Consider the following 101,234-nt stretch of genomic DNA (forward strand, 5'->3'; position numbering starts at 1 on the left):
CTGTGCACTGTAGCACCTTGTACCTCAGCCATCCACTCCACAGCACATTGAAGAGGGTCGGAACAGCCCCTGGCTGGCAGGCTGACCCCTGGGGCCCCCTGCCAGCTGAGCCTGTGCTGCCCCGGCATAGGCGAGGGAAGACTGGGGCTAATGGGGCTCAACACCCCCAAACGCAGGGCAGCAGGTAGGGCTGCAAGGCAGCTTGGCCCTGGGCTCCAGGCAGCTGCAGCAGGGGTGAGGAGGGGCACGCACGCAGCCAGGATCGCAACCCAGTGTGTGGATCACTGGCTGCCCAGCACAGCGGGCAAGTACCAGTCGATTCTATGAAGGGGAAGGGGCTGGGGGTGGGCAGCTTGAGGCCCCTGCGGTGAGGGAACGGGGCTGAGGTGAATGGGGCCCTGGCCAGGCTGGGTGGTAGAACAATTAGAGCACGGGCTGCTCGTCCAGGGGTGCAGGGAGGCTCCCGCCGCTGTGCACACCTGGGCAGAAGCCTGGGGGGCACGTGCCCCCCAACCTGTGCATGGGATGGAGGTGGCTGCCGCTGTGGGCTGGGCTCTGCACAATACTGCAGCTGCCCTGGGAGTGGCACGATGCCACTTGCCTGCTGCTGCTGGGCGGAGCCGTGCCCCCTGCCCGCCCAGCAGCAGGACACATGGGGCGTCGCGCAGCTCTCAAGGGAGCAGCGAGCAGAGCCCAAGTGGCAGCAGCAGCAGTCTCTGTCCCATGCACAGATCAGGAGGGCACGTGCCCTCTGGACCTCCACCAGGGTGCGCACAGTGGTGGGACCCCCGCTGCATCCCTGGATGGGGCCTCCTCCACCCCTGCTGAGCAAGGGACTGCTTCTGCCCAGCAAACAGTTAAGAGGTGCCTGTGGACCAGCAGCGGCCACCCTTTTTTGGTCGGGCACCAGTTACGCCCTGCCCTTCCCAAAGCGCTGCTCTGATCCCCACCCTCCAGAAGGGCACCCCATACAGACTCTGCACCTTGAGATTTGAATGGAGGGCGGCTTGAGGCCCCATTGCCAAGAGCCACATTAACCCTTCCCTGGCCCTGTGGTGAGCAAAGATCCAGAGCCCTGAATTCAGCGGCAGCTGTAGAGCCAGGGAACAGCTTAACCTCATTTTTGGTGGCAACACCTGACATCTCCTTTCCCAACATCAGCATCCTGCTCCTGGCCAGCCTAAATGTATTGCATGGTTCACCCCTTCTTTGTGCAACAGCTACTTAGCAGTAGCACATGACCTGTCTCAATTTATTGGATACCCCAGTAAATCGTGTGATATAGGTAACTTCTACACGCCCACCACCCCCAGCTGGAAGCCCAAGGCGGTGCAACCACAATCACACCCCCTTCAATGGTTCAGCCCACTGGCCCTTTTCTCCCAATGGTTCCGTCCCCAATTACCTTGCCTTCCTCCCCCCTACTAGCAACGAATGGTGCAGCCCAAATCCTGGCGCTCCTCCCCCTCCCCCCCGCATTCCTAGAGTGAATGGTTCCTGCCCGGCCCTCACGGCCCGTCCCGCGCTGGGTGGGGAAAGAACCACGTGACCCAGAAGTGCTGCGCGTTCACTTCCGGGTGGGGATCCCAGTGGTGTCCGGTTACCCCCGGCGGTGTCCCGGCCTAGGCCCTGCCTCCCCTCCACTCCTCACGGCTCCGCGGCATGTGAGCAGCGGCGGCCGGGCCTGTCTCCCACTGAGGTGAGTCACCGGTGTTCTTTGTTACTCCGAGACTTTGCGGGGGGGTCGCCCCCCCCGCGGGGCCCGGCTGCCGCCGCCGGCCTTGCTGACGTCACTCGCCGGGGGGGGGGCGCATTCGGAGCGACCCCGGCTCCTCCCGCCCGCCCCAGTGCTCGGGCCGCGTCTGTTGACATGGCAACCAGCCGCCTATTATGGGCTAGCGAAGCGCCTGGCGCGGGGGCCTGCGGGACCAGGGGGCTCCGCTCGCCCTAGCTCCGAGTCACGTCCGGGGTGTCTTTTTTCATTTTTATTATTATTTTAATGTTTTTATTTGATTTTTATCTCATTTTTTATTTGATTTTTGGTTTTTTTGAACTTTTTACTTTTTCTCTCTTGGATACTAGTTTTCTGCCTTCCCTTCATGTGTACTCTATGCCTCCTGCGTAGAGGGGGAGAAGCAGCCCTAGGACAGCTGTCTTTCCCTCTTGTAGCCGGCCGCCCCCCCCCTTCCGTTTTTTAAGCCCCAGGTGGACAAAGCCCAGTTTTGCCAAGTTTTCGATATGAAATAATTGTATTGGGAGCTGAAAACTATTGTGTTTTCTGAAAAACTCTCCAACAGCGGGGAAAAAAAAGTATGCAAATAAGTTGCTTCCATTTTAAGTAACTCCTCAACTTCTGGGAAAGGGGCCGTGGTGACTGGGGACAGAGAAAGAAGGGGTTGGGCCCAGATGCGATGGATCCCTGGTGGGTTTTCAAGGGGGGTAACAAAGATCTAGTAGATCTAACAGGGAACCTGGCAAGGACTAGACCCTGTGCGCAGGACAGGCAGTGGGAGACAGTCCACCAGCATGCTGTTTCCCCTGCTCCTTTGGGAGAATACGTAGACACACATGTACATATATATACACACACGTGCACATTTATATTCTCATAACAAGCCTGGCGCACACCCACACCGCCTGGCATCTCCAAGGTGGGCTGAAGCACAAAGCTGCGAAGGCTCAGCATAACCTTCACAGAAAAGCAGAAGGGGTCAAAGGAGCCTAGCACATTTTTCTGAAATATAATGACACAAAAAAAATCATACATTTTGAACACTTTTAGCATTATCTATTGTTCGTCGTACAAGAGTTGAAATGATCGTACAAATACGATTATCGTGCACCTGGCAACACTGACAAAGCCTTGACAGATGATGTAGTTGGGGACGGTCCTGCTCTGGACAGGGGGCTGGGCTTGGTGCCCTGAGGTCCTCTCATTGTCTGCAATTACCTGTCCAGCCCAGACAAGTTGACAGGGGCCCAAGGGAAAAATCACCAAGCAGCCAGCTTAAAAGAAACCAAGCAAGTTCCTTCTTTTTTTGTTTTTAAGGTGAGGTGTAAAGGACGCTGCCATGCAGAAGCCAGCAATATCACCCAGAGCAAAGATTTAGTTCCCTGACTAGGGGCCAGGCATTTGGAGGTTGGGTCTGTGGTGGGGTTATGGAACTTCACAGCCAAGGTCATGGCCTCAGGCTCCAGGCATCTTCAGGCTTGCAACAGGCGTGATGATGATAGGGCATGGGCTGCTTCCACCTGTGCTTTGTTCCTGATGTGCTTCCTCTGAAACAGCTGCTGTTTTCTGCTGTTAGAGATGGACCTGTTTCTTGTGCAAGTGGGGGACGCTGGGCCAAAGCCAACTAACAAAACTATAGAATCATAGAAAACTAGGGTTGATAGGGACCTCAGGAGGTCATCTTTTCCAACCACCTGCTCCGAGCAGGACCATTCCCAATGAGACCATGCTAGCCAAGGTTTTGTCTACCTGGGTCTTAAGAACCTCCAAGGATGTAGAGTGTACAAGCTCTCTGGGTATCCTGTTCCAGTGCTTTACTGTCCTCCTCCTGAGAGAGTTTTTCCTTATATCTGATGTAAGCCTCTCTTGCTACAACTTGAGACCATTGCTTCTTGTTCTGTCATCTGCCACCACTGAGAACAGTTTAGCTCCATCCTCTTTGGAACCACTCTTCAGGTAGTTGGAGTCTGCTATTAAATCCCCCCTCAGTCTTCCCTTCTGTAGATTAAATAAACCCAGTTCCCTCAGCTGCTCCTCAGCAGTTATGTGCCCCACTCCCTTAACCATTTTTGTTGCCCTCTGCTGGACTCTGTCCAATCTGTGCCCATCCTTTCTGTAGCTGGGGGAGCAGAAGGGGAAAATAAACCTCTGCACCTTCCTTAGGGGGGCAAGTGAATGCATAATAACTGAGTACTGGGGATGGCTAATGAGAAAACAGGGATGGGAGTTGACTTCATAGGTTCATAACAAGTGGTCTGAAGTGGGGGTCTTGCAGCAAAGCACACAGGGCAGGCCTGTTTGTTTTGCAGTGAAGTAACAGTGGCCACACACTCACTAAAATAGCTATGAGCTTCCCTTACTTAGGGAGGCAACTGATGCATAACAATTGATTCCTTGGAATGAAACAAGTGGGGAAAGAATTGTGGGGGAGGGGGTCAGAGATTCATAACTAGTGCTCTAAGAGGGGGACACTGATCAGAGTACACCAGCCATTGTTGGACATGGGCTACAGGGCTAGATGGACACTTGGGTGGCCCAGTATCGCTTTCAGTATTTTATTTTAATGTGGCATGGCTAAATGCCAAAGGGAAAGTATTGATGTCCTAGTGACTTAAGATGATACATTTAAAACTTAAGTTGCTAAATATTATCCATGGACTCTTGTGTGAAGTGTGGGAGATATGTTTATTATATGTATCTTCATCTATTGACTATTTTGAAATCTGCTACACTGGTGCTAAGGGCTAACCTAGGTTTCATCTACTCTGCAGAGTTTTTCAAGCATAGGTATGTCCCTAGAGGTGTGAAAAGACTGCACTGCCTAGCTGATACAGCAGTGCTGGCAAAACTTTTGGTATGGATACAGTTATGCTGGCAAAAGAGGCATTTGCTGGTTTAGCATCTATTGTTCTCGAAGGTAGTGTAGCTGTGCAGGAAGAATAACTCTTTTGGCCAAGGTACACCTACATTTATTTGTCTCTGCTGCTAGAACTTCTAACAGCAGGGAGCAGTCACTGTTGCTATGCTGCCAGAGTCTGCTCACACCCATGTGCTGTTGATAACTCGGCACCTCTTCCCCTCTGCAGCTGTGCTGGCGAAGCATGAAATTCTCTGGGGAGGCTCCAGCTGGCTGCCACTGTCTGTTCAGCAGCAGTGTGTGTAAGGATGTCTATGTACACCTGTTGGCTGCGGGATGGAGCAGCAGCCTTGCTCCATTTGGCAGAGATAGTGTAACTCGCCTGGCATACAGACGGGTTCTGCTCCCACAGGAGCTATCGTTGTGGTTGTGTTCTAAGCTGTACTGGAAAAACTTCATTGGGTAAGACAAGTCTCTGCTTAGGTGGGGGGCTTTGCTGGCAGCACTGTAGTGTAGGGACTCTGATGCAGAAAAATGATTAGTTTTGCATGATTTTACATATTTGCAGGCAGTAGTCAGCCTAACACTGACACTTGACAGGTCTTGATGTCAAAATTGTTTAGCTGTTGTATACATGTGTGTGTGTGTTCTTTCTTTGTGTTTGTCCAGTGGTCGGCACAACTGACTCATTGTTTCTTGTCCCTGTGTATAGAGTAATGGGAAAGATGGGAAGCATGCAGATGTGAAAAAACCTGCTCTTAAAAAGAGAATATTTGTAGCAAATGGAGATTGGAAGTAAAAAAGAAGGCTAAGCAGGAAGAGGAGGGGTGCTGGAAGGATCCTGGACTCTTCAGAGGCCCCAAAAGACTCTGAGGACGGTGAGGAAGAGTCTTGTGCACTGCTGTTTGTTTTTCCATAGAGCTGTATATCTCTTGCGCCTTCTCCCTGAGGAAGGCATGCAGGATTTAAAAGTACCTTTGTGAATTCTCTGTTCAATCCTCTGTGGCCTTTCTGACAGTTAAACAAAAAGCTCAAGTAGCTACAAAGGTGGAATGCTGGTGTGCATGTGTAAGCTACGGGGAGTCTGTGGGGATGAGCACTGCTTTTCAGGACTAGGGCATTTGGACTGTACGATCCAGCATTCTGGAAAAGGTGACAGACTTGGAATCTTCACTCTGAGAGTGTGTCTATCTGGCAAGGTTACCATATTTCCAGGTCCCAAAAAGCAGACGCCTGTCTGGGGAATGGAGTGGTAGGGGGATATGATGGGGGGCAGCAGTGATATGCCGGTGCCCTGCCCCTGCCTATCCTGTTGCCCCTCATTGACAAACCACATGCCCCAAGCACTGCCAGTACCTCTCACTTCCAAACAGCAGTAACCTGTCCCCCACCCCTTGCTGGTGCCCCTCACTCCCTACCCACAGTCCCCTGGTGCTGCCAGTGCCCTGCATACCTACCCCACAGTCACCTGTCCCATCCCCCATGCCCCTCACTCCTGATCCGCATCACCAGCTGCCCCCCCCTCCCCTCCCCCCAGCCCTGGCGGTGCCCCTCACTCCTGACCCACAGACCCCTGCCCCCTAGCCTTGCTGCCCAAGCAGCTCCCACATTTTGCTCTTGTTCTCTCCTCGCTATCTTGCCAGAGCCTGTGCAGGGAGCACATGACCACCAACAGTCAATCCCCAAGCAGCCTGCCCGGGAGAGCAGAGGAGCAGCAAAAAATCCAGACATTTGGCTCTTACTTTAAAAACCTGCTTGGACACAGCACCGGAGGGGGTTGCGAAAAAAGAAGACATGTCTGGGGAAAACCTGGGCATATGCTACCCCTGCTGTCTGGGCTAGTGTCTGGACACTGGTTGGATCATGTAGGCATGAAAGAAGAATCCTAGTATTGGTTCCAGTATACTAACTTGCTCATGCTCCACAACAGGGAGCTCTGGATTTTAATGCTTTTTTTTTTTTTGCTCTTTCACAGAACAGTCAGTGGGTTGCTTGTGAAAGGTACTTTAGGTCAGAAACTCTCACCCAATTAGGAAACTACATATCTCCACTTTGCCACATTCTGACCCCGTGCGAGTTAAAGCCTTCTTTGCAGCTTTCTGATTTTCTTTAGCTTTCTTTAGTAATTTGATATCCCTTTGAGCTTTGAGTGTTTGGTTGATTCAGCCAGTTTATTAGAGCATCTAATATGTGGTAGAATAATGGGAGTTACTGGGCTGTATTAACAGAAATATCATTTGCAGGTTGAGGGCAGTGATTCTTCCATTCTGTTCAGCACTGGTGAAACTCCTTTTGAAAGGCTGTGCTCAAAACCAGATGCAGTACTCCAGGGAAGATGTGGACAAATTGGAAAGAGTCCAACAGAAATTATTAAAGGTCTGGAAAGGTTAGAAGAGCTGGGATTATTTAGTCTGGAGAAGAAAAGACTGAGGGGGGAATTGGTAAATTTCAAATACTGGAAGGGTTGTTGGAAAGAGGATGGTGGTGGACTGTTCTCTTAGGGGTTTTTGCTACTTAGATTATTTTCATAGATTCATAGCCATTAGGGACTGGAAGAGATCTCACAAGATCGAGTCCAGCCCCCCCATAGGCAGGAAGTCTGCTGGGGTCAAAGGACCCCTGCAAGATAGGCATCCAAAGGCCATTTGAATGAGTAGGTGCTTGCACCACCTCTGGGGGTAGTCTGGTCCAGACCCTGGACACTCGGAGCGTAAAGAAGTTTTTCCTTATGTCCAGTCTAAATTGGCCTTGCAAAAGTTAGTAGCCGTTAGACCTGGTTATTCCTTGGGGAGCCCTGGTGAACAACTGTTCTGCAGTTGGAGAACAACTGTATTTTAATACTCTTTTGGCTTTTATAAGTTGTGTTGATCTGGCTTTGTGCTCTTGCTCATTTGTTTTGTAAGCTATTTTGTACTGAGCCTTTGCTGGGAAGGGTAGCATATATATATATTCTATCTATCTATCTAATGAATAAATTGTAGCAAAGGAGACTTAATTGGATATTAGTGCTGGCTGTCAGGATAATAGAAAAGCTGGTTGGGAATGACTGTCAGATTGGGTGTGGTTAATTGTTGGAACAGATTACTTAGAGAGATTGTGGAATCTCTTTCCTCGGACATATTTAAAATGCAGGCCAGGAAAAACACTCATCTAAGACAGAATCATCCTTATCTGAACTGCCTTTAGCAGGGTGTTGGCTAGGTTCATGTTTCTCAACCTTTTTTGTACCAGGACCCATTTGTAAACCTTGATGGCCAGTCCCTACCCAGTAAATAGTTTAAGTAGAAAACAGCCCCCGGGCCTTGTCAGTGCCCCTCACTCCCCACCCACAGCCTCCCATACCCCTATCCCTGCTGGTACCCCTCAGTCCCAACCTGGGAACTGTGGGTGGAGGACAGCAGCTCTACCCTGCCACCATGGCCCAGCTGCCACCACTCCCCTCAGGCTGCCTGTGCTGCCTATTATTCTACCTCCCTTCTGAGGTAGAGCCGCAGCTTGAAGGGGGTGGGGGGATGCTGCCTCCAGGCCATGGCATAGGGTAGAGCTGTATGTAGCCTGGTGCACAAGTGGGTGGTGGTGGGAAGATGTGAGGGCAGAGTGAGCTGCCTGCCTACAAATTTTCTTTGTATTGGTACCAATCTGCCATTGGACCAATGTATCGGTGCACCTCTAACTAAAATAGTTTAAAACGTCATCAGTTTTAACATTATTGTAAAAAAAAAAAAAAAATTGATTAAAGACTTGGGGCTGTTTATTTTACAGTAGAGCCTGTGCTTTGTTGTACGTATCTCACACCTTTAAAAAACAGGTCCTGCCCTGAGGAATCCGCAGGTTTATAGAGGTCAAAACAAGGGTTATATAAAGGTATTGATGTATGAGCAGATTGAGTGCAGGCCAACTGTCACATCACTTTTGAAGGCATTTGTTTGTTTTTATTGTGACCTGTTAGTTCTGCTCTGTTAAAAACTCAAAAATGGTTTTGCTTCAGCTCATCTTGTTCTGTTTCTAAATACCAGATACCCCCAAATTTCTCATGGATCAAAACTCTATACGGAGTTACCTTTGTAGTCTTGGCAGCTTGATTTTTGTATTTCTTATGAACTCAAACTAATCTTTAACTTAACTGAGAGTTCTGACTATCCTATGCATGCAGGATTTGCTCTTGGTTGTGATCATGTCATCAGTTATATTGGCTTGGACTTTGGAGTAGCTGTTGCAAGTTTGTGCTTTTTTATGCTTTATATATGCTTTTCACAGGATCACCAAATAAAAATATTATGAGGAGTAGGCATTACTGTTGCTCATTTTGTTCTAGATGAGGAAAATGAATAAATATTTCTACAACTGGAATCATAAAGATTACTGTTTGACTGCCTCTGATAAAATTAATCAGCTAATATTTGGTTCTTATTCCAATTTGCTCCTTTTCTGATTATTACTAATAATCTTCATTTGTTAGCTTCTCCCTCCTCTGTTCTTCCTCTGTCATGTTGTAAGGGAGGTGAGGAAAAAAGAAGGTGAAATTAATCTTGTGATTAAAACTTCATTTTAACCATCATTTATTTTCTTTAATCTCTGTGACCATCTAGGAGTTATGTAAAAGAGAGTGTGGATGGTAGCTCTCTGCACACAAAGTATGTTAATGTAGTATTAAGACAAGGTATTCAAATAGATTAAAAAGTACAAACATTGAGGTTCAGACAACGTTCTGCACTTGGCCACATTGCTCACCTTGCCATCTTGTGGTTTGTGTAAATGGCAATACTTTAAACATGAAGTGGTACTATAAATATTTGAGGAGGATTTATTGGAAATTTAACCTTTGCCAACATAGCCTAACTAACGTTGTTGCGGGACTCTTAGCCCTGACATTTCCTGACTTGCTTTACAACTGTAAAGTTGTGCTAATATAAAATTTGTGTAGTATTTAATTTATATTTCATGTATCTGTGTCTCATTTGGAATTATTCATTTGTATGTACTGCTGAAGCTTTGCAAAAAATAATAATGGAAACCATATAAAAATAAGGGCTGCTTACAGACATTAAAAAAAAAAAAAAGCCTAACACTTTACTTTAAACTTGGTGTTCCCACACCAAGCCCCCCACATGCCCAGAAGAGGTAGATCTTAATTGGACCTGGCTTGCTCAACATCTGTATAGGTCAGGTGATTTAGCGGGGCGTTTTTGGCGCTTTTATCTACTAGCTGGTTGAATAAACTAGCTAAAAGTGCCAGAAAGCCCCACTGAAGCTCCCAATCTATAAAGATGTTGCAGAGATGGGTCAAAGCAATGCACTGCTTTTTCTTGTAAAGCACAGTTGTTTTTCAGTGTCCTTTAAACACTCCTGTCAACAGATACAAATCAACTAAATGCTTAATCCTGTATTCAGGCAAGATTCCCACTGAAGTCAGTGAAGAACTTGACTATCAACCAGGCTCACAGTTAAGGTTTTTTGGCTTTTTTCATTTAACATTAATGTTGTCTGTATTCTGGTCCCTTATGGTTTAGTGAAACGTACATTTTTCAGGCCCTTAACTGCAGAGTTAGAATATACAGTTCTAAAAGGAAGCCATTAAGTGAAGATACTTAATCTGGGACCCATTGAAAGCACCTGAATAACTGAACAGTGTTGTGAGGTTCCTAAGGTTGTTTAATATCTGTCGGACACTGTGTGGAGATGATGCAGGTGACCAATCAAAATCCATATTATTGCACTGACAGAATAATTCTGGGAACCCTTTTCTGAAGATAATCTATAGGATTTGTGATACAAAAGGAACATCCTTTTGTACATGTAGGCTTCTGTAAGGAAGGTAGGGTAAACATACTTCATTGATGGGTCTCCTTGTTTTTAATTGTTTGGCTTGTATAGTAGCATACGGAGTAAAAGCAGTGGCTTGATTGTCATTAGTTATAAATTTGTATCATGGAGCATTGTCAATGTTCGTCAAGTCACTAGAAGCCTATCATAACCCCCAATTAATTTAGTTATGTCGATGTGCAGTATACCATTGTTCCTTTTTCTTCTTTCTTTTTAAGACATCATGAGATTTGAGATTGTCATCCTTGATTAGAGCTTTGTAAGGAAGAGATATTTTAAAAACCATTTTAAACACAGCATCCTTCTACCAGTTTCTTCTTCACTGAGCAAGATACAGAGATTGTTTCAATATTGAAACTATTCCTTGCATGGAGCTCAGCTTCAGAATTGGAATTTCCATACCAATATACCAGGATTGGGCTCTTTTTCAAGGATATATAGTAAGATGTAGAGTCTGTATGTAATCTCTATACACAGTGCTTTTGGCAGTAAGAATTTTTTTTCTATTTTGAATTTGCTTTTTAGAGCCAAGGGAACAAGTCGCCCTCTGGGTCTTGATACAGTCAAAGACACCTACTTTCTTCCTTCCACTTTCTCTTTCTCTCTTCACTTATCAGTCCAAACAATCTAAGTTCATCAGAAGTGCAGTCCAAGCTTCAGAAAAAACTGTATCCCTTTAACTTAACACATCTAGAATTTCATTTGACAGAAGATGTTTCTTTGTGGGTCATCTATACAGTGAATTGAAAACAGAGTTTTTCATATTTTTGACTCTTCCTCATATTTGCCACTTTTTCACAAAATGCAGCTAAAGACAGTGGGCATTCTAAGATCTGTTTCCATCTTGCAGTAGTAGTAAGTAAAGGGGGAAAGTAGTCTTCAAGCATAAGTCGTGAAGTGAGGTGGGCTATTAAATAATTTAAGGACTTGTGCTAGTATCCAGTACTGCTCTCTCATGCTGCTGTTCAGCAAGAAGACTTCAGCCTGTGGTGGTGTCAGGGCTGAGAGTGACAACTAAATGTTTGCAAATAAATATTATCTTCTTCTGTATAATGTGTCTCAAAACTGAAATGCCTTATGCTTTTTGAGAAACTTGTATTTTATCCTCTGAACATAAAGTGTGATATGCTGTGTTCCTAACATCCTTTGGTAATGTATATGCCATACCAGATTCTTTTTTTCTTCATTGTGGGATAAGCAAAATGTTGTGCTTGTTTGAGCTATCAAACTCCTTAGTGCTTATGTTACAACTAGAATTCTGTTTCTTGCAGGGAGTTAATTCCCAATGTCCTGCAATGGATGATGACAGTCAGGATGAACTGATAAACAAGAATGCTTCGCTAGCCAAAGGCAAAAGGCCAAATCTGGTGCTCCTTAGTGAAGCAGGTAAATGAAACCTCTGTCTGCTTGCATTTTTATTAGCTAAAGAGTTGTTCTGTGGAAGGAAGCCTAGCATCTGTCCCATCTCCTAGGTTCTGCATCTTCTGTTTTTGGTTTTATTGTCACTGCTAGTCAATTAAACTGTGAGCAGCACAAGGTTGACAGCTTGATACCAAATGGTAATACAAATGCTGTGAAAAACCCAGCGTTCCTTAACAGGAATTCTGACATCTGCTCGACTGTTCTGCATGCTTTTTCTGTGTAGTATATGCCTATTTTGTGATTGTGTACAATTAAGGTGTGTTTTCTTTTCTCTCATTTTAAAAGAAAGCAATGATAGCAATAGTGGAGACTCAGAAGAAGACACAGGAAGTGAGGAAGATGCCACTGATGAAGATGGAGGTGAGGAGGATGAGGAAGAAGGTGAAGATGAAGATTTAGAAGGTAAGTACTATAAATGCTTACCTCGTGTTGGCTTCAGATGTTTCTGATGGCTGGAAGAGGAAAATTGAAACTGCTTTTCTTGTGAAAGAAGCAGTGAGGTATATTTTAAGTATTTACAGCACTTATAACTGTTTCTGGTGGAGGAGTACAAAAAATATATAGCTGCTCTTGTGCCTGGTTGATACCATATTTTCTTGCATATAGCACACCCCCTTATATAATATGCACCTTGTTTTTGAAAGGCAGCATGAAGGAAAGCATCTTTTAGTAACTGAGCAGTAGCAGTAGCTAGGGAGCTGAGCCTATTCCCAAGCCTGCTGCCAGCTTTGTGTTCTGGATGAGGCCTGGGGACTGATACTATTCACAGGGGCCGGGCTCTCTGAGCCATGGCAGTTAATGCTGCCTCTGTTCCCCAACACCAAATTTCCAGGTCTGGGGTTAGCCCCACAGGACAGATCTGGCCAGTGGGCCCTCTGAGCACTACTGGCAGAGCCTGCTGTTACCACACTTCCTTGCATATAACACACAGTCCAATTTTTACCCATTGGTTTGGGGGGTGGTATAGGTCGTATGTGAGAAAGTATGGTATATTGAGAAAATAAGTTGAATTTGAAGACAACAGTTGGCATATAAGAAACATTTTGATGAGAAATATATTTGAGATGATTACATAAACAGATGGGCTGCTTTTTATTTTTTTTTTAATTTTTTTTTTTTATCATAACATCTTGTATTTTTGTTCCTGCTGTATTCAGATATTTTGTGATGCTTGTCTGTTTTCCTCCTTTAGTTTTTAATTTCTTACCTGACATTTAGGAAGATACAATTCTCTATAAGAATATTTTCTTTTTTCCTCCTTCTCCCTGCCCTGAGTTTGGGTGCATGTATACATGCATCCAAAATTTGAGATAGCTGATGTTGCAGAAGAGTGCCTGGCATTGTAATTCACAAGGAGAAACTATTGGGAAACTTGAATTATTCTTGCAGGCAATGGTAAAATAAGATCAGCAGATGTTGGTATCACATGCATTAGTGAAGTAACTCAACCAACTGATCATATTTTTATCATTTTGGCAATAATAGTGAAATAAACAGCTGAAGCAAATCCAGCTGATGCCCTGAAAATGCCAAGTCCGAAGTACTGGAATATTGGTTTTGCTTTTTAGGAAAATTGGTTCATTTAATATAATTTTTTGTTTTAAGTATATTTTTGTGGTAACAACTCATGTGCCACTACTTTTAGCATCATTCTCTTTTCTTGTATGTTTGATTCTTTTCTCACCCCTTTATGTCTGTCTCCTTAGAGACTCCTGCCTTTCAAGATGTGCACTGACTTCCTTGTGTATAGGAATTGTATAGCATATTTTAAACAGATACAATTACAAATCAAAGAAATAGTGTCATGTGATAGAGTAACAGAGCTGGCAGCTGTTTTTGGAACATGGACCTGCTGTGAACAGTTGTCTGCTGCTGTTGTGCCCAACCGATACATCAAAATAAACAAGGACGGGGTTTTCACCTTGCCTTGGAGAATTGGAATCTAGTATGCTTCAACAAAATCTACTAGCTAAATTGGTACAATAACATACATGAAAAGAGTGGTACCTGTGCCCACGGTTCCATGGAAGACTATCATAAGGTCAACTTTTGATTTTACCAAGCTAAAATTACAAGCAGGAACCTTACAATACATTACAGTAACTTTCCTTCAAGTCTTTCTAGGGTTTTTTTTGTTTTGTTTGTTTGTTTGGTTTTCTTTTTACACCTTAATATTGCTTGAGGAGAAGGGGGAAAGAGTAGATGTTAATTGAATTGAGAGAGACAGATTTTTGTAATTATGACAGAAGTATATATAGTCTGGTCATGGTGATTAGTGTGGTTCTGAAACTGCAGGGTTCATTTGGCATTTGGGTAGATTCAGATAGAATTTATGTATACAGCACATCTTGAACTTCTTTGTAAAGTGAGTAGTGTTTTCTAAATCAATCTAAAGATGTTTATTTGTGCTCAAATTAGAACATTACAACTGCGTGCCCAAAATGTTATTAATTGTCCTTTTAAAATACTCACCCCTGATGGTGAAAAATACCATACAAAAACATGATAGCCCTGTTTCATTTCCTGGAAAGCCAAATATTTTTGAGAGTGCTGGCGAAGTAGCCAGGAACAATATCTTAAAAAAGCATTGAGAACTTTTTATAAGACTGACTTTACTTTATGCTTTGTCTTTCCCTTCTGAATAAAGAAATGTCTGCCTTTGTTTTTCCATCATTGAAAATATATATGCTGCTTGTCTGGTGACTGTCTTTTTAACTTGCTGTGATACTAGTCACAACTCTAGTTTCCAAGAGAGATCAATAGCATCCTTTTCCTCTGAGGACTCTAACACTTCTTTAAAGTAGAGGGGCATTAAAAATTAGGAAGAAAAAATCACTAGGTTGTGGCATTCAGAGTGTGTGTGGTGTCTCCATCTGTCCATCTTCCTGTCCTTCACTCCCTAGTTCTCCCCCTTCTTAAAAAATCCAGCTACAGTCAGACTCCTTTCAGGGCTTGTATTTTTCCCTCTCTTAAAAACCCTGCTATGTACTTAACATTTTTTTTTCTCTCCCTTGGTTTTCAAGATGATGAGGATGATGAAGAGGAGGATGACTATGCTGAGGAAGAAGAACTGGAAACTGCTGTTGGTGAAACCACAGGTGCTTTGAAAGCAATACCACAGACAAATGGAGAGAGTGTTTCCTCTGATGAAGATGGTGAAAACTGTCCAATCTGCCTTAATACCTTTAGGGGTCAGGCAGTTGGAACTCCAGAGAGCTGTGCCCATTACTTCTGCTTAGACTGTATAGTGGAGTGGTCTAAAGTAAGTCCTTTTTCATATGGAAAACAAATGTGAAACAGCTCAACTCTTTCTCTTCTGGACATTGTTGCTTTATCTTGATATACAGCTATGGAATTATGATAAAGAGGTCAGCTTGTAGGTAGAATATTCAAACCTGATTTCTCCCGTGACATGTTTCAAAAAGTTTTCTACTTTATTTGTCAGGGATTATATTTTGCAGAGGGTTGTTCTTTTCCCCTTCCCACCCATCCCATTTTGTTCTTTTTTTCAGCAAAGGCCAAAAAGAATACCATTCCCAAGCAGTCATTATTACAACATGACAGAGTACTTCTCCCTAGGCAGCTAAGCTGAGACTTTTGATCCTAAGTCTCTTATGCAGGTTGCTGCTTGGTGAGCAGATGATTCCTTACACATTTTGAGTCTTTCATTCAAAATAAGGACCTAATCTTATTGCAGCTCTGTAGAGAAGTCTTATTTCAATGGAATTTCTGTGGGATAAGGCCCTACATGCTGGTGCCTTGAGTAATACAGATATTTGAACAAGGGAAATTCCAGAAGAATACTGACTAGCCCATCCGTTTACCCAAAGCTGCTAGCATAAGCTGCTTGATAACTGATAGCAAAACTAACTGGATTCAGGTTGCTGTAATCCAGAATGTTTAAAAAATATATACTTGGTAACATTTTAAACATTTCAGATCATTGATTGATTGTTTAAGTAGTTTTCATCTTTTCAGCATATCTTAAATACGCATGCAGACTTTAAAGAAAATATTTGGCAGAAGGATCATACTACTTCGACAATTATATATGGGTATGCATTTAAAATGATGAATAAATAACTTGGTCCTTTAGTACATTCTTGTGTAAAACTCCTTACTTCTATCTGGCAGCTCTTGATGCAACTTGTAATAGCTAAGAGAGAGATCCAGGAAACTGGATTTAAAAAAAATGTAAATGTTGAGACTTCTGGCTATTGTGGCAGGTACCATGTTGATCACATGGCAGGGAAGAGGAGACAGTTTTTTTTTTTCAATTTAGTTGAGGACTGTGCTCTATAACCCAGATAGAAAAACAACATTTTGTTTCTTTCAGAATGCCAACTCCTGTCCAGTGGATCGAATCCTGTTCAAATACATTAATATTCGGGCACAGCTGGGTGGTAAAATCCTAAAAAAGGTAGGCTTTTATTGGCTTGATGTCAGTAGATGTTCCTTATCTAGCTGTATCCTCATCTAGTTGTAATGCTAAGACCATATTTCCTGTTGAGCAGCTTAATGGTTATTTGTATGGTTCCTAAGGGCATATTGTCATGACCCACCAATGTCAAGGAAGTCAGAAACATCTAAACTTAAGTTTTCTTATCCATTTGTTTCTTTTGTGTCTGCTCTCATTCTCACTTAGAATGTTGGCCTCACTGAGTTAATTGGCTGTTCTCTATTGCTGCTGATTTCCACACAAAAGAAAGTAGATAGAAGTTGCATTGTTTACCCCATACATTGATAATCTTGAATCAGTGCATGAATTAAATTGCAGTGCTGATATGGCAGAATGGGCAGTCACTACAGTGGTCCACTATCAGGTTTTACTGCTGCTATTGCTAGTGAAATGGTAGATTGAGAGAAAAAAAAGCTTCTACTTCACATGGAAAATCATCTTTGGTTTAGATTCCTGTGGAGACTACAAAAGTTCAGGATGATGATGGTGATGAAGATGATCCAACCTTTTGTGAGGTGTGTGGTAGAAGTGACAGAGAAGACCGGCTGCTGCTGTGTGACGGCTGTGATGCAGGGTAAGAAAAGTGGAAGGCTGACTTTGACACTTTAGGTGTCTATACATGTGCTTTGAGGTGGGGTGGAGGGGGTTGCGTTTTAATTAGAGCATCTCCCAGACAGCCACTCTAATTAAAATGCTGCAGTGTCATGTATATTAATCACCCCATGTTTCAAAATGGCCAAGGGGCACTTTAACTAAAGCTGTTTCAATCAGTTTTAATTAAAGCACCCACCTGGCCATTTTGAAATGCAGGACACTTAACACATGTGATGGTGAGGCACGCTGTTCTAATTAGAACACTCCAGCAGACTCGACTAATTGAGTCTGCTCCAATGCATTCTAATTAGAATGTGTTGGGCCATGTTTATAGGCACTCTTCAGTCTCAAAGGAGAGCTCAACATAAGGAACTGAAGAAATTAGGAGTCACAGCTGGTTTTTTTAGTTTACTGGAGCCTTGTAGGCTCATTCATGTCTATAACTATTAAAATGGCTCTTGTATCAAGGGAGGAAAAGAGATGTGATTACTTCTCTCTTTCCCCCTTTGTTTTTGTAATTGAGAACAAGGAATATATTTTAAGTAATGCAACTTAATTTTTTGCATATTTCAATTAAAAAATACTTAAATATGTCTGAGACTAAGATTGTCCATGATGATTTAAAGCTGAAGTGGCATTTATCATTTTTGCAAAACTGCCCATGAATATTGCTTATCTCAGGCACAAAATCACCTTTCCATCAAGCCCAATAAAAAAAAAAAAATACTTGCTTGAGGTGAGTCGGGGACTAGAATTTTTTTAAGGCTGACTTGCAACAAATTGAATGAATGTCAGTAAATATAGCTTTGTCCCTCTGTGCCTTCATGGTCTGGAGCCCTCAGCTGCTTTCATGGTTTGGGGGAGAAGCAGAAACAGCAAGACCTAAATACTCAGACATGTCATAAAAACACCAGATAAATACAATCTAAAGTACTTGTAACCAAAAAAATGGTTTGATAAGAAAAATTCTTCTCTGCATTCAAGTTCTTCTGTAAGTTATCTTCCTCAGCCTCTGTTTCATTTTCTTCTTTGGATTTAGCCAAATCTAAGCTAGTTTTGTTTTTCCTCAAAATAAATCTCATAAAATTCTGACCTTTCCAGGTCACTGACTTTTTTTTCCCTTTGAAGTGCTTTCCATTTATTTAGACTTTGTCCTACCTACAGAGTCTGATAGGACAATACTACAAAAATACAAAATCATTCCCTTCAAATCTTACAGTTTTCCCCACTAGCTTCTAAGATTTCATCTGGCTTACGAAACTGGAACAGTATGTTTCTCATTTTTGTTTCATTGTAGTTTGAAAAAAGTAAGATAGCCAGTCTTTACAGTACCAATAATAGGCATGTACTCTTTCAGTTTCAACCCTTTAATGTGAGAGTGAAAAACCTAAGCTGTTAAGTTATGGACTCTTATTAAAGAAGCACAAGATGATCATTTTTTGTGTGTACAAGGTGGCTGAACTTATTAAATGTCATAACAGATATTAACTGCTCTGATGGTGCAGTCATGATGTTAATTTCTCTCAAGATTCACAAGTTTTGCACTGTCTTAATAGTTCTACTGTACAGTTTCATCATTTGTCACTGGTACCATTCAGAACCTTGTACAGAGAAAGAACTGATGAGAATCAAGTCGGTTCTGCTCTGTTGCTGTTAGACAGCTCTGAGAGGGGCAGTTTCTCAAGCTGTTTTTCTGTAAGAGGACCCCAGAAGGTTTGAAGAGAGAGAGCAGCAGAAATGGCATCACCTTTTGCAGGAGCCAGGATGCTTTGCAGGGAGATGAGAACAGAGATTTCTCAGTACTCAGTGTAGGGGACTTTTGATTCGGCAGTCAAAGGCTTTGAAAGATACCACTTCAGAGCAAAGCTGGAAAAGGCTAGAATAGCAAAGATCCCACCCCCTTTGCAACTTCTAAAGAACTGAGAGGGTAGTATCACAGATGCATTCTTTTCCTCTACTTGCCCTTCTCTTCCCTCCAACTCCATGGCAAGTATCCAGGAGTTGCAGAGTGATGATATACCCAGTCTATCCTGACAGCAGACAGTGGGCTCTTGGTTAGGAAGGGGGAACAGAGCTCTGCTGTTCTCACTTTACTTTATTCCAAAACTGTGTATTGTACTGTATCTTGAACAGTAGATCACACGAGGGGTTTCTGTTCTAGCAGAGGGCATCATTCATAGAAACACTGCTAATTTGAAAGTTTATGTTGGCTGAAATCCATGCTTGACAGCTACTAATTCAGTATGTAACCTCAGGCAGAAAGCTTCATCCAAGCACGTTGCTTTTATGTTGAGTAATTCATTTACCAGGGAAATCCTTTAAAAAATGGATTAACTCTAACTCTTGTAGCCATGTAGTATGAGAAGAGCCATCTTTGATAAACGGAATATACAACTGAATCTCACAGCATGAACCCTGCCTGTACAGACTGCTGAAACTGGAGTTGAATTAATGAAAGAGGTTTAACAGTTTAGTTTCTTTTGACTGCTGCTGGTCAGATGATTTAATATAGCAATTTGAGTCATTTGGCAGATCACATTTTTAAGATAAAAATATCAGTAATACTCCTTCAGCAATAACCCTTTTTAAACTTCTGCTTGTATAGAAGTACCTCTCCCTAGCAGCAAACTTAGGTCAGACTCCTGGTCCAGTTTATATGAATGAACCCTTGTGCCTTGTGTATGAAGCAATGAATCGTACTTGATACCATTATACAAGATTCCTTTTCTGTGAAAAGCCTCCATTAGCTATTCTTCTTCTTTAATACCTATCTTATGGGGTGTGAGGCTTGTATATCAAAATTACAATGCACTCCTTAATTTGCCTCTGACTGTAAAGGTTCCATTAGTTCTGATTTTCTTAATCATTGGAATCGGCATTGTTTCAAGTTAGTTTCTATACCACCTTCAATTTCTCTGGGATGCTTTGAATTCTTAGTGTGTGTGTAGATGAAACAGGGGTCCTAAATTGAAGCAGTGGGTTTTTAAAAACACCGCTTCAATTTTTAGGGCCCTTTAAACCCTTGTGTTGTGGACACACCCAAACTTACCTGCCTTTCTGGTGGCGGGGAGGGGAGGGCGAGGTGCTGGCAGTTGGAGTGGTCCCTGGGCTGCAGGGGAGCTGGTGCTTCCCTCTACAGCAGCGGCGGGCCCCCCCACCCCCTGGCGGCACCTGCCTGCAGGCACCCAGCTCGGGCAATCCTGGGGGTCACCACAGCCGTGTGGGGAAGCACTGGACCCCTGCAAAGCTCAGGCAGACTCCAGGGGGGGAAAAAAGATCAGGCTCACTGCTTTTCATTTTTTTGGGTGGAACCTGCCTTTCTAAGCTGCTGCTGAGCTTGTTGCACAGGCTTCCTGCACAGCCTCTGAGCTTCACGGAGCCTGGTGCTTCACTCCACGGCTGTAGGGCAGCAACTCCTAGGAGGAGTTTTAGTTTGCTGCACCCCAAGTCATTTAAGGTGCATTATGCTGCCGAATTTGCTACAGCGGCTGGAATTACTGCGCAATATACCGCTGACGCATGCAAACACCAACGCCATTAAAGCAGTGGAAAAGCATTTAACCCGCTTTAAAGTGTCATGTACATATGCCCCTCATTTCTTCTACACATGGCCCAAATCTCCTGTATTTTTGCTACTTTCATTTTGGCACTGTCTTGCTGCAGCTGGGTTTAGATGCCCCCCTCCTCGGCTCATGGCCCCAACCCTCAAATATGAAGTAGGCATGCGAAATAGACTTTAGGTGTGTCTTTTTAGGTGCTCCGGGATGGAGGGGAGGGGTGGGGCGCTTTAATTAGAATGGCTTCAAGAGCTGCTCTAATCCAAGTGTGTGCAGCATCATGTGTTCAGTGTCCTGCACTTCAAAATGGTGGTGGGGACACTTCAACTCAAGCTTGTTTGACAAGCTTGAGTTAAAGTGCTCCCACCATCATTTTGAAGCACAAGGATGCTAAATTCACGTGCCATGGAAACTACTGGAGTGTGCTAATTAGCATGGTCCGGCAGACTCAATTCATCAAGTCTGTTCCCACCCATACTAATTAGCACAGGTAGGAGCAGACATCCAGCATGTGCATAGGTGCCCTACTTGATTTTGAAGCTTTAAGTGGTCAAAAGAACTTCTGGAAAACCTACTGGCATCCAGGTTTCTAGTACAATTACTGTGAAGCAGTGCTGCTTTGGAAACTGATCAATGTAGGTCCACAAACAGCAGTTTAGAGCTGTCGTTCTTAGAGAATTACTAAACATGTCTGCATAGGGGATAACAGCCTTAAGTTTTCCTTGGGTGGAATAAAATATGGAGGTCTTTTCTTTTAGTGCTGATATGAAGTGCATTGTCCGTTGCTATTTTAGATATCATATGGAATGCCTTAATCCACCTCTCGGTGCGGTCCCTGTGGATGAGTGGTTCTGTCCAGCCTGTGCACCAGCTGATGGGGACTCGGCTGGTGCTGGTAAGTAGTTTAATAAAGATGGATTTTTGGCCTGACCCAGATCACCCAATACTGCTCTTCTACATAAAGATGATGCGCAATCTCTGAGTTTGACTCTTCTTCAGATTCATTGGGGTGGGCATCCTCTTTTGGACTCCATGTCTAGTAAAGGAATGCTATCAGGCTTTTAATCAGGGATTACAAATCGCAGAAATCCTTTGTTAAGAAAGCTTATCATCAGTTTGGGCCTGGCACAACAGCCTAATCAAAACAGCTTTGTGTTGCATTGCTAGCGATCCAATACCAGATTGGAAGCAGCTCTTCCTGCTGCCCAGCAAATCCACATTATTTCTTTAGCTGTCTGAAGCAAAACTGTCTGGTCCTCCCTGTGTGGCCCTCCCTGCCTAAGGTTTTATTTGCTGTGGTGTGAGGATCTATACATGTTTGAAGTGCAGAAACCAGAATGATTATCTTAATTTTCAGATTCTACAGCATAGCTTTCAGCTGTTGAATAAATCCATGCTGACACATGACCTAGAGGCTCTTTTTTTTTTTTTAAGATACAGATCATGTGAGTGAAGAAGAGGTGGCGGCCCTTGTGGCAGATGTCATCCCTACCACCAGTAGGCTACGTCCTCATGTCCGCACTCGAGCAATAGCCAGGACTCGGCAGAGTGAACGTGTTAGGGCAACAGTGAACAGAAATCGGATAACAACTGCACAGCAAATTCAGGTACTGGAAAACATCCCCTTTAGCCTAGTAATACAACCTATGTTTTTTAAAAGAAAATTTCTGGAAAAATCTCATGAAGTTAAAACAAACCTTGTAGTTATAAGATATGTTGACTTGCTAGTGGCTAAATTCTGATTGCCCAAGGTTAAATGGTTGAGGGTCTTGTAAGTTGAGGAAAAAACACAGATTGTTCTGCAGTATGTGACTGAGTCATTAAGATACAAAGCTGATGTGAAAAATGCAGTAATGTGCACACTGGAGATCAGCATTTTAAAACTGAATTAAGTTGAATTCATCACTCTGAACTCCAGAAGATTCTGGTCCATGGTGCAAAACTTCCACAAGGTAATAGTAGCTTTTCCTTTAGAAGACTACTATGGAACAATTATGCTCCTTCATGTAAGAATACAAATGCCCTGAAAACTGATGAAGCTTTTGTATAGTCTGTGGTCTGGTTTTAACCAGTGGGTTTTGTCCTTCATTGCATAAATGTTAAAAATCTTGATTCATGCTCCAGCGTGTTATGTTTTGGAGCAGGGGTGCTTAAACTCTGGCCTGTGCAGCACCCCCTGGGCCCGAAAATTTGGTGATAGGAGTGCAGGGCCAGGCAGGGATGGCTCCAGGGTGGGGGACTAGGAGGGGATAGTGCCAGATCCCAGCACCCCATCCTGGTGTGCTAGGGTGGGAGGGGGTGGTACAAGGCCCCTGGGACCCAGTCCTTGTGGGATGAGACAGCACTAGGCCCATGGAAACCAACCCCAGCCAGAGGGGGAATGATGCCAGGCCCCAGACCCAGCTCTAGGCACTTGGGTCAGGGAGTGCCGGGCCTCAGGGTTCGATTCTGGCACACGGAGCTCGATTGTGCCTGTGCATCTGCAGGGCCAAAAAGCTGAGCCACCCCTGTCTTCAAGTATTTATTAATTATGTTTATACCCCAATTGGTAGTTAGAAGTCAGAGAGTTTTTATCAGTGGTTGCAGACATAATTTAACAAGAGCCAGATATACTTCCTTTGTATTTGCCAGAGGTGCAGGGAAAATTGCAAGTTAGAAAACGAGTTTTGTTTCAATAGATAAAAATATCAGTGATGTTGTTTCAAGGAACTGACTTTGTTCCAGCATAGAGCAGGGGAAAGAAAGAGGAAAAGGAATAAGTGTTTCTTTTCATGGTCCATGGATGTCTGCTTAGGGCTGGTATCATGGCTCTTCCCTGGGGGAGTGCCAGTGTCTGGTCAGTCTGAGGTCAGGTTGAGGAAAAAGCTGAATCAGAGTTTAGCACAGTCGCTGTTGGATGGAGCTTTCATTTTTCACCTTGGAGTAATAGCATCAGATCAGTGTTGGAAAGCAAAATCCAGATAAGACCTGAAAAGCATCAGTTTTGATACCTATAACTTGGAGAGGAAGAAAAAGGAAAAACAAAGTAAAGACTAGACACAAGAAAACAAAGAGGGTGAGGGACACAAAAGAATAAACGAAGACTAAGACTTTCTCTTAACTTCTCATGAACTGAAAAATATTTCAGACCATTAATTACAGTCCTTTTGGAATTTTTCAGTTGTACTTCAACTTAAACAATCTGACTTTACAAAAAATAAAGGAACCTTGATTTTCAATTCCAAAGGAACCTTTTAGCAAAGTTAAACCTATCTGAAATATAACAGCAAGCCTAATTGGTTTTTTTTAATTAAGTTCAAACTTCCAGCTTTTGTGAGGTGTTTACCCTGACTTAGGCTGAATGACTTAGCACTTCTATTAAAAAAAAACCCAACAACAAAAAGAAAAAAAACCAAACACCCCACTAATTCTGTTGCAACCTCTTCCAGAGGTTGGTCATGTGTTTTAATGCCAGCTCTCCGCTTCTGTATATTCAATCCCCGTGCTCCAATTTAAAAAGGATGAACAAACTAGAAATAATTCCCACTAACCATTGGATGCATTTGTGAGATATATAGGGTGAAAGCATTTGGTAAATGTAGTCCCCTCTCTCTCTTCAGGTGCTGATTGCTTAATAAAATCTTAATAGAAAAGGGTGGTTTGAGACTGAAGGTTTCTCAGAGCTGTCTCCCTGCAGAGGAGAGAGGTGGTGCACGGGGTCTTAGCTGTTTCATAGTAATACAAGACTTGGTGCCAAGTACTTCCCATTCCAGAAGCCATCCCAAGCACCACTTCTCAGTCTACAGAGATGGTTACAAACTCTCCTTAGGAAGGTACTCAATTTTTTTTCTTAAAGAAAAACATATCTCTTACTATAACCCCTTTAATTTGATCAGAGTATGTGAGTTTAAATCTAATAGCTAAGAGAAGCACTCATTGAGTGCCTCTCAGCAAATAGAGAAAGGTGCCAATTCCAGATTCTCACAAGATGCTAGTATTTGAAGAAAGAGCCTTTTTGTAATTCATGCCTTATTTGAGATGCACCTAAATTGCTGTATAGTTAAATATTACAGCGTTCAGATCTCCCTGTGTCCCCCACCTCCTCTACCCCACTTTCTCTTTAAAAAAAAAAAAAAAAAAAAGTTTTTTGTTCTAAAAAATGCCTTTATGAAAACTGTGTGGATTTTGCCATTTTAAGTAGCTTTGTTATGCTTTAGTATTGACCCCACGCTAAGATGAATTGGAGCATGTCATACTTGCTGGTTATGGTTTACATCATTCACATTTGGAAGCTCACTTTATATTGGCAAAACCAATTTAAAATATTTTTTTGGTTAAGTATGTGCTGTTTATACGAGACTTACAAAATCTGTTTTTTAATATATACATTAACCCATATTATAAATAATTAAGTGGTAAATTATAAGATGTGAGTTGTCATCAGTTATTCTAAATAAGCTCTGATGACAGCCTTTTATGCCATGTTTATACTTGCTTGAATGCTGGAGTTGCAAGGGACAGGGAGATTCACTAGCTGGTATTGCCAAGCAGTCACAGCACTTAGCCCTGCTGGTTACAGTGTGTTGTGTTTACCCCTTTGCAAAAAGAAAACAAGACAGTTGTGCTATTTCTGGACAATCAGAAGACCTCTCAGGCAATTTCTCTACTTGGCAATTCAAACTTTGGACATTTAGGAACTGTATGTTTCAGTCCACGCCTCTCTCTGTGGAAAGGAGGAGAGATTTGAACCATTCCTACTTATTGTAATTGACACACTAAAAACGAGGCTTACTCACATCCTTACTCTGAGCTCCAGAATGCTGGTGTTAAAATGCCTCTGCTGGAGGTAAAGTAATATATCCTTTTCGGCACATTTGTGAGGGAAAAGCAGTTTGAAAAATGAGGAAGCTAAGATGTTGGATCACTCTGCTGCCAGGCTTCACTTTCATTTTGGTCGGTCAAGTCAGGCTTTGGAAGCCAAAGGGTAGTTGTGAGGTTTGGGGAGATACCATGGTGAAAGTGGATGAGAGATTCTCACATCAATATAATTAAAGTAGGATCATCCCTGGTTGGTTATACTGATGTGGAGATTTAAAAAAGCAAAAAAAAGCAACTTCTGTTGAGTTACTATGTTTCCTGGTGACACGATACTGGTGATACTGGTTAACTGCTTGTTGAAAGCCCAGCTTATCGTGGTGGGAGGGAAAAGGGAGTTTTGGTTCCAAATTCTGAATCTCATCTTAAATAAATACAGAGTCACTTTCTTGAGCACTTGTTGCTGATTTAAAGTGCGTGTAATGCATAATTTCTTTTGTCCATACAGCATGTGCCAAGGTACTTCATGTCTTCTCTCCTTGATGAAACGATCGATGCAGTTGTAGCTGGGTTAAACACAGCGGTATACCAGCGACCTCTGACACCACGGGGCCCAACCAAACAGAAAAGGAAGACAGGTAAGAAGATTGGAACTTAACTAGGATTCCCAGCCTGCATAAATTTAAAGGCTTGAGCTAACCAAGCAGGAGATGGACTAATTACTGTAGGGCAAAGACATCTGAGCACCCACATGGTGCTACATGCATAAGTCACTCTCCAGTTATTAAAGAGAATTTCTGTTAGAACAGAAATGAATGACACTTGAAACTGAACTCTTTTGACTTTTCGCCCTCTGCTACTTCATTTAATTCTAGTTGGCATCCATTGCAGCACATGGCAGTTTTTTTTTCTTTTCTGAACACATTTGTGTTTCTGCGAAATGATGGGAAGTAGGTGGAAAGATTCATTGCTAATACTGTATCAAATGCTTGGTTGTGCTTGACTCCTCAGGTAGAAGGAAGAAAGTAGGCGGCAAGAAAAGAACACAGACAAAATCTTCTGGTGGAAAAAAGAGTTCAGGAACACGTGTCAAAAGACGCAAGCATCGAATGAAGAGGAGAAAGGGGAGGAAGATAAGAGTAAGACCACACATTAGTTTCTCCCGGTCTAAAAATGTCTTACCATTTAAAGCGCCGTGTTTAAAGTGATATAATTCTGCAAGAGGGGCATAAACTGATCCACATTCTAAAGAAAAATAAGGGGCTAAAATGACAGGAAACAATTGAGTGGAAGCTTGTGTAGCATGCATAGTGTAGTCCATAAGAGTGTCTCTGGTCTTTCTGAAGTCTGACCTCTAAACGGATGTGCTCGGCCTGCTGACAAACCCTGCGAACCAAACTGCATGGTTTATGCCATAAGCTGAACTCTTTATTGGCAAGAGTGCAGTGTGAAATCTGAACTATAGTTTTTAGTGACCCTGTGTTCACTTAGCTGTCACCCTAACTTTCTGGGTAAGCAATAATTTGTTGTTTGTGGATGCAAGATAAGTTGACTGATCAGCATTTCATGTTCTCAAAATGACTCTTCAGATATGGTTCAGCTATGGACAGGGTTCTGACATGGACTCTACCACGTTGCACACGCTGCAGCACAGCTGTTGCCAGCTGCTGTGACAATTACTCCCTGTAGCCACAACTCTCCTTTGACAGTCTTAAGCATGGCTCATGAAGGGGTTAATAGTATCCCTTTTGAATGAAAGAACCTTGCGTTGTTTCTAAAATACTGTAACGAAACTAATTTGTCATTTGAATGAAATGTGCAATATCAGCCAATGAAAGTTCATATACTAGAACGGAGTGTTCAAACTCCTGTCCACAGGCCAGATCTGGCCCATGGTACCATGTGATGTGCCCATGGGGCTCTCCACAAGTCTGGAAATTTGGTGGCAGGGGAGCAGTACCACTGTTCCCTTGTTGCCAAATCTCCAGACTCACAGGGAGCCCTGGCCCTGTGTGCTAGATGGGGCGCCTGATCCCAGCAAGCAGGGAATGGAGGGGGCTGTGGGTGGGTCCCTGGGGCCCAATCCTGGGGTGGGAGTGGGCTGCACTGGGCTCCGGGCAGGGAGGAGTTGGTGCTGGGCCCCCAGGCCCAATACGGCCCACAAATGGTCCCTGTGCCACTCATGCCAAAAGGGCTGAAAAGTTGAGTACCACTGTACTAGAAGCATGAATTGCATGTTCAGTTAAATGTATTGGAACAGAAATGTAAAATGAGCACATGCTATTTCAAATACGGAGTTCTGTACAAGAAATAAATGGTGAATACTGCAGTTCTTATTAGAGTTAATTAATGAGAGAAATGAGGTCTAGTAATGCAGCCAGCACACATGCAAATGAGGGCCTTGAGTCTCTTGCTTTCTTGGCTAGGTCATTCTGCAGAATAAACTAAAAATAAAGGAAAATAATTTTTTCTAAATATCCACAGCCTGTTAGCGCAGGATATTGTATCTCTTCCCTTCTTTTCCGTGTTTACATGCAAAGAGCTCTTGTGTATGGCACATGCAGCCAATTCTGATGTTGCTAAAAGCTTGTCTTCCAGTGCACTGTTGCCAGCACCTTGTGATCTTTATTCATCCAGGTGAAAAATGAAGTTACTGCTCGATCCCGAATTGCAAGAGCTCTTGGTCTTGGTAAACCTGTGCGTGGAGCTTCAATCCCCTCTGTGTACAAACCTACAGAACCTTCACTTGGCTTTATGAGAGCAGATATTGGCGCAGCTTCTCTGTCTGTGTTTGGAGATCCTTATGAACTGGATTCATATGACAGGTTAGATCTATGGTTTTGGACCCAGGACTGACTAACTTCCAGTATTATTTTATACTGTTGCAATACTGTAATGTGAAATATCTGGGTGTCTTGAAAATTAAATATTCCAGAAAGGTAGATGTTTGGAGACAGGATCATATTTTTTACAAGCACTTCTGGTTCACTTATTTGATGGATCAATCCCTGATACCACCTTTTAAATTTTAATTTTAAATTGAAAAGGCATATTTAAGCACTGCCTGTTAAATGCATGTTCTCTGTTTGAAATCTTAATACGCTTTGAACAAGATTTTTAAAACTACTTTCATATAGTTCTATCCTTAAATTCACCTGTTTGCTTCTGTAGCGTTGTCATATTTACCTACATTTTAACATGTAAGTCTTTCTTGTTATGGTCTGAAAGGCCCATGCTAACAAAGGAAATAGACTTCACCTAAGGTTTTGTTATGTAAAAAGTTAGCCAAGAAAGGAGAAAAGTGTTTCTTTTCCTCCTCTGCCTTGCCCAGTCTTCCAGTTCTAGTAATCTTTGCTATTTTATCAGCAGTGGATAAGTGTTACTTCTGTTTGCTTCTTTAGTAATGAAGAGATTCCAGCAAACCCAGTTTCACCTGTGAGCGCCAAAAGGAGAGTTCTTTCTCAGTCGGCATTAAGGTCTCATCGGCCAGTTGCTAGACCCATTTCTGTAGGACTTTCCAGGTAAAACCTACCAAATGACTTTATTTTCTTTTTAATGTTTAGATACAGCCTTGAAGATAAAAGAAGTTGTTGTTAAATAATTGGAGTGTATTTTATCCTTTGTTCACTATAGTGAAGTTGAGATACGTGCACTTTAAGTCACTTCACGTAATTAACTTTGTGCTTTGAACCTTTTATTCTTGTGGCTGCCTTTATTTTAATAAGTATCCCATTTTTTTGCATCATAAAGCTTGTTCTTCATCTAGTGATCCTGCAGTTCCAAGTCTGGGAGTCATCCATCCCTTCCCATCCTGACGTGAGCATTTATACAAAGTTTCATAGTTGGTAGGATCAGAAGGGACCTAAGTAGATCATCTGGTCTGACCCCCTGCCATGGGCAGGAAAATGCTGGGGTCAAATGACCCCGGCTAGGTGTCTATCTAGCCTCCTTTTGAAGACCTCCAGGGTAGGAGTGAGCACCACTGCCCTTGGAAGTTGGTTCCAGATCCTAGCCACCCTAACTGTGAAGTAGTGCTTCCTGATATCTACCCTGAATCTACTCTCAGTCAACTTACGGCTGTTATTCCTTGTTACTCCCGGTAGTGCTTGGGGGAACAGGGACTCTCCCATAGCCTGCTGGTCCTCCTTGGCCAGTTTATAGACGGCCACCAGATCTCCCCCCCTGCTTTCTCTTGTGGAGGCTGAAGTTCAAATTATAATTTAAATAATTGAGAGCAGTGAACAAACTTTAGTCTAATTTAGGTAAAATGTGAGTCTGAAGTGGTTTACTGTCTAAAAAAAAAAAAGACTAGCTAGTTATTCCTCATTATTGCACTGTAGGAATGTGTGCGCCCAGAATTGGCTTTGCATAATAGGTCACAACTAATTGTATATGGCTATGCAAGAAAACTGACAGTAGTTTCCTTGCATATCTTCTTTAAGGAAGAATTTCTTTACTGTCCAAGCCCCCAAGGTCTGGAACAGCCTGCCACCAGAGGTGGTTCAAGCACCTACATTGAACACCTTCAGGAGCAAACTGGATGCTTATCTTGCTGGGATCCTATGACCCCAGCTGACTTCCTGCCCTTTGGGCAGGGGGCTGGACTCGATGATCTTCTGAGGTCCCTTCCAGCCCTAATGTCTATGAAATCTATGAATATCCTTCTTTCCTTTCCAGTAGTAAATCAGTTGAGTATAAATTACCTTGTTTTTATTTCTCCTGCTGTTTCGAACAGTTTAAAGGGAAACTAATGGAAGAGTGGTTACTGCAACCTCTAGCTAGAAGTACTGGTCAATCTGTTGAATAAATATTACTCCACATGAGCCACTCTTCTTCCTTTGCAGGCAAGCAGTGGGCTAGTGCAGGTGAGGCCCCCGGCCCAGGTTAAGCAGGGGAAGAATGTTGGAACTGGGAGATTCTGTTGCAGTTGAGAGCGGAGCTGGCTGCCAAGGGAGCAGCAAGAGCAGGGGGTCCCCCGTCTCGTGGGGGCAGAGTTAAAGCAGAAGAAATGGGTAGGGGTCAGGGAAAAGGTGCTGGAATGTGAGCAAAGAGGAAAAGGGGAGAAACAAACAGAACTGCTTAGAGAGAGGAGAAAGTAAGAGCTGAGTATGTTGCAAAAGCTGGATGCATTTAAAAAAACGGGCCATTTCCAACACTGCATTGTGGGGTGCTGCAGCAACAAGGGACGACCCATACAGATGTGAGGTGGGACAAAACAATACAAATTAGGATCTGCTTCCTGCAGATAAGTTTTTGTCATGTTTGGGAGTATTTTACGCCAGGGGTACATCTGTATGGTAGAAGCATTTGGAAGCTGATTGAAACTTTGTGTCTGTCCTCACCCTTGCTGACTGAGGGAGTAGGAAAGGTTTCAGTGGATGTGTTGTTTAATTTATTTAGTTTGCAGTGCAAGCCTTGCACCTAAGGAATAATGTGGTCATACTACTTGGCAGTCAGTCTATTTTTTTTCTTTACCTTCAACCTCTAGTTTGAAGGAAGAGGTTTAGGATATCCACCTGATGTAGTGTAATATCTTTGGGTAGCTTCTTGTTCAGCAGGTAATATTACTTAGGTTTAATACAACTGCTCTGACAGTGTCTTTTGATTAGACTAGTTCTGGCTGGAAATGGGAAGCAAACTCTTTTATGCTGTCTAAAATGTTTCAAAAGTCAGTGTGCTTTTGCTCGTGTGCCAATCAGCAACTGAAATGTGGCACCCCAAAAGGCACTGAGGTGTACTGGTGTTTTATTCAGACAGCTGTACTGGTCCCTCAGAGGGCCAAAAAAGAATAGCTTTAAAAGTTATAGAAAGTCTAGAAATTAAGCCCTGAGAGTAGAAATCCAGTAAAATCATGTCTTCATATCAGCCAAATTACAGGTGAGTAGTTTCCCTTATGATTAGGTAGTACAAAGAGGGGGTTGTTTTGGGCTATTTCATGTTGTAGCCATTAATATGACTTGGGTTTAATGTCTTATTTATCACAGGCTTAAATGCCATAACAGTAGGTGCTTATAAATCATGATATTACATTGGGAGAATTCATTGAGTTCGTTTGTCTGCTAAGGAGTAAACTGGCAAGGCTGCTGGAATAGGCTTAGAATGAACTCCTGAAGGATGTCACACCTTTTTTTTAAAAAAGTCTTAATTTGTATAATTTGGTAATTAAAAATATTGCTCTCAAGTAGTATTTTTGTTTCCCAGTGTGGTAGCTGAAGCTATTTGGCTTCAGCTTCTGATCTTGTGCTCAAGGGCATTCCCAAAACACATAGGTAACTGATATTATCGTTTGCTTTGCTATCCTTGGGTAATGGTTTCATAGACATTAGGGCAGGAAGGGACCTCGGAAGATCATCAAGTCCAGCCCTCTGCCCCAGAGGCAGGAAGTCAGCAGGGGTCATAGGATCCCAGCAAGATAAACATCCAAATGTCTCTTGAAGGTGTTCGAAGTAGATGCTTGAACCACGTCCAGCGGCAATCTATTCTAAACCTTGGGGGCTCGGACAGTAAAGAAGTTCTTCCTTATGTCTAGCCTGAAACGGTTGTGGAGGAGTTTGTGACGGTTTGATCTTGTCATCCCTTGGGGTGCTCTGGTGAACAGACGTTCCCCCAGATCCTTATGAGCACCCCTGATAAACTTACAGGTGGCCACCAGATCACCCCTAAGCCTGTGCACTTTTCCAGGCTGAAGAGTCCCATGGCTCTCAGACTCTCATCATAAGGTCTGTTTTCCTGACCTCTGGTCATGCTCATGGCTCTCCTCTGGACTCGCTCAAGCTTCTTCACATCCTTTTTGAATTGTGGAGCCCAAAACTGAATGCAGTGCTCCAGGTGTGGCCTCACCAAGGCTGAGTACAGCAGGAGAATGACATCCTGGGATTTGCTTGAGAAGCATCTATGGATGCAAGCCAGTATTTTGCTTGCTTTACTAGCTGCAGCATCACATTGAAGGCTCATGTTCATCTTGTGGTCAGTCATGACCCCCCAAGTCCCTTTCATCCGTAGTGCTAGCTAGTGTAGCACTGCCGAGCCTATAAGGATGCTGTGGGTTTTTCCTCCCAACGTGGAGGACCTTGCATTTTTCGGTGTTAAAAGCCATCAGGTTCTCATCCACCTGTTTTATGAGCCTGTCAGTATCTGCCTGGATCACCCTCCTGCCCTCAGGTATGGATGCTTTACCCCAGAGTTTGGCATCTTCGGTGAACTTGGCCAGCCCGCTTCTGACACCAATGTCTACATCATTGATGAAGATGATCTGCCTGCAAAACTGGCTGGCCACCTCCTTGAGTTGAGTAGACCCAGTGATAGAGAAATAATAGTCTGTTTCATTTAAGCAAAACTACCACTTAAGCTAGACACAGGACACCTAGCTCAAATGTAGCTTTACCCCAATATCACCCTGGGATAACGTCCTGGAATTTGCTTGAGAAGCATCTCAAGCTGGCATCAAGCCAGTGTTTTGCTCACTTTACTAGCTGCAGCATCACATTGAGGGCTCGTGTTCATCTTGTGGACAGTCATGACCCACAAGTCCCTTTCATCCGTAGTGCTGGCCAGCGTAGCGCTGCCGAGCTTATAAGCATGCTGCGGTTCAGGGAGTAGGAACTTTGACCAACTCTCAGCCAATGCAGGCAGAGATGAATGACTTTTTGAGATGAGGCCAGTAAGCAAACTTACATCATTTTTCATCATATCCCTGATAGTTGCTTTCATTTCAATGTAATTTGTTTGACTAGCTCAAGCTCACTGCGAAAGTAAAGAAAATATTGCCTTTCTTAAACATGCAGGAGCAGCGTTCCTGCCTTGGGCCCTGATCCAGAAGCCGAAGCAGAAGCAGCCCCTGTCCCTGACCTGTTAGGAAGTATATTGTCTGGCCAGAGCCTCCTCATGATGAGTAGTTCTGATGTGGTCATCAACAGAGATGGCTCACTAACAGCAAAGAAGGCAGGTGAGTATCCTGCTTAGTATTTGCATAATGGTTTGCAGAGTTAGGGCACAGTAAGCATGACCTCGAGTCAGATATTAAGCTTTTGACACACTTCCTGAATGAGCGTTTTTTGCCTCTCTTAATTGCACAGTCTCAAGGGGAGTGAAGGGGTTGGTTTAACAGGAGACAGTTTTGATCTTCTCTTTTTTTTGCAATCTTTATGAGTGCAGCACCATTGCATTTTTTTCCGTTTCTGCCAGGCATGGTGAATTGGATAAAGCTATTCATCTTCATAACAGTAGTTTTCTTTGCTCATCATATTGTTTGTTTTACACACTTTGAACTAACAGCTGAGACTGCAGCAATGAGGAGCTTAGCAAGAGGCTTCATTTACAAGAAATATTTATTTGACTAAGTATTAAGTTGGTACATTCGGCTGTACTGTTGTGACTGAATTGGTCTGAGTTTTGGAAAATTAGCTGTTCAAATTGAAATCTTAGATGCAATTCTCATAGCCAATTACCTTTTAATTCACCAAGTATTGTTGATCACATGCACAATCTATGACCAAAGGATAATGAATCCTTATGTTATGTGGTTGATGGGCTGTGTATGGCCCCTCTGTGGACCTGGATCTGAGAAAATATTGAAAAATTAATTTTTCTCTTATTTCTCAGCTCCACCATTACAGGGAAACTCAGTGAGTGACTCAAGAGTGGAAACTGAATCAGGGGAAAATCTCCAACCAAGTATGTTGCACTCAGGGACCACAGCAAGCAGCTCCAGTGCAGAATCTTCAATTCCATTGGAGCTTAATCCTCACACCAGACCCACTTCATTCAGTTTATTTTCATCCTCCTCTTCAAGCAGATTTGAGCCAGCAGCAAACCCTGTGCAGACTGCATCACAAAGGGCAGCTGTTAGATTAGGCTTTCCAATGACCCCCCGGTCAGTTCAGACTCACAACATGGCAAAATTGAACAGATACGGTTCAAAAACAGATGGCATGTCTAGACTTAATGGGGACTCAAAACGTTTGGTGCCCTGTTGCTCCTCCATATCTTCTAAGCCCTTTAGCGGTAACTCTAATTTGGGTTCCAAGAATGTAGTTGCAAGGCAACTGTTAAAACCACCTTCCAAGAGAATTGATATCTCTGAGCTTCCCAGGATACCAAAGATTAAAAAGGAAGCTAGCAGTGGACATTTGGAACCAGAACCTACAGCAAACCCAAACTGTGACATCCCTAACTCCTGTATAACCCAGTTGACTGGCAAAGGGAGCACTAATCAGCCAGGAAGAGGTAACAAGGTAGAAAGCCACAAGTCAAATGTCAAGGAATCTCAACAGACATATACAGGGGGAAGCTCTTTTTCCACAAGTAGAGGTGTCTATAGTAGCTCAGCACTGTCTGGGACATCAAGGGGGAAAAGCGCAAGCTCTTCTTTTGAGAGCTTCAAGATTAATATCCCTGGAAACGCAGGGCATCCTGGCAGGCTGTCCAGTCCTGGATTTTGTAACACTTTCCGCCCTGTCGATGACAAAGTGCAGCAGAAAGAGAACCCATCACCTCTCTTTTCAATTAAAAAAACAAAGCAGATCAAAAGTGAAATATATGATCCCTTTGATCCAACAGGCTCAGATTCAAGCTCAGCTAACAGCAGTCCTGAACGTCTTAGCCCAGGGATGCCACTAACTAACATCACCAGGACCATTTCAGTAGAATGTCCTGAAGTTCAGACATTTCAAACTGTGCGTCGTTTTACCCCTTACACCATGGAAAATATATTTGGGTCTGGTACTGAGTCTGATGTACTGTCAAGTAACGCAGAGTCACATGATGATATGACAGTAGAGGGCAGGATTGTGGAACAGATCTCTGATGCTGAAGAACAAGAGAAAATGGATGAGGAGGATTCTCTAAGCAGCCCCTGTACTTCATCAGCACTCAAGCAAACTTCTAACTTGGGGCATTTAAAAGAAGAGAGTAGAGAAGGTCCAAGTGTGTTCTTTGATGCAGAAGACCTAGTTAGACCTACTGTAAAGCTGGAGCCAGGCAGCCCCTTGTGTAATGAAGGGCAGCAAAAAATCAGTAGAAGAGAACAAGTGGAGAGAGTGTCACATTCTCGATCTCGCTCCCGGTCCAACTCTAGCTCTCGAAGCCGGAAGAAATTGAAAAAAAAGAAGGCACTGCTCAAAGAACACAAGAAATCCCGGTCACGGTCCCGATCGAGAACACACTCCAGGGAAAGAAGCTCCAGGTCTGCGTCCTGGTCTGCTGAGGAGGACTGCAGCAAAATGCATAAGTTAAAATCCAAGAGCAAGAGATCATCTAGTGACCGTTCCAGCAGCCGTGAGCGGTTGAAAAAGAAGAAGGCAAAAGATAAAACAAAAGACAAAAAAGCAAAAGCATCCTGGTCCAAGGACAGAAAGAAATCCAGGTCACAATCGAGGAGTCCTGGCAGTTCTTCTGAGATTTATGAGAGCAGGAAGAAGAAAAGGCGCTCTGGCTCTCGATCAAGAGAAAGAAAACGTTCCCGATCCAATAGCATTGAGAGGACAAAGAGACGGAAACACAGGCGAGACAAAAGCTACGAGAGATATGATAAAAGAGATGGCACCTCAAGGTCAAGAGAAAGGAAAAGATCAAGGTCCCGGTCCCGGGAGAGGAGGAAATGGAGGTCTAGATCACGGTCTGCATCACGGTCCAGGGAGCACAAAAGCACCAAATCTAAGGAAAGACTACCACGGTCTAGATCACGTTCCAAGGAAAGAAAGCACAGGCCAAAAGAAATGTCGCCACTTTCACCTCCAGAGAAGGATCACAGGTCTTCAGATGAAAATGTAGTACGGTGTGTGGAATATTCTCATTCCTTGAAGCAAGAGCCAAAAGAGCCTGTAGTAGAAGAGCCCTCCTTAAATATCCCACCAGACTGCAAACCCAAGGAGGAGATTCCTGCTGAGCCTGCAGTTCAACAGAGAGATTTCCAAGAAAAAGTGGAAATGGACCCGGTCCATAAGGAATTTGAAAATGAAGTTGCACTCCCTCCGCTGCAGAACACAAGCTCTGGTGTTGCTCTTGATAATGTGGATTCTTCTGTCAAGACAGAGATTGTGGATAGTAATGATTCAGCTGTGGTTAGTAGCCACAACAGTGTAAACCTGGAGGAGATTATAGCTAAAATAGAAGAAACCATGGAGTGTCCAGTTCTAATGGAACCTCCTCTAGAGAAGGAGATGGTCGGACAGGATGAAACTGCAGCACCAGCCCAAAGCTTATCTGAAAACAAAATTGTAGTGTGCGTGGAAGAGGTGAAAGATGAGTGTCCTGTGTTGGATGAAAAAGCTAGTGAGGTAAATAAGCCTGAGCTGGAACCTGTTCCCCAGGGAACTGTGTTGAAATCTAAAGCACCAGTGAAACGGGTCACATGGAATTTACAACAGGAAGAAAGTGATGTGTTGGCTGCAGAGAAAACACCACGTAAGGTTTTTGATGTCTTTATGTGTTGGGGATGGAGGGGGGATTTTTTTTTGTTTTGTTTTGGTTTTTTTTGAGAGAACAGTATGTGGTGTGTACTACCTAAGGGACCATGTCAAGGAAATAAAAAGCCTCATCACACACTGTTGCAGTCAAGTCCTTAAGATTTTCAAAAATGACCAGCAATACACACTGTTGATCCTACAGTCTAAGTGGGGTTTAACTGAATTTTATTCCTTGCGCATCAACAGAATTGTCTGGCAGCTTCCAGTTCTCACGGAGAGGAATTATGATGGGAAGAATCAACAAGGCTCTTGAGCCAAGCTGAGTTTGCAAGGCTAGGGGAAAAAGTCTTTTTTTTTTTTTTTTTTTTTTTTTTCTTAGCACCTTTGACGTAGAAATTGATTAAGACCATATAAACATTGGCGATAGCACTGTTGGGTTTTTCAGAGTAGAACCACATCAGAAATAACATCTTAAGTCTTCTGAGAGAGTGCTGAGTAGTTAAAAATTTAGACCCTTCTGTTGTGGTTCAGATTACTCGCCCATCATCAATACTTGCTTCTGAAAAAAAGGGCTAGTCTGCTTAGTCAGGTTTTTTTGCTTGTAAATGATTTTGAATCTGTGACCTCATGGGTTTATTACCATTCTTAAAAGCCTTTTTTTCTCCCTTCCCTTCCTCCCCCACTTGCTTCTCTTGGGAAACTCTAGGGGTGCCGTTTTACAAACTACAGAGAGCAAAAGAAGGGGCCTGGAAAGCAGAGGACTTGAACCAAACATTAAATCAGGTGCAGTTAAATGAGCCTCCTCCAACCAATTATATGATTCCTGTGCCTATGTTTCCTGACCTAGATTCCTCTCAGGTTGGTTCCCACTCCCAAAGCAAAGTGTCGTGGAAGGCCATCCCACCTCATGCGTGACCTCATTGTGCCTCACCCCCTTCCATTGCAGAATTCTCCTCTTCCCGCGTGCAGTACATTTCATACAGCCCATGCACTTCCGCAGAATCCACTAATTGTTTATTCCTTCAAGCAGTCCTCGCTTGCAGTTGGATGAAAACAAAAAGCACAGCCCTTCATATTGCAGTATACTTCAGCTTCCATTTGAGTAGCATTGATTTGCCAAAATATCTTGCTTTTTTTTCTTTTGGCGAAGCTGGAAGCTAATAAATTATTGGGCTGGCCTTTTTATTTTTATTTATATATTTATTTTAAGAAAAAGCTCCCTATCCCTGTCCTTCTGTACTGCCTACTAGTGAAGAGTAGGAGTCACACTGGCTGCTGGAACACAGAAATGTAGCTAGGGGATGGACCCTTAGCCTTTTTGACTTAAACATCTGCTTAGCAGCTATCGCTTCCTTGTTTCAGTGGATAAAAGCTGCTGTTAGAAATCCCTGAACTTTGGATCTGAAGCCTAAGTTCCAAGTGTTTCCTAAAAGATTTTTCTGTTTCACAGGTGTACAGTCAAAACATACCTTTAACTCCACCTCTGCCTTCAAGTCTTCCACCCTACGCACCCGTCAGTCAGCCCACGGTTCAGTTTATAATGCAAGGCAGTCTTCCTCTTCTTGGATCTGTGGCAGGACAGAATTTGACTCCAGAGCCAGGCAGCCTAGTGACTGCTTCCGAGCCAGGAATTCAAGCCGCCTCGGTTGGAAATGCAGAAGAGAAAATTAAAGCACTTAAGCCTCCGGTGGAGAAAACAAAAAATGAAGAAGTGAGTGATTGCTCTTACATAAACAAGCAGATACCTAGGATAATGTCCCTAGGCTGTGCTAATCTAATTGGGATGTCATCATAATTTATGAGCAGCAATTCGGTCATTTGTCTGTATCACCCAAAACGAGAGAGATGAGTGAGTTGTCCTGTTTTGAACTCTCTTGTTAGGTAGCAGCTGTTATTTCATGGTGTGTGACTTCACTTCTCTGGCCCCTGTTGCTGTGGTGGCCAGCTTTGATCATTGGTGCTGTCACGGGGCACTGGACCAATGTTCCTGTAACTTATGCGTCTTGCTCTGTGACACAACTGTTGAGTAGTTATCTGGTCCCCTCCTAGAACCCTGCCGTATTTACTTATGCTCCCAAGTTCCTGTTTGGGCATTATGAGTAGTTGTGTTGCTGTTTGGCTCCTGTTCTTCAGAGGTGGAGACCTGTGTCTTCACAGCCTTCTGTTCCTGGGTTGTCTAATGAAACTAAGGCTAAGGACAATCTTGGGGATACATTGTTTTGAAATCACCCAAATGCCTCCCTGCAGAGAGACTTTGAAGTGTTTCAGAGTGTAACGAGGCTTGAAACATTTTTTAAAAAAATGATGCATTTCAACTGCAGACACATATACAGCCCCCTGCTGTGCCTCTGCCTGCTGCCAAAGTACTCCAGAATCACTATACCAGCATGCAGTGGCAGTGCTTCCCAGCTAGGGTGTGCAGTAGAGGGTTGCTGTCTTCTTCAGCTCTGCTCTCCCCCCTTCCTCCAACAAGGCCATGAATGCAGTGAACAGTCAGTAAGTTGTCTCTGTACCCTGGTTGCTAATGCTACCCCACAGGCTCCTGGCTCTTGGGGTACCCACAGTGCTCAGCATGCCAGGAATAGATGGGGGGGGGAGTGCACTGCATTGTGGGATGCCTGGAGGACCAATCTGCCATATACACATAAGGTAAAACATTAGAAAATGAAGTGGTACAAAATAGTACCTGCTCCTTCCAGGTACAGTGTTTATCAAGCATTGGAGCATTTCATTGGGCATGCCTGTGTGCTCATCTTTTGAAAACATTTTAAAGCAGTTTGAAATGTTTCAGATATGTCTGTCCACAGCCTCATGAAACCTGTGTAATTTAAAACCAATAAGACTGTTTTGCCCATTGTCCACACACAAAGATTGTATCAGTCATGTTTTTTACCTTAAACCAAAGCAAACTTGAAATGTTCTTGCCAGAGAGTTTTCAGAAGGCAGTTTTTAAAATGTGGTATGTTTTACATGTGGAAAAGTATTTGTGGAAGCCAGAAAGTTAAACTTGTATAAATGCCCAATTTAATTCCCTTCCATTTGGAAATGGACATAATTTCCTACAGTGAGAATATTGTCTGTACAGGATAGAGCTATGTAATAATGTTGCCTATTCACACCTTTAAAATTTTGGTACAGAAAAGTTTGAAATACTTAGTCAATTTGTCAGGTGCCGAGCAAGTGCCTTGTTGCTGAATTTTTGAGTTTCAGAGTGAATCCAGCCATCTAAGCTCAGGGTTGAGGTAATTCACACAACTCCTAAAAGCTTTTCATTCAAATTTGTTGCTATCTACTGTGCAGAAACAAGCTTCTCAGTACAGCACATACAGTTTTGAGCAGTAGAGGTATTTTATGCAGTGTGAAATGAACATGTTGCAAAAGAGTTTTATATGGTGCTTTGCAGTGATCTGTAATGCTTTATTTTGGAGATCCCTTCCTAGTAATAATCTTCTTGATGTAATAACACTATTTTCAGTGTTGTCTTCCCAGTGGTGATTTGCCTTTTAGGTACCTTTTTGGTACTCCTTCAGTGCTTACTTCAAGTTGGAGGCTGGTGCATGGTAGGGGTGGTGACTTCAAAAACTGGAAGAACTATTATCAAATGCAGTGGCACCTTCATAAAATAAGTTTTTCCTGATGTAGGGTTTTGTAGAATGGGAGTTGCTGTTGTGATCTTTTGAAACAATGTGTGCCTTTCTTTCGCAGTACTGATTAGTCTCATTTGAAGCCCCAAAGTCCTAGAATACATTATCTTCGTTTTAATTGTCCACTCATTTCTGACATGGAAAGTTTCTTACAGAGAATCTTGAGTAACTTGTTCTTCTTGCTTTGCAGTATATGAAGAAATTACATATGCAGGAGAGGGCTGTGGAAGAAGTGAAACTTGCCATTAAGCCCTTTTACCAGAAGAGGGAGATTACCAAGGAGGAGTACAAGGATATTCTCCGAAAAGCAGTCCAGAAGGTAAAAAGATGGAGAAGCTGTTTTAAAACAGGAAAGATGGGCTGCACTGGAAAGAAGGGATTTGGTTCTACTCAGAACTGTCATAGTTATGTGCTGTAAATATGGCAGATTCTTGGAGCCAAAAGGGATCTTGCAGGGTTTTGTGTACAAGAACTAGGTGTTCAAGGCTGGACTGGTAGTGTCACCAGTTAAGGTTTTTAACATTTCCTACTGTAAACCTCTATTTTTAGTTGCTTGAAACTGGCAAACATCTACTGTCTGGACTGAAATTGTACATGCTAAGTGTCTGATTTTTTTTTGGGGGGGGGGGGAATCTCTCCTGGAGAATTTCAGCCAAAGCAGGTTCAGCTGTTTGAGAGCAGGGTTAGAGAGAAATGTTTTGCATATGTTAGATTCTGGTGACCATTTCTTTGAATATCTCTTGTGCCTTTATGGTTTGGAACAAGGACTTGAAATTTGGCTGGCCATGGCCTTTGCTGGCCATGTGAAAATCCACCCAACTGAGCCAAGGGACAAGCCTTGGAAAATTGTAGTCCATATGCAGAGTAGAAAAATACTGATTTCAGCAGGAATCCTACATCTCTGTATTTCCATTGACAAACCCTTTTTCCCCTCCCACCTCTCCAAACCTTCCTGCCACTTCTATATAATGGAGGAAGACTCTGCCTGATTTGAATGCAGATAGTTAAAAACAAAGGAGGCTGGGAGCAACTACTTTGTCAAGCAGACTGTCATTGGGATGGAGATTGGAATATGGTGTGGGGGTTGAATGACTGGGATGCTTTTACCTGGAAAAGAAGGAGCATGATGATGGACAAGAAGATTAGGTGTCTCCTGGGAGAGGGAGGCCATGACTGGCTGCATAAGAAGATTCGACTAAGATCCAGTGTGGTAAACTGAAGAGAACAGTTTTGCTATATCAGTTCTTGCAAGTGGGAGAAATGGAACTGGATGGGGATGGAGGAAGGCTGGGCCTCAGACCCTGAATTTGTGTGGGGAGCCTGGTTGGTTAAGGAGATTGGGACTAAGACAAAGAGCTCTAAAGAGTTAATATTCTTATTATGTGGATTAGATTTGTAGAGGGGGAGAGATGGGCTGGAACAGGCAAAGGAGATCAAATTTTGGGGAGCATGGTTAGAAGTCTGCTTATTAGAGCATACTCTACTTTTGAGATGAGAATGGATGCCACAGTTCCAGGTTCTTGATGTTCTTGTAGGCAAATCACTGCGACTTTTTATGAAATGTCCCATACTCTTCCAATTCTGGCTTCTACTAATTGTTGGGGTAGCCCAGTAAAGGAGATCGATATCCATTAGACTGCAGCTTCCTTTGGTGCAGAGGAGGGAAGGAATATAAAGAGTGAGGGAGAGGATAGCAAGGGAAAGAGTAGCCTCATGGATAGGCAGGTGATTGGCATGGCAGAGGATTGGAGCCTGTCTCTGCCTGTGCAGCAGTTTTCAGGTGTGATTATAGTTTCATAGTGCTTAGAGTCAGAAGGGACCTAAACAGATCATCAGGTCCAACCCCCTGCCCTGGGCAGGCATGAGTGCAGGGTAACACCACAGCCAAATATCTGTCCAGCCTTCTCTTGAAGACCCCCAAGGTAGGAGAGAGCATCACCTCCCTTGGTGTCCATTCAAGAGCCTGGCAGCCCTAACTGTAAAGTAATTTCTGATGTCCAGCCTGAACCTTCCCTCTAACAATCTGTGGCCGTTATTCCTAGTAACCCCCGGTGGTGCCTGGGGGAACAGAGCCTCCCCCAGTTCCTGCTGGTCCCCCCGGTGAGTTTGTAGATGGCCACCAGATCCCCTCTCAGCCTTCTCTTGTGGAGGCTGAATAGATTCAGACCCTTCAGTCTCCCTTTGTAGGGCCTGACCTGCTGCCCCTTGACCATGCGAGTGGCCCTCCTCTGGACCCTCTCAATGCTAGCCACATCCCTCTTGAAGTGCGACGCCCAGAACTGGACGCAGTACTCCAACTTCGGCCTGGCCAGCGCTGCATAAAGGGGAAGGATCGCCTCCCTGGACCTGCTTGTGATGCATCTGTATATACACTACAAGGTGCGGTTAGCCTTACTGACCGCTTCCTCGTATTGGCGGCTCATGTTCATCCTGGAGTCAACAGTGACTCCAAGATCCCTTTCTGCCACTGTGTTGTTGAGAAGGGTATTCCCCAGCCTACAGGTGTGTTGCTGGTTCCTTCTCCTTAGATGCAGCACCTTGCACTTGTCTGTGTTGAATACCATCCTATTCTCATCCGTCCACCTCTGTAACCTGTCTAGATCTAGCTGGATTCTGTCCCTCCCCCTCAGCATGCCCACCTCGCCCTGCATCTTGGTGTCGTCAGCGAATTTGGACAGTGTACTTTCCACACCCAGATCCAGATCGCTGATAAAGATGTTGAACAGTACAGACCCCAAGACCGAGCCCTGGGGGACTCCACTGCCCACATCCCTCCAGGTCGAAAATGACCCATCCACCACCACTCTCTGGGCGCAACCATCTAGCCAATTTGCCACCCATCTGACTGTGGTAGGCATCAATGCAGCAGTCACCTAGTTTTTTTGAGAGAATGTGGTGGGAAAGTGTGAGGCACCTTCTTAAAGTCCAGGAAGATGACATCCACCTCGACACCCTCGTCCAGGGACTTTGTGACCTGATCATAAAAGGAAACCAGGTTAGTCAGGCAGGATCTGCCCTCAGTGAACCCATGTTGGTTGCCCCTGAGCATTACCTCCCTTGCTGGGCCCTTGCAGATGTGTTCCCTGATAATTTTCTCAAAGATCTTCCCAAGGACTGAGGTGAGACTAACTGGCTTATAATTGCCAGTGTCCTCCCTTCTCCCTTTCTTGTAAATGGGGACCATGTTGGTCCTTTTCCAATCCTCTGGTACCTGGCCAGAGCCCCAAGAGCACTCATAAAGCCATGCCAGGGGCCCCGCTATGACCCCTGCCAATTTCCTCAGCACCCTCGGGTGAAGAGGATCTAGACCTACTGATTTAAACGCTTCCAGCTCCTCCAACAATTCCCTAACTAGATCATCCCTGACTCTAGACGTGGTGGTGCCTCCCCTGGGTCTGTCCGTAATCCTAGTGGGGTAAATGTCCTGGTCCCTGTTCAGGAATATGGAAGCAAAGAATTTGTTAAAGAGGTCAGCTTTTTCATTAGCCGCAATCACTAGATTGCCAAGCCTGTTCTGTAGGGGCCCCACATTCCCCGGTGCCTTATTCTTACTCCTCGTTACTTGATTAGACTCAACACAAATGAAACCTTTTCCATTCATGTGTCACTAATTGTCTTCCTTGTTTTCTTCACCAGCCTGAAGGGTCTGGATTCTGATTAGCAGAGGTGCTGAGCTTATATAGTAGCAGTTGCTGTGAATTGTGCTCCGAACATGTGAAGTGTTACATTATCCTAAATAATCTAGGGATTTTAAAACAAGCCCTTAATTTGTCAGGTTGGTTACCCAAAGTGGATATATACTGTTGACCTTCTTGCTTTGCCTAAAATTCCATATCTGTAAAATGGGTCTGGTATCACACATTCAGCTCTGTGATGCAAAGGTAGATTGCTTCAAAAATGTGAATCAAATAGTGTGAGTGAGTGCTATAAAGAAAGTTTGTGAGGAAATGAATATTGTCTTCAAAGCAGGTTTTGAATAGCTTGTAGGAAAGAAGGCATGGGGGCCATAGCTGTAATTCTGTAGAGAGAATTTTGGACTTTGGCTAAGTTAGTATGGGACTAGGCCAGGTGTATCTAGCAAGGTTTGTTCTAGTAGTAGACGAGGGGTTGATGTCTCCTAGACAAGGATAGCTAGGGTGTAGTAATAGATGTCCTGTCAAGAAAAGCTCAGCAGCTTTGTTTGGGTAGCAAGCTTGAGCTAGGTCTGCGTACTGTTCATAGCATCATAGTGCTTAGGGTCAGAAGGGACCTAAACAGATAATTGGGTCTGACCTCCTGTCCCAGTCAAGAACGGGTGCCAGGGTCATATCACCCCAGCCAAATATCTGTCCAGCCTTGTGTTTTGTTTGTTACTAGTGAATTTGAATAGAGGGTCAACTTGGAGCACCGCAGTGCTGTACACTGGCCAGAGCAGCATAAGATCTGCCAGCCTTACACATCTGTTTTGCTTTTGATCAGCACACCCTGGCAGGGAGTCAGACTTGACGATCTGCTCAGGTCCCTTCCAACCCTACCAGCTATGAAACTATTACAGTATCTGATACACTCTTGGGGGAAGTACTTTAGGTAGATTCGAAGTGCAAATATTTTGACCATTTATTTTTGTTGCTGACCTGAAATGACTGACCTACTGTGTTTACACTTACAGATTTGTCATAGCAAAAGTGGAGAAATCAATCCCATGAAAGTGGCCAATCTGGTAAAGGCATATGTTGAGAAATATAAACATATGAGGAAACACAAAAAGACTGACATTGAAGAGACGCGTGAAATGGAGAAATGAAAAAAAAGCAAGACCCAGCCTGAAGGAAGGTGGGATTATTTTGGCCATGGACATTAATTATTCCAGGGAAAATAGGTCTGCAGTTGCATCTCATTGAAAACAAAGTGCAAAGGAGCAGCATGTCATTGGACTTATCTGCTGAATCATCATTGTTTCCATGTGGGAATAGAACTTTGTCTTGGATTAATAACAGGTGCAGAGCTCAGTGACAGTCTTCAGAAGCCCCCCGACCAGCAGAATAGTTCCAGTGGAAACTCAGAAGATGTTGTTAAACTTTGGGGGGGGGGGTTGTTGATATTCTAGAGCTTTCAGGGTTATTTTGATCACATTTTTGGTCTGCGCACCTGTCTTGCTAACAGTTTGAAACTGGACGCCATTTTTTATATGCAGTATATAGAGAGAGATATACTGTTTCCATTGCATTTATTTCTCAAACTATGGATTGTCTTTAGCAATTTCTCAGATTGATTTAATACTTGAAACGTGGTATTTTTAGCCTGCTCGATGGCGAGTGAAAGTTTGACTCACTCTGTCGTACAGGAGTTGCAAAAGTGAGCTAACCTTTATACCTTGACTTTAGAAAACACTGCTCAAGATGTGGCGTTTTATTTACATTTTGTTGAAGTATCTTGTTAATGAGGAGTTTAATTTGGGGGGCTGGGAGATTATGTTGCACTTCTGTAAATAATGAGCTGATAGTTGGGTTTTTTTGTGTTCAACTAAGCTGCCTTTCAAAGAAAACAGAGCAAAGATTGCAACTTTTCAGTAACCAGCTTGAGGAATGAGACAGAACGCTGTACAAAGCAGAAATGCGACAGAATTTATAAAGTTATTTTGAATGGTTTTAGTCCTGCAGGAAGTGTCTTTTATTTTGTCCCGTGCTTGCATCTCATTCTTTTAGCAGTTATTCTGCATACATCTCCACTTGTAGGACTTAAATTAAAATGGTGTATGTGTTCAGAAGAGGGTTCTGGAGTTTAGAGGAAAGAATTTTTTCCCCCTGACCAGTGCGTTGGCTATCATTATGTAGGCTTTTATTTTAGAGAGACCAGTCCGCATCTCAGCTGAAGTAAAACTGGAGCACGTGGGTAATAAATACCTTACATCTTGGTTTTCTTTGTAGTGGTGCTGATTCCTTACAGATATTTCTGAATGAGATGCACTTATTTTTTTCCAGATCAGATTGTCAAAATTCATGCCTGACATGTGCAGCAGTCTGGATAGTCTTCGTTGGGTTTGGTGTTGCTGAATTCACCACCAACCTTGTCATTATATTTGTGGGTGAGAAGGCCTTGTGTATGGCAGCTGAGGAGGAAAGGATTAGTTTAGAGAGTAGGACAGGATGTTTTCTCCAACAAGAATTAGAATCTAGTATGAAGATGAATGCCTACCTCGCCTCTTGCATTGTATCTGGGTGTGCTGTGCCTGTTGATAGTCGATTCATTTGCACATCTGTTGAGAACAAGGACTTTGTATTCTATGAATTAACCTCATTTTTAGTAAAGAAAGAAAAACCTGCTTGAACGCTATTTGTGCTGAGCAGTTTAACTAAAGTTCCACAAGTGATGTGACTTAAAACCCCTCTACATGTGCAGGTAAAAGTATGATTGTGGGATTCTGCATTAGATCCAATTGCCCATTATTGCTGGTATAGGGGGAGCCCCACCCTTCTATACATGCAAATTAAAGTTCGATAGCAACCATCTATCTATAAAGTTAGTACACATTTTTGAGATCTAACACTTATAGCTGTTTAGAGGTTTTTATTGTGTCATAGCAACTTTGCATGTGTAACTGGTCTTAAGGTAATTGTGCAGTTAACCAGTTAATTGTATGATACACGTACTGTGTAGAGGGGACCTTGGTTTCTCTGTTGAAACACTTGGAAGATGGGAGACAACCAACTCTTTCCAACACTTACTTGGGCTTTCTTTCAATACACTGTAGCTTGGACTGTGTTTCTAAGTTGCTATTACTGTGCATATTTAAATGTTTGAGCCACTCTCAAGTCTTTGTTCAAGTGTCAACAATGTGTGTGGGTAATTGCTGGGCATATACTGTACTCACCAGTGTTAATGAGGAATCAAAAGGAACGGGTGTGCATATTCACTGGAAGCCAATTTTGGCTGGCTCGCTTCAGTAGTGGACAAATAATATTTTTTTTCTTCAAATGCAGCTGAAGAATCTTGCCACACAACTTATGTTAGTTTTAATAAAAGCTCTGTGGCCAGACTTTCCACCCATGACTTTCAAGTCCCTAGGCATGGCTGGAAGTGTCAGGGACAAGAAAGTGAGGGCTGTGTTCTTCTTTCTTCCTTTCACCTAGGTGAAAATCCCATCAGTAGAACTGTAGGCTTCATGTTCCCAGCTCTTGTCTTCCTTGATTTTGTTTTATCTCTATGTGCAAAAAACCCAAGGCACATGGAGTAGTGGGCATTTTAGTTAGATAAGACAGACATGCACAAGAGATTGTTGGACACATTATTTCCTTTACCAAACCAAATACAGGCTTCAAAGCCTTTATTTGGTTCAGTAGTTAAAAGCCATATAAAATAAAAATATGCACCGGATGTCTGAGTGATATCTTCTGAACTCAAGCTTGTAAATTCAGTCTCCAAGTTGTGCTGGTATAAACTTTACATATCTACTTTTGGCACTTTGACCATTAAAGCATTTTTACTAGTTTTGATTGTGGGATGAAGTGTAACTAGCACTGTGTCAGATTTTTTTTTTTAAATATAGAGACCATTAAGACTATATGAGAGGTGGTTAAAGCTGTGCTAGTCTCGAGTCAGAAGTCAGCATAGATAGGCACCTTATAGACTAAGTCTTATATATATGAGCTCAGGCTTTCGTGAATTTGTTCATTTCATCAGATGCATTAAGACAATGTCCCCTCAAGAGCAAATGGGTATAAACTGGACATACAAATTCAGGCTGGAAATTAGAAATACCCTCCTTAACCATCAGGAGGGTAGATAGGCCAGAGCAGAGCACTCGCAGCATGGCCACGTCAGATTCCAATTAATTTGTGAATTCTACTAAATACCCTGCCACACGGACACGAAGGAAGGAAGGGGAGTAGATCTCTGAAACGGCCTTCCTATGGGAGTAGTGGGCCAAAATACCTAACTGGTTCTATGAGGGAGCTTGACCAGTACGTGAAAAGCATTATAGAATATTATTACCCAGGAAATCTTTTCAGTCTCATATTCCTTCAACCAATGTTTTCTCACTGAAATTTACTTTTGGCATCAAGGTCTTGAACGTGTTAGGATTTGTTCAGAGTAAATATAGGGCTACTTATTTAAGAAAGTGCATTGCAAAATGTATTAAAATCACAAATATGACGATGATTGTTAGGTTTCAAATTCACCACCCCTGCATGGAATAAATACTAACATGGTAGAGATATTGGGTAGTTGGTATAAGTGGAAGAGTGTGCATTTGCTCTGCATTCAGTCAGAAGATCAAGAAAACACAAACAGAAGGCAGAGCAGGTATCTTAGAGACTAACTGGTTTGGGGGGCATGAATTGACTATGTCAAGATGTTAATGATATCAGATGCTAATGTCAGGTGCTAACATCTCCTAAAGTGGCACCCTGCCTTGCTTCCAGCCTTGCTTCAGACTGACATGGCTAACTCCCTGTCTCCACCCATGAAGACAACCCAGAATGGCAGTCTACCTCTTGATCCACAGGACTTGTGTGTTGTTGAACTATATTTGTGTTTGTTCTTTTTCAGATACTTTGAATCCAGATGAAATGTGTCCCTTTATTTAACTGAATAGTTTGCAAGTTGAGTAATTTGGCTAAATACAAATGACCAATCTGGTCATGTGGTTCAGAATTGCATTTTTCAGCTCATTACTTCCTCTGCAAAAACTATTAATTTAAAACATTGTCTAAAAATATCCCCCACTTTCTGAATGAGGTATGAGATGATGCTCTAGGAGGCTGACACTCTAGCAGCAAAGGGCTACAACCATCCTTTCCTTCAGATGGAACCTAATGACCTTCTTTTAACATCCATCAAATGTATGGAGGAAATGGCTTTCTGGAGAGAAGGAATTTTAGAAACCAGATGCCAAGCTGTTACTTTTGGGGTGCAGTTCTCCAGCTGTCATCACTTCAGAGCTGGGTGGTTAATGGTGCTCTATGTTCCTTTTTGTTGCATTTTATGAAAGGCCATCCCACATGGACACCAAATGGCTTCTTAATAGTCCTTTCTCAAGTGCTTGCAACAGTGATATGAAGTGTCCATTGCAAATGGGAGGGCCTGGAACTTTCACTAACATGAGGACATGCATCTTTTGAGAGATGCCAACATACTCTGTTCTGTAGGTTGCTTTTAATATAAAATAGGGTCATGGCTGGCTACTGGCTGGGCTAGACTTGGGGCGGATCCAGGGGGCGCTGCACTGGTGCTCTTGGGATAGGCGGATTAATGCATGGACCAGCTGGGCACAAGTCCAGGGGCCCCTACCAATTTGGGGCCCCAGGATCCTCATCAGCAGGGAAGTGAAAGTGGGGTTTTAAACTGGGTGCATTTGCACCAACAGGGAGTGCTGCGCAGCGCCATGCCTCTGCAGGCAGGTGGCATCACTGGGGGGCTATAGCCCCACAAAATTAACCTTAGCCACCCCTCCCAGTGCTGCCATCTGCCTGCAGAGGTGTGGCACAGCACTCCTGGCCTGAGTCAGCCTGGCCCCATGCATGCGCGTGGCTGCACAGACACAGCCGGACAGCAGCTCCCTGTCAGTGCAATGGGGCTGGCGGGAAGCAAGACAGCCATGGGTAGCTTGTTGAGTGGGGAGGGAGCTGCCTCGGAATGATTGAGCTTGGGGGGGAGGGGGGCGGTATGGAGCTGGGGGGGTATGTGGTGGGGTGGGGGGGTGTGCATGCATCTCTATGTGCACGCACGTCGGTGTGCATCTGCATCTGTATGCATCTGTTTCTGTGTATGTGTGTGCATGTGTATCTGTTTACTGCAAGGAGAGTGTGTTTGTCTCTTTCCATATGCAGAGAGTGAGTGAGAGTAGAGTGTGTGCCCATCTGTGTTCATGCCTGTGTGCATGTATATGTTTGGCCATAGCAGGGGAGGAGGGGTGAGGAGCAGGGAGAAGAGGGGGGCATGTGCCCCCTCCATCCCCAGCCCAGCAGGGTCTACCGCCCCTCCCCTACCAGGACCAAAAGACAGGGATCCAGGAACACACCAGTGTCTACAGATGTGTTAATCACCTTGAGATAAAGTCCAGAGTAGATGAGCCAAGTTTTTCAAGTATAAACTAGTGAGCATGCAAGCGACAAATCCAATTCTATGCAGACTGCCAGCACCAGGAGAGGAAGGTGCCCCTCCCCCACCTGCAGTCCAGCTCCTATGAAGGTAGGGGGGCCTCCAATTTTGTTTGTCCAGGGCCCCAGTACACCTTAATCCACCTCTGTCTCTTCCACCTCACTTTCATTCCAGCTCCACCCAAAGTATAGAACCAACTGCCTAGCAGTGGCAGCAGCATTTCTGTTCAGGCAGGAGTGAGAGTCAATTGAATTCTCATGGCTTTTAATAAAAGCTACCCAGTTCCTTCTGAAGTCTTCATTTCACAATTGTTAGTGAACCCCCTCTTCTTTTTTAATGGTCTTGATGTTCCACTAATCAAGTTAGCCTTTTTCTGCTATTCTGCTGTCTGTTGGCTGCTCCTGGTAATGTAGCTCCTATGTCACAACTGTTTTTTTAACTCATTCCAATATTATATTGGTTTTTGCTTCAATTTTAAACTGAATAATATAGCCCTAGCATGCTAGCGTATGATATTAGTAAAGCTTCTTTCTACTTGGAGAAAAATGTTTGTTGCTGTATGGGATGATGCACCACACCATCTGCTCCCCCTTTTCAAAATCCTAGATCTGCCCCTGGCTAGATTAGTGTTTGGAGCTCCCTGGATTCAGTTTCCTAAATTGTGAGTTTGTTGGGTAGGAATGCGTTGAGGAACTTCCAGAATCAAATTAACCAAGTAAACTTATGCCAGGAATTTTTTTCCAAGAGAAAATGGACTAGCTTTAATATGCAACAGACCTTTTTAAAGAGCAGTAAAACACGTAGGCATAGTTATGAAATATTACTATGTAGAAGCTGGATTTCTAAGAACACTTTTTAAGTATATTGGCAGTACTAATTTGTAGAGGATAACTGAATGATTTGGTTGATGTACAAAAAAGCTGCAGACAAAAGTAGGGAGCATAACAGACTTGATGAGCAAGCTATTGAACTGGATTTTGGGTGCAGTTTTCAAAAGTGCTTGCGTCCTGTTGGCCTGAGCTCCCATTTGTCTGGCACTTTTGAAAGCAGGAAATGGATTCCCAAGTGATTTCCGCAATGTTTATTTGAACAATTGAACAGTCATTCATTATAATAGCTATCCATCATATATTAACCCTTGGCAACAAGTGTATATGCACACTGTTTAGGTTAAACGTAGTCCGTATTTAGAAAAGCACCTTCAGTTGGCAAGTGCTTTACTAAGTGATGGGCTGTGAAAAGTACCAATCAAACATCCAGTAGAGCTAGTAGGTCTCTCGTTCCTGTGTTTCTGTCCCTGCTTATGAAGTGACTGCTGACCAGCGGGCACTCCTGAATGTGTTACAGGAATGTGCTGCAATAAGTAGATGGCCCCACTGCTTTAAAAGGCCATCTCTTGATTTGAGGGAAAGGGGCTTCCTTTAAGAAAACCTTGATTGTATACTAACAATCACTGAATTTGAGTATAACTCTGGCCTAGACATGTTTAACTGGTACCTATATGTACTGAGCATTTGTCTTACACTGAGTAGGACAGAGAAAGCATCTCTGACCTGGAAGCAGCAGCACAGTCTTAGGCCTGACAACCTTTCAGTAACAGCAGGCTAAATTAACACAGCTCCATGGACAGCCAGTAGATGGTGGATTCTTGCACAAACGTGCTTACTAGGCAAGATAACATCTCTGCGGGCTGGGCTATAGGTTGCCAATGCTTTCAGCAGGCTTTGCTACAAATTGGCCCCATACCCTCCCTAAGTGCCATTCTGATCCACTTCCCCTGCCTGATCTGCTGCTCTGCTTTCTGCTTCCTGTTTTATCTGCCACTGGGCCGCCTGGCCCTCCCCAGTCTGCCATGTGCTATACACAGAGGTTGCCAGTGCCACTTGTTGCAGGTTGGCCCTGCAAGCCAGATGAGTGGTATAGAGCTGGTCTGCAAGCTGGATTGGACACTGGGCCCAGTGTTGCCTCTTCCTGCCCCAACACTGGGATTGGCCCCTGGAGCCCAGCGCCACCATCACTTGGTCCAGTGCACTGGACTTGGGTGCCTGATCCAGTGTGCAGGGCCCAGGGCTCCCCGTGGGTCTGGAAATCTGGCAGCAGGGCAGCCGTGCCATCCATATTGAGGTAAACATGGCACGCAATAATTGTGGTGTGTTTAGGCTTGGCAGAACTCTCTTTTTGTTGTTTTAATAATTTAGATGGCTAAAATCAATGTTTATGTTTAAGCCTTTGTTTTGATTTTTATTGATTTAAATGTTCAGGATTGGGCAGAATTAGGGGTGTGGGTGGGGCAGACAGTTTGGTAATGACAGTAAGCTGTTAAACACTTTATAAAAAACGCATGTCAAAATATAAAAAGTAAATATCCATAAATCAATACATCACACTTACTTTAAATCATTCTCTTCGTTCAGCAGGAAAGAGCCTGGTGGGCAGAGACCAGAAGAGGGCAGCAGCAATCCCAGAGCTCTGGGAACATGGGGAGAGGCTGTGGCTGCCCTCAACCTCCATCGCTTAGCCCGCCCTGTCTGGGCAGGGCCTGGCTGGCACTGGCCTGGAGCCTCAAATACCCCCTGCTCCTTCCCCTCTTCACCACCTTTGGGTAGGGGTTTAAGTAGCTTGTTATCTCCCTCCAGCCTGCTTCCCCCCACCTGTGAAAAGCAGCTAATTGCTTAATTTATGAGTCATTAGGCTGGGAATGAGTAGCTAACTGCCTTACTGACCAGTCATTAAGCCACCCATTGTTTTCCTCTTTAGTTCCTCCATCTCTCTTCTCCAGTGTCCAGTAACAGTCCCCTTTCTATAAATGTAGTTTATTTGTGGTGGAAATATTTTTCAGTTGTGTGTGTGTGTGGTGAAATCAATGTTTATCAGTTTTTTTTTTTTTTAAATTGAATCCTGCCAGGCCTAGGTATGTTCCAGCCATCAACATGCATCACATTGTCTACAGCCCCAGAGGATGGGATAGGGGACGAGCAAAGCCATTCCTTGGTCGTCTAGCACACTGCTTTTCTAGTATACAGGCACCCTCTGTGCAGCCGTCCTTCAGGAAAGGTTGTGAGAAGTAGATCTCGAAACAGCTTTAGCAGCGGCACCAACTAATCGGAGGTTGCTGGAAGCAAGTAGCTGCAGTCCCAAGAGAATCTCTTCTCCCAGGAACCATGTACGGTAACAAATGCCCAGCTCCTCCATTGCGTTGTGCAAGGCTGATGCAGGTTTTGAAATCGGATGGAAGGAAGGGGAGGGTTGAAGGAGCTGCTCAGAAAGCAGCGGGGTGCAGTGTCATAAGGAGATGAGGAAATGAAAACAGGAGTCAGCGTGTCCAGTATAGATCCTGTCACGGCAGCTGCAGCACCCTACAGCCGACAACATGGCCAAGCACAAAGCCTGTGAGTAGGAGCTCTTTTCCCCTCTTGCTCATGTCCAGCCTAGACTGTTGCTTGTTGCCAGAGGGAGTGGGTGGCAGGTATAACTGGGGCGAAGGGACGACTACTTTCCCTTCCAGTTATAAGAGTGGAGAATGGGGTGAGAATACTTCTGAGTTTGGCTTCTGAGCCTGGAGCCATGTTCAAAGGAGTCCTGCAGCTGCTGTCCTGGGAGAAGGGAAATGAGTCTGTGACACTTACTTCGATTTAAAGTGTCCTTAGAGACCCATCCTCCCTGCGACAGAGGAGGTAGCCAGATAGCTTGGCTTCTGCTTGAGAGAGATGTAGTCACCCTATGACCTCACTTTCTTTCCAACAAATTTGAATCAACTTCCACTTCCCCCATGTCCCTCCTGTAGCGGGGCCCTTACACCCAAGCTCTAGTCTAGGCCCTTGCACAGGCCCCAGTAGCTGTTCCTTGTAGCTACGAATTAGGTGGCTCTTGCTTGTGTCCAGTCCTGTCCCTAGTCAGGTATCCCATAATGAATCAGCTTGGGGTGCTTCTGAATACGGGTATGAGGGAGGACCTCAAGTCGACTCTTAGCCTCTTAACTGTCACTACATCTTGCTGGCCAGTAGTTATATGGCCTTTTGCTCTGCAGTGTTGCAGACTGAATAAGGGCTAGCTCTAGAAGTTGCTCTCCTTCCCTGTCTCAGTGGTCAAGTGCTGTGCCAGTAGGGGCTAGAGTCTTCCAGGTGCCTATGAGATTACCTGCCTAAGCTATTGTCACTTAAAGATCACACAACAGTCTTCCTCTGCTTTGGCTCTTGACCAAGTGACAGCACAGTGCAGTGATCTGACTTTTCTCAGCTCATCTCTCTTCTCTCCCCACCCTGCTTTGCTTATTGTTCATTTCCTCTTCAGGGTGACTACACAGTACCATGTGGCAGATACAACATGTAGACAGTCTGCTGCTAAAATAGATCCCACACTTTGCCTTAGAAATGGCACCTAAAAGAACCCTCTTGTGATGAGCTTGGGGAGGGTCAAGAACAGGGGTCAAAGACCCAGTGGCTTGCAATATCCTTTCAGTCCCCTGTATGGGAAGGCAGACTTCTGGGAGGTGAGAGGGCTAGCAGGTGGTAAGCTCTTGAAGGAAATTTGGTGCTTAAACTAGAATCATGTCACATTCATCAGGTCAGGAGCTAAGTGACTACCCACGGGAAGTGACTCTCTCCACCCTGAGGCTCCGAGTGCTGCCTCCTACTGTCTTGTGTGACACCTCGCTGGAAAGTCTAAATCTGGACCGCAACAAGCTGAAACGCATCCCTGGGATCTCTCAGCTCTGCAACTTGAAGAAGCTGATATTGTCCAAGAATGATATTGCTGACTTTCCAGAGGAAATCCAGAGTCTCGTCCATCTGGAGAAGCTGGACCTGAATCAGAACCAAATTCGGGTCATCCCGGAGGGGATCTTTTCCTGTCTTCTTAAGCTGAAACACTTGCGGTTGAACAACAACCGTCTTAGTGACCTCCCCAAAGACCTGGCCACTTGTCAGGGCAGCCTCCAGTATCTCAATCTCTCCAACAACTTGTTCCAAGACATCCCCCAGGCTGTCTTGAAACTGGCAAGTTTGCAGGACTTCTACATACAAAATAATATGCTGCACCAGCTGCCCGTTGGGCTGTTCACTGGGCGGCCACTGAAAATGTTCAAGGCAAATGGGAACCCTCTGAGGGAACCTCCCGGTGAAGTCTGTGCTGGGGGAATCCGGCAGATCCTGAGCTACTTCAGCCAGCTTCAGACATGCCAGGCACAAGAGGACCGGAGGGTGAAGACTATGTTCCTGGGGGCCTCGCTGGCAGGGAAATCCACCATCTGCAAGAGCCTACAGCAGAGACGAGCAGTCCCATTGTCTAAGGAAGAGCGGACCGTTGGGATTGAGATCAGCGAGTTCCGCATCCAGGACTTCACGTTTCTTTTCTGGGACTTTGCTGGCCAGCTGGAGTACTACATGACTCACCATGTCTTCATCACCCCCCAGGCCCTCGTCATCCTAGTCATTAACTTCCAGCAGTAAGCACTATATGATCTGAGTGTGTGTTTAGAGAGTTTGCAATCTAGACAATTGAGGTCTGTGGAGGAAAAATCTGGACAGAGAGAGAGGAGGGGGGCTTATTCAAAGTCAGGCAGCAGGTCCATGGCAGAGCTGCCAATGGTTCCCTGAGGCCCAGGCCACAATCCATGTCTGTGAGACCTAGCTGCCTGCAGTGTGAATACCATCTCGCTGGGTGGATCCGAGGCCCTTGGGTCTTATCCTAATATTTGAGTCTATCAGTGTGCAGGAATGAAACTTTTGGTGCAGAGCAATTGTTTCGGCTGGATGCACCCAGTGCCAGGGCATTTCAAGGAAGGTGTTAATATGAAACCACTGTTCAGCATTTGCTGTATGCCTTGTGTCTGCTCTACAGTACAGAATGTCTGCCCCAACACTAAGCTTGAAGTTTCAGGGTAGGTCCATTGGGCTCAAAGCAATACAGTGCGGGGATGCACAGACTGGCTCTGTACTTGTTGGGTCCAGAGCCAGAATCAGTTATGACAGCAGTACGGTACCCAAGTTAATTAGTTGACTTCTCTCCCAAGTGAGTTAGCCTGAGTGCAGAGCTACATACATGTAACTATGTACACCTGGAATCTAGAGCTCGCTTGGTTATCTCTGCATGGTGTACTTGGCTCCACCACATGAACTGAGGGACCAACTGATCCTCTAGTCCCTCTGTTCAAGCTCTAGGGACTTGTGTTTGTTACTGTGGCAGGCCTATGCTGACCCAGATGCATCTTGTTACCACCTCACTTCCCACTGCCAGTGCCCAGAGTAACCAGCTGAGAGCCTAAGGTATGTGGGTTTGTTTGTTTTTTTCCTTTCAGGTACCAGCTTAATGACAAAGTCTTCAAGGAGCTTGTTGGTTTCTGGATCAACAACCTCTTCATGCGAATCCCAAACTCAGTGGTCCTCCCAGTGGGAACTCATATAGACTGTTGTGATGAGGGGGAAGTGGAGGCAAAGAAGCAGGATGTCATGAACAGGATTCAGGCCATGCTGGAGGAGAGGAGGACAAGTCTCATCCACTTCATCAACAATCTGGAAGACAGCGAAGAGTCAGAAATCTACGTGGACCAGTGGAACAGACTGAAGGAAACGGAGAGCTGCACCTTAACTGTAGGGAATGTGATTTATTATGGGTCATTGTAGGAGTGCAAGCGGCTGTGCAAACCAGAAGGAGATGCATCCCCCTGCTCCAAGGGGCTAGTAGGACCCAGGAGCCACTAAGCATCATCCACAAAGGGGATGTCTAGCCAGCATCTGTGGCCCTCCTAGGAAGGGACACTCTCAAGCACACCTTACCTGCCTGTTCCTGCTCACTTATCCCAAACCTGAAAATAGGGCAGTGAAGCTACTCTGAGGACACTGCCCTTGGGACCCCCATCTCTGGTATGCTTGAGAGCAGCCGTAAGGAGATGCCCCTGCAGTGAGCTTCACCTCTGTGTTTCTGGGGTTGGCGTGTGTCAGAAGGAGCAAGAGGGTGGGGTGCGCTCAAGAATATTCCTCCTGCAGGGTGCCAGCGCACAGTTAGACCTGTCTTAGATTTCTGCTGGTGCCCTAGTCTGCTTGGCTGTGAGCTGCTCACCCTGGTACCCAAATGCTGTAGGAAGCACTTGCGTGGCAAGTTTCGAGGAGCCCTTTTTTGTAGCTGGTGCATTTAAAAACAGACCAAGAAAAGGGTGGAATTTGGAAAGAAAAATATTGAATCCTCCCCTCCCCCCACCACCCTCATCAAAATTTCTTAAAAACCCACAAACCTTTTCTTTGTCTGTCTTTACACGTGCATCTTTACACATGCTCGAGGGTTGTGTGTGTGGGGGGGGGGGTGCGATTTTAATTGGAGCAGTTAAATCTAGTTAAAATCTGCGCTGCATCCCATGTATTCAATGTTCCATGCTTCGAAATGGCAGCAGGGGCACTTTAATAAAGTTCATCAAATGAGCTTTAGTTAAAGTGCCCTGCCACCATTTTGAAGCACAGAGGTGCTGAATACACGTGCTGCGGAGGCTGCTCTGACTAGTCGAGCACGTTGGAGCAGCCGTCCAGCACGTGTGTAGGTGCCCCCTAGAATTCCCAGTGCTCCATGCAGCCCAGCCGAGCCAATTAAGTTATCCTGCTTTGTTCCTGAATGTCTTTCTTTTCCCTCCCACTAAGCTGTACCCAACAAGGGGTGGGAGAGGAATCTTTGGAACTGCTTCTATTCCTTTCTGCTTCCCGTTTGTTTTCCCTGTGCAGTTAGGTACCCCTGAAAATACTGCATGGGCTACTAACATGGCCACTATTACCATGATACCCCAGGCCTTGATGGTCTCTGTGTTCACCTTCATAACTATTCGGGTAAGGAAGTGCTGTTAGCCCATCCATAGGTGAGGCACAGAAAGCTTGTGGCTTGCCTGAAATCCCTGAGGAAATCTATTCTGCAGCTGGCAGTTGAACCCAAGTGTCTTGAATTTCATTAATACCCAGCCCCTTTGGACAAGCCGCCTTTCTGGCTGTGGTTGCCAGTTACCTAACAGCTTAGTTTCATTTGCCATTTTTTTTTTTGTTTAGCCAAAAACAATCTGCTACTTGTAGGGTGGCCACTGATGCATCCCTAGAATACAGGACATCCCTTTGGTGGGAGGGGGACAGGGACAGCAGTCCCCTCGGCCAATCAGTGGTGGGGGCCACTGGGGCCTTGGCCAATCAGCAGCAAGGGGCGGGACCACTACCCAGACATCTGCTGGGAGACACAGACGGCAAAGTCCCACCGCTCACGCAGGTTTCTAACCTGTGTACAGGACCTCCACCTGACACAGGAGGTACATGGTCCCACTAGGGGGAATGCCATACTGGATCTGGTATTGGCAACGGGGGATGACATGGTAGGGGACCTACAGATTGGTAGCCACCTGGGGGACAGTGATCACCTCATAATAGAATTCAACATAAGATGTCAAGTGGGTAAGGTAACTAGTAGGGTGAAAGTGCTAGACTTTAGGAAAGCTGATTTCAATGAACTCAGGCGATTAGTCAAGGACGCACTGCAGAGTAGGAGTTTTGAAGTGATGGGAGCCCAGGAAGGGTGGCTGTGCCTTAAGGAAACGATCCTTCGGGCACAAAGCGAGACGATCCCTGTGCGAGGTAAAAGAGGGAAAGGGGCCAGGAGGTTTCCCTGGCTGACTGCAGAAATCCAGGGCAGCCTATGGGCCAAAAGGGGAGCACATAAAAAGTGGAAACAGGGAGAGATCACCAAAGACGAATATACCTCCTCTGCTCGTGCTTGTAGGGAGGCAGTTAGACGGGCCAAAGCTACCATGGAGCTGAGGATGGCATCCCAAGCAAAGGACAACAAGAAATTGTTTTTTAGATATATAGGGAGTAAAAGGAAGGCCCAGGGAGGAATAGGACCCCTGCTAAATGGGCAGAAACAATTGGTGACGGACAGGGGGGACAAGGCTGAACTCCTCAACGAGTTCTTTGCCTCAGTGTTCCTAAGCGAGGGGCACGACAAGTCTCTCACTGGGGTTGTAGAGAGGCAGCAGCAAGGCGCCAGACTTCCATGCGTAGATCCTGAGATGGTGCAGAGTCACTTGGAAGAACTGGATGCCTTTAAGTCGGCAGGCCCGGATGAGCTCCATCCGAGGGTGCTGAAGGCTCTGGCCGACATCATTGCTGAGCCACTGGTGGGAATATTTGAACGCTCGTGGTGCACGGGCCAAGTCCTGGAGGACTGGAAAAGGGCCAACGTGGTCCCCATTTTCAAGAAGGGGAGGAAGGAGGACCCGGGCAACTATAGGCCAGTCAGTCTCACCTCCATCCTTGGCAAAGTCTTTGAAAAAATTATCAAGGCTCACATATGTGAGAGCCCGGTAGGACAAATTATGCTGAGGGGAAACCAGCACGGGTTCGTAGCAGGTAGATCGTGCCTGACCAATCTAGTCTCTTTTTATGACCAGGTTACGAAACGCCTGGACGCAGGAGCAGGGGTTGACGTCATATACTTAGACTTCAGGAAGGCCTTCGATACGGTATCCCACCCCATACTGGTGAACAAGTTAAGAGGCTGTGACTTGGATGGCTACACAGTCCGGTGGGTGGCGAATTGGCTAGAGGGTCGCACCCAGAGAGTCATGGTGGATGGGTCGGTATCGACCTGGAAGGGTGTGGGCAGTGGGGTCCCGCAGGGCTCGGTCCTTGGACCGATACTCTTTAATGTCTTCATCAGCGACTTGGACGAGGGAGTGAAATGTACTCTGTCCAAGTTTGCAGATGACACAAAGCTATGGGGAGAAGTAGACGCGCTGGAGGGCAGGGAACAGCTGCAAGCAGACCTGGACAGGTTGGACAAGTGGGCAGAAAATAACAGGATGCAGTTCAACAAGGAGAAATGCAAAGTGCTGCACCTAGGGAGGAAAAATGTCCAGCACACCTACAGCCTAGGGAATGACCTGCTGGGTGGCACGGAAGTGGAAAGGGATCTTGGAGTTCTAGTGGACTCCAAGATGAACATGAGTCGGCAGTGTGACGAAGCCATCAGAAAAGCCAATGGCATTTTATCGTGCATCAGCAGATGCATGACGAATAGGTCCAAGGAGGTGATACTTCTCCTCTATCGGGCACTGGTCAGACTGCAGTTGGAGTACTGTGTGCAATTCTGGGCGCCGCAATTCAAGAGGGATGTGGATAACCTGGAGAGGGTCCAGAGAAGGGCCACTCATATGGTTAAGGGCCTGCAGACCAAGCCCTACGAGGAGAGACTAGAGAAACTGGACCTTTTCAGCCTCCGCAAGAGAAGGTTGAGAGGCGACCTTGTGGCTGCCTATAAGTTCATCACGGGGGCACAGAAGGGAATTGGTGAGTATTTATTCACCAAGGTGCCCCCGGGGGTTACAAGAAATAATGGCCACAGGCTAGCAGAGAGCAGATTTAGACTGGACATTAGGAAGAACTTCTTCACAGTTCGAGTGGCCAAGGTCTGGAACGGGCTCCCAAGGGAGGTGGTGCTCTCCCCTACCCTGGGGGTCTTCAAGAGGAGGTTAGATAAGCATCTCGCTGGGGTCATCTAAACCCAGCACTCTTTCCTGCCTATGCAGGGGGTCGGACTCGATGATCTATTGAGGTCCCTTCCGACCCTAACATCTATCTATGAATCACTACAAAAAGCCACCTCCTTCCCTCCCTGGCTGGCTCTGAATCCCACTCCTCCTGGCTGTGCACTGCTCTACCTCTAGGCACAGCCAATAGCATCATGAGGACAAATGATTAATATGTATTTCCACCAATGAACTGAAAAACAGGGCATTTTGCAGTCTGTTCCTCATTAAGAAACAGACAGGGGACATAGGGTTTAAAAACAGGATGGTCTGGTATAAAACAGGACTAATGGCCACCCTCACTACTTGGCTTTGCTCAGCCACTAGCTAGGATCCTTCTTTTTGTACATGCTATATGAGTAAACCATCAAGGAAGCCTAATTTGCTGAACTGTAGACAGAGCATGCCTTGCATTATGCATGGCCTGTTTTAGCTCTGGCTCTTGTGTTTTTTCCCTGTGCGGTTTCTGCCGCATTGTATTTTAATGCAACCCACAAACCCACATGGGAAAATCATATTTGTAATCCTTTTGTCCCTGTTAAAAATATCTTTTTATTTATCATTTTGAATGTTTCATGTTGAAAAACTTTTTGTCAGTTTGCTACTAACAACTGGTCAGTTTTCCCTGCTTACGTGGGTCTCAGCAATGAAAGAGAGAGATACAAGGTGGGTGGAGGGAGGGAAGTGTGACTGTAGAGCAGGGGTGGGTAAAATGTGGCCCGGGGGCCTGATGTGGCTTGCCAGGCCATTCTCTCTGGCCCATGGGGCCCCTAAAAAATTTAGAAAATTAATATTAATCTGCCCTGGGCTGCCTGTCGTGCGGCCCTCGATGGCTTGCTGAAACTTAGTAAGCGGCCTTCTGCCCAAAATAATTGCTCGTCCCTGCTGTAGAGTCACAGTTACTGGCCAGAAGGTTGAAGTCGCCCCTATAGCAGGTTCAGTGCCCGAAACTCTGTTTAAATGCAGAAGGTCATATGCCTTAAATATGAAGTGTGCTAGGTACAACCAAATCTCCCCTCTACACCCATACTTCTGAGTGCCCCATAGAAACTACTTACACTAGAACTTTCTCGTTGCAGATTTTAGATCTGATTTCTGTCAATTGCACCGATTACCAGGACATTAAGAAACTAGAAGCTGCCATTCTGGGACATGTACGGAATGAAGAAATATTCCCTAACGTTATCAGAATGCTGCCCCCGGTCTACAAGGAGGTGGAAGCTGCCATTGTGGATATTGTGCAGAGCGAGGGGACAGCAGAACACGGTAACCATGCAGGAACAGTCCCTAGCTCCGACTCCCTTCCCTCACGTGCGAGGCCATGGACCCCTCATGACTAGGGGCACTGTGCTACAGCCAGTGCCTTATTGTCAAATCCTCCTTAGCATGGTGGTGACTGATAAACTTGGTGGTCCTTATTCCACTGGAAATTAGTTTGCTATTGGAAGACTTGGCACAGCTGGGTGACCACACATAGGAGCTGGGTAGCTTGGTTTGAAGTATCTTAGGTGCAACGGGAGCAGGGAATTCAGTGATCTAGAAACAAATCCTTTACTTCTGTAGGGCTGAGCACTACCAGTTAACTGATGGTCTAGTTGCTTGCCTTCCCTTTGTGCCCATTCTCAGCATATCTGGTGAGGGAGGCTGAGATTTTGGCACAGGGTCTAGAAGCATGGCTGCTTCCTTCCCACAATGTAGCACCACTCTCCTTACCCATGGCCGTCCCAGCTATGTTAGGTCAAGCACGACCTGGATCAGCATAGACACAGGCATCCTGGAACTAGTGAACTAAGAAAACTGTTAGCCTGATTTTCAGAGGTGTTCAGTGCTCCTAATTCCAATGTGAAGTCAACGTGAGCTGCAGGAGCCTCGCACCATTGAGAACAAAGCCATGTATAAGTATCAGAAACTGGGAAGGCAGATGGGATCTTGTAACTGATGCACACATTCCTACTATGCCTACTTCTGTTTTCCTCACAGTTCCCAGACAGGGATGTAGGCATTCAGGCTAGAAAGACCATCTTGAATGTTCCAGGCTTGGTTTCCCTATTGTAAGTTTTCTTCCCGTGCCTGGTAGATCAACGAGGAATGCATTGGGTTAGATTATCAGCTCCTCCTGAGCTTTTCTGGGAGTAAATAGAATGGTTTTATTTTCATTGGAGTAGAAAAAATTGTTTGCCGGTGATCATTGTCCTTGCCACTGCTGAACCCTGGCTCCTGGGAATCATGTGTTTGCAGTGCACAACCCAGTATGTAGGACTTGATCTTGAAAATGCTTTTCATAAAAATGCACCTGCTTATGTGAATGTGGACTGCAGAGCTAGATTCATTATTTGAAGGTCTGTACTTCAGTAAGTGTTTAAAAGTGATGGCACATGCACCCCACCTGCTTCCACATGCCCAGTCCTACCTACCTACCAATTTCTTGGCAAGGTAATAGGGACACACAGCAAACCACTCTGCACTTCAGACTTCCTATGTTCAGTTCCCCCAAGAGTAGCTCTTGTCCTGGAGCAGGTTTTGCCCAAGTGCAGAATACAATTAGTAGTGATATATGATAGCCTTTTTAAGGCTCAAGAGATGACCAGCTGTTGCTTGCTGGCATTTGGGAGCTGTTTGAAATGCTGTTCTAAGTTTCCATGTACCCCTTTTTTCCCCCTCAAGGCATGATGGACCTCAATCTCTTACTCAGTGAACTTGCCCAGAGAGAGAACCTGACCAGCCTTGGCAGAGAACTTCTCCAAGACGTCCTGAGGTACCTCCACCACATTGGATTGATCATATGGTATGAGGAAGTCAAGCAGATGGAAAGCATAGTCTTCCTCCGGCCAGCCTTTCTGATAACCATGTTCAAGGTGAGCAGTGGGGATCAATGGGACTCTCCCCCCATGCCAGGCTGTTACTCTGAGAACTGGCCTTGTGCATGGACAGTGGCATACAGTAAAACACACAAGGTCCTTATGGAGTGAAGAAACCTTGAGGATAATAATTTAACTCTTGGGATGCATCTTGTCAGTATGTCAACATTGCAGCCACTGCTGCTATTAAAGCACTAGCTTTAAATTAGCTAGTTTGGGTACCACCTGTAGTGTGTGGAGCTTGGCATGGGCTGCAAAAACCCACTTAAGTATTTACTCATCTTTTTGGGTGTGTTTTCAGCCTGTGCTGAGTTCTGTAGTTCTGTGGGCTACACTGCCAAGAAGCTGAGATCTACCTTGGGTGTACGGTGAACTCTGACCTTCGGTGACTGCAGCATAGATGTGTCTCAATTTACCTCAGAGGCTTGCCTCAGAAATCTTGCACTTATGCAGCATGTAAGCAGGCTGTCTCAAAGTGCGTAAAGGACTGTTTGCAAAGTATGAGGGTCAGGTGGGAGAGGTCAGTACTATTCCCATTTTATGGACAGGAAAAGCAGAAGCAAAATGACTTTTCCAAGTATGTGCTGCAACCTGTGTCACAGCTGGGAATTAAATTTCAGTCTCCTGCTCTAAGCATTGTGAGGTGGACACCAGTCTACTAGGAATTAGACTGAGAGTGCCAATGTCTCTTCATACAGCCAGGAGATATGAATAGCTTTCAGCCACTACTGATCTGTCTGGACAGCCATCTACAGCTTCTTGGAGCCATCCGATAAATTAACCTATATATATCATAGGCTTAAATGAATTCCTAGGGCTAGGATCCCCTCTCCACTTTCTTTTAATATCCTTTGTACAACCTCAGTCCAACCTTGGTCAAGCCCTTGTTTCCATCTTACTAGTGCAGGCTTGGTAGATATGGCTCTGTTTCCTGGGAGAAGCTGGGTGTCAGCTGGGATGGAGGTAGTTGTGGGGAGGAGGATGCCAGGAGGAAAGGATGGCCCAGTGTACAGGTTTCTGGTCTGAGACTTGGGGAGAGATGGATTCAATTCCTTACTTCTCCACAGACACCTGGTTTGAGCTTGAGCAAGTTGCTGTCTGTTCTGTCCCTCAGGTTCCCATGTGTAGAACTGGGATGAGAGTGCTTTCACCTGCCTCATGGGGGTGGTGGAGATTTGTTTCCAAACCTCGCCCAATTATGAATGAATCCACAGGGATGGGGTGGGGGGTGCATAGAATTATGGAAGAGGCAATTATGCACAAGCGGCAGCTGCTGTGATGGCTCAAGCACCAAGGAATTAATTTCTTTCCCGTCCAGCTCCTTGTTAGGTATCACCTTGTGCAGCAGCTAGAGAGCATTTCGGTGGACACACTGGTGGGGGAACACGCAACCATCAGGGACCAATCCAACTGGGTATGGACATTCAAGTCAAAGGCTATGCTGTGCCAGCAGGCCATGCGTGCCTTAGTCAAGCACCAGCTCCCCTTGGAAGGGCTGGAGGATGTCTTTGAGGAGATGATGGGGCGCAAGTCCCAGAAAGGGAAGCTGTTCAGTCTCCTGGAGCACTTTGAGATCTGCCTGGAGGTGAGGAACACCGAGAAGCTCAACCCAGCAGCCAGGGAGTTTGTGCCTGGGAAGCCATGGGAAGTGACACAGGGCCACAGTGAGGCCTGTTACTTGTTTCCCATGTATCTCAACCAGAGCAAGGATGTTTCTGAGGTGTGGGGAGGAGATCATGCAGAAGATCTCCACCTACGGGCCTACTTCTCACCTGAAGTCCCAGAGAGCTTCTTCCAAAGGTAAGGAGTGGCTCTTCATGATGGACATGTGCCGTGGCCTGTCTGCCTATCCTGAAGTGCAAGTCTCTCAGGGCTATGGTCATGCCTTCTTGACTGTCTGGGAGTCAAGACTGAATTAGCATGACTAAAAGCAAAAGCCATTCACCATAACCGAAAGGAAGGTTGCTCTTGGAGTTAACACTAGACCGGCACTTGAGAGATTGGGGTTCACTTCCCAACTGTGCCACGAACTCTGGGCAACCATAGATAAATTGTTTAATCTCTGGGTGCCTCTGTTTTCTGTCTGTAAAATGTCTGTTGTCTATTTGGGGTTGGTTTGTAGCAGGAACTCTACCTACTGAGCATGCTGGTGTGTCTCGGCTGTGGGGTGTAGGTGCTATTGTAACACAGGTGATCAGTAATGGGGAATGTGATCAGTTCAGTAGCTCAGAGAGTCAGTTGCTATGATTTTTGTTCATCACCGTGTAGGTAAATTGTTGCTTGTTTTGGGGACCTCACGATGGCCTTGCTTTTTCCTGAATCTATGCAATGCCTTTGGCTGGTATGGGGAGTTCTGTCATGGGATCCTGGTTTTCTGGAGCACAGGTCTCCCATCTTCCTAGTTCGGCTAAGCTGGCTATTAATGCTCAGGAGAGCAAAGAAAAAAGCAACCATAGGGAAGTAGTATGGAATGAAGTGCAATAAGCACATTAAATCCTTAGAGGCAGAAGCAAGGTTAGGAGCCCTTCGCTTCTAGCATGTTGACCCATATCCAGTCCATGTAGGTAGCAGCTATTACCTTTTTTCACATGAATTCCCCCCTATCTCCCCTCCCTCCAACACCTGCCCTCAATTTACCTACATCAGAAGTTTTGGCCAATTCCCAATTTGTAGATGTGCCCATCATAAATCCCACCTCCATGGCTAGTGCTTTAAGAGCAGGCACAAGTACTAGCAGATGATCACAGAGTGCTATGGGTTGAAGGCTGGACTCCCCTTGCAACCAAAGGAGGTGCATCCTTCCAGTCAGGGTTGGGTTTGAGACTCAGTGGGGTGACGTTGGGATGCTTCCTTGCCTCTACCTGATCTGTGGTTAGAGGACTTGGGTATCCTCAGGGGCTGAGCCTGCACTTAAATGTCTTTTTAAGAAAAATCAAGTGCAATAGAGGAAAGTAGGATGCAAGAAGAAACCTGAAAGATGGGAGGATACTCTGGTAAACCTACTGGTAAACTTATTGCCTTTCACAAAGGGTTGTCATTGACTGAGTGACGTCCCTTGGAGAACCTGGTTCTCACAGGAGCCATCCTCTTGATCCTGGTGGCTGTGATTTGCACATTCAGCACAGTGAAACAACAAATCCAGAAGCTTGGCCATCTGCCTAGTGCCTGCTTACTACAGAGGCTAGTGCTGAAGGCTGTGGAGTCAACAATGCAGGGAAATGCTGAGCTCCTGCATCGCAGCCAAGTTTGTCCTCTGGAAGATTGCTTATCTCCAAACCTTTGTGGACAGAAAGATGCATCCCATTGTAAAATGAGGCTCCTCTTGTCAGGGGTGTCTTGGAGCTGGAGTCTTCCCATTGTAAGATTCACCCATCCAGTCAGGATATGGGATGGCTTGGTACTCTGAGGGATGTCTGATGGGCTGATGAACATTCATTTGCTTTTAGAGTATTAGAGGGCTTTCTGTTGGGGGAAGCCAGCCTCTCCTCATCTGGGAGCCCCAATGCATTTCCTTCCCCATTCTAATAAATCAGTGGCAGAAATGATCCATTCTAAAGACTATCTGTGTGCATGACACAGATTTATAACAAACAGACACATCTTGTCTCCTTAGCTTTCAGGTGAGTAGTGTTGCCTCAAATGCATGAGGAGGAGGAGGGAGAGAGACCTTAAGGTGCATGTGTGAATTTATAGTAGTAATATTGGGGTTTGTCCCTGAGACGGTTGGCTGCTTAACTTGTACTAAGCACACAGGCTGGTCAATGCAGGGGGACAGCTCTTAGCTTCAGAAAGAGACTTATGATTGCTGGCTCTTCTTGGAGATAGAATAATATGACAGACAAATACACCAGCTGTGTCCATAACCCATGCTAGGTCAGCCCTACATGAGTTTGCTACAGTTGTTGGCCATGGGACTCTGCCCTTGAGCTTACTTGATAAGAGCTTATACTTTTAATATGAAAGACCCTTAATTTTTTCCCCTGTGCTTTTGTCCTAATCAAGATTGGTGATTTGTAGAATTTAAAATGGCTTCATGATACCAAAGATGAGGGGAGGGCAGTATGTGGCAGGGTCACCATCTACAGACTAATGTCTCTGCATTTCCACTGCAGACTCATGGTGAAAGCTTGCTCCTTCTATTCCACCCACTGGGTTGCAAAGATGATGTGCCTGCTCGTGTGCAGTGGCAAGCCTTTGTTGATCAAAGAGAACAACCAGAAGGGATACAGTTATATTGAACTCCGCTGCAGAAAGCCGGCAGAAAGGATAGGTAAGACTAGAAGCCTTATTACTGACTTCTCTGTTGAGCATGTTTCCTGGAAAGGAGGGAGGAGTTTCCATCTGCTGCTGATCAACTTAGGAAACAAGTCAGTGTGTTTGGATACTGGAGGACTTCAGTGCACAAGCAGTACATCTGTAGCACAACCCCTATGTCCTGTCCCTAGAGTTAACCAAGGATGGGTGGTGCTACACATGCTGAAGACCCTATGGAGGTCCCCACAACACAAGGAGCAGTCTGCTTCCCCAAGGCTGGCTTGGGCTGTTGAAGCAACTCTGTAATCTGGGAGAAGATCTAATTAATCAGACTTTCAGCTGAAAGGTTCACACTCAATAGATTTTAATGAAATTGGGGTCCCAACAGATTTTTTTAATGAAAAAACTGTGGACTCGGACAGAGTCCATCATAGAACTGGCTAAGATTGGTCAAAATTTCAGTGAGAAAATATTTTAGGAACTCTCAACAAGCCTGGCATAGGGACACCATAGAGTACTGTAGAATATATCCACACACTGTCTTCAGCACTGAGCTGTGCACAGACATCTGTTCGCATACACCTAACCTGGGAAGTGCCTTGGAGTGGCAGTGAAGCCAATTCTGAAGCACTCCATGGTGGTTCGCAAGTTTTGTGTTTGGCGTACTAGAGTGCGTCTGGTGGGGAGAGGGAGGAACAGCTCCTGGAAGGGAGTGGGTAGGCAGAGTGTGCTTGAGAGCAGCCTTCCTTGAAGAGCGGTGTAGACCTACCCTTAGTCCACAGCTGAGGCTCTTAGGTTCATCCACACTACAAGAAATAACAAATAAGGAAGAGGCACATTGTAGGCTTTGAAAACTTTTTGCTTTACCCAATTCATTTCTTGCTTCTCAAGGATGTTGGGCCTAAACCCAGTTGACATAACTGTTTGCCTATAATCCTGCATGATCAAGCTGCAGTCAAGTGATTCCAATTCTTAGTCTTGGTCAGCCCCAGCTGGGTTACTGAGATGGTCACCAGGAGCTGGTTCTTTCCCTCTTTGTTCATCCCCAAAGAATTCCGGATTACATGGGACTTGGTCATGGCGATCGTCTCCATCATCCGGAAGCTCTCGGATGAGTGGCCTGGGCTCCATATATGCTTGAAAACACCTTGTCGCACTGCGGTGTGTCCTGCAGAGTTTGTTTGGCCGGACCTGGATGGCAAGTCCACAGTGTACGTACACTCTGTAACTTTATAATTTTTGGTAACCCTGTCTTCCTTGCGAAGTGGATGTTGGGATCCAAGAGGTCTCTGAGCATCTTCACATGGCAAAAGGCAATGGTCTGTTTTTTAAAAACAGCAGGTGAAACTGGTTATAAATATTCAGTTTGTTGATGATACATGTTGTCACCTGAGTATCCCAAGACAAGTTATAAAGGTGAAAGCCCTTGCTCCATTTTGAGGCAGATCATAGCCAACTTTACAGGTGAAGGATGTTGGCCTTCACCCCTCTCAGATCATGTTGCCCAGGTTTTGATGCCTAACATTAGGTGTTAGCCTTCCCTTTCTAGAAACTCCTCAAGCCCCTCTATAGGCTTATTGGCTTCACTGGGGAGCTCTGAGTACTTCTGAAAAGCTATACATTTTGCTCAGGTACCCAGCTATGGCTCGTGGTTGGGATTTGTGAAAATCAGGGGTGACTTTGCTGGGAATAGAAGGTAGCCCTTTGAAAAACAGCACCTTAAATATGGGTCTGTAAATGGTGGGCCTTCTTTAGGTGGCTTTGGTACATTCCCTCTTCTGTACTACCACCAGCTCATATTTTGATATGATAAGAGGGAACATGCAGAGGCTCATGTCAAACACTTGGCTTACAGGTATGCAACCTTTGTGTTAAGTGACTTGGCAGAGGTCATTCAGGAGGTCCATGGCAGGGCTGGGAATGAATCCTGTTAGACGCCCTAGTGCCAGCACATTGGTAATGTTTGCTCTTATAGGTTTTCTCTGTAATACTTCAGAAAGCACAATCTGGCAAAAAAAACTTTGATTCCATATTGAGTAGACTTTTCAGGGCTGGAAAGGTGTGTTGTGAGGTTTTGTCTACTGTAGTCTTTTGTCTGTCTTTAAAGGACCAAGGAGGACATTAAAACTTGTGGAACATGTAGCCATCAGTTTCGGACAGAGCTGCTTTTACCCAAAGGTAAGATGCCAGCTGGCTGCAGCATCCTGCCAGAGAAGGAGAGAGAATGAACAAATGAATGACCTCCTGCATGCCCCTGGGCACATCATTCACTCATCTCAGTGCTGCATTGCCTCATCTGTTCATCAGGGATGCTAAGGCAAAGTCAGATCCAGGTGGGGTTTGAGATTTTTTGGGGCAGAGACTGTCACACTGCTGATCTCAGTTGGGGGCAAATAATGCTGATAAGCATATCCAAACTAGGATGTCAGAGCTGGGACATCTGAATTCTTACCCACTTCTGTCCCAACTCAGATTAATCTCACCTGGTACAGATAAGCATGCATAAGAAGGCAGAAAGGGGTGGGTGATGTGGTGCCCTCTAGCTCATCCCTAATAAACAGGTTCCTTGTTTCTAGTGTTTGTTTCTAACAAAGCACAAATTTTCCTAAGAATCTTTTGCAGCCATTCTCTGTTTTTAGGTATCAACATTGGGCCCCACTTGGCTTAACTGTGTCCCTACTTAATCGCTGATATGCTTTGGGGACATTCTGCCCCCATCCTGAGTGGCTTCGTATATTGGCCAAGTACATCCCTCCCCTACTTCATAGTGGCAGTGGGTGAGGGATGTATGTAGGGAAATAGATTCCACTATGGCAGAGTAACCATGGGTTACTGCCTATGTACTGCTGGGGTAGACTGATACCTCTCTGTCTTCCCTTCCAGTTTTGAGTGACGTGGAAGCTCCCCCTGCTCAGCCTGCTGCCCACTACTATGTCACGAGCTATGGAACGACAACCTTTGGCCCTAGCAATGTCCACGTCAGTCGCCAGGTAATGTGGCTGCAGTTTGGTGTGGGGTGCCCTGCTCCTTGGGTTTTGGCTTCCGTTGTTTTTGTGCTTTGGGTACCTACTTAACGCAACCTGATACAGCTCCTGGCGTATCCCCAGTGAAATGGATGATGATCTGGTAGTTAAGGCCCTGGTCTAGGACTTGGATTCCTTGCATGACCTGAGGCAAGTTGCTGAGACCTACATCACTTGAGGTGTTCAGACTCTTTATTGGGAGCAGGGCCTGTAATGGTCTTTACAAGACTTCAGCCTTGGTCTCTGCTGAGTTCTCCGTCTGGAATATGGAGTGAATAGCACTTTTCTGCCTTCCAGGAATGCTGAACTGGGTTAACACTCGTGATGCACTTGGATGACAAAGGATAGGCTAAGTCTTCCCACCGATTTTAATGGGAGTTAGGTCAGGTCATTAAATAGAAAAGTCCCTTTCTGCCTGGCCTCCCTTTCCCTGCCCAAGTTCTGTAAAATGCCCATTTTAGCCTACAGGTCAAACACCCCAATACATGTTTTAAGCCTCATGTGGACTGTTAAATTGGCCTAGCTCAGCCTGCACAGTACAGGCTGAAGAATTTAATTTGGGGTGCCAGCTGTCAAACATCTCTGTGGCCTCTCTCTATTTATATAATCCTTACTGATTTAAAGAATATACTCTGCCACTCTTCTATATAAGTATCTCAGTGCTATTCCTAGATGCAAGCATCTTGATTAAGTTTAAAAAATATTAAAGGGAGAGTTAAGCACCTAAATTCTCTAGTGGGTTATGAAAATCTCACTCGTCATGTATCTAAAAAAGCCTTGAAGCCTGGGCTTTTTTAGATGCTTTTAAAAATAATGGTAGACCCATAAGTTTGTGCCCTTGGAAGCCATTCCTCATAAACCTTCTCAGGAAGTTTATTCTACCCGGTAGACAAAGCCTTGGCTGGGATGCTGTAGTTGGGGCTGGTCCTGCTTGGAGCAGGGGGTTGGACTAGCTGTGACCTGAGGTCCCTTCAACCCTCGTTATCTATGATCCTATGTTTGAAGAGGGGGGGTTCTTCTTCCTCTGGAGAAACAAAATAGAGCAAGAAGCCTGTTGCTGTCCAGATGTGCATATGGACTTGTGTTAATGGGCCTAGTTAAGTTCCAGATGTGACACCAAAGGCAGGATGAACCCGTGTCAGTATATGCCTTGATTTACACACTTCCCTTCCTAATTTATGACTGCTTGATCCATCAGGGAGATTCAAACACCCTTTGCTGTTAGTAGAAAGATGGGAGACATCTGAAAATGCTTCAGGTTTAGGGGCTTGGGAACTCTACATAGGGAACAGGTGTGGAAGTCACTTCCAAAGGTTGATCCGGAGAGTCCAGAAAAGCATAGGCAGATATCGGCACCCCCTCCTCTCTCAAACTACCCACTGGGTAGCTGGCAATTCGCAATGCCTCGGCCTGCTTCTTACACAGCTGCCTAATGGGCATTGACGGTAGACGACTTGAAACCTGGGTGCAGCAGACAGAAGGAGTTGCCTCCTCAGCCATGTGGTTACAGCACTGGGGGGAGAGCAGGCCTGGGCTCTGGTCCCTGATACCAGCACCACTTTTGCATTGCACGTGACACGCTCATTAGTTAGCAAACAAGTTCGTCTGTCGGCAGAGGCTGGCACCCAGGACTCCCCCCTCCTGCTCGCTCTCCATCTGGTCCCACGACTCTTCCACTCGTGGCCCAGCATCAGCAGGAGGGGCAGAGCAGCCTCACCTAGCCAACTCGATAGCCTGACTTCTTTAGGGCATATGCCAGGGGAGTTTGTACCTCCTCAGGGCCAGGTCTTCCCCCACCTGGGTGAGTGCTGTATTCGATGTCATGGAGCCAGCTCTGACACCACTGCCGCCGTCAGCTTTGAGATTAATTTGATGCCATTGATGTGTCTCAGACACGGCTCTCCCTACCATCTCTCTGGATGTTTAGATGCTTCCCAGAACATGCTGAATTGCAAAGGTGCTGAGCGACGGGGTTAGGAGCATGAGGGAGTTGCACTGGAGTAGCTTGTGAGCGGAGGCTCAGGGGATGCTGTAGTCTATCATGGAGAAGCCCGGTGTATTCAGGCACTTCCTGAATTTGGTGGTAACTGGGTCATTTTAACTTCTGCTGTGTGACTTAGGCACCTAAACTCTGCTTAGGTCCCATGGATGTGTCACAGCAGATGCTTAGAAGCTGCCCCCACTTGAGACAGCATCTGTCTGCTACCCAGACTATGAATCTATGAAGTCGTCATCCCTCATGGGGAACCACGTGTGTGTGTGTGATGCGTTTACAGGGGAATCATGCTCCAAGAACTTACTGCTGCACATAGATGCCTGTGACTTGGGTCTTGTCTATGTCACAGAGTAGCTGGCATAACTATGTTGTGGGGTGTGAAAGCATCATGCCCTGGAGTTGATGCATCTAGGCCAGCAAAGCTTCTGATTGTGGACACAGCTCTGATGACAGGAACCTGGTTCTTCCTCTTGGGGGAACTGGCGTGGCAGCACCAGCTGAAAAATGACTTGCATCGGTAGAGCTGCATCAACGTGAGGGAGCGTGCCTGCCATAATGTAAACGTTGCCTCTGGTGGCGCTTTGAAATGGCTAAACCCTGAAGCAACAGTGTTCTACAAATGGTATTTTGAATGGCTGTGCTCCCAGCGTGCGGTAACCACCCTGCTGGGCAGAGGCTACCACAGCCCAGGGGAGTTAATGGAGGCCGGCACCACAAAACAATGCAGCACCTTTCTCCACCCTTGCTGTGGGGCTGGTGGTCTGACAAGTTGGTGGCTCTTGCTGCTCCAGAGCCCCACCCCACAGCTTACCTACCAGACCCAAATAGCCCTCAACTTTTGGGGCTTGTTAAGATTCAGGTCAGTGCTCTGCTGCTTGTCTGCTTTTTTAGCCACTGAAGATGAAACTGCAATTACTTACTCTTTTTCTTATTTCAGAACATCTTGGATGAATAATTGGGCCAGCCAAGGAAAGACTGCATGGGGAGAAGACTGCCCTGTAGTCAAAGCCCTTGGTTCATTCGGGACCATGTCTCATGCACCTTGTTCTGCAAGATGTCTGCCTGTTTAAAGTGCATGTCAAAGCTGATTTTGCAATAAACACTTTCCACCCATAGCAGGATTGTAGACATGTCATTTTATTTACACAAACGCATAGAAAAAATGCACATGTTTAGCTATGCTGTCAATATGGCAGAAAAAGCAATGCTAAAATAATTCCCCCCCCATGTCAGCAGCTGATGTACAGGAGAGGTTTGCTCTATGCAGAATTGATACAAGGTGGGGGGGAAAAAAACCCTCAGGTATAAATTAAAACTATGTACAAAAACTAGCACACCAAGTGTGCTATTGCAATGATTCTCCCTCATTAGACATTATCAACAGGCTGTCAAATGTGTGATGCCTTCAGCATCGTACGATGGATCCAAAGCCAAGAGAGTCCCTTGAAATGGTTCATGCTGGACTTTGGATTGAGGCCATGTTTCTTCAATTGATTCCTGATGTTCACTATTGTCCCCCTCATAGAGAGCCATGAGTTCTAGGTCTGCCAACTTGATGCTGGTCTTTTTTTTTTTTCCTTGAGACCCAATTCTGATGTCAGTTAGCAGCTGAGACTACTCAGACTCACGCAGAATCTGGACTAGGCCTTCAGTGACTATTAGCCACTTCCTGATTAACATCATCAAAGGCCACTTTTGTAGATAATATAAGCCTCCCTTGATCTCCGTGGGGCTATGTCAGTTGGAACCAGTTGAAGAAGGCCTTTTATTCAAGTGTATGGGAGAAAGCAATACCTAAAACAAATTTATTAAAGTACAGTACCAAACTTTGTATTTATAACAAAATATTGATTTAGCACCTCACGGTGTAGTGCAGATGCTGAGCCATGGGGTTTGATGGCCTCGCCACAAAAAAGCTGGTGCTTTTAGTGTCCTTGTATTTCTTCCAGTCCCTGGCCCAGATCTTAACAGAAGGATAATAGAGGTGTAACTCATACTCCAAATTGGGTACAAAAAGGAAATTCCCTCTGTTTAGGATATTGAAGGTGCTCAAGTAATTTAGGTGCTTTCTAACTAGATAGCTTACAAAGTGCATTTAGCTCAATAGACCCTGCTGCTTCACATCAAACCATGCTGGCATTTCATGCTGACAGCTAACAGCCTGTCCCCACTACAGACTAAAAAACACAGCAGTCTCGCTGCAGTTCATGTCCCTATAGATGGTTGTCAACAACCATGTAGTTGCACTGAGATCTGACAATCCCACAGCCCCTCTCTGTGCAAAAAATGAGTTTCTAAACCATGTTTGCAATAGGGAGACCGTTTTACCTCCCATCTCTGCAAATAAGGACAACATTGCTTTGCACCATAGTAGAAATTCTGCACCACAGTAGAAGAGCTCCTCGTGCTGGACTGATGGAAATATGGCTGTGCAATGTGGCCTGTATGGACAGGTTAACGCTAATGTGCATGGAGTTGAGGCACGATCTGCAATATAGCTAGGGCCTTTTGTTCAGATAGAAAAAATTGCTGTAGAACATATTTGGAACAGGGACACCAGTGACTGTGGGGTCTAGACGTTCTTATATCTGTTACCTACAGCCATTGCAACCTCCCAAGCCAAATTCAGAGGACCTGGAGTGTCATTGGCTGCCTCTCTCACTAAATCTCTCTAGATTATTAATAGAATTACAACCCATCGGGGTGAAAACTGCCTGCAGCTTAGGTAAGCAGTCATCTCCCAATAAAAGCATTGGCTAGGCTGCAGGGACTGGAAGGACCACATGGCTGTATCGTGTCATGAAATAGGACGTCATCAAAAAAACCTGAAACGACCCATTAAACATTTGAGTCGTGAATACCCGCTCCTAGAAGATCCTCCGCCCAGAGACAGAAGAGCTGCTGCTTTTCCAGAAGAGTTGATGCATGTGGCCAATGAGGTAAGAAGCTGCTGTCAACCTTGCTCAGCTCACCTGTTCCTCTCCCACTTTCCCCTGTAGCTGTCCCTTTCCATCTCTTCTTCCTACTTTTGAGGCAAGCAGCCCAATTTCCAAGGTACTTTGCAAGCTTTAGGGCTAACTGTGTTTTTCCATTTGTCATGGACTCTAAACAGATCAGATTCTCCCCCCACCCCAGGAGCTTTTTTGTATTCCTAACTGGAACAAGATGAGTGATAGCAGCAGTTGGTGTAGAAATGGGATCCATTCCTAGCCAGCTGGAAAAGAGCAGCTCTGGTGTCCCAGTCAGACAAGAGGAAGGCTGAGGCCAATAGCTCAGGGGCTGAGCTAAGACCTCTAGCCCATTAAGGAATGTACAGGAATATAAAGGAAGGGACAGCACAGCTCTCAAGCCAGAGGCTTCTGACCATGCAGATATGGGTCCCTTAATTCAACCACTGAACAGAAACCCAGAAGCTATTCCTGCTGCCAGCCTGTTGTCTACAAGCCTGTTGTCTACCAACCTGCAAGGGCCAGGTTTGCTAGTTGTTTTGTGTGCCAGCTTGAACCCTCAAAAAAGCCTGGCTTCAAAGAGGCAGATATACAACCTTTCTGGAAAATCAGTTGCCTCCAACAGAGGCCCAAGCTGGCCCCCTCGTTCCCAGAAGGATCCCTCAGGAAAGCCCTGCATACCTTGTGGTGCAATGCAAAGGCCTGTGTTAACAAAAGGAAGCTAAACAAAACCAAGATTTACTTGTACAACCTAAACAGTAAAGAGAATTTAAAAAGCTACATGGAGGCCTGTTTTATAAAAAAAAATATGCTCTTCATTCTTGACATACTGCCAAAACGGGCAGCTGAAATCCTGACCTTTATAGCCATAGATAGCAACCTACCCCCCTCTCCCTCCCTCCAATTAAAAGCAATAAGGTCAAGATTTCATTCACTATTTCAAGGTCTCTTGGTATGTAGTTTTGGGAAGACCTGCTTCCCCCCATTTCTAACCCCTCCCCCCTTTTTTAAAATACACTTGGATCATCAAAGGATGTGATCTTTCTAAAGGCTGGGCTAGAAAAATTAACAGATATAAGACTGACTCTCTTCTATTAAGAGAGCTGAAGTGATCCAGGCTCCTTTAATGAGAAAAGAGGAAGCAAGACCTTAGTGAGCAATCATGTGTCATAGTTATACATGCATGACTGTTCTACAGCGGCTGAGCCGACTGATCTCAACTGCATCATTCATTTATTACAGGACCTCACCTCATCTAGCCCATGTTTCCAGATGGGATCCTAAAGCCCCACACTAATAGCAGGGTGGTGGGGTGGAGTATTTTCAAATGTAGCCCAGTCATGCAGAGGCTCAGGCATGGAATGAGAGCAGCTGTTACTCGCCCCCCAGAAGGCACTTTAGGAGGAGAGGGGGCTCACTCGATTTGCATGCTGAATTGCTCGAGGAAGGCATACAGGCTGTTGAAAGAGGTGGACATTTGCAGGCTCAGGTTCCCACTGTTCAGGGATGAGGTGCCTTCTCTCAGCACCATCTCATGGAGATTCTCGCAGAACTTAGGCACCAGCTGTAAAGAGACCCAACCCCCGACCCATGATATGAACACTGATGTCAAACTCTCGGGAGGTAAGGAACACAGTGGTCACAGTTTACTCATTTTCTCTCTTGGATGAACTACTTAAGAATTCCCTTGAGAGCCTCTCTTTGTTCCCATGTACCAAAGAGTGACAGATGTGCTCACTCTGTAACTCCCAGAGAGAAGGAAGCAAGACCTGGGAGAATGCAAGTGGGAGAGGTCTTTCACCATACGTTTGAGGACAACCCTTTCACCAACCCTCTGCAGGCTGGACTCAGCTTTGCACAGGTTGTCCTCAAATGCACCCCGACTGCAAGAGCCCCTGTCCACTGTGGGACTTTTCGAGGGTATCTGATAGTTACGGCAAAGCCATACCCCATCTCTGCCTGACTGACTCCTCTGTCCTCCTATTTTATACCAGTATCCAGCACCCCTTTGGGGGCAGGCACTGGAAGTGGGAACCCACCCACCAGCTACTGCTGTTCCCACCAGAGCCTGGCACTCCATGCAGCTGCTCCCACAATCCCCAGCTAGAGTGAGGCAGGAACAGCCCTGGTGTCCTCCCATTTCCATCACCTAATCCCTGCCTGGTCCTGCTGGGTATCAAATAATAGAATTCATCATAAGACATTGAGTGGGTAAGGTAACTAGTAGGGTGAAAGTGCTAGACTTTAGGAAAGCTGATTTCAATGAACTCAGGCGATTAGTCAAGGACGCACTGCAGAGTAGGAGTTTTGAAGAAATGGGAGCCCCCAGGAAGGGTGGCTGTGCCTTAAGGAAATGATCCTTCGGGCACAGAGGGAGACGATCCCGATATGAGGAAAAAGATGGAAAGGGGCCAGGAGGCTTCCTTGGCTGACCAGAGAAATCCAGGGCAGCCTGCAAACTAAAAGGGGAGCATATAGAAAGTGGAAACGGGGAGAGATTACCAAAGAGGAGTATACCTCCTCTGCTCGTGCTTGTAGGGAGGCAGTTAGACGGGCCAAAGCTACCATGGAGCTGAGGATGGCATCCCAAGTAAAGGACAACAAAAAATTGTTTTTTAGATATATAGGGAGTAAAAGGAAGGCCCAGGGTGGAATAGGACCCCTGCTAAATGGGCAGAAACAATTGGTGACGGACAGGGGGGACAAGGCTGAACTCCTCAACGAGTTCTTTGCCTCAGTGCTCCTAAGTGAGGGGCACGACAAGTCTCTCACTGGGGTTGTAGAGAGGCAGCAGCAAGGCTCCAGACTACCATGCGTAGACCCTGAGATGGTGCAGAGTCACTTGAACGAACTGGATGCCTTTAAGTCAGCAGGCCCGGATGAGCTCCATCCGAGGGTGCTGAGGGCACTGGCTGATGTCATTGCAGGACAAATTATGCTGAGGGGAAACCAGCATGGGTTCGTAGCAGGTAGATCATGCCTGACTAATCTAGTGCCTTTTTATGACCAGGTTACAAAACGCCTGGACGCAGGGGTAGGGGTTGATGTCGTATACTTAGACTTCAGGAAGGCCTTTGATATGGTATCGCACCCCATACTGGTGAACAAGTTAAGAGGCTGTGACTTGGATGACTACACAGTCCGGTGGGTGGCAAATTGGCTGGAGGGTCGCACCCAGAGAGTCGTGGTGGATGGGTCGGTATTGACCTGGAAGGGTGTGGGCAGTGGGGTCCCACAGGGCTCGGTCCTTGGACCGATACTCTTCAATGTCTTCATCAGCGACTTGGACGAAGGAGTGAAGTGTACTCTGTCCAAATTTGCGGATGACACAAAACTGTGGGGAGAAGTGGACACACTGGAGGGCAGGGAACAACTACAAGCAGACCTGGACAGGTTGGACAAATGGGCAGAAAACAACAGGATGCAGTTCAACAAGGAGAAATGCAAAGTGCTGCACCTAGGGAGGAAAAATGTCCAGCACACCTACTGCCTAGGGAATGACCTGCTGGGTGGCATGGAAGTGGAAAGGGATCTTGGAGTCCTAGTGGACTCCAAGATGAACGTGAGTCGTCAGTGTGACGAAGCCATCAGAAAAGCCAATGGCACTTTATCGTGCATCAGCAGATGCATGACAAACAGATCCAAGGAGGTGATACTTCCCCTCTATCGGGCGCTGGTCAGACGGCAGTTGGAATACTGCGTGCAGTTTTGGGCGCTGCACTTCGAGAGGGATGTGGATAACCTGGAGAGGGTCCAGAGAAGGGCCACTCGTATGGTTAAGGGCTTGCAGGCCAAGCCCTATGAGGAGAGACTGGGGCACCTGGACCTCTTCAGCCTCTGCAAGAGAAGGTTGAGAGGCGACCATGTGGCTGCCTATAAGTTCATCATGGGGGCACAGAAGGGAATTGGTGAGGTTTTATTCACCAAGGCGCCCCTGGGGGTTACAAGAAATAATGGCCACAAGCTAGCAGAGAGCAGATTTAGACTGGACATTAGGAAGAACTTCTTCAAAGTTCGAGTGGCCAAGGTCTGGAAGGGGCTCCTAAGGGAGGTGGTGCTCTCCCCTACCCTGGGGGTCTTCAAGAGGAGGTTAGATAAGCATCTCGCTGGGGTCATCTAAACCCAGCACTCTTTCCTGCCTAAGCAGGGGGTCGGACTCGATGATCTATTGAGGTCCCTTCCGACCCTAGTATCTATGAATCTATGAATCCTGCTGGCCCAGGGGCTTCAGATGCAGGGAATGGCTTCATGGGGTGCCAGACTTGTCCAGGGACAGCAGTGGCAGCAGGCAGGTCCTCCCTTCATGACCCTTTTTCCTGCCTACCTCCCCAAATGGGCATGAAGTTAACTAGGAGGGGTGATACTCTCTGCTCTGGTTATCCTGGACTCCCAATTATTTGACTAGACCTTTACTAGCTGCACAGAACCATGGCCTTTTTGCACACAACCAAGGGACAGCCCCTCGGCCAAAGCAGACAAACACCACACTCAAGTCTGACTGTGAGTGAATGAGCACTGGGCAGGGAGACATCCCACCCAGTATCAGCCATGTTTGGCAGCTAGCAAGTGCTCCTGCCCCAGAGAGAGCTTCTATTTCCCACCCTCCACCAATCCTTCTCTACTTACCTTTACCAGGATCAACTTGGTTTCCTTGGCCCTGGTCTCTGAGAAGCACTGCCCAAAGCAAAGGTAAATGGTGAAGTCAGGAGAACACTCCCTGCGGTGCTCATGAAAGTCCTTCAGCTCTGCAAGAGAGGAGATGGGAGGGTTTTTTTTGTTAGTGAGTGTGGTGGGGGGGGGGGGGGGGTTAGAATCAGAGTTTGCTGGGCTGAATACATTGCCTGGGGAGGTTGAGAAGATGCAGGCCATGAAAGGAGCTTTCTGATTAAGGGCTGGCTCAGTTTGAGAGAACAAGATGCTCCTGGCTGTTGCCTCTTAAGCACCAATGCAAGATTTCCTGGAGTTTCTTCTAAGTGGGATTTGTAAACACAATACACTGTACCTACAGGCAGGCTGGGCCTGGCCCATGATCAACCTAAGGACTTCAACCAAACTGGGGCCTGATTATATGAGGCATTGTCCAACCATATGACCACCTCTGTCCTAATGAGAAAACCCCATGGTGTTTCATCCTGGCTAACAGAACTACCCAGGAAGCCAGATGGAGGTGGAACAGGCTGCCTGCAGGCTCACCTTCCCAGAACGCCTCATAGTTGTAGAGCTCCACATCTGTACTGCGTGGCAGCAGCCTAGGCTCAGGGCACTGAGTCATATTGGCCAGCTGCTTGGAGAAGGCCCAGAAAACCTTGCATTTATCCAGGCGTCGGGCATAGATCCTGTTGTTTCGCTGCTCCAGCTGCAGCCTGGCATTCTGGAGCAGATGCTTGGTGAAATGAACCTGCTTGTGATCTGCCAAATGGTCTGGACTTGGGAAATGCACCACCTGCATGCAGTCCTGGGGGAGGGCAGGGTCTTCATTATTGTATGTGAACAGGCACTTGCTCTGGGTCACTTCCACGAGGTGGGACTGCTTCCCCCGGTAGTAGATGGTGATCTCCAGATTGGGTGGGACGGTTCCTAAAAGATACGAGAGAATGTTTTTAATTATTAATATGTAAATGAGGGAGACTTGCTAAGGGGGTTGGCCCTCTGAAACAGGTGGCTGGATTGAATCTCGTCTAGGCTGGAGGTGGCCAGAAGTTGATACCATCCAATGGCTTTTTGGTGGCCACTGAGTATGATATGCTTTGGTTTCCCAGTAGGGCTGCTACATCAGAGTTCACTACAGTGTGTGCAAATATTCCTGCTGGCCTCAGTGGGCACTGGACCAGCTCATGACATCCCAAGCCCCTGTCACCAGATATGGCTTCCAGTAGCACATCCCCACCCCCTTGGTTGGCAGCCTCTGAGAAGCAAAGGATGGCTCAATAGAGAGCCACCCCACCCCTGTGGTTGATGGGTGTTGCATGTCTGCCCCAGCAGCGTGAAGGGTGGAATGAGACCAGGCCACTGTGATGCGAACATGGTCGGGGGAGAGTATTTCCAAGATACCTCTAGTCCTTCGAAAGAAGTGCAGAGGGGCCTCTAGTTTGTGGGAAAGGTGAGCACTGTATGACTCCAAAAGCTGCCTTTTCCCCCAAAGCTCGACTGTTGTGCCCCTTAAGGATGTGGGGAGAGGTGGGCAGCTTATTCTTGAGTACAGGTCTCCTCGCCTAGGACTGAGAACGGCTCTGAGGCACTGACCTGTGTTGTTCAGCAGAGGGACTGTGTTGTGAGAAGGTTCCTGTGGAAGGGGGGCAGCATGGGGGTTGAGCATAATCTGCTCCGCTGAGGCGGGGGCCATCCACTGGTCCGCCAACTGGTTAGAGCCATTCTCTGCTAGCTCAGTTTGATAGACAGTGGCATTTCCATCAGGGGCTTCATTCAGGAAGATGTTCTGGTTACCAGGGTGGTTGCTGTGCTGAGATCTCCCTTCAGACAGGATTCCTGATGTGGTAGAGAACAATTGGTTTGTAAGATGGGTTGTTTTTGCAACAATAGCATTAAGGTCTACCTACTCCCCTACCCCACGCTCTGCCTTTGTGTTGTGCTCATACTCTCAACTAGGCATAGTTTCCCACTGAGGACAGGGGGACTCTTTCCCACCAGCTTTAGTAGGTGCTGGGTCAGAGTCCAAGCTAGTCATCTTCCCCTGAAACTACAAACAGGCCTTTGAGCCCTAAACCTTCACTCAAAACCAGATTATAAAGAGAAGAAAACAGCATGGCTCAACCACAATGATAGTGCTATCAGGACATGCCGCACATTACTGCCGAGTTATCCTGTTAACTGCATAACCACTCTTCCCTCAACCTGGATGAGAAGCTCTTTGGGGCAGAGTTTGTCCCTCACCATATGCTGATGCTGTATCAACAATGAGCATTACACTCCTTAAACGGGAATGCTGTGTGGGTGGAGATTTAGTTGTGGCCAAGGTCTAAAGAGATGAGCTCTTAAATCTGACCCCACAGCAGTAGAATTTTAGTATCCCATGCATATTTTTCTTGGGGGGAACATAACCTTGTACTTCCAGAAGAAGGGGCTAAATAATCTGACAAGCCTTGCCGATCTCAAAGCATTGTGGATCAGAGCCAAAGGGTAGCTGGATATCTAATTTCCTTTTGAAATCAATGGGCTTGTAATCACTGGACCAAGCTTGTAAGTACCAAATGGGCTTGTAAGTCCTTTTTTGGCTCCAGGTCTACAACCCTATAAAATTATAGACACCGCAGTTGGTTGGAAATGAGAGTTTTTCTGCGTGGCAAAGTTGGACAAAAAATAACTATTTTTAATGAAAATTTATCTTAAAGTTAAGAATTGGGGGAATTTTTCAAACAAAAACCCACTAAAGTTCTCTCTCAGAAAGCAGGTGTTGTTTGTGTAATATTCTCTTTTTCCCCCCATCAAAAAGCCAGTTTGTAGCAAGGTTTGTTTTGATGGAAAATTTTTTACAAGTCCTAGAAGTAAAACAGGGTTTTGGTTGCAGAACACTACCTGGATACTGGTAAAGACTCAAAATTACAAAAATTTGCATCTTGCATGTAGTGGGAACTGGTCCCTCTTACCTACCCTTTACATGAAGTCAAAAGATCCTGTCCTCCCCTCAACAGGCCAAGTCAATTGTAGCCTGCAGGAAGATGAGCCACCAGGTGTTGCTTTTACAACAGCTGGTGGTTTCTACCTGAAGGATCATTCAGTTAAATCAGTATAAAGAGCACATTGGAAGAGAGCTGCTCCTGTGCCAGCAATACTTTCAGCTGCAACTCTGAACTTCACACCTGGGTCTGAGCAGGTATGAAGTTTCCTGGTTTTTTTCTGTATGTTTTAATTTAAGATAGTGATTCTCAACCAGGATGCCCTGTGATCCTTTTAAAGGTGAGAGAGATCTTGCAGTATTTGCACAGTTAGGTGTGTAAACACCTATACATGACTCACAGGAATTCAAAAACCATCCTGCTGTGCTGTGGTCTGCAGCAGAAGAACATTTCTATTATTTTTCTGTAATCTAAGCAAGTGAGAACTAAGAGCTGACACTTTTCTAAGGGGTACCTTGAGTCTAAAAAGGTTGAGAACCACTGTTTAAGATGGTAATTGCTTGTTTCTATGTTACCCGGAGTTTTGAGTGCATGCCTGTATATAGTCCTAGCCCACTCTCTGATAGTGGGATATATACTAACCTGTGTTATTAAGGTGACCTGTAACAGGTATGGCAGCACTGTGTGAAAGGTCCTGCTGGAGAAATGAAGCAGCAGAAGGGGTATAACCATTCTGCACTGGATGGAATTCTGCCACAGGTTCGACTGCCCAGTGGATAACTGGGGTATAATTCTCCACTGGTCCATTTGGCACTCTGTTCTCCTCTTGGGGGTAATTACTTTGGTTTGGTTGATAGTATGGACCTTCCTCTGGTGAGGTTAGGAGAAAAAAAAGACAGGAACAACAGGGTTAATGACCAGGATCAAGTGAGGCACTGCAGCAGGCTAACTTTTATTTTATAATTGCAATCTCTGGTGGTTTTGCCCTCTGACACTTAAAAAATGCTGCAGAGACGGTCATTGTCATCACAGTAGCATCCATAGTATCATCACTCAGCCACTCTCTGTCCTTCCCATCCTGTCCCAATAAGAGTTCCCAACCCTTTCCCAGCTTTCTAGAACTCCAAACCAGAGAAGAGAGAGACTTAAGGAAAGTTCTCAGACACCTTAGTGATGGGGGGTGGTACCTAACCCCTATAAGGGAGACACAAAATTAGGACCATCGTGGACTGGTTTTGGCTTGGACAGTATAAGAGTTGATTCTAATCTACAGTCAGTGAGGGCCCTTGAGATTTAATGTACTTCTCCCATTGTGAAGACAGCTGTCAGGATCTGGCCATCCCTCTAGAAAGCCAGCTGTAACAGAGGCTTTGCCAAAAGACATCCAAGATGGGATTCCCAATGGAAAATCATGGGTAGGCAACCCCCAATGGGGGTTCACTTCCCACATACCCAGCAGAGAGCATGCTGAGAATCATGACTACTGCAAAGAATAAAACACCAACGGATGTAGTTATTGGCTCTTCTCGCCTGGTCCACCCTGCATGACTGGGTGCAATTTCTGTCCGGTACTCCTCTGGGACTCACACAGGGTTCCCTACAGCTCCCAATGCCCAGGAACGAAGGCAACTCTAAAGCAAGCCAAGCTGCTTTCCTCAGGAAAGGTTTCCTCTAACCTTGAATCTGGTTTATGCGATTATTCAGGGACATTGCAACATGGATAAAATTGCAAGGGGTTCATGAGAGACAGATGTTATATGAAATACAAACATATCTTGGTATGGTCCTGCCTCTGAACCTACCTCCAGCAATGAGGGGCAGCAACGAAGGGCTCATAAACCACTCCAGTAGGTCAGGTTCATCAGGGTAATCATTTGAAGTGGAATGATGGCAGATGTTCATCTGATCCCGAAAGAGGTAGTAGTCTGCCCTTCCAGCCTGCATGCTGTCCATTTCTGTGGAACAAGGCAAACCAGACTGTCTAAATTACATGCCTGTTGCAAGATTTCATACCTGCCCCCCACCCTTTCCCATAAACATCCCCACCACTGTAGAACCATATAATCTCACTTTGCCCTGCACCTGAGCCTGTGCCACAATTGGTAAAAGGAAGATGGTGAGGGTGTAACACTGCTAACCAAGTCTGTCTGCCCTTTGAACTTGCCATCATGATCCTTTCCTTTTTCATGTCCGTGACACAAGGTATTTAGCAGAATTTGAAGATTCATTGAAATCTCACGGGGCCACACCTGAAGTGTTTCTGCTATGCCCCTGGGCTTGTGACCCCTGGGCTGTCAACTGTGCACTTTGGCACCCGCACAACCCCAGCCCCCACTGTTATGGTTGATCATGCTGTAGGCTCTTGCTCCTGATAGCATTGCTCAGAGGTTCTTCAGTGGACTTGTTGCCACTGACCCACCAGCTATGAGGTAGTGCAGCGGTTCCCAAACTGTGGGTCGCAACCCCAAATGGAGTCACAACATCAGCGGACGGGGTAACGGGGGTGGAGGGGCTCTGGGCTGTGAGTAAGGGGTCATGCTGAGGAAATATGGCCTTAAATGGGGTCATGCTGAGGAAGAGTTTGGGAAGCACTGAGTAGCATCTCCAACTTCTGAATCAGAGATTGATTTCAGATCGGCAGAGCTTTAAACACTTGCAGACCCTGGTCATGCAGATCAAATCTTAAATGAAGGGAGCATGGCTTAACTTGCATTCCTTGTCCATACTACTTATCAGCATGACCATAGATCGGGGTGGGCAATTATTTGGGCCCAGGGGCCAAATAGGGAACTTTGCTGAGGTGTCATGGACCAGGTCAGCGCTAGCCCCAACTCTCCCACAACAACTCACCAAAACACCTTATGTGTGATGGGGTCGTGGGCGGGCGGGGAGTGGTGTTCAGGAGCAGGAGGGGTGGGTGAGGCCAAGATCACGGGGTGGGGTCATGGGACAGTAACAGCACAGGGCCAAGGCCTGGGACAGAGCCATGATCCGCTGCCTGCACCCCTCTGTGACACATGGTTTCTGCAGGCAGGGAACAGATCATGTCTCTGCCCTATCACAGCTCCACACTGCCACCACTCCAAGATCCCAGGGGCTCCATGGAGAGCAGTTGGGAGCTGCACAGGCAGGGCGCTCTGATTATGTCCACCTGGTGGAGTGCCCTGCCTGCACAGATCTTGCCCCTGGAAGCAGGTGTGAGGTGGACGGTCTGGGGTACCCAGGCAGCAAGGCTGTGCCTGGCGGCAGCTGGAAGAAACCACTGCTGGGGCTGCCAGGAAACGGAGTCCAGCAGTCACATTGCCCAGCCCTGCAGCATGCCTGGGCATAAACCATGTCTCGGACTACCCCCATGCCTTTACTGAGCGGTGCAATATCACTTTGTGGACCAGATCTGGCCCTGGGCCATATTTTGCCCTCTACTACCATACGTTGTTCTCCTCTCCTGACTCTGGCTCCCTCAAGTGATCCCAAGCATGTATTACATTATCTGTATCCTCAGTGGGTATATCCACATGTGCCGTTAGCAACTGGCAATAAGCTTCAGGACTGCAGCATGTCGAGCCGGAGAGAGGCAGCCCCAGCTGACAGGGGACCTAAGGGGTCAGCCTGCCAGCCCAGGGCTGCTCTGCCCTGGCTCAATGTACTGCAGAGGGGCTGGCTGGGGCATGTGGGTGCTACAATGTGGGGCTAGCCACTAGGCAGCCCCCACACTGTAGCAGCCTCATGCCCTACCAACCCCAGTCACTGTCTACATGTGGGTTTTGGTGTATGTAACTACTCCGCTGTAGGATAGCGCTTGTCCCGGACAGTACTATCCTACAGCAGAGTTCATTAGTTTACCGCACCCTAATACAGGAGCATGTGTAAGTAATGGTGATGCTTTACTACGGAGCTAATTGGTCTATTCCTCAGTAAATCGCACATGTAGGTGCACCCAGTCTTTACCTATTTAGCCTTAGCTGCATCTCTGGGATTACATCTGAGCTTCAGAAGAGGCAGAAAAGGCTCACAGATATTACACTAGGCTATGGAGCCTTGCATCAAAGTCTATGTACAACAGAATGACTCCCTAGGTAGGCTGCCCTGCTCCCTAGCACAGGGCACGTAGAAATGCTGACAGACTCAGGAAGGCTCCCGATTGCTAAGGCTGTACACTTCCTAGTGTCTTTCATGCCAGCACCTCCTCAGGCTTCTTTATATGTGCAAGATCATACAGCTACACCATGCTGGGCTGATTAAAATGAAGCATGAAGCAGGGTGAAAACACTTGCCCAGTAACAGTAATTTAGTGGCCCTGGCTCTCCAAACCCTTCTTTGAGCTGCAAAAAAAGGTTTGGTTATGCAGAGCTCCTAAGAGCCAGTGCTTCTGCCCTGAAGACTTTAGACAGCCAGGCCACACCCTGTTGAGCAACATGTGGTTGAACGGTCTGCAGATTGAGAAGTCTGGATTCAGGCTTTACCCAGTCTGGCCACAGGCCACTGAACCTGTTGTTGGTGCACCACCAATTACCCAAGCAGGTTCCTGTTAGATAATCGGGATGGAGGTGTGTGGCAGGATGGAGAATTGTATGACAGTTACTATTATCCTAGTATATGACTATTTCTTTAAGTGGTTTTCAACCTTTTTTCATTTGCAGACCCCTAAAAAATGTCAAATGTAGGTGAGGACCCTTTTGAATTGTAAATGTAGGCATTCACATACTTTTGATTGATCACAGTTATCTTTCATAGAGCCCTTAGACATAGTCTGCAACCCCCAGGGCCTGTAGACCACAAGTTGAAAACTGCTGCCTTAGAGGTGCTTTTCATATGTGTAGCTTATGATACTTTTCAGTGACAAGTAGGTACCTATCCCCACACTCTACCAATAGCTCAGCTGAGACCCAGGATGCCTCAGGGCTACATTTCCCAAAGTCCTTCACTGACTTGGGGTAGGTTTGTTCTTTTATGGCTGTGCACTCTGATGACATTTCTAGGACCTAATTATCAGTCATGCTCACCACATGCATTTTGCAATGATGTCAGAAGAGATGTGGATGCTCAGCATGTACATGGTCCATTCATATTCATATATGGTACCATTGCTGTAGGAGAAGTATGGATTCCAAAAGCACATCAAACCTTATGATCAGTTCCTGATAATTTTGGGTGCCCACATAAAAGGCACCTGATGGTTTATGCTTAAAGTGGCTTGCCCAAAGTGTCTTAGTGAGTCAGGAGCACAGCTGGAAAATGAACCCAGGGTTCTTGCAAGACCTGCAGTACCCAGACAAAATGTAAATAACCAGGAACAGGAATATAGGGGAGGACCTGCTGCTCAGATGAAACAGATCAGTAGTTAGGTGAAGATCTTTCATCTCTAAGTTCTTGAGAGGCTGTTACAAACAACTAAGTGCATGATGTTCTCTTCTGGGTTTTATTTTCATGCAATTCAGTCCTTTATTTATTTAAAAGAAAATCAGTCTGTCACTCACCTTGAGGAGGGTTTCTCAGTGATAAACTCTGAAAACCATTTTCTATCTGCAGCTGAAAAATAAAAGCATGATGAGACCATTTGCTTTGTTTAACTGCATTATCACAGAAATCTGAGAAAGCAAGTGCATCTGTGAACAAACGCCCCAATAGTTACTTGTGTACATCTAGGCACACTTTTACAAGGGAGCTTTCTCAGGTGGAGTTGATTCAGCAACAGTCTTGTTCTACATCTAGCTTTACTGCTCTTTAATGGCTCAGTAGAAACACAAGTCTGCTAATGTCAGTCTGAGCCAAAGACAATAATGGCTTCATAGGATACATATGAGCAAAATATGCTTTCCAACTTGGACCTGAAAAGGAATCTACTGGAGATGGAGCTGAAAGCCAAGGAGTTTGCTTAACAGCAGCAGCACCTCGTCTGGTATGGAAGGGAAGCCGCATAATTTTACAAGAAGGAAGCATTTTACCAACTGACTTTTACACGTAGGGAGCATTTTACCATCTGAATTGCTTACACCAGGCTCCTGCCATTGTTTGAGTGAATTTGCATTTTGCAGAGCACAGAAACACAGATACCTCGCCACTTTAAATGCCTAGCCAGAAGAGCTTTGCATCTTTCCACTCTTCTGTGAAATATTAAACATAGCCTGCAGGAAATATGCCAGCTTGCCACTGGATAACTTTGAGGTAAAAAGACTGTTTCAACTTTTCTCTGTGCCCAACCTGGACAAATAAACTTTTCCAAACGGGATTTTACCACACCTTCAGCCCTCCTGTGAAATACGAATTTTCATTTCTACCCAGGAGAACTTTTACAATCTCTGTTCTCTCCTATGCCTGATGAAGGGTGTGTGCGCCCAAAAGCTTGCAGATAAATGCAATAATTTGTTTGCAAATATCTAGTTGGCCTAATAAAAGATATCACCTCTTCAGCGTGTTTTGATTCCAATAGCACAATCAAGCATTTGCACCCAAAGAGCTAAGATTGTTGGTGGCGACTGATTTGCTGGAACTGGAGCAAATCCCCAGGGTATACAATGGGAGAGATCCCCAGTTAGTGTGACCTGATGTGATTCCACTCACACGAAAGGAGCTGGTTTGATTTACTAGCTGAGAATCTTACCAAGATAGAAGGGCTTGTCTATGTGAGGATGTCCATGCTAGTTTCCAGGACATCTGATATAGCAGGGCAGCTACTGCTTTCTGTGATGGCACTTGGGCTCCCTGGGGTAAATGCAGCCTGGCCAGCACAAGGAGGCTTTTCTGTGGCCAGCAGAGTTGCATCTTTGCCAAGGGTTTAGCTGGTACAGTTATTTCTGCTATGGGATATGACTGTTTCAGCCTTCCCAGCTGCCACAGAGCTGTTGCAGAGGATTGTAATATAGACCAAGCCCAACTTAATCTGACCTGTTAAAGAAGTTCAAACCTGTGTAGATACAATTACTTCACATTTCTGGGAGACTTCTCTACTGTTTCTACTAAGCTCCCAAACAAGGTTTGTTTATAATGTGTGTGAATTTTATAAAATATTTATAAATATATGTTATTAACCCATGTGCAGACAAATGTATTAATTATAGATACATACACACACACACACACCTCTACACATACACAATATAGTATAAAAAATGTATATGTTCATATATGGATTAAAAAAAAAAAAATCACCGTAGTTATTCTGGAGCAAGGTTTGGGTTTGTTTTTTTGTAAGCTAGGCCTTAAGAACAGAAATCGCCCAGCTGGACTAGAGAGGAGTGAGCAGGTGTCCAGACAGGGCCTACTTTCATGCCTCTTTGCAGCCTACTGCATGCATGGAAATGGTGGGCAGTCAGGCAAAAATTTCTTCACCTCCACTATGGAAGACCCTTCTTGCACAGGGGGAAACTCATGAACTGAAACACCTTCTACATAGCACCTAAGTATGAACTAGGGTGGAATGAATGGGTGACCAGACCCAGGTGCCCATTTAGAGAGCAGCAGGTTCTTTGGCCTCTATTCCTTGGCTGCCATTGTGGTGGCAGCTGACAGATGCTTCGGCTGGGGACACTCAACATCATCTCTTCCCAGGGCTCCAGAACTGCTAGTTACATCTCAGCTTAGCTGGGTGTTACAGAGATCAATTGCCCAGTCATGTTGCCAGGGCAAGAAGCATGGTAAGAGCAACTCTCAATGGCATCGGGATGCTTATATGCAGGGGACTAACAGTGAAGTTGCTTGGGTCAGCACTGAAAGAAAACCCCACTGATGACAGTTCCCCATGAACCTCTTTGACTTGAGACATCTTCCCAGGTTCTGAACAATTCCAGCAGTGATCCTTCATGTTTAGTTTTTTCCCCTCTCCTCTCTGCCCCAGTTCTAGTACCTCTATCCGAGATGTAGGTTGTGACAGAATGGGGACTTTCACAGTAGGAGGTCTCATGTCAAGCTTGTCTTTGTCGTCTTTATCCTCCTGCAGTATATGGTCTAAAAGACAAACCATAAAATTACACAGAGAACCATACTGACCAGATAGATCCCATAATTCACATGCCTGAATTTCCAACAGGGGGACTTTGTCATGATATACAGTTCCAATGAGGAGGGAGTGTTTGCTCAGAATTTAAGATCCACATCTGCAAAAGATGCTCTGCTAAATTTTGGATTCCCTCCGTTTTCAGGTGTTTCCAGTTGGGGACACCTAGGGCCTAATTTCTCAATAGGTGCTGGTGATTCAGAGTGTTCCTGTTTGTGGGAACCATGCAGAAGGTATCAGGAGGCCTACTTCTCAGGAGGTAGGCCATCAGCACTTTCTAAAACTTCCCACCCCTCTCAGGTGCCTTGGGTTGGGCCCCCAGCACATACTAGCAGAGGCATGGTAGTGAAGCTTGGTGCCCAGGCTGCATGGTGCCCAGGGCAGTGCTGGCTTCTCCCATGCCAATTGCAGGGATGCAATCAGCTGCTGCTGCAGTAATGGCTGTTCTTGAGCCCCTCAACAAATGCAGGATCTAGGGTTGCTGCCCAGGTCACCCCTTCCCCAAGTTATGCTACTGTACATTAGTCAAAGTGAGGACGCAAGAATCTCTTTGGTGACAGGTAAAAGTTAATGGGAATGTTTCTGAAAATCTTGCCCTTGATGCCACTGGCTTACTTGGATCTTCCTAAGCTGTTACACAGCTGGTGGGGGACTTCCTGAGTGCTTCCCTCAAATACATCTCAGCTCCCATCACCTACACAGCCCTACTGACTTCTACTTGTGCAACTGTTCTCCAAGAGCTTGGCTCTCCGTCTTTCCTCAATGCAGACCTTTGGTTTGGAGAAGGGAAGAAATATTTCTCTTGAGGAATGATCCATGGGCCAGTCATCCTACCTGCCATGGAACAGTAGTAAGCAACAATCTCACTCCAGCTGAGCCACCCCCATCATTCAGACCACAGGCCCATATTTTTCAAGAAGGTTCAGTTGCTTTCATTGACAGAAAGTAGCAGGGGCCAGTGGGTGTGAGTTATTTCTAACTATCTGGCTCCATGATAGAACCACTGGTGCAAAGGAACAAGAGAGGTTTTCCTGTTGGCTACAGAAGCCCTGAAAAATGAGTCGCGCTCATTTTTCTGAGGGATATTAGTTGACCTCTACAGTTGAATGATATCTTTTCTGTCTCTTTTGTTTTCCTTCAGTTAGTGCTAAGGTGATCTGAAGAGGGCAAAGTAATGTTCGCGGCCTGAAAGGGTTCTAGCAAACAGCCCATCTCCCGTATGAAGTCGTGGTATAGTCAGTGTGGCACAGGGCCTGGGCCAGGATGAGAACAACAGCAACTCCTTCCACAGCTTGGAGCCATATCTACCCATCTCAACCCTCAACATGTAACCCCCATCCTTACTTGCAGTAGCGGGAGCATTGTTTGTTGCCACAGCGAGGGGCTGCTTGATTCTGTACACTTTGTGGGGGTCGTCGGAGTTCTTGGAATTATCTTCCACCATCACGAACATGTTAGTGGAACACAGGGCACAGCGAAAGTTGGTTTTCCACCTGGCTCGATCTTGGATATTTGGATGGTACTTTCCACTGGCAATGGCCCAGGCCTATTCATAAAGATGAGGGTAAAAGTAAGAATTTCCAGTTACTAGGTCAGACTATAAGTCCAGTTTGGCCAGTATCTGGTGTCATACAGTGACAGAGTGGATGCTGAAAGGGAGAGCGTGCCAAGTATGGCCAAGGGTTTGTCCCCTGTTCTTCTCCCACTTGCAGCCTCTAGCATTTAAGGTTTAGGAAGTTTTGATTCAGAGGCTGTGCCCTTAACTTGCATGTTCAATAGCTGCTAATGCACCTTTCTTCCAAGAATTTGTCCAATCCTTTTATTGGGGTGAAGAGAAGATAGGTAGGAAGGAATTAGAGAAAAAGAGAAATTAGAGCTTGACTGTTCTCTCTGGTAGCAAGGTCTGAAAGCCTCTGCACAGATCCCTCCCAATCCACCATTAGCACATTTTAAGACCTCATCTGGTTTACACCATAGCTGTAAACAATCCTCCTCCCAATCAGTTTGAAAACTCATTTACCCAGGAGTAAATCTGGAGTCACACCACTGCTTTGGACTGGCTTCTGCAGGAGTTGGGGTTTTGCAAAGGAAAGGAGAGCGTCATTTGGAATCCTACCCTGAAAATCTCATTATCATTGTTGGTAATATCCCTCCTGGAATTGTGTTTCCAAGGGATACGAAACTCAGTGTGGGCTTCATTTGTCCAGCGGATCCCTTCATACTTGTTGCTGTTGATCTCTTTAATCAGCCAGGGGCCAAAACGCAATTTCTGAGAATCCCTAGAACGATAGAGACGGGGGTTAACACAGGACCATGGCAAAAGCACAGCACACACTGAAAGACCAGAGCCACAAGGAACAACATCACCCCTGGATGGCCTACTCCTATGCAGGGAAGAGTTCTGCCGCAATAAATACAGGTGTTTAGCTTGTGACCAGAGGCCTATACAAGCCAGTGAAAAGCTACTTCCTTTTCCTTGTCACAGCATCAGGACAGAGCTGATCCACTGCTGGCTTTGGTTGCTAGTGCACTAATACAAGCTGCTACGCAACTCTCAAAGTATAGATGCACGAAGATGCACCAGTGTGCAGTTGTTCTGGACAAATGCATTTATGGACATGCAATGCATGGATTATTAGTCAATAATAGTACAGGATTAGTACAGAAATTGAATGCAGCCTGGTCAGTTGCCAGAGTTCCCCTTCAGTGCTATTGACAGCCTCTTGTGACCATGGATAAGCCCTCACATCTTCCTGGACTTTTGCTCCCCATCTGTAAAAAGGGAATTGGCAAAGGCATGAGGCTAGCAAGCCCATTGCACTGTGGCACACCAGTTTCTGTAGCTCATGAAACACAGGAGAGGGATACGAGTAGTATCATATCCAGCTGCCCAGACTCCTCAGCCCAAAGGACTAGGTCCCCATTGACAGGCAGTCATCTGGAGTAGCCTTCAGAGAAAGGCTTGAGCTTGTGCCTCTTATGCCATAGTGAGACATCATCCTGCACACTTTCCCACCACAGCCCTTCAAAGGGGAAGGATGACACCTCCTTTCCTCCCTCCACCCCAATTTTGATGACCATCTACTCTACTTAGTCTCCTTCCTACCATAGTTCATATGGTATCTAGCACAGTGAGGTCCCAACCTTATGTGCGGCATCTCTAAGACAGCGTCATACACGATGGCAAGACTTGGAGGATATTTTTACACATGCTCTTAGGGTGGGGAGGGGGGAGGTGCTTTAATAAGAGCAGCTCCAAGAGCCACTAAATAAAGTGCCCAGAGCATCTTGTGTAACAGTGTCCCTGCGCTTCAAAATAGTGGTGAAGCATCGAATGAGCTATAGAAGGAGTGCCCCACCACCATTTTGAAGCACAGGGATGCTGATACATGAGACGCAGAGGCTTGCTGGAGCACAGTAATTACCATGCTCCAGCAAATTCTATTAATCAAGTCTACTCTAATGCGCTGTAATTACAACATGTCGGAGCAGCTTCTGAACTTGTTTACAGGCACCCAGAGGTATCAGGGCCAGTTGTCTGGAAACTGCCTAGCAGATACCTACCCAGGTCTGCCACCCATGATAAGGACTGGAGAGTGCAACAGGGACTATCTCTAGACAGCAAATTTACTGTGTCCAGTCATGGTGCCTTCAAACACATTGCAGAGTTCAGCATTACATCTCCGCCTCCCCCCAACTCCTAACTAGGAGCAGCATACCCATGTCTGCGTCTGGTCAGGGAGGCAGGCTAATCAACACCATCACATAGCAGTGCTGATTAACTCAATGTTTCCACCATGCCAACTCTGCTACATGGCTGCTCATTTAGAGGCAAGGAGATTGTGAGCTAAGGCATGGAGCTGCACGGTCTATGTTGAGACACACACTGCCATCAGGTGCAGTAAATTTAGTCTCCACTGGGCCAGGAAGGGTTGATCAGCTTTTCTTATTGCTGTCACCTTTCCTTTGGTACATCACTCCTGTTGCAGAGCACAATGCATCTTCCCTCCTAACCTGGCCACTCACCCTTCATTCTCTGAAGTAGCCATGGTGCAGCCAGGCTCAGACGAGTTGCAGACTCAAGGGCTGGGCAGTTCGCTCCCTGCCTACCAAATGGAGTTTGTGCCGATCCAATGGAACCTGCAGAGACGCACAGAGAGAGCAATACACAGTCACTGGCATGTTGCAATGCCCTCTGGGTGGCACAGAGAAAAAAACCCAACACGTGAGCAGAACACCCTGTGCACCTGGGTTCCCTTGCAGCTTTTAGCCTGCACACCTTCCTTGAGGCCAGTGTGAGGCATCCTCCTGCGGGGAAGGGAGTTTTTGCTCTGTTTTCTTGCATGGACTTTGCTAGTGTCTGTGGACAGGGGGTGGGCACAGCAAGAGACATTTACGGTTTGCACAATAGTTGCAAACAATGTGGCAGATGCTTTATGCCACAAACAAGGTGGTTTCTGTTCCCAAGAGCTTCAGTCTAACCAGGAAACAAAACCTATAAACTTTGCTGCTCAGTGTCCTTCAGAATGGTCCTCCTGGGCTTTAAGAAAGAAGAAAAATCATCAACTAATCTACAGTAAAAGCTCTGTTATCTGGCATCCCCCAGGGATGGGGGATGCCAGTTAAACAAATGTGCACCGTCTGGCGCAGTCCCTGGCGTCAGCATGCCGGGGGACAGAGAGGGGGCCCCGCACAGGCTGTTTTGCTGTAGGCCAAAGAAGTGGCAAAGAAAAACTCGGCTCGCGGCTGCAAAATGGGAAGTCCCCCAGAAGTGGCACTTCCAGTTTCGCTTTTGCCATGTCCCTCGGATGCTGGTTAACGGACTTTTCTGGTTAATAAAGTGCCGGTTAACACAGCTTTTGCTGTACTTCAAACACGCAGAGGAGGAGATGCATTTACTAATCCCTGGACTGCCTTGAGTCTAAGAAAAAAAATCTGCCACTCATGTAACCCTGTCCTCTCCGATTTATTCGATTATTATCCTAAAAACAATCCTGCCTGGTCCCATTTCCTCCGCCAGTTGAGTTGAGCTAGCACCAGTTTTCAGTAGAATTATGTTGTGGGATATTCCCAGGAGGGGCTAATTTGTTGCTAAATCCACCAGGTGGCAGCCTGCTGTATCTTGGTGACATGCAGGCCTGGCACTGCACACAGATGCCATGAAGGTGTTAAAACCTGAGGTTAGGAGATCCCAAATTCTAGCAATGATTCTACCACTATCTTCCACCAGGATCATGATCAAGCCACAGAGACATACACCCATGCCCTCTACCTCCTTTCCCCATCTAGTTACTGGGGATACAGTTTGTAACCCAGGTCAGCAAAGCTTCAGTTAAGGGCTCTTTGAAAGTGCTCCCACAACAGATGCACATAAACACAAATGCTGAGTAACCAATGTAACCGTGATGCAACAGTAGCCTGCTGCCTGACACCACCCAGACTGCACATGAGAGAGCCTGAAACATCTATATGGTGACTTCCTCCATGCTTCCCTTCAATGCATTGCAAAACCCCTGCAAGTTAGCCGAGTCTGATGAAATCCATAGAGAGAGAGCCACATCAAGCTCTCAAACTGCAGGCTGACCTAAGTCACCTGTCACTGTATATTTAGCACATCTGTGCATGCAACTTATGTTTTCCCCTATGGAGCTCAAAGCCTTTGCAGACCCAGGTGAACTATCTGTGGCAACGACCTCTGCCAGCCACAGAAACCAAGAAGGGGGAGCAGGTGCCTGTTAAACTTTTGTAAACTAAGCCAGGAATTATGAAGGATAGGAGGGAAATCTTCCCAAGCAAGTCATCATCTGCCTACAAAAGAACGGCTTTAAGCAGTGTGCTGCTGAAATCAATGGCAAAACATATGAATTTCAGCATGTACAAGCACACAAACACACATATACACACACACACGCAGAGCCAACATGCCACTCTGAGACATCCAGCCAACCTTTGCTCTTTTGGCATCCACTCAAATCCCTTGCTGCAAGATGACAAGAACAAGCTAAACAAAAAGCATTTCGTTATTTGCAAAGAATGGAGAAAAAGACAACCCCACGCAGCTGTGATTAATTTTTTCCTCTCCTCCCCAGCTCTGATCAGTGATCAGCACTAGCAGGAAACAACAAAACAGCACCCTGCCAGATTGGTTACCTTTGCTGTTTCCAAAGGATGTTACCAGGGGCTGTCTGAATTGTTGTAATAATATCAAAGAGTGCTTAGTACAGACGCTTCCTTTTATAGTTGTTGGCTGGCACTGTCCAGCTCAGGGCACAGCCAATCAGCCGGCGCAACGTTTCCAGAATGGGTGGGTTTAATAAAACAAAAACATGAAACTTTATCAAGACCTATTTCTAGTCCGGCTGTGGTGATGCAAGTGGTTTCTACTGCTCCTGCCCATATATAGGACTTCCCTTCCTGGAAATCACATGATCTTCTCAAAAGTAAAAGTTTCATTTTCCTCCAGCTCTTTAAGAAAACTGTTTAGAGAACCAGCTTCCCTACAAATCACTACCATAATGATGGTCCTTCTGCTGTCCATCCTGGAGCCCAGCCAGACACTTTTCTAAAGCTGCTTTTCCAATGCCAGCAGCTCCCCGGGACTTATTATAGCCCATTGAACTTCTTTCTTCTTCTTCGTTTTCATCGTAATAGATGTTTAAATTAAACTGAAAATGGACAGTTGTGCTTACAGAATGTATTGTATGTACAGTGTAAATATTTAAGTTGTATACACTGTTATCATTCCTGCTGGCAGTGGTCAAATAGCAGCTTTAATCAGAAATCCTTGGCTGATGGGACTAGGCATGCCACAAATTAAGCCCAGTGCCCTCCTTGACTGCACCTCCAGTCCCCTTCCCTTGCCCAATCTACTGCTCTGCTTTCTGCTCCCTGCCCTATCTGATGCCATGCTGTCTTACCCCTTCCCAGTCTGCCACGTCACTCACAGAGGCTGCCTGTGTCACTTAGGGCATGCATGACACAGGTTGCCCATGGAGATGGCAAAATGCATTAGATTAAGGGTATCAAACTCACTTGCATCCTCAGGTTGGATCCAGCTTGTGGGCTATATGTTTGACACCCCTGTAGTAGATCAGCTAGGTTTTTTCATTAAAGGATCATTTCTTATAACATAATTGCTGCTGGGCTGCCTGGTATATGACATTTCCTGTGTCCATGGAAGGACAAGCCAGTAGTGTTCAGGAATCTCCAAAGGTCTCAGAAATTAATTTCTCCTACATTAACTGCCCACAAATTTTGCTACCACAGAGTTAAGGTGGCCCCAGACTGTCCCGTGCCCTTCTAGGAGGATGAGAGCAGTTAATTTCAACTTAAAACTACCTGGCCAAGCATAGCTGAAGTACATACCAGCACTGCATGCAACCTTATGCTGCTCCCTGCTGGTCTGAACACGGCCTCTTCCCAGTTCAGGTACAGTCAGGTGAGTGCTGTAACAAGCAGGCGAGATGGCTGGCTCAGGGGCCGTGCTGCTGTTTGTGCTGCTTCATAGGTTTGAACTACATGGTTTCTACTTGAGCTTTCTAGTTGTGATCATGGTGCTAGGCAGGGATGTGCTGAACTGCGAAGGAGCTGGAGAGGGGTCAGGCAGGGGGAGCTGTCACTGCAATGAGATGAGGGTGGCCTGCAGGTCTTTAGGATAGTTTGCATCAATCACTTAAAGTTTCTCCTCTGCAAATTTAGGACTGTTAGAGAGGTTGAATCTCCTGGGTTACTCATCCTCCCCACTTCTTCTTGACCAGGCTTGGTCAATCCCCAGCCTGTGGGCCAGATCCGGCCCCCAGCATCATGTCATCTGGCTTATCCAGCTACCCAGAGGTCTGTAGGGAGCCCTGCGGGCTGTGGCCCTGCAAGCTAGATTGGACACACAGGGTACGTGGGGTCCAATCCCAGTGTGTAACATCAGGCAGGGGCGGCAGGGGGCTTCAAGCCTGATCTCCAAGTGCAAGGCTGGGTGGAAGTGGCTTGGGGCCCTGAACCCTGGCCCCAGTACTCAGGACCAGAGGAGGTGGCACAAGGTCTCCGAGACCTCATCCTGGTATTTGAGGGGCCAGCTGAGGTCCAATCCAGGCATGCAGGCCCAATCCTGGTGTGCAGGGTCCAATCCAGCCTGGGGACTGGCTCTGTGCCATTCATCTAGCCTGTGGGGCCCAAACATTGAGCACCACTGCTCTTGACAAAACTTATTTAGTAGCCTAACCTGAGGGGGAGATGACTAGGGCACAAGCCCCAGATGCTGATTCAGAGGGGTATCAGAGTGGCAGCCTGCAGGGAGCCTGTGTCGCTGCTGCAGCCCGTGTTGGGGAAGCTGGTGCTGAGGTAGCGGCAATCCACGTAGCCTTCATGAGGAAGTGAGTGCTCCCCCTCCTCTCCCTTCCCCTCCACGCCAGAATTGAAAGTCACACCTCTGAACTTATGTCATGTCTTCCTGTAGCAGAGGGAGGTGCGGACAACTGTGTCTCGCACGTCTGTATATCACGGTTGCCTCTACTACAGGAGACCCTAAATAGCCACAGGCAACATTTTCTGATCAAGCTGTGGGCAAAATAGACTTCTCATCCTGTTGAAAGCTTTAAGATTTCAAATATTCCTATTCCATGTCAGGATAAGCACAAGCCAGGACACATTTTCAGCAAGGACAGAGGCAGACCCACCTTTGGAATTAGGAAGTTGCTTGTCTAGCATATGGGACGCCCAGACCCAAGGTGTCAAGTCCCTTCTCGGGGGCCAGAGCAGGGGCTTGAATGCAAGACTCATAGTCCAGGTGAATGCCTGAACCACCAAGAGTCTGGTTCTTGCGTGCTGGTTCAGGGGATATTTTATACCAAGTGGGACAATGTGACAGGAAATACATGTCTCAGGGCAGCCAAGGGCCTGCGAGTTAGAAGACTCATGGGCTAAGAAAAATTCAGGTTCTGTTCTCTAGTCTGAATCAGGCAGAGAAGGCATATGATCCACGTGAGGTCCTTTCCAGTGTTTTCCCAGTTTTGATCCAGGAGACCTTTCTCAGTGAAAGTTGTGTTGAAACGAATATGTTTTCCTGGGTGTTGCTAACTTGGCACTTTTCATTCCTTTGGCTGAATCAATTTCTGCCCGCATTGCTCCCTGAGCCCTTGTTTGCTTGCTGTCTGCCTCAGTTCTCTATTTACTCAAAGGCTGGGCAATGTTCAAGAGGCAGCTAGCCTACCTTGGTCTGCAGGCTGTTGTCAGCATTGTGAGCGCTGTAAAACAGGCTCGGCCCCTGGCTGTGTTTGGGAAATATCCTTGTTTCACTGGGAGTTTCCAGGTGACTTCCACTGTGAAGCACAGCCCAGCAAATAAAGCCAAATGTTTTTCCACACAGGGCTGAATTTCTCAATACGTTCACCTTCACCCGTGTCACTGCCACCGTGGTATCTCTGGAATGCAGTGTGTGATAGCCCTGCCTTTTCTACAGAGGATGTGAATCAGCTGTAACTCTGACCAGTGGAGCTTTTTCTTTTCAATAGCAACCTTTCGGTGCCAGTGGGCTAGAATGACCTGATTTGGGTCTGAAGCAGGCTGATGGTAGGACCCGGCCACTGCTGCTACCAGGACCCAGATGCTGCTGCTTTTCCCTGCTGCCTGACCCCATTAAGGATGAAGCTTTCCATTGCCCAAGCATGGTGTGGTGCAGTGCAG

General features: G+C 45.7%; 3 protein-coding genes across 6 annotated transcripts; 2 read left to right on the forward strand and 1 right to left on the reverse strand.

The window, feature by feature from the left end:
• The first annotated feature begins 1,550 nt into the window (after window positions 1-1,550).
• Window positions 1,551-45,917, forward strand: PHRF1 (PHD and ring finger domains 1). 3 transcript variants are annotated; one of them, XM_014604215.3, is made up of 19 exons: window positions 1,566-1,699; window positions 5,302-5,467; window positions 11,684-11,798; window positions 12,120-12,236; window positions 14,858-15,096; window positions 16,171-16,254; window positions 16,743-16,867; window positions 21,239-21,339; window positions 21,879-22,051; window positions 25,747-25,876; window positions 26,250-26,377; window positions 27,876-28,063; window positions 28,640-28,759; window positions 33,023-33,183; window positions 33,840-36,641; window positions 37,350-37,426; window positions 38,094-38,354; window positions 40,478-40,606; window positions 44,936-45,917. In XM_014604215.3, exons 3-19 carry the CDS (start codon window positions 11,708-11,710, stop codon window positions 45,068-45,070), a joined length of 5,061 nt encoding a protein of 1,686 aa, XP_014459701.1. In that variant the 5' UTR covers window positions 1,566-1,699; window positions 5,302-5,467; window positions 11,684-11,707; the 3' UTR covers window positions 45,071-45,917. The 3 variants fall into 3 exon arrangements, with proteins under 3 accessions (XP_006263482.2, XP_014459701.1, XP_014459703.1); XM_006263420.4 differs by lacking the exon at window positions 5,302-5,467 and having other exon boundaries at window positions 1,551-1,699; XM_014604217.3 differs by lacking the exons at window positions 1,566-1,699; window positions 5,302-5,467; window positions 11,684-11,798; ... (4 more) ...; window positions 21,239-21,339; window positions 21,879-22,051 and adding an exon at window positions 24,105-24,256.
• A 4,062-nt stretch (window positions 45,918-49,979) lies between these two features.
• On the forward strand, window positions 49,980-74,159 carry LOC102563336 (malignant fibrous histiocytoma-amplified sequence 1 homolog). 2 transcript variants are annotated; one of them, XM_059722536.1, is made up of 13 exons: window positions 49,980-52,969; window positions 53,273-53,756; window positions 54,931-55,810; window positions 56,663-56,954; window positions 61,993-62,179; window positions 63,578-63,768; window positions 65,090-65,356; window positions 65,474-65,571; window positions 67,884-68,041; window positions 69,077-69,236; window positions 70,133-70,203; window positions 70,909-71,015; window positions 73,982-74,159. In XM_059722536.1, exons 2-13 carry the CDS (start codon window positions 53,738-53,740, stop codon window positions 73,997-73,999), a joined length of 2,448 nt encoding a protein of 815 aa, XP_059578519.1. In that variant the 5' UTR covers window positions 49,980-52,969; window positions 53,273-53,737; the 3' UTR covers window positions 74,000-74,159. The 2 variants fall into 2 exon arrangements, with proteins under 2 accessions (XP_059578519.1, XP_059578518.1); XM_059722535.1 differs by lacking the exons at window positions 49,980-52,969; window positions 53,273-53,756 and having other exon boundaries at window positions 54,388-55,810; window positions 65,090-65,571.
• Window positions 74,160-74,165: 6 nt separating this feature from the next.
• On the reverse strand, window positions 74,166-97,787 carry IRF7 (interferon regulatory factor 7). Its single transcript, XM_014604199.3, has 12 exons — window positions 97,710-97,787; window positions 95,586-95,699; window positions 93,676-93,838; window positions 92,904-93,105; window positions 91,410-91,510; window positions 89,044-89,095; window positions 85,369-85,521; window positions 84,209-84,436; window positions 82,236-82,478; window positions 81,186-81,569; window positions 80,619-80,737; window positions 74,166-77,556 (listed from the first exon to the last, which is right to left on the reverse strand). Exons 2-12 carry the CDS (start codon window positions 95,606-95,608, stop codon window positions 77,407-77,409), a joined length of 1,818 nt encoding a protein of 605 aa, XP_014459685.1. The 5' UTR covers window positions 95,609-95,699; window positions 97,710-97,787; the 3' UTR covers window positions 74,166-77,406.
• Between the last annotated feature and the right edge of the window lie 3,447 nt (window positions 97,788-101,234).

Source organism: Alligator mississippiensis, chromosome 2 (genome assembly GCF_030867095.1).
Source record: "Alligator mississippiensis isolate rAllMis1 chromosome 2, rAllMis1, whole genome shotgun sequence".
In the NCBI taxonomy this organism is placed as follows: Eukaryota; Metazoa; Chordata; order Crocodylia; family Alligatoridae; genus Alligator; species Alligator mississippiensis.

Bases quoted from the DNA above. Each gene is read 5' to 3' on its own strand.
- PHRF1 (XM_006263420.4), top strand. From the start codon at position 11,708: ATGGATGATGACAGTCAGGATGAACTGATAAACAAGAATGCTTCGCTA. The intron at 15,097-16,170 runs GTAAGTCCTTTT...TGTTTCTTTCAG, and splicing joins GTATAGTGGAGTGGTCTAAA to AATGCCAACTCCTGTCCAGT. The intron at 26,378-27,875 runs GTAAGACCACAC...TTATTCATCCAG, and splicing joins GAAAGGGGAGGAAGATAAGA to GTGAAAAATGAAGTTACTGC.
- LOC102563336 (XM_059722535.1), top strand. From the start codon at position 54,915: ATGTCACATTCATCAGGTCAGGAGCTAAGTGACTACCCACGGGAAGTG. The intron at 56,955-61,992 runs GTAGGGAATGTG...TTCTCGTTGCAG, and splicing joins CGGAGAGCTGCACCTTAACT to ATTTTAGATCTGATTTCTGT. The intron at 65,572-67,883 runs GTAAGGAGTGGC...TTTCCACTGCAG, and splicing joins CCAGAGAGCTTCTTCCAAAG to ACTCATGGTGAAAGCTTGCT.
- IRF7 (XM_014604199.3), bottom strand. From the start codon at position 95,608: ATGGCTACTTCAGAGAATGAAGG. The intron at 91,511-92,903 runs GTAAGGATGGGG...TTTGTCTTTTAG, and splicing joins CAATGCTCCCGCTACTGCAA to ACCATATACTGCAGGAGGAT. The intron at 81,570-82,235 runs GTCAGTGCCTCA...CGTATCTTTTAG, and splicing joins CCCTCTGCTGAACAACACAG to GAACCGTCCCACCCAATCTG.